Source organism: Carya illinoinensis, chromosome 4 (assembly GCF_018687715.1).
Source record: "Carya illinoinensis cultivar Pawnee chromosome 4, C.illinoinensisPawnee_v1, whole genome shotgun sequence".
NCBI lineage: Eukaryota > Viridiplantae > Streptophyta > Magnoliopsida > Fagales > Juglandaceae > Carya > Carya illinoinensis.
Genome location: NC_056755.1, coordinates 7,046,122 through 7,157,472, shown reverse-complemented (window position 1 = coordinate 7,157,472; position 111,351 = coordinate 7,046,122). Strand labels below are relative to the sequence as shown.

The window sequence follows — 111,351 nt, the reverse complement described above, 5'->3', positions numbered from 1 at the left end:
CATTCAGTTTGTGTAGAATACATGGGGCCACAACAACTGTGGAGTATGTATTTAACTGCATTATGATGTGTAGAATACATAGGGCCACAACAACTGTGGAGTATGTATTTACACGTAGAATACATGGGGCCACAACAACTGTGGAATATGTATTTTTCATGTTAAGTCAAGTTTGCGTAGAATACATGGGACCACAACAACTGTGGAGTATGTATTTACACGTAGAATACATGGGGCCACAACAACTGTGGAGTATGTATTTTTCATGTTAAGTCAAGTTTGTGTAGAATACATGGGGCCACAACAACTGTGGAGTATGTATTTACACGTAGAATACATGGGGGCCACAACAACTGTGGAGTATGTATTTTTCATGTTAAGTCAAGTTTCAGATCAAGTTCATGTCAAGTCAAGATCAGTTCATGTTTCAATTTAAGTTATGTCAATTATGCTATGTTGTACGCCAAGTTATGCTTTAATTACTTATGAATTTGATTATGCATTTATGCTTTTACTGTCATGCATGTATCATTAGCTTGTGTGGAAGTTTTTTGTTAACTTACTGAGATTTGTAATCAAATCTCACTTTGGTAGTCCCAACTACCATTCCTCCCGAATGGTAGATCTTGTTACAGGACCTGAAGGAGAATCAGGAGCTGATCAACTAGACACAGTTGACTAAGCGACGTCAATGTTAATATAGTAGTTAACGTAAATTACTACTTATATAATGGAGTTGCATCTTTAGTATTTTTTGGATCATAACCATTTTGGACTAGTGTTGTGATCTACTCAATGGGTCTTTATGTATGAAGTATGTTTTAAGCATTTGAGATATTTTCAATTTGGTGCATAGTATTGCTAAAGAAAAAAATTATCCGCTACGAATATTGCATAATGTTAGATGCATGTTAGAAACATTGCATCTTATATGTCATGAACGGGGGCAGGTAACCTTGTGTTGCATGTCTCGACGCTTCAAATGTCCGTCCGATCCCAAACGGAATTTGGGGGCGTCACAGGGTAGTATCAGAGCAAATACGTCTCTGGGCAGTAAATCCACATGTCCTTAGGAAATGCACCAAACATTAGGCTTGAAATTTTAGTCGTCAGTAGGCTTGAATTTCTTACGGTATGAAAGGTAGTATGTGGTTTTTATACATATACTTGTGTGTTTCAAGAAGGGACACATGACTCGTGATAGAATACCTCGGAATCCTAAGAGAGATAATAATCAAGAGGATCAGAATTTCCCGATGGATGAAGGATTAGTTGAGGTAAACATAGTTAACGTTGATCTGATTGCAATTGATGGTAGTATTGCATTATTTGGGATTGGTAAATTGTACATTGTTTGATTCAAACGAGTCATTGTTTCTAATAATTGTGGTAGTGCTTGAGAATTCAGCTTGGAAGCTGAATTGTTACCCTAGTGGTAAGAGTAACAATTTGCATTAGAAATATTATTGTTCATACCAATGTAGATATAGAATACCTTTTAGTAATATGAGAAAGGATATGTAGGATTGATGAATGGTATTCCACATATTTGGATGATTGTTTTGATTCTGAGAATACGATAGAAATTGTGTTTGGAAGAGTAATTTGATTAGGAGAAGCTTTAGCCTTAGTAGGATTCATTTATGATAATAGTATTACCACGCCGCCAATAAATGATTTCTGGCAAAGCACTATCTTTATGGATACATAGATCGATCTTCTTTTGAAAACTATTATATAGGGAGTAAAATCTTGGTCTTGAGGATTTATGTGAACATTAGGAACAAATCATTTAGAGTTAAAATAATTGATAACTCATGATGGATAGAAGAGTTATGACAATCATAAGAGAAAAAGTCTCAAGTTTAAGTTATTAACTGGTCAGTTATCGAAGTACCACCTAGAAAGATGACTGATTGTTGCGATTATAAAGAAGTAAGTTAGTCCTAGACCAGTAGAACTCCTTGAGGTTTTTATTAACTTGAAGATTACTGAGAGTTTGGATATGCATGATTAAATGCATATTTATATGAGTCATTGGATCATGTCATATATATGAAAATCCCTGAAAGAAATAAAATGGAGCACATAAAACATCTACCAGAAGATAGAAACACAAATATGAATATTTGTGAAGTATTATTTTATTATCATAAAGCAAAATTACAGAAATTTGAGACTCTTTGCCTCAATCTTTAAACGCTCTTGCTCTTCAAAAATCTGCATGTCTTTCCTATCTAAAGGAGTAGCCACTCGAAAAGAAGAGTTAAGCAAAGATTTTAAATCTCTGTTCTCTCGCTTTACTGCTTCTATCTTCATGTTGGATTCCATAAGAAGCCTCTGAAGGATAGAAATTTTCTCCTGGAGTTTGTCAACCCCATCAGTCCTGGATTGCAGTCGCTGAGAATATGCGACAATGGCTGATGAGTATCGAGTACCAAGACTCACAAGCTCGTAGATAAGTTCATTATCTGACTTATTAGTCAGATCATTATTAGATTGCATTATAGCACCTACGGAAGAAGCATAAACAACTGGTGAACGAGGTGCAGAATACCTCATGTTTTGGTAATGAGAAGAATGCTGAGCCATTGCAAAGTGAGTAAGCAGAAAGAGATTGCAGAGTAAGAATGCAGACTAATTTTAGAAAAGTGAAGAAGATGAGATGAGAAAGAAGATGAACTGAATAATTCTTTTATAGAGAAAATTATGACGAATCATCTCTCGTGAATCATTTCTCTACAAGAGACAAGAGCAATGTAGTATCATAGCAGCGGTGCCTGACAAGTACAGAAGAACAAAGTAGTGTCGTAGCTATGCGGCGCCTGACAACTACAGAAGACCTATAAAAACATGCGCATCAGAATTGTCTGGTCTAAAACAGAGGGCCACCGATTTAAAAAAAAAACAGAGAGAGAGGGAGAGGATAACGGCTTAATTTTGATGAATTCTCTACTAACTTTGGTATTTACAAGAACACTTAAAGTATATCGCCTATGTTTTTCTAAAGAAGAGTTTCAGAAGATTATTTACTTGAAATTTTAGGTTTGGAGAGTGTGTCGATACAACTTGGTCAACCTTGTGGAAAGAAGTATAATATAATTGTTGATTAAAATAAAAGAGTTAAGGAATGACATAATCTCAAAGGTAAATATATACGGGATAGACACCAGGTTGGTAAGCAACACATATTCTTTAACTTGTTATTTTTTACTTACTTTGATTTCGAGAACGAAATCTTTTTTTTAGGAGGGGAGATTGTAACAGCCAGCTAGAAATTCAATTGTGAAATTTCTATTAACTTTAAGAATCTCGTGAAAACCCCATAAGTTTTCACGAATCCATTAATCGTATAGGTTTTTGTCTAATTACATAGTTAGTGTTATTATTTACTATGGTATCAGAAGTGTGTTTTTGATTATTGGAGATAGTTAGAAGTGTCAAAATGTATTATGGTTTGTGCCATTAGACTCAGAGGGTTATTTAAAGTCTTATGGCGCAATAACATTTTTTCATATTTTCGGACAAAACGTCTGTTCAAAACTGTAGATATTATTGGATAAAAAGAAATATCTTGAGGTAATTTTCATGAATGTTATTGGGTAAAAATATTTTGAGTTGATTTTTATAGATATTATTAGATAAAAATATCTTAAGTTGATTTTTTGTAGATACTATTGGATAGAATATTATGAGATAATCTTTTATAGATATTTTAGGTAGGAGAAAACTACACTCAACTCTCAACTCTAGCCTCATCTCTTCCATATCTCATCCATAAGTATCTCCAGCCACCTCTTCCCACGAAATTATCTTCATTTACACTTTCCATTGAAAGAATATCAAACACTCTCTCTCGGACAGCTTTTAGGAGGTCTTTTGTACACCCATTTCAAAACTTTTGTAAGTGTTTTATCATAAAGTCTCATTCATATAAGTTGCTCCTTTTTTAGTCTAGTTTACATGTATATCTTATTTGCCCCATTTGAAGATCATTTGGTCAGTCAAATATTATGTAAACTATAGAAAGGTCATTCTGGAAGATAAACTGGAGAATATGTTATAGTTTGGAGTTTTTGACCACGCTAATGGATAGATATTGGTCTGAAATTTTTATGGAGTATTGTTAACATGTATATGTGATTATTGGTTGAGGATTTTTGCATGATTAAAGGTTTTGATGAAATATTTTCTTAGATTTAGAAACTTAGAAACTGGAAGAAGAAAAACAGTTTCTGTTTTGAGAAAGTTTAACTCTTTGGTGGTCTAAACCTATTCTAATGACTTTAATAATTTTATTGGAGGATCCTAAGTATCTTATATACATGTTATAATATTATTTTGAAGATATTTGATGTTAGTTTCAAAGATATGAAATTTTATGCAAAGAGATATTCAAATAAGCCAAAGTGTGGATATTCTTGGCTAAATTTATATTTTGGTTAATTTCTAACTATTTGATCTTGAATTAGAAGGTTATATATGTTTTAGGACATCTTTTTAAACCATGTGATGGTTTGGTTTGAAGATCATATATTCATAAGTCATATATCAAGAGATTTATCAAAACTAGTTGAGGAAAAAGTTTATGTTTTTGGACTAAGTGTAAAACCAAAAACTCCAAATGTTATTTTGTGATTTTGGTGACTTTAGTTTGATGATTTAAAGCATGGTTGATGTTAGGATGATAATATGAATATGTTAGAAGTAAGATTTGATTTTTTAAAATTCTTGGAGATGTTTTGATTTAAGGTCAAAACTTGTGATTTAAGTGCTTGGATCTTTTTACAAAAAAGTTTGGTGTTAATTATTAGCTTTTTCTAAATGGATGTTTTAATTATGGTTTTGAACTTAGGATTGGAAGATGTTTGTTGCAAAATTTTAGTTTAAGCATGAGTTTTGAAATTGGAATGAATTGCAACAAAAATCAAGGGAAATGGCCTATGGATGTTTCAGCCATAGTGTGTTCTTCATAGTTTTGTTTTGTTTTAAATTTTCTGAGTTGATATTTAAGTTTAGGGCAAAATTTACATGAGGAATGTAAATTTTAGAAACTTTTGGAGTTAGTATGCAAAATCCTTAAGTTATGGGTAAAACGGTCATTTTTCCACATGTAGAGAGTCAAATGAAAATTTTACTCTTTAAGTTAGTATTTTCCATATTTCAAATATTTAGTAATTTAGTTCTAACTTTTAGAATCACTAATTACAGTTCATCGTGGTCGCACTTGAAGTTTTATAAGAAACGCGGAGATCGAGGTAAGTTAGTTTTTAACTTACTAGCAGTCTACTGTGTATGTGTGATAAGTAAAGGAATTACAGTGTATGTATGTGTGTTATCATATATGTCATGCCATGCCAAGTTATCACGTAATTGTCTATTATACAGAATTTATTCTGTCATCAATTTTTATCTGTTACATAATATATTCTGTCATGTATTACTGTACATTACAAGTATGTCATGTAAAATATGTTGTCTATTATATGTTATGCCATGTTACGAAATGTTTCTATCTCAAATTGGTCATGTATTTCAAGTTATGTTCAAATCACGTTATGTTACGTCAAGGCTCCAATCCTTTCGTATTCCAGTCACGTTTCATCTTGAGTACATTCAGTTTGTGTAGAATACATGGGGCCACAACAACTGTGGAGTATGTATTTAACTGCATTGTGATGTGTAGAATACATGGGGTGACAACAACTGTGGAGTATGTATTTACACGTAGAATACATGGGGCCACAACAATTGTGGAATATGTATTTTTCATGTTAAATCAAGTTTGTGTAGAATACATGGGGCCACAACAACTGTGGAGTATGTATTTACACGTAGAATATATGGGGCCACAACAACTGTGGAGTATGTATTTTTCATGTTAAGTCAAGTTTGTGTAGAATACATGGGGCCACAACAACTGTGGAGTATGTATTTACACGTAGAATACATGGGGCCACAACAACTGTGGAGTATGTATTTTTCATGTGAAGTCAAGTTTCAGATCAAGTTCATGTCAAGTCAAGATCAGTTCATGTTTCAATTTAAGTTATGTCAATTATGCTATGTTGTACGCCAAGTTATGCTTTAATTACTTATGAATTTGATTATGCATTTATGCTTTTACTGTCATGCATGCATCATTAGCTTGTGTGGAAGTTTTTTGTTAACTTACTGAGATTTGTAATCAAATCTCACTTTGGTAGTCCCAACTACCATTCCTCCCGAATGGTAGATCTTGTTACAGGACCTGAAGGAGAATTAGGAGCTGATCAACTAGACACAGTTGACTAAGCGACGGTGCGACGTCAATGTTAATATAGTAGTTAACGTAAATTACTACTTGTACGATTGAGTTGCATCTTTAGTATTTTTTGGATCATAACCATTTTGGACTAGTGTTGTGATCTACTCAATGGGTCTTTATCTATGAAGTATGTTTTAAGCATTTGGGATATTTTCAATTTGGTGCATAGTATTGCTAAAGAAAAAAATTATCCGCTACGAATATTGCATAATGTTAGATGCATGTTAGGAACATTGCATCTTATATGTCATGAACGGGGGCAGATAACCTTGTGTTGCATGTCTCGACGCTTCAAATGTCCGTCCGATCCCAAACGGAATTTGGGGGCGTCACATATGTTCAGGAAACACATCATCATAACTTACATGGTTCTTGAACCATTGCCCAAATTCGGTCTGGTGCCTACGATCAACATTGCTGGGGTCCTCTTCTTTAATCTTGTTATAGTGCTGACTACGAACATAGAAAATTTGGATAGAGTCAGTTTACAATGTGTTTTACAATTTAAATATGGTAGATTATCTGGTTGAAAGTTCTCGTGCCATACTTACTCTAGGTAATGTTGTATCTCAGGACAATTGTTAAGTACATACCACTCAGCTTTTGCAAATAGCTGATCATCCAATCTATCAGTGGAGGACGAACCCATTGGTCTCACCTTTTGAAAAAATACACTCATACTACCCGGGGTATGGTCTGGACCGACATCCACATTTCGCTCTTCCCTAGTAAAAGTTGTCTCAATGTCATGGAGATACATCGAACAAAATGTAAGGCACTCAACATGAATATAGGCCTCGGCAATTGAGCCTTCAGGTCTTGCCATATTTTTTACATAACGCTTGAACTTTCCTAGATATCGTTCAAAAGGATACATCCACCTATACTGGATAGGTCCCGCAAGCAATGCCTCTTGTGGCAAGTGAATAGCAAGATGCACCATTATATCGAAGAATGCAGGTGGGAATATCATTTCTAACTTGCAAAGAATAAGAGAGATATCAGTTTGTAGGCGGTGCAGAACATCAATGTTTAATGCTCGTGCACACAATTTCTTGAAGAATGAACTTAACTCAGTCAAAGATTGCCTTACATCACTGGTTAAGTAGCCACTAATCACCATTGGTAGTAATCGTTGCATGAAAATATGAGAATCATGACTTTTCATGCCTAAGATCTTTGATTCACATACATTAACACATCGGGCGATGTTCGCGGCAAAATCATCAGGAAACTTAACACTTGCTAACCACTCACAGAAAGATCTCTTCTCTTTTTTATTTAGCATGTAACAAGCCAGTCTCATTGAACAACTATCGCCATCTTGTTGTAAGTGTAATTCTTTCCGTATGCCTAGGTTGGCCAAATCCCGACGGGCATTGGCTGTGTCCTTGCTTTTTCCCTCGATATCCATCAAAGTTCCTAATACGCTATCGCATATGTTCTTCTCAATATGCATGACATCTAGGTTATGCCTCAATTCCAAGGATTTCCAATAAGGCAACTCAAAGAATACACTTTTTTTGGTCCAATTCAACTCATTGGCCGTGCGTTTTCTCTTTTTTGATAACTTACCAAACTGTACATCTTGCAATTCTCTCAATTGTTCCAAGATAGCCTCTACCGACAAATGTATAGGTGCTTGCCGATGGTCAGTACTACCATTAAATTCAACTTTTTTAGATCTCCACCTGTGCCCTGGCAACAACCACCGTCGATGACCCATGTAGCAGTGCTTTCGCCCATGGACCAACCACAATGAATCCGTACTACCATTAGTACAATGTAGGACATGCCATCTTCCCCTTTGTGCTCCACCCAGAAAGATTAGCATACGCTGGGAAGTCATTAATGGTCCAGAGTAGTGTTGCATGTAATCGAAACGATTGTAATGCAAATGCATCGTATGTATTGACACCCACTTCCCATAGAAACTTCAGTTCTTCAATTAAAGGGCGTAGATACACGTCGATATCGTTGCCTGGTGCTTTTGGGCCAGGAATTAGCAACAAAAGCATGAGGTATGGATCTTTCATGCATAACCAAGGGGGCAAGTTATATGCTACAAGAATCACTGGCCATATACTGTAGGGTTTAGCTATATTGTTAAATGGATTAAACCCATCACTCGTTAACCCAATTCTCACATTACGAGGATCTGAAGCAAACTGAGGGTACTGCACGCCAAAATCTTTCCATACCTTCGAATCTGTAGGGTGCCTCATCACATTATAATCGTTGACGCGTTCAGTAGCATGCCATCTCATTGCCCCGGCAGTCTTATTAGAAACAAATAGTCTTTGCAGTCTTGGGACCAACGGGAAATGTCTGAGCACTTTGTGTGGAATTTTCTTTTGCTTAGTACTACTTAACACCCATCTCGGAGTGTTGCATTTTGGGCACTTCTCTTTATCAGAATGTTCCTTCCAAAATAAAACACAATCATTCAAACAAGCATCTATCTTTGTGTAATTAAACCCGAGGCCACGTTCCAATCGGCATGCATCATTGTATGAGTCAGGGAGAAGAGCGTCAGGAAATGCAGATTTCAGGAGCTTGATGACCATGTTAAAGGATTTAACACTCCAACCACCAACTGTCTTTATATGAAGCAACTTTACGATAAAAGAAAGCTTTGAAAACGTCAAGCATGATGGACAAAGTGGACTCCTCGCATCTTCTAACAATTCTGGAAAGGTTGCTGAAGAACCACCAAGTGTGACACCATCAAAAGCAGGTATTTGAGAACCTCCAGACTGATCCATAGAAGCTCCAGCCTGAATGTCATCCAACAGCTCATCCGTATCATCAATATAGGAATCATTTCCGCTGGCATCATCACCTTCTTCTGATGAATTAACATCCAACACTTCCTCTTCACCGTGAAAAATCCAATCCTTATAAGAAGGATCAATCCCTATAATAAATAAATGCTCCTCGACTGTGGTTATTGTCTGGAAGAGCATGTTACGACATCTACGGCATGGACACCTAATGTCAATGCCCCCTTGTGCATGCTCCTTAGCCATATTCATGAAATGGCTAACTCCTATTGCATACTCGTTAGACATAAATCTATCTTCAATACTCATCCACGCCTTGTCCATTTAAACATGAGGTGAGAAAAGATAGTGTGAAAGCTAAGATCAAATATTGGTAATAGAAATCCAGTAATCAGGAAAATGATAATTAAACCAATAGGATGCATTTATAGAGAAGCTGTGTGACATATACACAGCTATGCAGGGTACACACATTGAGAGAGAGAGAGAGAGAGAGAGAGAGAGAGAGAGAGAGAGAGAGAGAGAGAGAGAGAGAGAGAGAAGTGGTAAGACCTCAAGTGTAACATGCATTTGAGGTCTTACGCTTGAGGTCTTACGAGTCCAAAAGTACATTACTGAAAAGCATAAGGAATTGGGAACATGTTCTCACATTGAAAAAGTTTGAAAAAGCTAGTTGAAAGGGTGACAAATACCATATGTTAACCTATGTACAGTAGACATTACTAGTGTATTCCTCTCATTGAGAAGCTTGTAACATTAGCCTGTTAGGAAATGTTATTCTGTTGGAGTAGAGCTGAAGATATATCTTGAGGATAATTCTCATAACCTACTGAATAGTCTGTGCATAACTAAGAAAAAAATGTTATAGTAATCTATAATAACAGAAAAGGGACTAGGTTCTGAGTGGCCAAACCGATAATATTCTAGGTAGGAAATGTCCAAACCTGCTAAGCATAAGCCCCTACCTCCCGAAAATTAAGGACCATAATATAATATATATCAGGGAGTCTCACGTGGTACTCCGGTGAACCAAGGAAAGTAAAAAAATTTCTGAGTGTGTTGAATATGCTTGAGTAGGTCAATCTTGATGCCCAATAAACTTGTCAAGCTATGATTCATAAACTATAGTTATCAAGGAAAAATCCAATACAATTCCTAATTCTCACGTGATTTGGTTAACGGGTACAAACCAAAGTAGACTTAAAATAGCAATAAAAGTAAGTAGGGGAAAGCCAACATTTAACAATTTCATTCAACTAAACTGCCTACATGCAAGAAAACAATAGATACACAGGGCAAAATTGTTAAAACTCTCAAAATTCCAGGCAAATCCCAACCCAACATAATATCTGGATGTATTAAATCCCCACAGTCCATCAAGGTTCAGCTACTCACATAATATTTCTATTAATGTGTCTATCTTAAACTGTAAGTGCATAATCATATAGTTAATTATGACATAGGTTATTGTAGTATCTGATCCAGAGTGGGCTAATAGAAATATTTTGTCAAATCTATAGGGATTAAGTCCAACCTGCCACACTTAGAAGAATTCAGCAACCCAAAGATGTTTAAAGTTCCCATTTGACCAAAACCTCTAAAACACAATAGTTCGCATAACAAATAAACCAGCAGTATGTAATTGACAAAACACATGCACCTAGCTTTTTGAAGAGTAACTTCATATTCAAACACTTAGAACAAATAAGTATATATATATGAAGTAGGGGTATCTACAGTTGTCCTCAAATTTAGTAGGGTTCCAAAACATAATAGAAAATAATTTCAATTGAGCATGAAACCGAACCATGTCTACCAACAAGTTCAGCAAATCCAAAGCAGAAGCAAGAAATTTTTAATCCAAAAGCAATGCATCAAGAGATTGTCGTGTACTATCTCTAAAGGAATTAAAACAGAATTTGGATATGGCATTAAGGTTTCACCTTCTGATTCTTTAGGAGTCACTACAAGAAAAAACGTTTTTTCCCAAAGAGGTATGTTGTGGGCAAAACTATGCATTTCGTGGGAAAAATGCTGTCCTCACAAAATTCTCCCGTGGGAAGTTCGTGGCATATAAGTTGCCGAAAAAGGTATTATATCCCACGAAAACTTTACTTCGTGGCAAATAGATACTTTTCTTCACGGTGTATTCCGTGACAAGAGCCTTCACGAACTCGTGGCAAAAGGCAATTCAATTTATTAATTGCTCATGGGAATTGGATATTTCCCATGAGAGAAGTTTGTGGTTATTAGTATTACCCACGAACACTATCCGTGGGTAATTTTTGGACCCTCACGTCTGTACTACATATCGTATGTTTTTTACCTACCAAAATTTGCTCGTGGAAAATGTGTAAAGGCCATGAATAAAACTCGTGGAAAATATGAATTAATATTTTCAGGTTTTCATTAATCGCCACTCACGATACTCGTGGAGAAAAATATAATCTCCACGAGCATGTGTACGTCGGGAATTTGGATATTATAAATATTTCCAGAAATGAACAGCACATGAGAAGTAAATAATTTACATGAAGGTTCTTCGTGGGAAATGGCTTTAACTTATAATAAACAAGATTATCTTTTTCCACCATTGTTGTTCCCTGGGTAAAAGTGTAAACATTGTAGTTTCCCAATTAGAGGCCAGGTCCTGTAGATAATGGAATTGAAAGCCTCATAACATTTCGCAACAATTTGTACATGAACTTTAGGTAAAAACCTATTTCTTCTACTTCAATTTGGTGAGATTATGGCACATATACTACAAAATATGGTTAGATATATACAAATAACACAATCCCATAATTCAAGTTATGAATAAACATTCTTACTATTCCACTGTCCATTTACAACATGTTGGAAATACATTACAAAATGTTTACCAAATGGGAAGGACAAGAGGGCCATGATCAGCATGGTTATACTACATTCCATACTAGAGAAACTTGAACCCATATTACAATGTTATTTACTTTCCCCCTCACACAACTTGGCTCAACATAATCTTCCATAATAGCATCATCAACATTCTAATGAACCTGATCTTCCCAGCTGAACAAATGACCTTGTTTCCTCTTGTCCACACATAAAAGATACTTGAGAAGAACCTGAATAAACATGTGAATCAAATAGACTAGACTTAGCTATCAATAATCTTAGATTCACATTTCTTCAACAAATCTCAAAGAATGCAACCTAGCCATAGCTATTGTGGTGTATATATATACATCTTAGTATAATATATACTACCCCGGGATTTACAATATTTGGACCTCATGCATGTATATGGTAGTACATACATCAAGTTAAAGACTGGAAACCTACAATATTGAATGAATTTTCCATAACAACTCAGGGAAAATAAAACTGAGTTTATATTACCAACTCCATCCAATACATTTTTTCCATAGAAACTATCACATTTCTATGATCCTGTTATGTCACTTCCTGTAAACATGTATACATTAAAGTACAAAACCATGTACTTGCCATATATAAGCTAGACATTCAAATCTCTAACCCGACATGTATGTGCATGTTGTGTAAAGGCCAACTCAGAACATACCATACTCAACAATTATTTCTAACACAATGTTACAATTATACAAGTGCTCCTGATCATAAGCTCCACCCCATTGAAAACTTCATTCTTTTGGTATCTATCACAATACCAAAAGAAGCAACCAATCCATTTTCAGATTTCACCAATAATTCTAAACATGTATTCTTGTCCTTTTTCTCCCTCATATCCTATATACTTCTCATTTGAAAATATTTCATTAGATAAACACCCTGGTAACTGACCTATCTAACAAAAATCCTTCAGGCTTGGCGGTGTCTAACACCATTAGATTCAACTCCTGACCAGACATTTTCTTGTATATTAACAACTGAACAATTGTATCCCAACTCTCCAACAAATGGTATTTGATTTATGATTTTCCCTATTCTTTTCCTGTCCCACAATCTTGAAGGTACAGAACTCCAATGATTATCGAGAGTTATTAAATATATAACTTACAATCATCTACCATTGCCTAATCTAGGAGAATGTTGTATTTTCACTCTCAGTTATCAAAACTCCCTAGGTTCTGCACAATCCTCATTTTAACTTTAACAAAACCAGATTACCACCAGTTCATGATCAATTTTAATCTAAATTCATATCAGCACATTGCCATCTTATTATAATCCAGATGTGAAGATGTATGATAGAAGAATTATGGAAAACATTGTTTGGAATTATACTGCCAGCCATGTGTATATTTTAATACACTTGGCGACAGCTATGATCAATAAAATTAGTGTGCCTTTGTTTGCATCCAGCTATTTATTCTCCCATATTGCCCAGTCAAGTATGGATCTATTCACATATTATAAACAAACCTATATTATGCATGAAGAGATAGGTATAACAACATCTTGATATTAAGCTTATTCAATAAACACTAGTTATCGGAAAGAAACTATTTACCGGCACATAACCATTTTGCACATATCCAGTAATATGTTGATAAATTCCGTTTTTGGTCATTTCCATTTCAACTGTGACCCTTCAGTTGCCTTCCATCACATAACTGGAGTGTTTTTTAACCCTAATGGAGGCAGCTACCTTAATGCTCAACCATTGTAACCTTGCAACAAAAAAATACAAAGAAGTTCAATTTCCTGGATATGTTTCTTGAGTCAGATAATTAGCTTTTCAAAACTGCACTACAAACTAGTAGGTAATAAGATCAGATATGAAAGTGACTGACTCACATTCTCAAAAAAATTGGACAGTTGCGTGAGTATCACCAAACCTGTAAAAGCTACTTCCAACTAGATTTAATAGTTATATATAGAGTAAACAAAAAATATCGGAGATAAAATGCTATAAAACCCGACCCTTTCAATGCCAAAACACCCCAACCTTCCCATACAACCCATCAAAAAAGTTGGCATACTTAGTAAAACTGTCATCTCCCTATGGGGAACACAAAACACAAAATATCCCAAAACTTTTGTGATCCAAAAAAGTTAGAACCAACTGAGAGATGCCTAAGCATCTCCTTGAGTCTCTTGTTGAGACTCCCTACTTGTCCCCAACTGTGATGATATCATATTCAGTTGTTTGTCATGCTCAGAAAAAGCATTTCTATGAGCAGCCATATCACCCAAAATTCTCTCTAGTTGTGTCTTGTAATTGTCTGCACTATTCTTGATCCTTTCATTCTCCTCGGCCAAACGTATAAATGCCTTGTTCTTTTTCAGCGAAGGGCTGGGATCTGGAATGACTGAGTGGCCTAGCCCTTGTGCATAGCCTGATTTGAATCCTAACACCTCTTTGAAAACCTCGGCTGCAGCTTCATCGCCATCTTCTTCTGATTCAATGTCATTCAACCGCTCTATCATAAGATTCTAAATTTCCACAAACAAAATTATTCAAACATTTCAGTGTATGAGGAATCAAAGGATTAATTAACTGAAAATAACACAGGATAAGTTAACTCACATAATTATGTTCAGCTGCTGCATTGATCCATTTACCCTTCTCCCTTGACCAATGTGTTTCTTTGTAAAATGCTATCATATTCGGTGCCTCCCCACTCTTCATGAACAAAATATATGTTAATTTTAGCTCAAGTACGGATTTACAAAATTACACAACCTATTTTAATGAGAGTTTGTCTTACTTTCTCTTCCAATATCCTGACAAAGGATTTCCTTCCCCCGGTATGCTTAACCTTCTGTTTTTTCCTATTATTAGTGTTTCTATTCGACTGTTCCTGAAATAATTCACAATAAATAAATTATTTCAGATCTGACACAGCTTACAGTACATTAATCAACTCAAGCTACGAAGTTCCATCTATTAGACAATCAGGTATTATAGGCAGATTTATTCTAAATACTCAAAATCCCCTACTTCCCCCCCATGAATACAACTCAGGTTGTACCTTGAATGAGCTGCTGGCCCACCTTGAACATAGCCACTCCCAAACATGTGGCTCTACCGACGATTTTCGACCAGCTAGTGCCTCCTCGTGTGATCCATATTTCTTGTAGTGCTTGTGTAGTTCGTAATGGTATGCGTTGTACTTGTCAGCAAGTGCGTTTACCACAGCTTCGCGATGGTTTTCCTTGGTCCAATCCAAAATGAAATCTGCCTGCACATGCACCAACATCATATCACATGGTTGTTGCTACTCTAACAAACATACATTAAACAGAAAATTAACTCAAACTTTGTGAAACTGCACATTTTGGGTAACCCTTACTCTAACAAGATTGATAAGATCATGCTTGTGCTTGTCGGGAACCACACTCCAGCTAGCATTCTTCATATCTGCATGTACTTTCACTATCCAACTCACTCGACTACTGAATACATTGGCATGTTCGCATGATGGACCCCTGTGCCCATCCTTTATATTTACAGGGATCTTGCCCAACTTCCATAGCTGTTCAAATGTTGTACCCTTTGCAGGCCCTCTGCCTCGTTTTTTTATGGGTGGACCTGTAATATAAGTGTTATTACAATGTAGTTATCAACAAGCATTAGGAATCTGGCATTATACAAAGCACGCTCAATTAAATCCCAAAGTCTTTCTTTCTACATATATAAGACTTGAAAATGCCAAACCTGTGATGTCTCCCCCCTCATTTCCGTCTTGTTGTACAACATTCCTTGCGTCCTCTACTGAAACTTCTGTTACTGCTTCTGGTGCAGCATCAACTATGGGATCCTCCTCATCCCTTAGGCCCCTTCTCGGAGGCAGCACATCTGAAACAGAGGAATTTTGATGTGCTGCTATCCGAGGTGGCCCTCGGGGTAATCGTCCCCGACGTCCACTTTTTAGGGGTGGAACTGTAATCAAAGTGGCGAATTATTATGTACAGAGCAACAAGCATATTTCACATGCAATATTAAATAGCATAAACTTCGAATGTCAATCTTTCTGCTATATTATAGAAACGGGCCTAACCTCTGATGTCTCCCCCATCATTTCCAAACTGGTCTACAGGTTGCATTACCTCCTCTACACCCACTTGTGTTACCAAATCTGGTGTGGCATCAACTATGGGGGACAACACTGCTGGAACATTTTCAATTTGGCTTGATGAAGTCCTACATGGCCCTTGGGATCGTCCCCTCCGTAAGCTTTTTATGGGTGGACCTGTAATAAAACTCTTATTAATTTATTACAGGTTAACATTCATCATTGATTATTCATTATAAAAAGCAATAACTGGCTCAGGACTTTCTTGATAAATTAAGGCTACAAAATGCCAAACCTGTCACGTCTCCCCCCCCATTTCCAGTCTGTTCTACAGTGTTGTTGACGTCCTCTACAGCCACTGGTTGCACTACTTTTGGTGCAGCATCAACCATGGGATCCTCCTTATCCCTTACTCCCCGTGTTGGACGCAGCACGGGTGGAACTTCTTCGGTTGGGCTGCATGCTATCCGAGGTGGCCCTCGGGGTAGTCGTGCCCGACGTGAATTTTTTACAATCCAAACCATTAGGTTAATTGATTGTAATTACAAAATCATTTCATCAATGCAAGCTGTCTCATAACCCATCGTTAGTGCAGTTTTCGCCACTATCAAACTTGTTATAGTTTAGTTTTTTCGTACTTTTATACACTTCTATTTGCAATGACCAACAATTACATACGATAACAGACCAATGACTGGGCAAAATGTAACAGAAAATACAGCTAAGTATTTATTGCACTTCAATATAGGAATGCTGAAACACTTTACCATAGCATATTAACAAATTTTTTCAACAAAATATCAACATATAGTTCAATATGGACAGTGATCCAAACAGATTATCTTATAAGGTACTGCCTAAATATGGTTGCAATATTTAGGAAAAACCTTAAACTATTATTATTGGTGTCAAGTTTTACAAAGTTCAGCTTCATAAACACTTTTGTATCATCAGTTTCAACAGCTCCTGCTAAGCAAATGCTATACTCTTTGCCTTTATCAGAATGCTTGCAATGCATATTTGTTATTGAAGATGTCCTAACCTTTTGGCAAAGTAGATCTGTCATTCCTAAGTTAAGGGCCAGATTGGAAGGGAAATGCCATGATTTTGTTGAACACGGTTTCTACCACCCTACTCTATACCTTCTATCAACAACATTTTTACAGTAGATAAAAGAAAGCTGCTGTCTTTTTCAAGGTCATTGTTATAAAATGGATACCCCAGCAGGAAAAGTTATTCCTGTGTTAAATGTCAAATCTAGCTGAGTTTCCAGTTTGTGTAAATGTTTTTACATTCAGACTGACTCACAGATCTATGTATGTTTAGAAAAATCCCTTCTTTTAACAGTGGAAAACTTACATAGCTATAAACAGGAAAATCAGGAATCATCCATACAAAATAAGGCTGGGCTGAGTGTAACTCTGTACCTATTCTTGGGTATGTTCTGGTAATCCTCTTGTCACACTGAATGAACACGATGTTAATTCTGCAGGTCTGAAAATCTGATCCCGTGCAAAACCAATGGCACAAAGACTTGGGATTGTGCTTTCAGACACTACCCTCTTCTCGGTGCTTCATTCTTCAGCCAAGACTGAAAGTTATCAATAGGTTTTTATTTGACAACCCTCTGGTACCCACGAAGCTGTGATGTAACTGGGCAGCTGTCACTTCAGCAAAAAAGTGTGGCGCGGGTTTTGTTAATTTTTTTGGAAGCTGAATTCCCGCCTCTAGCAACTCATCAATTGGTTTGAGACTATGTAATAGTTTTATTTATTTCTAATTTATGTTAATGTGCTTCAAGATTTTCTCTTAGGCTATTTGTACATGTTTCTGTTAACAAAGAAACCCATACGTGTAATGGAGAAAGTTTACCTGAGTAATTAATATCTTATTTGTAACCTAGCTAGTATGTAGGGGACACATGGGCCACATACGTGTAGGTAATGCATGCCACATGCATCCCAGCCCTCAACATTTGTCATTCAAATGTTAAATTTTTTTGCATGCCAATTGTGGCCCACGTGTACAGACATTATGGGAATGTACTCTTGCATGGTCCATTTCACATTTGTACCATAGTAGAACCCAATTAACATGAATTGGGCCTATTGTTTTGGACACTATATGCATAATGGTAACAATAGTTTCCATTTTCCCACGTGTAAATACAGGCCTGAACACGAATAACATTCTAAACTCTTACCTGTGTTCTTGTTTACACATGCCCCATTGATTATATAGTCTTGCCCTGTTATTTGCATATGGTTTGATTACGTTCATGATCTCTCTGTATACAATGTTAAAGGATTGATTACGTTGGCCATTCTCTTGTATATAGTGGAAACATATGCATTGGGCATAAATATATTCCCTTCTTAATTCTTTAAAAACTTATCAATATAAGTTTTGTTGGCCATTCCTAAGTTAATAACGCTGTTATATAATCTGCCGGAATATACTGAACAAATCTAGCTAAAAGTTCGCCTATTAAAAACTCCTCTTCCTCATTATCATTTATGTTGAAATGGCAATTATTATTGGATCATTACCTCCAACATTTACTGGGAAAGTTATGTCCTTAAAAACAAGTACTTTTCTTGCCCAACATTCTGTACAAAGTTTACTACCACTGCAATATTGTTTTTAAGGATGTAAGTTGATCATATCTTATTTGCATCACAAGCCAAACCAATGTGATCTCTTCATCGTACCTGTATTGTTTTATGCATACTTAGTAACCTCCCTTTCATGCACTTTTACTAATGTTCAGTTTAGAATATTCATACTAGCCTCTCAACAAAATTATATCTCTCTGCCAAATTAATTGTTGCACAGTTCCAATTCAGCCTTATTCCATAAATCAGTACGTCATTTACAATTATGCTGAACCATTCTTGAATAAGTTTGATGCTCTGCTTTGGCGTTGGTGGTATATAATGTGCCATATATACCTTGCTTCATGCACTTTTAGTTATAATCATCATTTGGATTATATTCCATTCTGCAAAGCAGTGTTTGAATATGTCATACTTACAACAAATATGCCGTTAAGATATTTGCTGGTCCTTTATATATGTTTGATTAAGTGGTTGGTGTATGGTGAACTATATAGGATGATGATTAATAGGAGTCTCTTTCTTGTTAGTTGGGTGTTGATATGCTTTCTATCATATTTGTATATGGCTGCTCCCCCATAAGCCATTCATGACACCGTGGTAATCATATTCCAAGGTGTAAATTAAAGTGTTTGCCTAGTTACATCAGCTAGGGATTAATGTAACTAATCCCTTCTGCGTTGTATCACATTCATTAACTCAATGCTTGGGAGTATGATTCATATCATTTAGCTACCCCAACATATCCTCTGCCAATATTGCTAACTACTGGGACAAAGTTGGGCTATATTAAGGAGAATTGAAATACATGTATGTTAATTTACCTGTAACACCCATACCAGTAGGTAAAATCCCTTCTTTTAATAGGGACATTTTAGGTGATATAACATCTTCCAAAATATACTCATGCACACTGCCACTACACACTACTTGACGACAACCTTATATCAACTAAATATCCTGGGCAGAAAACTAAACAGTTTTCTGTACATGAAATATACTGTTACATAAGTACCATAATTAGACTACAGATTCCTTATAGTTCAATATCAGGTACGTCATAAACAGGCAGATCATTACAAAACCAACCAAATGCATCAGCACATAATATGCAAATTAGTGTAACATGAGCATTTAATATATCACAAAAGTCAGCCTTAAATGCATATTGTAAACTAACTGAATAACAAAATGACCTCACATGCTGAACCACATTATCATTTGTCTACTCCCTTGACACATGCATTGTTGAAGTGTGGAGATGGAAGGGCACAAGTAGGTAACCTCACGCATTGTCTGCAAGGATAATCATTTACACCAAGTCAGGCCACAAATACTTTCACTAAGTTAATATATACATGTTTGGTTTTTATGGAAATACTTAATATTTAACATAATAAGAAAGTTGAATATGTGATAAGGTACTGCTTTAATCAACTGAAATACATGTTTGGTCGAGTTAAACTCTCTGAACTCTTTAACTTAATGAAAGCAATCAGATGTTAAGTGACCAACCACATTCACAAGAATTATATAGAATATAATTCTTTCCACAAGTGCATGTTGTTTATAACTGGAAATCAAGTGTCATATTTAGTACCATCATTATCCCCGTCATCTATGTTCTCCATCCAAAAAATCTCTGTTTTGCACGTCATCATTATCAGTGTCCTCATCATCACCTACTGGGGATAATTGTGATCTAGATATGGTTGATGGATCAACTGGTAATTGCTCTTCCCCGACCCGGGTCAATGGATTGAGAAATCCATCATTTTCATCAACAGGACCATAGTTCCTAACATCAGTGTCACTATCGTCTTCTACGTCAACAGTGGAGGAATCATCATCATCATCATCATGGAATTCTGATGATTTATGCCCAATATTGTAAACATTCCTAGTTGATATCTTGTGTACTGCATGCCAACTTCCCCCCAAAGTTGGGTCCTTAATGTAAAACACTTGCAATGCTTGGGAGGCTAGGGCGAAAGGCTCATCTTTATACCATTGCCTCGAAGTATTGACACTTGTGAAATGATCCCCAACTTGTATCCCTCTTCTCTTGTCGCCAATGTCCCACCAATCACATTTGAACAAGAAGCACTTACGCCAACCCATGTAGCGTAATTCTATGACCTCCGTCAACTGGCCGTAGTAGTCAACAGGGTTACCTTGATGGTTGCCATAAACAACAACCCCACTGTTTTGGGTGAGTCGACGTGTTTCGAGCTTCTTCGAGTGAAACCGAATTCCATTCATGATACAGCCATGGTATGATGCGACCAGTGGATCTGGTCCACATGCTAATGCATATATGTCATCTGTCACCTCAGGAGGAGTCATTGCATGCAACTCCGCAATCTACATTGAAATTAGACAAATGACTTCAGAATCATGTTCAAGCTCCTTTTCCATTAAAGGGTATTGTTTATATTTAAATAAGGGAAATCTTACGCGTGCTCTGAACCATGATGGGAATTGACTTTGGTGCCTATGCTCGAAGTTACTCAAGCCCTCTTCCTTCATCTTGTTATAATGGTCACTACAAAAACCAGAATCGACATTAAGTTATAAACTTACGATAAAAGACAATTCCAAGTTAATAACATCACGAGGGTGCACTTACTCTATATAGTGCTCAATCTCCGGGCAATTATTAAGCACGTACCACTCAGCCTTGGACAACATGGTATCAGGCAATACCATTATTTTTGCCCCACCTAATGGGTGAACCTTTTGGGAGAAAACAGATAAACTTGGCTGTTGGGAGCATAAACCAACATCAATGTTCCTTTCCTCTCGGTTATGTCTAGTCTCAATATCATTAAGATACATAGAGCAAAATGTCAAGCACTCTACGTGAACATATGCTTCAGCAATGGATCCTTCTGGACGAGCTCTATTGCGAACGTACCTCTTGAACTTACCCATATACCTCTCAAAGGGGTACATCCACCTATACTGAACAGGTCTTGCTAGCAACGCTTCGTCTGGTAGATGAATAGCAAGATGCACCATGATATCGAAAAACGCAGGTGGCAATATCATTTCCAGTTTGCAGAGAATGATGGGGATATTTGTTTGAAGCCGTTCCAACACTGTTTTATCTAGTGTTCGAGAACATAATTCTTTGAAAAACAAGCACAACTCTATTAGGGCTCGACGCACATTAGCAAGTAGGAACCCACCAATTACAACCGGCAACAAGTATTGCATGAATATATGACAATCATGGCTCTTCATTCCCAATATTTTCCCGTCACTAATGTTGACACACCGGGCAATATTTGAGGCAAAACCATCAGGGAATTTGACGTCTGCCAACCGAGCACAAAGACTCATTCGCTCAGTTGCATTTAACACGTAACATGCACACTGCATAGAAGTACGTTCACCATCATGTTGTAGATGTAACTCTTTCCTTAGTCCAAGATGTTCCAAATCCCTACGCGCATTGGCAGTGTCCTTACTTTTGCCATCAATATTTATCAAAGTTCCCAACACATTATCACAAATGTTTTTCTCAATGTGCATGACGTCCAAGTTATGTCTTAATCCCAAGTCTAACCAGTATGGAAGCTCAAAGAAGATGCTTCTTTTTGTCCAATTAAGTTCATTGGGCAAACATTTCCTCTTCTTTGAAGTAGATTTACCAAACTGCACATCTGAGACCTCATTTAATTGTTCCAATAAAGCATGTCCTGTGATCAATTTAGGTTGGAGACGGTTTTCCTCCTTACCATTAAAAGCATTTTTTTTCTGTCTCCAACTATGATCTACCTCCAACCAACGACGATGGCCCATATAACAGTGTTTTCGACCATGAACCAACCACAATGAATCTGTTTCAGCATTACAAGTAGGGCAGGCCATCTTACCCTTTGTGCTCCAGCCGGAGAGATTAGCATATGCAGGGAAGTCATTAATAGTCCAGAGCAATGTCGCCCTCATTACAAAGAATTCTCGTTTGTATGCATCATATGTACGAACTCTCTCTTCCCATAATTCTATCAACTCATCTATTAGTGGACGCATGAACACGTCAATATCATTTCCCAGTGCCTTTGGTCCAGGGATTAACAAAGACATCATCAAGTACGGATCCTTCATGCATAACCAAGGAGGCAAGTTGTAAGGCACAAGTAGCACCGGCCAAATACTATACGGCTTGCTCATGTTATTGAATGGGTTGAACCCATCACTCGCTAAACCAAGTCTGACATTACGAGGATCTTCAGCAAATGAGGCATGCTTCCTATCAAAGTCTTTCCAGACTTGTGAATCTGTCGGATGTCTCATGTGGGTGGTATCATCAACACGCTCTGTTTTATGCCACCTCATGACTTGGGCAGTCTTCTTTGACACAAACAATCGTTGCAACCGCGGCTTCAAAGGGAAATATCGGAGGACTTTTTTGGGTAACCTATGTTGGGTAGATGTGCTTGAGGCCCACCTAGATGCATTACATTTAGGGCACTCATCCTTGTCAGCATTCTCTTTCCAAAATAAGGCACAATCATTTGGACATACATGTATCTTTTTGTAACTAAAGCCCAAACCACGTTGTAATTGGCGAGCCTCGTTATATGAGGCAGGGAAATGTGCTTGAGGAAATGCAGCTTGATAACCATGTCAAACGACTTCACAGTCCAACCACCAATGGTCTTTATATGAAGCAACTTGACTATGAATGATAGCTTTGAGAACTTAGAACAATTTGGATAGAGTGGCATTTTGGCATCATCTAGCAACTCATCGAAGTTAGGGGGTATTGGAGTATGAGCGGTGTGTCCTTGGGGAACTCGGTCTGCTTCACCTTCTGGACTAGAGGAATTGTCCATGAAGGATCCAACACGGATGTAATCTAACATCTCGTCGACATCATCAATGTAGTCATTGTAGGAATAGTCATCAATACCCTCTTCATCCGACGATGTGGTGTATTGCAAAGTTTCCTCCTCGCCATGGAATATCCATTCCGTATAAGATGTATCTATCCCAACAATGAACAAATGATCCTCAACCATAGAGATAGGATGGAAAGATCGATTTCGGCATCGCCTACATGGACACCTAATGCAGTCTCTCCCCAGTGCATGGGCCTTCGCCATATCTATGAATTTTTTTACGCCCTCAGCATATTCGTTGGAACGCATCCTATCTTCAATATGCATCCAAGCCCTATCCATCTGGTAACGACACAAGAAATTGTACAAGTTCAGAAGGATATGAAAGAATTTTTGGTAGACTAGAGAAAGTAGGAATGATTATAATGGTTTGGGGGAGGGAAAACTCTTTCATCTCAGAAAGAGTGGCAGAAGTTAGATGCTGACTATTCAGATCACATGAAAGCCTCATATAGTTTAGTTGATGAGGTCCAATTGAATTTACCTAAGAGAATTGGTTCAGGTAAACTCAGGCTAATGAATATAGGTTTGCTTCTATGGTCATTTATTCACGGTCTAAGTTGGACAGTTTTTTAAAATTGTGTGATCACATTAGCTAGGAAGTTCTATGGTGTTAAGGTAGCTAACGTGCTTACTTTTGGGCCGTCCAAATGTTTTTTTCCAATTTACATTTGAAGGTAGCACACAGAATGTCTACCATACAAAAACATTTAATTGCGAGAGTTTGAGGAACCATATGAACTGAAATACACATTAATTTCTGGTATAAAAAGATGGTGAACGGCTTATTGCTTCCACTCAGTTCCAAGAATTGGCCCTCTAAGCTATTGGGTTTGCGAAAAATGTTTTTACTGGCTTTTTTGTATACATAGATGTATTTATTGTTGTTATGACAGACTTGCATGCAGAAAATCAGAATTTCTGTAAGGTATGACTTGTATTGTTAAACTTATGTATGAATAATCCCAATTAGAGTATAGTGGTAATCAATTGTTGTTGTAAGGGAGAGCAGGTATTTGATATAAATAGATTTCATATACAATGATCAGTTTATTGTACCAACATGTCATAATAGTATCAAATACATCATTCGAATTAAAAATGGTTAGTGTAATTGTTCAAATGGAAAAAATTAATAAAAAACTATATTAAGGGAAAATAATAACATTACACAACATTATTGTTTTGTCTAATCCAATGTGGAGTGATGAATAGGGAGGTATTAACATTTTAATTGAAAACATGTATCTATCAACAAAATTCTGAAGATGGCTTTGAATAAACCCCATAATTAGTATGATATCATGTGAGTATATAGAGACTGAAAATTCTGAGAGCCATTCTTGGGAAACTTACACATAACTGGTGTTCTGATTAATAAAAGTATCAGAAATCTGATTATTTAAAAAGATAACCAGATTTTTTTATATAGGCAAAATAGAGAGGTGGTTATTACATTCTACCAATGGAAGGCATCATCCCCCTCATTTCCAAACCACATACCTGAATATGTAATAAACACACGCCGATGGATTAATATATGGGGGATACATTATTAATTTAATCTAATGTCCAGAATCAGTCCATTATATGATTAAGACAAGACTGTTAAAGCAGAGAGAGGTCTGTATCACAAAACTAAATTTCGTTGATAATTTATTAACCTTGACACCAGTCATTTTGACATTGGATTGGGTACCAATTGAAAAAGCAACTTCAGTACTGCTCTTTCCATGCATCAAGGTTAATAAGTACTACAAGGTCAACATCCTGGTTTGTGGCAAATAATTGTGGCATTTAACCTATTTATTTGGAAACATCCAAACATGCTCAGTCATTTGCCATATCCTATCAATAAAATACTTGATAATTTGGGGTTGCTATCATCTAGATTGGTGGTTTTTATATGGGAGTGTGGCTATCATCTATCACCCATGAACGGCTATGAGCACAAAAACTCAAGAAATCTGATGATTTCTAGCACTAACAGGGCAGATCTCCCTGTCCTAAGATATATAATCATGTAATTCCAAGTGTAAAACATTCATAAGCCTGATTCACATACCAAATAGCCTAAAGGGATAAACAATCGATCACATAAAAACTATCTGTCCTGCGTGATGCCACAAAACCACCAATCCAATTCAATTAAAGAAGCTGCAAGTGGGATTTTCACAATACGAAAAGTGCACAAAAATCGTACTAGGCCTCAAGAACCAGAGATACACAAGCATAGAAATCTCTTCCTATAGGCGATAGAATTACCAGGGGAGAGAGAGAGAGGGAAATTTGAGAAGAGAAATTAACAATAGGCAAATGTTCTTAAGAGAGAGATTAACCTTTTTCCGTAGCTATTCAGCAATCAATAGCCAAACCGTGAGTTGCGGCAACCATTCTACAGTGAGGTTCCACGGGGTGGCGAAACGAGAAACCACCACTGGCATATTTGGTGAGATTATGCGGTGTTGAACGGGTCAATTTGGGCTAGGGATCTCTTGGGCGCAGATTTAAGAGAGAGATGGAGATTTATTCCAGAAATTGCAGCAAAAACAAAGCAGGTGTGATTCTCTTGCCCGTTTGTGTCCTCAACTGGCGGTAGTGATTCTCTCCGGGGCCGTGAAAAGAGAAATTTCAGCCAGATTATCCCTCAGATTATCCGGTGTTGAAGGGCACGATTTGGGCGTTAGGGTTCTCTCGGGCGCAGGTTGAAGGCAATGTATTCTGGTGTGTTTAGTTTATATTGTTATCGGCAAAAATTAAAATAGAGTAGAGGTAACAACGGCAAACTTATTAACACGAACACTATCTCCTCGCTTTAATAGGTTAAAGGCCATGACTTTTCATCCGTCGCACGTTTTTTGGTGATAAACGTCAAAACTTATTGCAACGGAAGGGATTTGTCCCATTATCTAGTATTTCCCACAAGCGTTAGTCACGGAAAATAAAATCATCAGAAAAAATGCTTTTTCTTGTAGTGAGTGACCTTGGAGCTTTTTAACCAACAGAGGTGTTGTGGCCTGCTCGTTGGAATGATGACATGAGATAAATGTATTCTATATACACATATCAGTCCAGGTTAAATCTCTAAAAAAACACTCCACTAAATATTTAAAACAGTTATATATGAGAAACTCAATTTCAATTGTTGGAATCATACCACGAATGAGGAATACTTGCAAGCAGATTAATAGATCAGAGGTACTCTTTACAAATGCGTTGAAGGGTACTAATCACATAGCAACCTATAACTATCGGGTACCAGAGGCAAAACAAAGTCAATTAAATACAACCTAGCAAGATGTGGGTGTAGTTGTACACATGAATGAAAGCATATATCAAACCACAAATGAAAACATTGCACTCAAAGGTTACAATGATGATGTGAATGGAGCATGAAAAAAATCAAATTTTCTCATAATTTATATATTGTCAATTACAAAGTGATCGGAAATGGTAGGAAATTTTTTCCAATGATGGTTCAGACTCTGTTTTTCATTTGGGGATAGTAAATGAAAATTTGGCATCAAGAATGGATTCCAGGAAAACTTATTTTACAGAAAAGTAGCAAAACCATTGGCAAATCTAGGCAAATTTAACACAAAATTGGAAGACGAACAGGGGACACGAACTCACATAACAAGAAATTGTTACCTAGATTTGCCCTAGAAGCCGAGTCATGGACAGTCTATTGAATGATTTTCGGGCATATGTTTTGCTTAATGTCTGACCGGTGCAAAACTGCAAGTGCACAGTATCGTAGTTTGATAGTAAAGTAATAAGAAGAGTATCGTCCTCAAGGATTGATACCTTACTCTTGCCAAATACCAAAATTATATTAATCTCAATTTTATCTAGAGGAATCGCTAAGATTTTTGTAGTTGCAAATAAAACTAGATCAACTCAAAGAGAAATAAGCAAAGACAATAAAATTGACGTTCAAAGATCAAATTCAATGGGGAAGAAAACTTCTAGGAAATCGATTTCACCTAATTCTTCACTATGCTTTTCTCATCCAGCTAATTTAACTTAAACCTCTTTTGTCTATTAGCAAATCTCTAATTCATCCAAAAGCCTCTTTCGATAGTCAATTGGAATTGACTCTTGGTTATCAATTCACACAAGAATATGCAAATTCAATAATCAAGAACGCAATAAGATCAACAATTTAATGACTACATAGGTTCATATAAGTCTTTCGATCTCTATACTTACCTATGCTGAAATATCCAATATCTACCCTATGATTCCCTCTTTCGATAGCAAATCACAAGATTACTTATCATCTAATCAATGGCCAGTTAATTAGAAGCAATAAATTCAGAATAAATCAGATAAACAAAGAGAGAATTGCATTAAATTAGCATAGACAATCAAACATAGTTCGGAAATAGATTACATCGTTTTCCTAGAAATGAAGAAAATTAGCTCATGCTAGAAATGGAATTCAACATAAACGAATTCACCATAATTGTTCTGAGAAGATGGGAAGAAAAGAAACACTGAAAAATCCTCCTTGCAGCCTCAACTCGTCGTCAAAAGCTCAAGGGAATGATTCAACGCTTTTCTCTCGTCCGTGCTCGTGTATGATTCCAACGTACGTGCAATAATTAGAATTTCCTCTCCAAAAATAGATGATTTGAATCCCTCTAGCTATGTTTTTCTCTCCCAAGAAGTGTTCTCCAGTCAAAACTCGCGGCCCTAGAGTGAAAAATTGCTTTTATATGGTCTCACGGCGGAAAACCTAAAATCTGTCAAAATACGATGTTCGCTCTAGCGGGGTGTCGAGCGCGCGTCGAGCGTTCGACTCTGCCTGATTTCGCTCGAGCGGCCAATGTCTCCGCTCAAGCGATCTTTGGTTTCCAGCAACTCGCTCGAGCTCCCTGTCGAGCGGCAGTCGAGCGTTTGAATCTGCCTGAATTCGCTCGAGCGGCCAAAAGCCTTCGCTCGGGCGAACTTGTGAATTCTGCAATATGAAATTTTGCAAGTCATCACCTCCACTACAGCCTCACTAGTGAGACTCAGCAACTGGATGAGAGGCCGGGAACATCTAGTTTGGCCTCAGGTGGTTCGATTAAACCATCAAATAAGGGGGCTTGAGTAGGGCAACTGGATGTCGATAGAAATCGATCCGGGAGGAGTTGTCAGATGGAAGGATTTATGGAGAAAATAGATGGTTGCCGTGAGTAGCCAGCGGTGAAGTTGGTGGTGGCCGGACGATAGGCTAGGGCATATTCAAGTTTGCTGGACTTTGGCTTTCGCGGGAGTGAAATGCTTTCCGCGGGAGATAAAGAGGCAGAGGAGAGAGAGTAGACAAAAAGGCATGAAATGATTTTGTGGCAGAATTTTTTCGCCGCAGAAAACAAATTTCTCGCCGTAATAACATATTTCTAATATTATTTATTGAGACAATTTAAAAAATGCCGGAATTAGAAAGTTATTCTGATACATTGTTAACATGCCAGAAATGGGATGTCAGTAGAGGAAAAACACTACTATTTCCAGCATAATTTTTGTCATTGGAAAAAATTTTGGCTGGAAAAGCCACTTTTTGTTGTAGTGATGCTGCTCATGCTTTGTTCTACTGTTCAGGTGTGAGAAATGTTTGGGTGGATTTTTGTTCTAACTTGGAAATGAATGATCTTTTTTGTCTTTTTGGGATTTGGCTAACTTGGCTAGAGATAGAGGTTTTGATGATCTGGTGTCCATATTTATTGTAATTGCATGGGGGCTTTGGTATAGAAGGAATACTTTTATTTATGAGTATGTTTCTTTGCAAACTAATGATGTAGTAAATAATGCTCTTTCTATACAGCTGAAATATAAACAGGTGCAAATTTTTGATAGGCCTAATAAGCAGATTAATAAAGTGGTGAGTTGGAATCCTCCTCCTCTAGGATACTTGAAATTGAATGTTGATGGAGTTACATTTTGTGAATATAATTCTGCTGGGGTAGGGTGATTTTAAGATATCATAATGGTAATGTTGTTGTAGCTTGTAGTAAGGTTGAGAAGGAAGTCTATGCTGCTGAATTTATTAAGGGTACTGCATTGTTAAGAGGTTTATAGCTATGTGCTCAATGGGGTGTTCCAAAAATTTTGTAGAAACTAATTGTTTGATACTTGTAAAGGCATTGAATGATCATGCAGAGTTTCTAACAGATTTTGACTTTCTTCTACAAGATATTCAACGGCTGTTGGGAGGTTTTCAAGAAGCAAGAATTATGCCTGTTAATCGGCTCAGAAATATGGTTGCTTTATCAATTGGCTAGAAATGCATGTGAGGTCGACGATATTGTGATGTGGTGGGATTCTTGTCATTCATTTTTATGTCAAGCTATTTGGCTTGATAAACTCTCTATTTGTAAGGATATATTCTTTTTTCTATGAATGCATGAAGTTATGGTTATCAATATATATATATAAATAAGTGAAAATTAGCATCTATATTCGCACTTTATTAAAACAAAAACTTTTCTTGCTTTTATCAAGATATTTCTTTAAATTAATGAATTAAAAAAATATAATTGAAAAAATGCTGATATATATCATGGGCATGAACATAAAAATAAATGTTTTATAAAGAAATTTCATAAAATTAAAACTCACAAATTAATGTATTAATTAAATATAACACATTACGTCTATTTTACAGAAGAGAACAATTATAATTAAATGTATTTTATCAAGTCACATTAATATTTTAATTTTATGAAAGGAAAATGTCGGGAAAATGAAGTCGTGTACCCTATTTTATAGGAAAACACAAAGAAGTGCACTTCACGGTGCACATGGCATCAACCTTTATGAAATGTATATGTGAACTAAAGTTACTTAGCGTTTCTCAACCAGCAATTTGATTCAACCACTTAATAATTTAATAAATGTATTTACAACCGTAATTGTGTAAGTGCGTTCAATTCTTTTAAAAAATTAAACAAATTAGGAATCTATATTAATGGTGAAACCACTCATAGCAATGACGTGTTTGTATAATTTATTAGTTGAAAAGTACAGTTTCCGGAAGTCGGGGCCTTAAAATTAGTTGAAAGAGGTTGAAATGAATTAGAAAGATGAGCATAATGGCCGACGGAATTTCATCCCATAATAGTGGGAACTGCCGAAGTTTGAAATCCTATAAAAAGTGTAGTCTATTTAGGACTAATTCCGTGCCGTTATTCATGCCCCCCAACAAATTAAATATCATTTATATGCTTTGCCCCCGCAAATAACGGAAAGAAAAATCGGCGAGTACATCGAACTCTATAATTTACTTATTAATTACTACTACATGCCACCAATATACAAATAATTAAATTCAAAATTTAAAAATTATATGTACAGTCATTTTAATATTATTAGTTACGTTAATTTTTTTAATATAAAATAATTATTTTGATTAATCACATCAATGAAATGTACAAAGAATACATAAAAGTAACTATATGTAGCATAACTCAATTAATTTTATCTTTGTTAATTGACTTACCCCATTTGAATTCAGAAAACATTTCATCTATTCTCATATAAAATCATCTGATATCATCTCTAAATCCAAATCAACCCTTAAACTTTTAGGAATAGATCTGATAATTATTCACATGGTATTAAAGTAGATGTTTTGATTTCAAATCTCGATTTTATAATCTTTTAATTTTAGAATAAGTGGTGATTTTAAAGTCCCTTTATTATTATTTTTTTAATTCTTTATTGAAGGAAACAGATATATGCATTAAGTTTTCTAAAATTATCATCAAATTTTCTAAAGTTGGCCAGTCTTACATATGTCATTGAGAGACAAGAAAAGACATGCACTCCTTTCTTGCATTCATTTCTTGCTTGAAACTAATTAAGACTTGTAAAGAGCTACACATAAAGTTAATTTTATATTATTTATAAGAGTGAGTTTATCAAACATGATTAGATGGTACTCAATAAATCTTACATGTACACTTTATGATCAATCTCTCTACTTTAAATCCTATAATTTAAATTACATGTGTTTCGATTAATGTGTTACTTGACCCACTAGCTAGCTTATGAATAACGTAGAAAAAAACTATTTTAACTATGAAAAAATTACATAAAAATAAATTTACAAATTTATATAACTCAATTCGATAAGTCCAAGTCTCTACCATTTGAAATTTCCTTTTGCAATAATTTGTGTCCTACACGGCTCTCTCTGACCCACGGGCGCAAGTAATTCAGCTGTTATAATTAATTAATTAGGAGCTTAAAGGCTCTATTTATTTAAAGAAATTAGGTACACATCCCTACTTGCAGGAATTGAAAGTTTTTAATTAGTCAAATCAATGGATTGAAATAATATTCTATAAATTTTTTATTCAAACATTTTTCAACAATTTGAATTATAACACTACGTAGATACCGTTACGATAAAAATTGAGGTCATGTACTTGCCCACGACCTCATCATATAAATCGTAGAAAATTTGATCTACTCCAATCATTAAAAAAAAATAGGCAATTATGACTAATTTATAACAACGAAAAGAGTATTAATAATCAAATTTTTTTTTTGTTGTTATAAATTAGTCGTAATTGTCTATTTTTCTTATAGTGAATATTCAACCTACGAGAACGGATTAGCTATTGAGAGAGAGAGAGAGAGAGAGACGGAGAACCTACTTTCATGATCTTGCGATGCATGCAGAAGAGAAGAAAATTTAGAAAAGCTTAGCTCTTTTGCTGATCTTGCATGTCTTCAAATGCATGCACATTATGGCACGTGTCGTGGCATGCATGGATGCTACTGCATGCATGCAAAACAAGCACGCAAGGATCCGCCACTGATAGCGGCAGGCATGCATTGACCAGTTAACAGACATCTTCTGCATGTGGGGTCTTAAATTTAATAATTGCAGAGACCTTTGATCGGGATCAGCGGCCATCTTCAGGGTCACACCACCGACAAGAACTTCACTAACATCTAAAGTAAGGTTCAATATTGCTAAAGTAAGGTTCAATATTGCGACCTAATTTATTTATTTTATGCTGAAAACTCCACCTGGCCTGGCCTGTTCCTCGCAGCCCCCCTTTCCCTTTTCCAAATCACGTACCGTCGTGAAATTCATTGAAGCGATTATCTATAAATATGCTCCTAAGTATCCATGAAGTTTAGAACGCAGCATTCCTAGCTCGTACGTTGGAGAATTAGCACAAGTTCTCTACGGTAGGCCAGTACCTTAATTTACACAAACGATCGAGCTATATATTTATTTCAGGCCTCCGTCGGTATCTAGCTACTTTTTCAACAGAACTGTGCCATGGCCTCCAATATTAGCTTGAAGAGTACCATGGCGATCCTGGCTCTTGTGATTGTCTTCTTTGTGCAAGGCACGCTAGGTATAATATATACATATATGGGCACTCGTGATCTTTTTCTTAACGCTATAAATTAAGATTGGATTTATGATTTCTTTCATTCTAATTAGAAGTTAAGTATGCTGATCATGGGTACGTAATTTGCATGCAGGAGGAATAACATGTGAGCATCTTGACCAGGAAACATGTGCGTTCGCTGTGTCATCCTCCGGCAAACGTTGCGTCCTTGAGAAGCACGTGAAAAGGAGCGGAGAGGAAGCATACACATGCCGTGCATCGGAAATTGACGCCGACAAATTGAATGACTTGATCGAGACTGAACAGTGCATCAAAGCCTGTGGGCTTGACCGGAAAACATTTGGAATCTCATCCGATTCTCTCCTAGAGTCTCGCTTCACTGAAAAGCTTTGCTCACCACAGTGCTACGAAAGCTGCCCTAACGTTGTTGATCTATACTTCAATCTCGCTGCCGGTGAAGGTAATTAAGAATCATAATTAATTATATTTTAACTATAGCCAGTTGCTCTCTATAAGCTTAGCCTAGGACAAAGGTTTCTCAAGCTTAACCTGTAACAAATGCTTATATAAGACCTACTCTGAGTGTCTCTCTTTTTCAGGGAATATCTTTTTTCCAGTGAAGCTAAGTAATATTGCTACCAGCTTAATGTGTAGCAATTTAATTATTAACATGAGTTTCTTTCTTATTTGGTACGTAGGTGTGTTTCTTCCCAAATTATGTGAAGCACAAACAAATAATCCAAGGAGAGGGATGTCCGAGATCCGCAGCTCTGGTTATGTTGCACCAGGACCCGTGACATCTGCCAAGTTCACAATTGCACCAATAGTTGCACCAGCTCCACTCTAGAAGAGAAATTTATCCCAATATATATATATATATATATATATATAGTATATGCACGCAATATTACAGATCATGAGTATTTAGGTGCATGACATGAATAATGAAGTCACGCCGAGGGATGATCAGTAGCTAGTTTGCACCATGCATCATTCTACTTTGGCGTGTGCATGATTTAGTTACGAATCTTAAATATTGGGTGTGCTCTTCAAATCAATAAGGCGGTGTGTACGTACGTACGGCCTGCTCATACAGTCATACTTGTCTTTTGTATACGTAGGTTGATTAGGCATTTAATTACAAATATTATACGTAGAAGATATTTGTGTGGTTTGAATATTTCACGGCCTTTGTGTGATTTATTGTATGGTTTGGAAATGAAGAAATTAAAAAAAAAAAAAAAGGTTTGTCAATATATATAATGATTTATCTTGTCCAAATTTCTTCATGATTTCCGGTCCGTGATGATGATGGTGATGGTGATGATCTCATATATAATTACAATATTATTACAGTACTGTTAGGAGAAACACGTACGTCTTCTTCCTCCATTCACGCGCGGCTTCATGATCAATCCACGACATATATGAGGGATAATTGGGAAAATAATTGATTTTTATTGAAACTGGCTAATTATGATCGACTCATGATCATCAATATTACGAAGTAATCTAAACCTAGACTATTCCTAGTTTAATTATTATACAGGCCGGGCCGGCAGCTTCATTAATCAAATTAATGAAAAATATATATATATTTTTAGGAAAAAAATTAAGGCAAGATATTATATATATATTAGAAAAAAAAAGCTGATCAAACAATTAAATCATTATAATAATTATATTATTCCTAGCTAGTAATTAATTATAATGATTTCCAATAATAATTCATGTTTTTTTTAATTAAATTATATACTAATTAAAATGATCCCATGCAAGTTTTTGACTAGTTTTCGAATGTCAATTAATCCCAAACGTTTTCAAATCAGGGTGACCGAATTGCATATATGCAACGTCGGCCTTTCAAGCACCATGCAGTACCCTGGGCGCGAAGGCTTTTGGTTGGATCAATATTACGATTTACGACCCACCCCTAATTCGCAGGATGGCTGCAATGCCTCAGTACGTACCTCATGACAAGAGGTGCTACTGCACCTCGATCGGCCTTGTGGGTGCATGCAACGTCATAAATCAATCCGGCCATGCATATGGGTCAGTATTGGCCTGGAGCTGGCCGGGCGGAATATCAATCCCCTTCACCAAATCCCTTAAGTACCTGAATTTTTACGGATCATGATGTGTCTTTTAACACCTTGTTTGCCGAAGGTTACGTGTATATGTCATGCATACGTGATTCAAATCTTTAACGTCTTCTTTCCAATTAATATAAGGAAGAATATTTATAGGGGCCAGGGGCTCTTGGCCGTACGTCCAAACTAATTTGGGCGTGATTGGCGCTCCTTTTAATAGATTTTTTTCCTAGCTAGTTTCGTGTCTACACGTTTAATTATTGGGTCCTGTTACGCCTACTAGCAGGACGACTATTAAAAAATTATTAACTCTTACTTAGGCGTTGACGACTAGTTTATTCTTTCTTTCTTTTTTAATATTTCTTTAAAAAAATATAAAAATTCGTTAGTAGTAATTTTTTTTTGAGGAAGATACTAGAGCCACCGCTAGGTTAAATTTTTCTTTTCAAATTGTTGAACTTAAAATTTTAAGTTTTGTATAATTATATATCTATACATAGATTTTGATGATAACAAATGAATTCAAAAAATAAAGAAATCTCAAATTTAAGTTGTTTACATAATTGAATCAAGCACATCAAAGAAACAAACATAAGTAAGAATGGAACAAGTTCACATTAACGTTATAGAGTAATGTTATAAATATTTTAAAAATTCAAAATTAGGATTAAGGCTCAAAATTAATATTTTATCATAAAGTATTAAAATACATTTTCTACATGTGCATGAATATTTTGAAAATTAAATTTGAAAATTTTGAAAGATGATTGATTGTCATCTTTTACATGTGCATACCTTGATTAAAGCGTTGAATTTTGAAAATATTAAAGAGGATTGACTGTCATCTTTTACATGTGCATGTTTTATTTGAATATTTTCACAAGTGATTGATGCTTTTTTTGACTTATGCAAAACGTAGATGATTTTGTTTGAAAATTTTGAAAAATAAAGTTTGCTCCTTTTGTCATATACAAAAAGTAAAAAATTAGGTTTGAATTTTTTGAAAAGTAAAGTATGCTCATTTTTTCATATGTCAAAAGTAAAAGATTATGTTTGAAATATTTGAAAAATGAATGATGTTGTCTTTGACAATTGAAAAAGAAGAACATTTTATTTGATTTTTTTGAAAAAGTGAATGATATTGTCTTTGACATGTGAATCTTTTTAAATTTGAATATAAAGTCTTATATGCCTATAAATAGATCATTTAAGAGTTTCACATTTACAACACTAAGAGCATACAACATTCATTCAAAGATTTCAAACACTCTTCTCTAAGAATTGAGCCTTAATTCTTGTTCATTTTGAGAGATATAGTTTGCGTTGTATTATTCTTATTCCATTCATTGAGGAGTGTTTTCTGATAACCTACCCACTATCAGCTTTTGTATCAGTAAAAGGGTGTGTATAACCCTTGTGCGTGTAGAAAGTGTTCTACACATGGAATAGTTGAATCACCATGTGTAAGGTGATTGTAAGTGTAGAGAGTATTCTACATGGATCTTTTGTAGCGGTATTGTTTAAAAGTGTAATAGGTTTCTATCTCCACCTGAAGGAGGTTGAATAGTGAATTTGAGAATTCTCAAGGGGTAGCTTGAGGCGAGGATGTAGGCAGTGGGGCTGAACCTTGTTAACATACTGAGTTTGCTTCTCTTACCCTTACTCTTTATATTTATTACTATTTCGTATTTTGTTTATATTTTATATTATATATTTGATTTATAATTGTTATTTTTTTTAATATAACTCAATTCACCCCCCTCTTGTGTTAGTCATCTGGGCAACACAAATATTTTTAAAAAATATAAAAAATTTATAATAATATTAAACAATTTTTTCTTAATTGTTAAGAAAAAAAGGGGGCCAACAGCGAGAGCCACCAGTAGTAGCCAAAGCATTTTCCTTTTTTTAAATGTTAGTAATTTTTTTTAACATTTTAAAAATATATATACTAATGATGACTTTGAGCGTTGTACTTGAAGGGGCTAGTTAATTAGCATTTTTTTAATTAATTAGGGCCGGGTGTTAATGTGATATTGATCCCATGTTGAGTGATATATGGTAAGCATATGCAGTTAGTATCTTATATTAATTGGAATGAAAAATTTTTACTCTTTATAAATATTATTATAATGAATTTTATTGATTAACTAGTCATTTTAAAATATATGCACGTGCCCAAATGTGGTTTGAGTATCTCTTGGGGCCTTATAAATTGTATCAAAGCGACAGAGCTTATGACAATTATAAATGTCAGATTTGAGTCATGTCACCTATAATGGATGGACTACTATAGCTTATTCATTATACTTGACTCCAATTATATATAATTTGAAAAGTAGAAATTAATATTGCTCTTTACAATGACTTCAATTGTATCATTGACAAATTTTTAAAATAATCTCATTTCATATCAACATTCAAATACCATTTAAATACAAAGATTTTTCAATTTTAAATTTTTAACTTATTCATCTATTCATTATATAACCATTACAACTTTCTTAAACTTTCAAATAAAACATAAAAACACAAACACGTTGCCTGCTCCATTTAACCGCTTTGTAAATTTTTTTATTTAATAATTAAAGAAGTTATTTTAAATGTATTGATATATTTTTTATTTTTTAAAAATATTTAAAAATAAAATTAAATTAAATTAAATTTATAATTAAAAAAAAAAAAACTGAAAAGTAACTTACGGTAAGGTTGACCGCTCGTGTGAAAAAAGTAATAATTGCTCCCAGCATTAATGAACGCATATTTTTGCCAATTTAAATTGCATGCAGGTAGCGTTACGTAACAAATTCCACGTACCGACACGGCCAAGGCCGCAACGCTAGCACAAATATTCTTTATTTCTTTTTCGTTCTAATCATCATCATGTGCATTTTTGTGGTGCAACAGAGAACAAAATTTAGCATTTATACTAAATATTAAATTTGGGAACCTTCATCGATCACTACCGACGTCCTGCAGATCATGAAAACGACCTGTTTTCACATGCAAGTTAAGTGAGGGCATGCATGACGATACAGCTAGCTATAGCCATGCATCCGCCATTATAGCAGCATTCAGTCATTGACTAGTATTTGAAATCTTCTGCATGGGTCGGGGATCGTAGAGGAACCATTCAAGCACGGACCTCCATGCATGCATCCACCAAGCGGATCCGGCATACATCTTCTTCGCTAACCTCCAAAGTAAGATTCAGTACTGCGACCTTGATTTAATTTCTTAAACTTGAGATTCTTCTCTGTGTCTGTTTTTCCATTCTACAGTGATCATTGAAGCAACTATAAATGCTCCTAGCAACCCATTAAGCTTTGCAGAATACTGACTCGTACGCAGAAGAAACACAGATCAGTCTTTACCACTACTTTTACGAAATTCTAATTAATTTAGGCATCCAGTGCCGCCAATATATATCTTCTTTTACGTTGGAACTGCGTCATGGCTTCAAAATATATTAGCTTGAAGACCGGCCTGGCGATCCTGGCTCTTGCCCTTTGCTTCTTTGTGCAGATCACTCTCGGTACGTTTGGTCTAAGTTTTCCAATTTCCAACACTAAAACCAGGATCAAGAAACCTACCACTTGTCCTCCTTTATATCCACGCATGTTCTTATAATTAATTTCTTAATGCTAGGATGTTGGATTTATTATAGCTACCTTACAATTTATTGGTACGTAAAATTACATTTTCATGATATATGAGCTAGATTAGTACTCGTGAAAATTCACCTATTGTATATGTTTCTAATCCACTGTGATCATCGTATAAATCCTACCTTCGAAATCTTCACGCATTACTGCATTAAATTCATGAACCATTTAAGGCTGCTAGCTTCTTGTTAGGAGTTATGATTCGGTTTTCATCCAACCATGGTAATTAATTGCAGGCAAGAGGAGTAACATGTGAGCATCTAGACCGGGACACGTGCATTCACTAAGTTATGTGTGTACGTACTACCTAGCTCATAGTCATGATCTGTAGAGGCTTTATAGAAGGTACTTGTGCGGTATCGTAGTCATATTGTTTGTGTGCTTTTTTATATGGTTTGGAAATGAAAGGAAAGTTTATTTATAGGGCTGTTGTGTCCAACTTGAAATTCATATGATGGAAGAAAGAAAAAATCCCAAACATCTGATTGCACTCTTTTTGTTCTTTTGTTGTCCTACATCTAATGAGCATCAAGTGTGAACTAATTAATGAGTGTAACATACAATATATATATATATATAAATATATATTGTGTGGAACAATTCCTATTCCTACATATTATGCGTTAGTCTAGGGTGTGCTCAAGAGTCAAGAGGAAGAAAACCGTGGTTGAGTTGGACTGCTGTGGTTCTCAATTATGGCCCCTTTGGATAGGTCCCTGATCTTAAGCAATAATACCAAATGCTTTTACTGAAATTACGCCCGAGTCATGTCACATGTCAACAATGAAGTCAGCAATTAGGAGTTTCTGCCTAATGTTTTTCAGTCAATTTTTAGTTAGTGGAATTGATATCAATAGTCAGAACCGTTGTTAGAAAGAAAGCAAAGGAGTTTGGATGAAGTTACTGTCTTTATACTTTTCACCAACTTTATGACGTCCCCTCTTGATTTTCTGGATACTTGCCTTCTTGGTTCAGCTAACGCAAATTGGGGAATTTGAGCTGAAAAGTGAGTTCTGTAATGAGATGAATGATTACAAAACTGTGTCCGGGTAAACTTCATAAACGTGTAAGAAAAACAGAAGAAAACTATGGGGCTAGACCACAAACCGATTCACCCTACCTGCTAAGCTCCTACTTGATCAAAAACAAAACTCATAGTAACACGTCTAAAAAACAGAGCTCCATAGACTATAACACCAAAAACAAACGAGAGACAGCATGCCTAAAAACCAACCATATTGCAAAAATCCAAACCCCAAATAAGGTATTCAGGAACAGAACAGACACATTGACACGACAACATGAGTGTAACAAGCGGAGAAACATATATTATATTAGTACTTAAGCCTCCTCCTGAATTTCCTCCTCATCTTCATAATCATACCCATCCTCATCTGCTGTAGCATCTTGGTACTGCTGGTACTCAGAAACTAGATCATTCATGTTGCTTTCTGCCTCTGTAAACTCCATTTCATCCATCCCTTCTCCAGTGTACCAATGCAGGAAAGCCTTTCTGCGGAACATGGCTGTAAACTGTTCACTGACTCTCCTGAACATTTCCTGGATTGATGTGGAATTGCCAATAAATGTTGAAGCCATTTTCAAACCAGTTGGAGGGATATCACAAACAGTGGACTTAACATTGTTGGGGATCCACTCAACAAAGTAGGATGAGTTCTTGTTCTGCACATTAATCATCTGCTCATCCACTTCCTTAGTGCTCATCTTGCCACGGAACATGGCAGATGCAGTTAGATATCGGCCATGTCGAGGATCAGCAGCACACATCATGTTCTTTGCATCCCACATCTGTTGAGTGAGCTCAGGCACAGTAAGAGCGCGATACTGCTGTGACCCACGGGATGTAAGTGGAGCAAATCCAACCATGAAGAAGTGCAACCGAGGAAATGGGATTAGATTAACCGCAAGCTTGCGGAGATCTGAATTGAGTTGACCAGGGAAGCGAAGGCAGCAAGTAACCCCACTCATGGTGGCAGAAATCAAGTGATTCAGATCTCCAACTGGAATATACAAAAATTATTAGTCAGCCGGGTAGAGGTATCAAATATTGATTTAGTCTAAAATGAAGAATATACACACGATTCAAATAAAATAAAAGATCCCCAACTCTTGCACTATACCCGAACTAATAGAACAAGTCCAGGGACCAAACATACAAACACTTAACTTCGCTAATTGATTTCCTTTCAAATATTCCCAATAATATTATCTATCCAAATCTCTTTTTCTGATAAGTAATTAACTATCCCAGTCTATCCCAGCCACGCATGCGATTCTGGTTTTAGTCACTCAGTACTAATCTTCCAAGAAAGCAAGAGGCTCGAGTCTGCATGTGGAACTAACCCAAACTAGTCCCTTTGTGTTGTTTCAGAAACAAGGCTGAGCCAACCAACATCAGCTATCGTTTTTCATTGAGTAAGCCAGCATCATCGATCTAAGATGAGAATAGAGGATACCTTTTAAGGCCATATTCCAAGGGTTCACTGAATTAGGTAAGACAACTTACTGCTTTTCACCCCTTAACTAAATAAAAAATAATAATGGCCCAAAAAAAAAAAAAAAAAAAACTCACAGCTTGGAGTGGTGAGCTTCAATGTTCGGAAGCAAATGTCATAAAGAGCTTCGTTGTCTAAGACCATACACTCATCTGCATTCTCCACGAGCTGATGAACAGAGAGCGTTGCATTGTAGGGCTCAACAACTGTATCAGACACCTTAGGAGATGGGAAAACAGAGAAAGTGAGCATCATTCGATCTGGGTACTCTTCTCTGATCTTGGAAATGAGAAGAGTTCCCATGCCTGACCCAGTTCCTCCTCCCAAGGAGTGGCAAACCTGAAACCCTGAGAGTAAGGAAAATAAATAAATAAATTCGTTACCATCACGGGATATGATATCCAAGGCCTACGAAATTATAAAACATGCTACCTTCATACCGAAATCCCTACAAAAGTAGAAGTTAAAATCAAACAAAGTCATGAAGAATTTGATCAACAAAGCTACTCGGCACAGGACTCAGATTCTATTAGTCTCCAAAAGCTTTGGAAGTTTTATACAACCAGCTGGAGGCCAAGTCCCTCACTCCTAATCGCAATCAACCAACGAAAAAAGAAAATAGTTATCAATAACACAACCCATTTTTGGATAATGCGAAGAAACAATAACTGATTCTTCGAACTTCATTTCAGTACATCAAATTGTGCAGCTGTTTGTATAATAATAAGTGAGGCCCCCAAAATATCAATCCATTGAAGTAGGTCGGTACCAAAACAAGGATTTTTTTGAGAAAAAAATAGAGGGTTTTTCCGAAGCACAAATACTTAGCAAGCAAGCAATGTCGGATTTAGATGTTGGAAAACAAGAGTAAGTAATCCTCATTGCATGATGAATGTTTAACATGATATCGAAAGCGCGATATAAACCAAAATAAAATCATAAAACGCAAAATGCTCATGAAAGCAATTTCCACAATTAGAATACAGGAATAATACATAAAAGATGTCCCAATTAAATAGAGGCTTCCTAAAACGAAGAGAGTTAGTAATACAACAAAGATGAGAGGGACAGAGACAGAGAGAAAACAAAGTTAAAACCTCGGCCTAACTTACAGAAACAAAGAAGACGGTAGAAAATAGAGAAGAATATTGGCGTGGAGTACCTTGCAAGCAGTCACAGTTCTCGGCCTCCTTCCTGACGACATCGAGAACGGAGTCGATGAGCTCGGCACCCTCGGTGTAATGGCCCTTGGCCCAGTTGTTGCCGGCCCCGGACTGGCCGAAAACGAAGTTATCGGGGCGGAAAATCTGGCCGTAAGGGCCAGACCTGACGCTGTCCATAGTGCCGGGCTCGAGGTCCATGAGGACAGCGCGGGGAACGAATCGGCCGCAACTGGCCTCGTTGTAGTAGACATTAACGCGCTCGAGCTGGAGGTCGTTGTCGCCCTGGTACCTCCCGGTAGGGTCGATCCCATGCTCCGCGCACACCACCTCCCAGAACTTCGCCCCGATTTGGTTCCCGCATTGCCCGCCTTGTACGTGAAGGATCTCCCGCATCTTCAAGCTTTCTCACTGTGAGAGTCCGTCTCTGTGTGTGTGGTGTGTGGGTTTGGGAATGCCGAGAGTTTTGTGTTGTTTTATAGGCCGTCAATGACGGGGTATAAACGGCGGCATTCAGTTGGCCCTTTGGGTTTCAAAAAGAGTGATTTTGCTCTGAATTGCATAATTCATATTTACGTTCTTAGAGCATTCATATTGGTCTATGTATATATATATACAAAGTCATATTTACATAATATGAGCTTAAATTCATCTATATTAGATTATGCATCTTCAAATATTTGCATAACTATGAACAGTACCTTTACATGTTTAAAGATCTACTATTCACTCTCCAAAACATATTTTATTCATTCTTTTTCTCTCCTCCCACTCTCTTTCTACATATTTTACCTTTAAATATTTTACTATATATTTTACTCATTCGCTCCCCAAAAAATATTTTACTTAAATATTTTACATATTTGAATATCAAACCCTATTAAAAAAAAAGCAAAAAAATAAAATAAAATGATAATATTTTATTATTATTTTGTCTTAAATTTGCATAAGTCAATGTGGAAATTTTGCTTATATGATAAATTGGATCTCTAAAAGATGTGATTTTACATATGCATATGCCTAAACTAATGTGAATGCTCTTAGAGTGGGTGCACATTTCTTCTATAAAATTGAACAAATTTGATATCCTTTTAACACAAAAACATTTATTTTCAATGATGAGACTCATTTTTAATGGTAAAGATAGTTACAAATCTATATCTCTCATTACTTCCATGCCAAATGTACAGCCGAAGCTTTGTGTGGCCCCAAAAATATACAAAAACCGATAAACAATTGAGATGAACAAGAACAGAAGCAATGTTTGTTCTGAAAATCAAGTGAAACCAGACGTATAGATCACTCTGAAGTCTGATTCCTTCCTCACAAAGCTAAGATGTGCAGTCTTTCCCATGGGTCCAAGGCCAGCAACTAGCCTAGGGATTATAATATAATTTCCAAACCAATTTACCTTGTTGAAACTACCCATCTCATAACGCTTTGTTGTGCATTTAATGGTTGTATCTTTTGCACTTTGATTCCTTGACACAGAGATATTCAATCATTTTGAGGCATCTATGGTTCTGGTGGTGACCCAAAAAAAGGTGTGCTTAGATCTTGGTACGCTGGCTTGCCAAGCAACCATGGCATCCTATGCAATACAACGAAACATAAGCATTTATTTTGGAAAAGATATTTACAACCGTGAATTGTATAATCGCCGTATAATTATTTTAAAAAAAATGAATAAAACATGAAATTCACATGAAAAAAATTAATTTTTAAATGTGAATCCCACTCTTTTTAAAAATAATTACGTTATATTTAGCCACTTCACAGTTATACGTAAAATTACTATATAAATGTATGGAAATAATTGATATTCATGAAGCAATGACTAATGCCTAAAATCATGGTGTTGATTGATTTTTTTGATTTGGTATACAAGACATATACAAGTTCTTGCCCCCAAATTATTTGTGCATGGAATATAACCCATAAACGAATAAAATTGTTACTTGTGGGGAGGGTAAATTACAATTTACACTTTTGGTTAAAATCGACTCTTAGATCACTCCCAATGGTTTGTGTATATTTTGTTTATAATAAATTATCAAAATTCAATTTTTTTTTAATTTTAAATAATGACTTTTACAATATATCATACATCAACTCATCTGTACTTTTTGTTCTATATTATTTGAATATTACTTCTAAGTATTTTATTTATTTCAAATATTCTTTCTAAGTACAAATAAATTTGCAAGATCCCAATATATTTTTATATTTACAATATCTACTCATATACAATATAATATGATTTCTTCCTATACACACAATAAAAAAAATTATAAGAAAAAAAATTAAAAAATATAAAATCAAAAGATTAAAAAAAAAATGTGATTATAGTATGAGAAGAAATATTAGATACATACAATAACAAATCATTTCATTCCTAGTCATGCATCTAGCAAAATATTAAATCTCATTTCATCTAGCAAAGTACTAAGAGGATTAAAAAGTGGAAAGAGAAATGAATAAAAAAATTTAAATAAACGAACAATGCCAACTAAATTTAACGAAATAAATGGAAAATAAAGATGAAATACTCTCGACTAGAGTGTTAAATCTTTTTTTCATTATACTCTCGTCTTTGATCAAGTTAATCATTCGATTTCATAAGAATAATGATATTCATCATTTTAATTATCATATTTTATGATATGATATTAGATAATTGAAGATTTTTTTTATTTTATTTTACTTATGAACCTATTATCTAATGCTACATCATGAAATAATAAAAATACGATGAATAGATTTTTTTCATTTCATTAATTTGTTAAAAGTTTCAAGTCAACACCGTTAAATACAAGTCACGTGTGTATCATATTTTAAAAACTAAAAAACACATAAATGATATTAAAAAAATATCATTTAGAAATTAAAAATATTCTAAAATAAAATTTTAATTAAAAATAAATATCATTTGTATTTTGTTGTCGATATCTATATATATGTCAAATAATATTTAAATAATCATAAAGTATGGATCGCAAGATTCTTTCATCTAATCATAAGCTTTTAATTTATAAGATAAATGAATGCTTATTAGAACAATTCTCAAGACATAAAAAGACAATTTAATAATTCTTCATATATATGCCCGCATAGTATATAATAAATGTAAAAATAATAATTAAAAAAAATGTAAAAACAATAAATTTATACCGTGCTTGTAGTGATCTCGAGAATAGCCGATCGCCGCTCCTCCTGGCTTAAACCCTCTCGTTTCGTCCCAAAGAAAAGCGGCAAAAGCCTCCCTCCTCGGCTCCTTCCTCAGAATCCCTCTTCTACTCGTGCTAGAGCCTACACGCTGTCCGTCCAAAAATGGTGAGCCAAAGACAGAGGCTAGCTCGTAAGAAGTACAGAGAAGCTCACCCGGATTTGTTCCCTAAGCCGGAGCCAACGCCACCCAAAGACCCAGACAAGAAGAAGAAGAAAAAGAAAAGCATGTTCAAGCGCAAAAAGGCAGACTCTAACAAACCTGTTAGAAAGGGCTTTAAGAAACACCCACTTAGAGTCCCTGGGATGAAGCCTGGTGAGAGCTGTTTCATTTGCAAAGCGAAGGACCATATCGCCAAGTTCTGCCCTGAGAAAGCTGAGTGGGAAAAGAACAAGGTCTGATTTTCTGCATTAATTCTATTTCTTTTTGGGGTTCATATATCTGTACATTTCATTAATTGAAGAAATTTAGTTTGATATCGATTATCTTGTAGATTTTCCTTTCCAAGTACTCTAGAACCTTGAGCGATGTATGTACATAGTTGAAATTATCGTGGGTTTTTTATTCTTTTTATCTCTAATAAGGTAAAAAAGGGGGGAGGTTACTGTGATTGAATTTCATGAGGGTTTTTGGTACCATTGAATCATCGGGATTCCAGTGTGTGATCGAATAAAATGAGGGTTTTCCTAGAGGAAAAAAGAAAAAGAAAAAGGAAATTATAAAATGTGGGTTTGGCTTTGTTGTTTGAAAGGATTTATGGAATTGAAGTTTAATTGGAGAAGGCAAATTGGCTGTTACAGCATTAAATGAACTTACAGTGTTGGTTTTCTGTGTCGTGTGATGATTGCAGATATGTTTGCTTTGTCGGAGACGAGGGCATAGTCTCAAGAATTGCCCTAACAAGAATGGTGCGACGGTGGATAAGAAGCTTTGCTATAATTGTGGGGAAAGTGGACATTCACTTGCGAACTGTACCCAACCTCTTCGAGAAGGTAAACAACCTTATGTTTGCTTTATGGAACGTCAATTTGTCTTATGATTTGGAGTACGTCTTTGCTGACTCAATTTAGATATCATGTTAGCCTGTCAGAGAGATATTCCACGTTGCATTGTCTTTTATTATTAGTGTTATTGTTAGTATGATTATTATTCTGCTTTTGACCATAAATGGGCTTATTGGATATATCTACTCATATTAGATACTGAGCAAACCATAGTACATCATAATTGGTGAAAGTAAAAATAGAACACTCTCTACACTATATACAAGGGAAAATCATTGAAATCTCAAAAACAGCAACTCCACTCCATCAACCAGCAACAAACTCCTCATCTCTCCCAGAATATCCAGCCAATCAAAATGCAACCGATTGACACCACTTGCACGAGATTTGGCTGTAGCATGTGCGACTTGATTAATTTCTTTGCCACTTTTCCTTCTCCTACTACACTAATAATCACTTGATATTTGACTTGACTGTGTTTGGAAATGTAGTGTTATGGAATTTCTACAGATATTAAAACGTACATCTAGTTTCTAATCTGGGCCAGTCATCGTTTTTGTGAGAATATTTTTTTCTGTAATGATATTGATGCTTTATTCCTTGATAACAGATATCATTTTATGTGAAGAAAGAACTACATCTCTATGACATTTGCTCTATGAACCACATAAAATTTCTATAATGCTATTGGATTGCATGCATGATTTGGAGAGGTTACTTGTACCTTAGTGTGCTATGTACAAATAAAATGCACTAACTATTACTTACCCAAACTTGTTGCATGGATGGCTCTTTCCTCCGTTGATGAAAATGTGATACCCCCCATATGATAAGGATAAGGGTAGATGGTGTATGTGATCTCACATTACTTGGGAAGGAGAAGTTCTTGCTCTTTATAAGGTTCCAATGGGGCTCCAATTGTATTATTGATTAGTCTTTTTGGAGTATAGGCCTTGTGGTTTGGGTCTTTGATTGGGGCATTACAGAAAATCACATGTGCATTTGAGTCAATCTGATTGACCTAGTCGTCTGATTCTTATGTTCTGTCCTTGTTTTGTTATGAACCATAATTGCTTTGTTTGGCATTTCAGGAGGAACTAAATTTGCCAATTGCTTCATATGCAATGAACGCGGACATTTAAGCAAGAATTGTCCTCAAAATACTCACGGAATCTATCCAAAGGTTTACGTATAAACCATCTTGATGTTTAGACTTTCAGAACCCAGAATGTCATTTTTTGTTTGGGGGAGGGGGGCTATTTATAAGGCAGATATATCATTTGTGTTCTGAATCATCCTGGCACTTCCCTTGCAAGTTCAATCTGACGCTTCTCCATGTTTTGTCCTCTTTTTCTTCAGGGGGGTTCTTGTAAAATATGCGGAGGGGTAACACACTTGGCAAAAGATTGTCCAAACAAAGGTTCTATAGCTACTCGTGGACCTGGTAACACATGTAAGTTTAAGATTAAAAATTCTAGAATATTTCTTTTAATTCAGAGTTCTCAGTATTGCAAAGGTAGAATGTTATATTATTGTCATTTGACATTCTAAAAATAAGTATGGTGGTAAACCATTCATTACCATGACTCAAGCATGCTCTTAATATGTTGTGGATTATTGTACACCTCACATATTTCAAAATTTAGAATTTTACATACCAAAACATTGGCATCCAGAATGACCATGCAAAGAAAATGAGTCAAATTGAAGTTTGGATGGGAAAGTTACAGTACTAGAAACATTTACTTTGCATTAATCGTAACCTTGTATAAATTAATTAATGATGAATAAGACTCAGTTGTTGAGTCCTTTGATAGAATAATAAGTTTTTGTGATACTTTTGGCGATTTCATGACTGTAGAGTGGTGAATGATAAGTAGAACTTGCTTTTGGCTTAATCTATGGTACTGCATGAGGCCCTTTAGCGATGCTATTCTTGTTTTCTTTCTCATTGCTGAAAATAAACTGAGTGTTCAATTACATACGATGTTCTGGAGAGGACTTCACTGGAGCCTGGGATTTGTTAGATCTGCACAAACTTGGGAGTGGGTGTTGGTAGTATTTTTAGTTGTATTCAGCATTGTTCATCAAGAAACTATGGCAAGATGTGGGATACTCTGGTGGAGGACTTCACTGGAGCCTGAGATTTGTTATATCTGCACAAACTTGGGAGTGGGTGTTGGTAGGTTTTTTTAGTTGTATTCAGCATTGTTCGTCAAGAACCTACGACAAGATGTGTTGAAGGTTTTCAATCCCTCATTTGTTGGAGGTGAGATATTTTTTAGGGCTTAGAGAAGAGGATTGGGGTAATCTCTTCCACAGAATACAATTTGGTATGTTTTCTGTTTTTAAGAGGCTACTTTGCCTCTTTAAAACAGACAACATGCCAACTTTAAGAGGCTACTTTGCCTACTTACAAAAAAATTAAAAAATTAAAAAAAGAGGCTACTTTGCCTACTTACAAAAAAAATAAGGAAAAAAAAAAGAGGCTACTTTGCCCGGACAGCTGCTGTACTAAAACTGTACAATGGACGCAAGAGAGCAGTTTGGTTGTGAGATTACAACTATCAGCTATGTCCCATGCTTAGGGTTTGGTTGTGAGAAGTGCAGTTATACCTTTCATGGGCTTCGGTTTATTTGCTTCTCATGGTTTCTTGACATTTCTTCTTTATTTTTTTTCTTGCATCCTAACTTGGGGTTGGTTCTCTTTTTAATATTTTTGGGGGAGGGCTGAAGGGGGGGTTTGGAGGCGAGATTTCCCATCTTCCTGTCTATTCTTCTATCATCTTCAACAGATTTCATTACTTTTAAGCGTTGTTTGCCTCTGAGCTTGGCTCAAGTGGTAAATATGGTGGGAATATATCATGCAGTTCAGTCAAGCAGGCCCAAATTTGGGAATAAATTTTATATATTGTGGATAATTCTCGGCGGATATGCAAAACATTTCCCCTTTCCCCTTCTATGTTTGTTTCATTTTATGTATCTCCTCATTATATAACAGTAAGTGTATATTTCTGCATTTCTGTTTGGTTGAAAGAGTCGTCCAGGTGTTCTGATGTCTTTATTTTGCTGGTATTTTATTTTCAGCGGTTGTTAAGGATGAAAGGCCAAGAGGACGGGTGACCAAATTTGTTAGTGGAGACGACCTTGATGATGATTTCTTGACTGATGACACGAATAGTGGTAACAAAGACAAGTCCTCTGAGTCAAAAGTTGGTTCTGCCTCTGGTTCAAAAGAAAGTCATGTAAAACCAAAGAAGAAACAGGAGCCCAAAATCGTGAACTTTGTGGGTTGATAAATTTTGTCCCATGATGCAACTTTTGCTAGAAGCTTGCAACATTCAGTATATTGGAGAGTCTAGAGTTCTTTTTCCCCCCTAAATATTTCTTAATGGAATTTTGGCATTTCTCACCTAATTTTAATGCCATCCCTTTTTGGATGCCATATAATATTTGGTAATTAAGCTGCAAATTTTGGGTTCCAATTGCAGATAAAGAACTAAATTGAAAACCAACAAAAATGTGAATCAGAAATTGTTATCTTTAGTTTGTAAGATACAAAGTTGTGCTTCTTTTTCCTTTTCCATCCGCTGAACATAAGCGTCTCATTCCTTAATGCATTGAAGTTCTGTTCAATGTATATTTGTACTAGGCAAGAACTAAGCCAATAGTTGTTTTATAATATGTTGGAATATATATATATATATATATTTATAAATATATAATTAGCATTACAATTTAAAATGCATACAATCATATTTACTTTGCAAGAAATGATCGTTTTGCTATTCTTTCTTTCTGTGTCTTTTTTCCTCTTTGGATAATCATGGTTTCTAAACAAACCTAATATGTTACACACACATATAATGGTTTGGATAAGGACCTTGGAAAAAAGAAACTCCAAAGAGTCTTTGGGGGTTTTTAATTCATCGAAAATATTGAACCAACAATGGTTGGCCATATAATCATAACGTGGCGATTTGCACTGATAGTTGTGGACATAATCAGCCATAGAAGCATAGAAAATTTTCAACCTTTGTTTCCTCCCCCAAATTTCTCTTCCTCCCCCGCTTTCTTCTCAACTCTTATTATCTCCCCAGAAATAAGGATCTCTCCCTTTTCTTTGCTCTCATTTCTCTGTTTTCTTCTTCTTCTTCGTTTTTTGCAAACCGTTCTGTCTGTTATATTGCTGGAAAACATGGTACGTTAACTCTCTCTCTCTCTCTCTCTCTCTCTCTCTCTCTCTCTCTCTCTCTCTCTCATAATGAGTGATATGAAATCAGAAAGACATGTAAACCATTCAGGGATAGCAGGTGTTGTACAACAATTTGATTAATTAGCATTTTAACATTAGTTAGAAATGAATGGTAGAATTTGTTTGCATTGACAGCCAGACTTCTTAAACTTCTGGATCATCATATTTCCTCTTCATTTCTTTAGCAGCAATCTTTTCCCTTTTATGATTTTTTTTTTTTTTTTTACTTCTATATATATATTCCGCATGCCATCAGTGAAGAGAGTCCTAGGAATTAGGCGACGCAGATCCAGAAAATAGCTGTAGGGAACGTCCTTGTCACTCCTCCCATTACGTAATACGGCATATACTACAACTCTGGTAACACAACCAAATGAAGAAGTTTACATCCTTTGTCCACATATTTGTGATTCAATCTGGTAAAGATAATATGCCGGTGTGCATTCCTTGGTATTGTTTTCCTTAGAAACAAACAGATCCCAGTCAACTTTATTGTCATTCATGCATTTCCGTTTATTTTCTTTTCAAAAACAAAATGTTTGGGATAGGCGAATTCGGCATCTGGAATGGCTGTGAGTGATGAATGCAAACTGAAGTTCTTGGAGCTAAAATCGAAGAGGAACTACCGTTTCATCATTTTCAAGATTGAGAATCAGACGGTTGTTGTGGAGAAGCTCGGAAACCCAGATGAAACCTATGAGGATTTCACCGAGTCTCTGCCTGCCGATGAGTGCCGCTATGCCGTCTTTGATTTTGATTTCATCACCGAGGAGAACTGCCAGAAAAGCAAGATTTTTTTCATTGCATGGTAATTTATGTTCTCTTATAATAAATTCGTCTCTGCATGCATGCTTGGAAATAAAGAATATTAGCAGCATATAACCACCATTAAATCCTACTGTGTTAGCAGTTTCAACGAGTTGGCATTAGAGAAAATAGAATAATTCTACTTATGTAGACCCTACTTCATGTGTTGATTTCTCCCATTTAGGACCATCTGCAAGTTCAGTCCAAAACTCGAGGCAAACTTGGGGTATGAGGGGAATCGGGGGATGATCTTTTCAAAGTGTAACACTTACTGCTGCTTTTGAGCATAAATCATGGAGAATTTGATTCCCAAAGTAATGAAATTTTTTTCAAAATGCGAATTACACAATGAGGCTAGAGATTGGATGCCAAATTATGTTTGGTTTCATGTCTGATCAAGGCTAGCTAGCTGCTAGTCATGGGATACAAAAGACAAACGCACACTCGATCTGAGACATTGCAGTGGATCATAACTCATCTCTCTCTCTCTCTCTCTCTCTCTCGTTTCATCATTTTTCAGGTCACCTGATACATCAAGAGTGAGAAGTAAGATGGTGTATGCCAGCTCCAAGGACAGATTCAAGAGGGAACTGGATGGCATTCAAGTCGAATTGCAAGCAACAGATCCCAGCGAAATGAGCCTCGATATTGTAAAAAGCCGAGCTCTTTAATATCTTTAATATTCTCATTTTTCCCTTTCCATGTTCAGGCCCTTTCCAACAATTACATTCTATATATAATCATCATGGACAACATTTAAAACCATAGGATCCTCCAAACACTATGTTTTTCTCTGCAAATTATATAAACCCTCATGCTTTGACGATGATGGCCATAAAGAAGCCGGCCCCTCATCATTCTCATATGATCAATTTGTTCACTTTTAAGGCATTGAGAATTTATATTTGTCCTTTAAAGGATCATGTAGGAGAATGTGTGTAAAGATTCAGTTTTCCGGGAGTTTGTCTGGCTGCGATTATAGCCAATGGAATGGAGCAACTTTGCTTTGGAGAGATTCATGTCTTCAAGTTTGTCTGGCTGCGATTAGACCCTCTGGGGCGTGCGTGTACTAATTGTTTTACTCTTTGCTTCAATCTTCAACAAAGACTGCCAAGCATTATCTACTAATTTGGTTCCTCGCTCGAGCCAACAACTTGGTGAGTTGATTGGATAATGAAGTGATCTAGATATTTCGTGAATAGTGAAGAAAAAGTATTAAAAAATATTAAAAAGTAAAGAATATTAACACAAAATAATAAAAAATAGGTAAAAAATAAAGATTAAATAATAAATAATAATAAAATATTCTCAATCACCAACATTACCGTCACCTTATAGTTATTGCACTAGTCTTCTCAATTTTTTTTTCTTATATTTATTTATATATAAAGAAATTCCACTAATTATTATTATTATTATTATTACTTTCACCAATATATGCTTTATTAAATAATAATTCAGATTATATATAATAAATATAGCGGATCGAGTTAGTTAACAATTTTTTATTTTTTCTACGTGTTTGATCTGAACTTGTTAGCCTTTATTTTTTGGTAAAATTCCATGAAAAATGATAGCATTACTATTACATTATTACTTATTTACTACTCTTTTTTTATTTGATTTTTTTTATAAATTTTTATTTTACTTAATGATTAAGAAAATGGATATTAATAAAGTTATATATTTTTTTTTAATTTTTTCTTAATGATTAAAGATGTTAAAAAAATGCTTAAAAGAAAATGAAAAAAAATAAAAAAAAAATTGATATAAACAAATAGTAGATGAGTAATAATAAGATAATAAGTCTATCACTATCCAAATTACACATTAAATTCACATGTGGCAGATCATATGGATTTCTGTAGATGTCTGACTATGACACGTCCTATTCAAAATCTTGCATTGCTTTATCTAGCTAGGTACTTCTATAGCTACCGCTAGAAGTTTCTACTAGTCTTAAATATTTTTTATTTTTGTTTTTCTTTTTAACATCATATTTTAATATTTTTAAATATTAAAAAAATAAAAAAATTCACAATAATATTAAATAATCTTTTCTTAATCATTAAGAAAAAAAAAAAAAAAAAAAAGCAAAAAAAGAGGAGCTATAGCTCCCACCGGCATCCCGCTTTATTCTAGCTTTATTGAGAGAGAGAAAGCCGTCCCTAGCTGCTTTTTTAAAAGGAAGAGAATCTTGAAAATAGGTCCCCGTTTTTAATGTGTTATTTCTGTTTTATTCCAAGACGTTATGTATGTGAGTCTAATACCCGGTTCGGTTACAGGATACACAACTCTCTTCGTCTCATCTGTATTGTATATAAATTTTTTCTATCAAAATATATTATATTTTATTTTTAAATTTTAAAAATATCTACTTAAATAAATAGTAAAAACTAACAATAAATAGTATAAAACTGACACGAACAATAAATGAACAGTGCAAAACCGACATGAACAATACGTAAACAATATATGAACAATGCACAATTCAACTTTCTATAAAACAGTAGGACCCACATATTTTTTAAATCCTAAAAATTAAAAACTATCACATCTCATCTCACTATCTAAACACATATTTTTTTTTATAAATTATTTCATTTCATATTAACTTAAAAATTTTATTACCATTCAAAATATATCATCTCATCTGAACTGTATATTCAAACAATGCCTAAATTTAGATGTGAATTATTCTATCAAGTTGGGTATATAACATACCGTTCACATCACAATAAAATTTAATTTAAAAGATTTAAATTTTACAATTTATTTTTTAAATCAAATTATGCTATAAAAATATTTTATTAAATATGCTCTTGGCGGTCCAACTCGATAATAGAATTTTTCATCCAATTAACATCTGGATTTATATGAATGGAATAAGACTAAACTGTCAATCCAATGCTAATTTTGTTCTTGGCCATTAGAAGATAAAGTAAAAAAAATCCAACTCATATTAATCGGCCAAACTAACCCCACTTGGTCCACTTACGACCAGAATACATGAGGAAAAAGAAAGATAAGGATGCAGGCAGATCCTCTCCCGGGTGAATTGGTATTAAGTTAACCTTTACAAGGTTTTGCTAATGTCACGAAGATATGATTCCAAAATAAAATGATTGATAAATAGGATTAATGTGAATTTCTTATTTATATTATATTCTTAACACTACACTTCAATGAATAGGTCTAACTATTTAATTAAATAAAACTAAAGTGTATAATCAAGATTCGAATTTAGAACTTTTATTTTAATATTATGTAAAATCGTTACTTATTTTAAAAATTTAAACTTATTAAAAGCGATAAATTTTATTATTTATCTTAAATTCTTAACTCTATGATTTTTATAAGATTTAATAGAAATTGTTTTTTTCTTTTTTTTTTGCCTGAAATAATCTTGAATGCTACGGTAATAAGAAAAGGAAGTGTAATTAACCAATCAGCTGGAATTAAATAGACCACAGTGGCAAACATTTGTCAGATGTGCTACCCAATTATATTAGAAGTCTAGAAGGATGTGGACCTCACAAAAACCTACCTTTAAAACTCACAGCCTCGTACCTCTCCCTTTGAAAAGATCGGCTGGCTAGGCTTCAATCTCCTCTGTGTTTCCTCCCTTCCCAAATGGCCCAGGTACTGTAATGTCTTTCACTTTCTGTTTCTCAAATACTGGTTTGAGCTTCCAGTTTTCGTGCTTGTTATGTGTTCTCTCTTTGGTATTTGTAGCAGAAGGTGGTGTTGAAGGTCATGACCATGACTGATGACAAAACAAAGAAGAAAGCAATAGAAGCTGCAGCCGATATATTTGGTATTTATCTCACATGTTTTGCTTGGAATTCTCAAAGAAATTCATTCCTTTCAAAAGATAAGAAAAACAGCGAGTTTTTGGGTCACTAAGACAAATGGGTTTTTGTATGTCTTCTTCACTAAAAGGGAGGGAGGGAAAGGAAGAAGATGTGTTTTTTTTTTTTTTTTTTCTTTCACAATCTGGAAAAGAATGCTTGAACCCAGAACTAACTTTGTACCTCTTTAAGAATACACGCAGAATTATTTGATTGCTTTTGCATTTTCTTGAATCAAACAATTCATTTCTTCGGTAATTTTCGTACCAACAGGGGTTGATTCGATTGCGGCAGATGTGAAGGATCAGAAGTTAACTGTCATAGGGCAAATGGATACAGTGGCAGTGGTGAAGAAGTTGAAGAAAGTAGGGAAAGTGGACCTAGTATCAGTTGGGCCGGCTAAAGAGGAGAAGAAAGAAGAGAAGAAGGAAGAGAAGAAGGAAGAAAAGAAAGAAGAGAAGAAAGAAGAGAAGAAGGAAGAAACTAAAGAGGAGAAGAAATAAGTGAAAAAAAGGCTAAAATTCAATCAATACTACTAAGTGCTCTTGTTATTGCTATTTTTCCATTAATAAGAGGTTTTCTTTTAATAACTCTGCTTATAAATGTTTTCTTAAGAGATAATATATTTACTAGACTAGTAGAGTTTAAAGCTGCATAAATGATGGAACGAATAGATGACGAAGATGGAAATTTTTGCTCATAGTTCAACACTACTTTTATGGGTTTTATTTTCTCTCTTAGTTTTTCTAATTCTATGTTTTTAGACATCTTCAAACTGCACCTAATGCAGACGGATTTTGGGGCTGTCAAAACATTAGGTTTGTCTTCTTCGAAACAAAGAAAAAAAGATGAAGTGCAGGAGTAGTTTTGGCTTGATTTTCTAGACCCATTTTCTATCCACGAAGCTCAAACAAGTCTAAATGCGCCAAGAGATCCATCGTCAGAAAGGAATTGAATGAATACAAAAATAGCTAAATTATTCTTTGACACAAGTCCAATCCAATTTGAGAGCATATTCAATGGCTACCACCAAATGGGGCAGCGTGGCTTGATGGGGAATTGATGCTGATTGCTGAATAAACTACTGAGACAAGAGCAGGATCCCACTAACTTCGTGAAAGGTTTAGGCAGGCTTGTTTGTCACTAATATGGCATGCAGCCTCTGATTAGTAAAGCAGTCATCACCAAAAGACAGGGAGAGTAAAAGGGCAAGCTTCCATCAAGCAGATGCAAGTGCTCTGAGCAGAGTTTTACTTGCAAGTTAGAATGGAAAACATACATTTCATGCTGCTAATATGATATGATTAAATTTTTCATGAGAAGTTTAAAATTAAATCCTTCAAGTCAGGAGTGTGTAGATGGTTCATATCAGCTTTAATGCGTAAATATTTCTTATCTGCACTCAACAAAGTCCCCTTACTGCAATTAATGAACAGTTAGGCGATGGGCTGGACCATCAACATGCGTCATCGTTATCAAGATGCCCCCAGGCATTATAGCTTTTGTATGCACAGGTTGAAAAAGTCAAAATAAAGTCGGCAACAAAAGGCTATACAACTTTTATGTTGTGCCACTACATGCTAAAACCGGATGACAGGGACTTCATAACTACAAGTTGGTACCACTCAGAGTGCAAATCAGCGTTCAACAAATTATGAGCTAAGCCGTATTTGTTTGTAACTTTGTAATCGTAAGCCATCAAAGGCTCAAAGCTACGCCACAGACAAAGACGACGAAGCCATGAGCAGGAGATTAGAAAAGCAAACGTGTAGATAGCTTAGCTGGGAATGACCGAAAGTAGAGGATGTGTAATAAGTAAAGACACCTCCTTTGAGACGCAACCTTTTGCCACTCAGGTTTCTATCCAGATTCCCAATCCCGATCATAACCTAATTCAAAAAACCCAACAAACTAATGATAAAAATCACAATGATGATAACGACCCCCACCTCCACAAGTCACAACATTAAACAAACAAACAAACAAAAAGAATCACTCTGCTAAAGCTTGGGGTTCATCATAAAATATGGCTGTTCAAGACTCCATATGTGAACCCGAGATATCAAGCTCACAGATGATTGTGGGGAAGGGGAGGGCTACCCAACATTGTGTAGCCATTTGTCATCTTTGGGACTAGAGAAACTACTCAAATAATAGCAGTACAGCATCATGTTCCATTAGAACTCGGCCAGGAAATTGCCTGGAGATAGTATCTGTTCAGCAATCATCTAGAACATAAGTAGTGATTAAGCTAGACTTAGGCATTCTTGAGGATATGCAGACAAAATGTTAGAAAAAATGCTTATGCAAAGCAACAACCAGAATGTAACTACATCCCAGATTTTCAGCAATAAATTTCAAAATTCTCTGCAGACATGTGCTTACTTCAGGATTTCAGGAATCAGCCAATCATGACTTGGTTGTTGCCACAGGAAAATCAGCATTGGCTTGAAATTATTGTGGTGTTTTTGGTGGAATTGGTGACATATCTGCATGCAGGAGATAGAATCTTGTTGTGTCTTCAAAATTATCGCTGGATAAATAAGTTATGTCTGTATGAGGTTACAAAAGAATGATCTCCAATTAAATATTTTATTGCTTTAGCATCTCCTATATTTCTTGAACTTTGAGAGAAGATGGACATACTGCCCCTTCTCCACCATATGTTTTATTACTTCATGAGCTTCAGAAAGCTTTCCAGCATTTCTCAAATTACTCACTAAGGTGCTGTACACGAGGAAGTTTGGATTACAACCTCTAGATTCCATTTGCTTGAGCATCGAGCATGCATCCTCGAATTTCCCTTCCATACAAAGCCCACGAATCATGGAATTGTACGTGAAAACATTTGGAAGATGTCCCTGGATTATCATCTCATCAAACATTTCCTGAGCTTTCTCAAGCTCCCCAGCCACGATATATCCCGTGATCATCACAGTGTAACAAACCACATCAGGCATACACCCATTTTTTATCATTTCACTGAAAAAATAGTTGCAGGCATCCAAATTTCCAGCCCGACTAAGTCCATCTATCAATGTGGTGAAGTGAAGAACACTTGGGTCAAAACCCAATTCTTTCATGTGATTCAAAAGATTAAGAGCTGCAAGCGGTTTATCTCCTTTTCCTAGAACATGAAGAAGGATATTATATGTATGAAAGTCTGGAGAAAATCCACTTCTACCCATTTCATCAAGCAGTCGATGGAACTGATCCAACTTTCCCAACCTATACTTTGCACACATGATAACATTATAAGTTAGAACATCCGGAGAATGACCCTCACGTAACATCTGTTGATACACCCAGTCAATCAACTTGTACTGATTTACAGTGAGAAGAGAAACTAGAATTGCATTGTATGAATGTTTAAATGGCCTATAATTAAATGTCTTTGATCTGATGAACCTCTCCACAACTTTCCTTGCCAATCCTGCCCCACCAAAAGTACATATCAATATGTTAAATGTTCGAGCTGTAGTTGGGAACCCATTTTCAATCATCTCATCAACCATCCTCCACACTGCCTTAAACTCCTCACAATCTGCAAATATCTTCATTATTAAATGGTAAGAATTCGCAGTATGCCTGTAATGCTCCTGTTGACCAGACCACACAAAAAACTTATACCCTAATTTCGCAGACCGCAGCTTATTAGCATAATTTACATTCCTCAAAATTCCCAACAGAACTTCCCTCACGAGAAGCCCTGAAAGCCTTATAGACAACTCGTTTAGAGCCAATTTCGTATCAAATCCGGGACCATCTTGCTCGAGAACTTCAAGAACCCTCCTAGCATCAATCTTTACATTATAAAAAAAACCCTGCCTCGTTGATAAATGAAGGGCACGTGTTTCATACTCATTGGCAGTGGGCTTTTCATCTGAAACGGGATCAAAATCTGAACATCTCCACATTCCTTTCAAGGGCTCCTCAATTAATCTAAACCCATCATGATCCTTATGACCATCGAAGGTGTGGTCGCATAATTCACGAGAAATACAAAAAAAGTACGATACTTTGCGGAAAACTCTTGGACAAAATAGATAGATAGAGTTCATTTCTAATGCCCATTATATCTGAAACTCGACAGTACCAAACAAATCCAAGAACCCACCAACAGATTGAAACTTTTTAGCATATGCAGCAGCAAAAGATTCGTATAATCAAATTTCGGGAACGCCATTAAAACGAAAAGCCGTATGAGATGTGTTCATTGACGCTGGAAATCGCTTGTGTAAGCGCGGGAGTTTGACTGATGAGAAGGACTCCAGTCAGTGAAGGAGACGAATGACGTACCTGTGATTGAACTAATTGGTAGAGCGATATCCAGTCTTTCTGAGCAAGCTCAAAGTCCCGCCCGAGCCTTTGATGGCGTGAGTGTGAGTGAGGGGAAACGGAGCTAGTTTGGGAGAGAGCGCAGTTGCTCTTTCGTGCGAGGGAATTGGAGGCGAAAACCCAGAAAAGAGGCTATTGGAGGCTACTTCCCACGCCAGACCGCAATCTCGGTTTACTCGGGAGACACTGCTCGATCGAATAAGCTAAAAGCCTCGTGGACCGCCCGCCTCCTATATTAGATGGGCTTCACGGCCCATCCCATCAGCTTGGAAAGGTTTGTTATGAGTCATGACCCATCCAGTCGAAGTTTGGTAGGAACATGACTATTACACATACAGGTGATATCAACGTATTCATTCATGAAATTCAAAATCTTTAGCAACTCTTCAAAATTTCACCATTATGCTGATTCTAATAATTTTTTTTAAATTTATTCTTCTTAAACTAATTAAATTCTTCTATTTATTAATTTATTATCTATATACTAAATATTTAACAAAATAAAAAAATATATAATATATAGTATATGGGCTTATATTTAAAATTTTTCGACTCACAATTACACTTGTTACATTTTACGATGCAAATTACAGGAATCTCGAGAATTGTATGATGCTGTGTGAAAAGAGTACAGAAGGAATGATAGTTTTGATACTTAATTTTTATTAAATGATGTTATTTTTATTTTATAAAAATGCATATAATTTAAAATATAATTATATAAAAAATTATAAATAATAATAAAAAAGGTTGCGCTTATCATCTAGTTCCTTTGTTGGGTCTTTTAATTTAGGAGTTTGATATCATTAATTTCCTTGCCATATCACATTGAAATATACATGTTAATTACGAAAAGGATTTTTTCAATTAATTTTGTTGCATGTCATAAGTTAACAAAACTTCACGACAAAACCATTCCTCAACCTTAAACTCTCACTCGTATTGAATTGCTAATGTTTCACAGTTTCATTTCATCCAAAATAATACTATATATAGTCATGAAATGTGTAAACATCGTGCAATTATTTTAAAAAAAAGTAGGGTCTACGATTAAAAAGTTATTTTTTTTCATGTAAGTCTCATATTAATTTTTACTTTTTTTAAAAAGATTATGCGCTACTTACACAATCACGACTGTAAATATCATTTCTCTTTCAAACAATCACTCATTTTGCTATTTATTCTCTCGTTTAGGATTTAACTGTCAATTTTGTGTAATGTAGGATACCATAAAACTTTTTATTTAGAGTTAGGGATTAAGTCAAGAGAAATGATATTCATTATCTCACACTACACATTTTATATATTTTAAAATTATTTTTTTAATTTTTTTATTAAACTAATTAAATTATTCATAGACTTCATAGAAAAAATAAAAATATTAAATGAAATAGGTTTTGAATAGCTTGGAGTATTAGTGATCACATTTAAAAAAAAGATGTAATTTGAGGTAATAAAGTGTGATTTTTTAAAAAAATTTAATTATTTTATTTTAGAAAATTTACACTTTCCCGTCAAACTACAATTGTTTCAGGCTTTCAGCACGTTACAAATGGCAGCGGGTAATGCACGCCAACAACGCGACTCCGAGAGAGAGCTTACGCTCCTTCCCGCTATAAATACCTATCGCTTCTTTTAGACCGCCAAAATTCAATTCAATTCTATTCGGAAGAAGTCCGTTGCATCTTGCTCTCCAGTTTCTCTTACTCTGTCTCTCTTTCAAAGTGAAATGCACCTCAACGTCGACTACTTCTCTCCGAGCGAAAACCTAGAACTCCCGACCTTCCTCCGCCTCCCAGTCCCTCACCTCCCTCCTCCCACTCTCTCCACCCTCCCTGATCTCATCCCCTTCCTCTCGCCCCTCGACTACTCACTTCGAATCCACCATTTTCCCATCGACTCCGCTCTCTCTAAGTTCTCCTCCGCCGTTCTTCCTCAAATTATTGACGATGCCAATCTCGGAGACTTTGACGTCAATGTTCCGTCTTGGAGTGGAAAAGCTTGCTTCGACGAGAATTGGCTTGTGCAGGTAAAAACGGCCAGATTACTATATGTGATTGTCGGTAGATTCTGCTGTGAAATCGTGTGCACTGAAGATTTTTGTAGAATTTTTTATGTGAGGTTGTTAGGATTTGGTTATTGAAAATAAAAGTAAGCTTAAGCTTGGTTTAGCTCAATTTGATTCTAGAAGTGTTTTTTTTTTTTTTTTTTTTTTTTTTTTTTTTTTTTTTTTTTTTTTTTTTTTTTTTATTGTTGAGTTTTTCTCAATCGTTTAATTCTGCTGTGGAATATGACTGGAAACTCTAAATTATGTCTTCTAGGGCCGAATCAGCAAATCTGATCTAATTTAACTTGGTTGCAGTCCGCCATTTCTTGATTTAAATTTTTCAAAAAACCGTTTTTGAATGTGAAGATCTGCTCTGTTGGATAAGAAAATTCATTTGTGTTAAACGATATTGAAGCTAAAACATTGACTTTGATTAGGTCAACCGGTTGCTCGGAGCTATTTCGCTCCGGTATATGTCAAACTGGCGACACCAAAGATGTTGGAGTCACACTTTAAATTTTGTCCGTTGGATTTTTTCCTCCTCTCACTCTCTTTTTCTCTCTCTTAAAAATCAAAAGGAGGAAAGAAAATGATTCTTCTTCAACTCGTTTTTCTTCTTAAAACTGCTATTTCAAGCTTAAGTGCTCTCTCTCTCTCCCCGCGGGTAGTTCTTGCTTTGATGACAACCCGTGGGAGCAAAAGATTTTAAATCTGAACATACATTCGTAGAATTTTGATCAAAATATTTTTGAAATACCTGTTACTTTAAGTTCATCGCGGTTCCTTTTTAGTTTATATAGTTTGTGTTGAGTTGCATCAAGAGAACGGTATTTTCTCCACAGAGAGGGAAGTGGATGGCCAAACAACTTTTGGATATGAAACTCTAGAGAGTGTATTGGCAAAAGTAAGACAATGAATCTGTTGCTGGTTTCATGTCATACTCCTTTTTGGTCTTTCTAGGGGGTTTTCTTTAAGTATGACTCATTACTGCAGAAGGCTAATGGAATTGCTGTTGATGATAAGGATGCAAGCAGATGTGATGTTATCCAATTTGAAACACCAGAGTTGGATGCATTGTTGGTAATAAAGTATCCACAACAATATTGATTATTTGGTTTCTACATATTTTTGAAACTTATTAAGATATGCTCCTGGCATCCTAATTGTGTCTGTACATTGCAGGAAAATGTCTGTTTTTTTGAGGAAGAGGATGTACAAATTCTGTCTGGAGTTCCAGAAATTGAAAATTGTCTGGTATTTATGTTAACAACCCTGTAACTTGTAGTCTTTGTAATAATTTTTACCCTTATAATTTGCTTCGCCTCAGACTGTTTGAAGCTGTTCACCATGTTGGATAATTTGTCAGTAAAATCCAATACCTTGGATGAATAATGCCTCTAATTCTGTACTTGTTTTCTTTTTGAAGCTGTAGTGGCTATAGGAGTAAGGTACTAAAAGTTACCATATCAAATAGGTTGATTTAAGTTGTTCTTTTTCCTTCTTTTTTTCAGTGTGCAAACCAGTACAGGTCTGCTTTCGCAGTAAAAGTGTAGTTTGTGTGCATGCATGTGTAGTTGTTGTTTGGTTTCAAATTGTCTGAAAGAGACATTATTGAGTATCCCTCCTTTTTTGTTTCTCTTTTTCTTTCTATATATCTATTTCCTGACTACTTTTGTATTGGTATTATCTATTTCTCTTTTGTATTGGTATTATCTATATTTCCCAAAAATAAAGCCAAATGAAAGTTATTTACCTTGAAATAAACTTTTAGCTTGGATTCCCACTTGTATAAATAAAATAAAATTTAAAAAAAAAAAAACTATTAGTTTGGCTTCCTATATTTGATGGGTGAATTAACTCTGATCCTTTAGCATGAACATTGCAGGCTCTAGGTTACAGATTAGGAGTCATTATACCTGCCGTTAGCATCATTTGTGATTGATCATTCTTGCTGTCTATTTTATTTCAATCATTGATTTGCAACAAAGGATAAAACTGGTTTTAAGGCTTGAATAGGATTAAGTATCATGCTTAACATTTTTCAGTTTCCTTACAGTTCCTGTGTGCATCTGCCTGTAGGTTTAGGCTTTGTGGCAACAGGAATCCGGTGAAACTTGATCATTGGTTGGTCTAAAGAAAGTGGAATAATGAGCTAATTTATTCATTTAAAATAGGATATATTTTATTGTGCACCCTCAAACTGCCATCATTTTTCAAATTGCACTCCATAATTAGCAAAACCAACAATTTGGTACTCTAAAATACAATTTCTTTCAATTTGCAACTCCATCCAATCAACCCATTAAGGAGTGGTTGGCCAGGGCCACCTTGTGACTTGCCAGATCTTGAGCGGCCCAATCTGGGTCACTTGAGTTGTGGTAGAGACACCTCGGGGGTGGCCAACATTCTCTTTATTATATATTTTTTACTTTAAATGAGGGTATTTAAGTAATTTTAAATTTACGGTGAGATATTTTAGATAATTCACTCTAAATCTAGGGTTCCATCACAATTTATCTGTCAGATGGACAATGAGATGAAAATTGAGGGAAAGCAGTAGTTTTGGGTACCAAGTTATTAGTTTTGGTGGTTTGGAGTGCAATTGATAAAAGGGTAGTAGTTGGTGGGTGCTCAATAAAATTTCCCTTTGAAAGTATTTCCATAGATACTTTGTTCATTATTGCTGCCTCACAAAATTAGCATATTTTATAAGAAGACGTTTTGCATGGAATCTAATAGTATCCAAGCATCATATATGTGTTATTGTTGTTTTGCATTTGTTTAGGATTCACAGAAGCATAAATCACGGCTTGATCTGTTTCTGAGCTTGGTATTTCTTGCAGGAAATGCTTAGGCAAGAGTTAAGAATGCAGGACCCTTGCGAAGTTCAAGGACTGATTTATTCAGTTGAAGATTTTACGTCAAAATACACCATGGAGCAAAAGGCTTATGTCTTGGAAGATGATCGTTCTGTTCAGGATCAAATATGCTGTCGTCAAAGCCTTTTTCCTTCCCTTGAAGTTGATGAGACAAGTTTAGGAACTTTGACATGCTTGTCTATAGAGGAAGAACTTCTTTCACTTCTTGAAAATGCTGAACACCTAAGTTGGCTTCAGAAAGATAACATGGTCAACAATGTTGAGGAACTTTTGGGGTCTAGGGCATGTGATATATCACAGTTTCTTCTAGCTCATTGTCTATCAAAGGATTGCCCTGATCATGAGTTGGCAGCCATGGAAAATTTCCCTGAAATGGACTTCATAAGCATGGTGGAACATTCACAGATTCAAGGAAACCCCTCATGTAAAGGGAAATCGCAACTTGACTGTTTATTGGCAGTGACTCCTGTAATTTTTCAGGAACTTCAGTTTCTTGATGTGGACTCATCTCAACTTTTTGGGGCTGTCTTTAACAGACAGACGGCATATGAACCAGAAAAGTGTGACTGGTTGTTCACGGAAGACATGAACTTCAAAAATTTCAATGAATTGATTGTTAGTTATGAGCTAGCTTTGGTTGATAACACATTCAAATCATTGCCTGTACCTCTTTTCTCTGATGATGAAAAGATAAGGTCACTGTGCTCCATTATTGAGGATATACTAGCTGGCTTAGAACAACTGCCTCGATCTGCATCTGATGAGATATACTTGGATTGGCATCTTTTGGAGGAAGATAAATGCAACTCTAGAATTTATTCTTCCTATCATAGTATGTTGGAGGATGTAGATTCACCAACCTTTGATTTTGATTTGGGGTCTTTTGATGATGGGAAGTTAGTATTTGAAATTGTTTTCTCAGATAATGTTTTGAATAGGCCAAAGATAGAAGAAAAGAAGGAATCGTTAAACTTACTTCATCATGGCATATCTGTGTCAACTGCTCATGATGTGGGAGATATTTCAAAAAAATTGCTGGATGATGAATGTCTGAATCCTGGAAATGGTGAACAATTAGCCGAAAAGGATGCTGAGAGAGCGTTTTTGTTATTCAAGTCTATGTCACAATTCAATGATCTTGATTTTTTCTTGAATCCTCGGAAAGCTAGCGCTGGGGAATATAGTGACTCTGCTATTAAGGCAGTTGTTGCTGATGCTACATTTTCTGAGGTTCCATCCAGTAACTCAAGCACAGCATGTGCATCCACTGGAGTACAATTGCATCATTGTGATGTTGTGTCATATGGAGTTAAGCTGTCTGATATTATTGTGGCCATCGTAGACAACTTTGAAAAGAGCTATCTATCCATCTTGCAGAATGAAAGAGAGATGATAAAGACATATATCCCATTTCTAGCTGAAGAAAATTTTAAATTGCTCAGCCTTCCAAAACAAAAATTGATGGACTGCATTAAGAAAATAAACGCACAAGGAACCACCTCTCACAGAGATGAAAATATTAAGGTATTTTTTACCTTATGTGCACTTAAACAGATGGCTTGGTACGTGTGTTTTTATGGAATCCATCCAACTCACCAATACGTAGACAAGTTATGCCATAGTTTGGAATTCTTGAGATCGAGACTAGGCAACCTATGGCCCTTGATTGAAGATGCAGGCAGGAAGGTTGAGAGAGAAATAACTAGCTCACATCCGTCCCTGACATTTATCCAGGAGATTTTGCATTCAAGCACTACCCAGGGTAATTTGAAAGTGTTGATTGTGGCTGAAGAAATTTTCTGGTGGTCATTGAGGAGTTTGTTGATGTCAGTGGGATTATCATTTAGTGAGTTTGAAAATTATTATGCACATGCAAATCAATCAGATCTACTTAAAAATGATGAAGACTTCATCAATGCTAGAATGGATGCCTTGCTGGTTGCAGATTGCCTATTGGTATCCCATGAGTAAGTTCTAGTCTCATAATGTAGTTATCCATTATCTACAGAATCCCATTTGTGGGAAATGTGGTTGATATTGTGGTAGTCGCAAGATATAATAAGACATGACCACCAATGGTAGATTGTAGAGCTCTGCATTTGCCTTTAGTTATGGCAGTAAATTATTCTTTTCCGTTCTGAACAGTATCATAGTTGTCTTTATACTACTCGAAGTTTCTGATATATCTAGCTTCTTTTGTCCTTCCTGTGAAAAAGGTTTTTAAGCATGTTTAGCTTGTAAAATGCTTCCTGCATGAAAAAAGTCTCTGATCAATGCCTTTCTAATCCTTGCTATGTTGAACTCACGTCTAATTTATCCTTGTTATATTTTATTTCCATAGCAATTTCTCTCATTTTCTTTCTGAATTAAAATATATACTGATATTGGACTTGGAATCAAGCCATTCCTGCATGTTGTTTTCATAATTATCTGTTTTTATGATAGTTCAGAAACTTATGTTTCTAGAGTATCTTTTTTTTTTTTTAAAAAAAAAAAAATCTAGATTAATCATGTTTTGTGGAGAACTCCTCCATATACGTGAAATTCCTGTGGCAAACTGTACTTATCGTTAAGGAGTTCAGAAGCTTTAAATAATAATTGCTTATCTTTCCTCAAGGCATGTTTCTGCATCGTTTCCCTTCAACAAATTCGGCGTCATCTTGGAATATGGTGGTTCGTGTGGCTCATCTAGAATAAACTGTCTTTCCCCAAAGTTGGTAGGGTTTCCTCGACTTCACTTCTTGAAAGTGGAACTGGATAAATCTAGTACTTCCAAAGCACTCTGTGAAGGTGTTGATATGCCCCGGATTACAGAGATGGCAACGTTAACTCTGCCCTACATGACAATGGTAAATCTCCCCACATACATAAAAACATATTTCTTATTTGTCTATTCCTATTTCTATCTGTCAAATTACATGCATGTCTTTGCTAATCACCTGTCACATGTCAGTGGGCATAAATTAGTTCTCATTCATATTTGTTCATATTTATGTTGCACGGTTTTTGAGTAAAGTGAAATATTAGAAGATAAATATAAATTGTTATATGTTAATATTTCTATTTGTCAAATTACATGTATGTCTTTGCTAATCACCTGTCAGTGGGCATAAATTAGTTCTTATTCATATTTGTTCATATTTATGTTGCACAGTTTTTGACTAAAGTGAAATATTAGAAGATAAATATAGATTGTTACATGTTAAGAATATGTCGGCTTTGACTTGCATGTCTATGAAATACAAAAGTGTACCTGATTTCTTTCAACCAAAAGCTTTCTAACTTCAATATCCTGAATTTGAAAGTTATCACTTCGTAGGTGACAGAGGCTCTATCTAATTAACTTTGTAGCATCTACCAATTTTGACAAAATCCCCGATATATATATATTTTTTTTGTTTTAAGTTAAAGTTTGATATGTGCTATTCAATTTGATATTCATCATGAGCAGAATGAAATGGAAACTGAATATGACGCTGGAACTGTCTGGTATGGATGTTACCTTGCAATAACATTGTGGAAGAGATAAAAAATGTTAATAATTAAAATTTTCATCAGGCAGACATGGGGTTAGATCCATTAATTGACGTAGGGCTTTAGTCTGTTCAGGCTTTACCTTGATGCGGTAGCAAGTTATCTGTACCTTGATGTGGTAGCAAGTTATCTGGAAAACAAGTAGCAATTAGAAAAAAGGCCATCACTCAATGTTGGTCCTGCCACAACAGTGTTCTGGGAAGGGAGACAAGCATATTGCTTGTCCAAATATTTCCCCTTTTATGATGTGCACTTGTGTGTATATTAACCATTTGACCAAGTTCCCATTTTTTAGGTTGACTATTCCATTCTGTAAAGTAAAATTTAATCCTATTTAAAACATGGCATGAAGTTGCCGCAGAGAATAAAATACTTGCAACCTATAATCTAACGAGATCAATAAAAGCTAGAAAATGTGCTGGTGGTAAATTGGAACATAATACTGATACTTTCTTATTGCCAACAAGAATTAGTCATTTTCTCCCTTTAACAAGACAAATTGACTTAGAAAAAATCAGTGGCATTTTGATCTGATATTATTTTCAAGCTTAAAAAAACAAACAACAATATGGTTTGTCGCATGAGCATTAGATAACATCAAATTTGAGGCTACTTTCAATAATGGGTTAGAAGTTCATGATACCAATCTGCTAAATTGATGTTCTATCTTTTTATTGCAATTAATCATCTCATTTTAAGGGTAATGCCAGTTCTCGGTTCATGTTGACTTATCAGTTTGTGGGCTTATTTAAATCTCTAGACAACTATGCTAACACTTGTTGTATCCTAGGAAGAGAGCGAGAATATGAACATCCAAAAGCTAGAGAAACTGATAAACTTTTTGCCCATTGAAGGCAAGTTCACTATGGGACCCTTGGGAGCTGCAGATGAAGCAGAAGCTTGCTGTATGCCTCTGCCAGTTCCTACAGTGCCATTTGCTATGGAATCAGAGAATGTTTCACAAATCATGGTACCTTCCCCTGAAAGAATCATTATTGTGAACACACAAAACTTTGATAAGCAAATGATAGTATCTAGAAGAAGTACCTACCAAAGAATTCTTGCAATGGAGAACGAAGGAGCACAAGTTGTGGAACGAGATTCAGATTTGCCTGTGGATGTTATAATCAGTTCTGCTATTTGCCTAGTGTGGTATGATTGCAGAAACATTGGAAAGAAAGCAGCTGCATTAGATGAGGCTTCTTCTTGCTTACCTTTGTGCATTGAGAATGTTGCATCAAATGTTTTAACATTGCTGAGTTTTACTTTCAGTGGCTGCTTTCTGGTAATTTCTGTATCTATATGGCTTACCTTTAGGGCGCTAGATATATCTGATCTTTCATTTTTCAAATGGTTCCATGGAAAAAATAATGCATTCTCCAGTCAGGCTGTAATACAAAACTGAGCAACTCGAGCTTCAGTTGACATGATCTTGGTGAGGGCTATTTGAGGAGCCTTCTGTTTAGACTCTAGAAAATACAAGCAGATCTGGAGCAACCTATTCTTTGGCTTTACTTGATTGTTCACGCAATTCTCCTAAGATGATGAGCAAAGCTTGAGCAGTACCCTACTCATATTAACTCTTTTAAGCCCTTGCCTCGAGAGGCAAAATAATACTCAAAAACATACATGTGTCTTCTTTTAGATTTTTTTTCTTTGAGGATTTTGGAATATTTTGAATAAGAATGGTAAATCTGACCTCATTCATATGCTACCACCGGGAGAAAATTATTGATATATTTTCTTTTGTTGTTTTTTTTTTGTTGGGGGGGGGGGGGGGGGGGAGGTGTTAGCCTACCATCAGCATTCCATTGTGACTCCTACATTTTATGAATTAAACTGGATATATAGTTCATATTTTAATGGTGAGGTAGAATAATCTAGAATAGCTAGTTACAAGATGAAATTTATTATTACTTACTAAAAAAAGTGTTTCTTTTTTTTTTTCCCTCAGGTCTTCGAGGGAGAAATCAGCTTCCTTTCCAACATAATGGAATCATCAGATGGACTCTATGCTGCAGCAGCGAGCCTGGGAATTGATTTACAGATCTTTTGCTCCTATTCATCTGAGATGACTGATGAAATTATATTGAGCTGCATCAGTTATGCCACTAAGTTGACCAAGGGCCTATATCCTAAAATGCCTGAGTCAGAAACTCTTGCAGAGTCGTTTCTCACAAAATTTCCTTCCATTAATCCTTTGATGGCTCACGCTATATTGTCTTCAGGAGGCGTTCTCATTGAATTTCTTGAATGGACACCTGAATGCAGGACCCGTGCAATCCAAAAATATAATGTTTCTGAAGAGAGTCTCACATTGTTTAGTGCTTTGTGCAAATATGGTGAGCGGGAGGATTCTAAATCAATAATGACAGACTGCTCCTCAGTATCTTCTGGCCCTGACTCAGAAAAGTGTCATTTTAATATTGGTTCTGGAAGAAGACGAAAACACAGCAGTAGCCCTCACAAAATTGACTTACATATGGATGCATTAGTGAATTTCGAGACATTATACAAATTCCCCGATGACGCCTTGGATCCTTCTCCATTGTCCAAGCCAAATAATATGTGGATGTCAAAAGATCCTAAGATATTGGATGAGTTCAGAAAACCTAGTACACTTCCGAATGGGATTTTTGGTCAAAAACAGGGATTGGATATGGATATGTTGACAAATCCCTCCAGTTTTCCCAATCCATGGGATTCTCAGTTCTCTAAGAGTCCGCAGATGCCAAATGAAATAAAAAAGCCCTATTTCTCTTTGAGTGATATAATGCCTGGTCATAATCAGGTATCAGATACAGCTATGATGAACAATTTGGATTGGCATGGCATGAGGAAATCTGAGAATCAGAGTGGGGACATTATTGGTGAAGTTATTGACCTTACTGATAGTCCCGTATCAGGTCAGGATTTTTCCTCTATTGGTAGTTCCATGAAATTCTCACTTTCTGTGCCTGAGATGGATAATTACTTGACAAGAAAGTCTAAAACTGCTAGAAAATTGTCATTTGGTAAAAGCAGTCACGCAACTTGCTCAGTGGCTGCTGAGGTTAACTCAAATTCAGATATCTGGAGTTTTAAGAAAGTTCAGAGGCAAAATTTCCCAGAAGTAGCCAATGATTACCAAGTGCTCTTAGAAGAGGGCTCAACAGAGAGAACTGCAGCAGATTCAATGGGGTTAGCATTCCAAGAGAACAAGATATCATCTTATGGGGCAACACCGCTCTCAAATGCTCTCAGTTCAACTCATCCGCAACAGAATTCACCCTGGACGATAGAATTTCTTAACAGAATCAGGGAAAAAAGCAGATTGCGTCAGCAGTCCCTTCCATGTGACACATCTTCTCCTTGTTTAGGGTATTCGGGGAATATATCAAAAGTTTCTAAGAGAAAAAGTCCCTCTATTCTTGAATTTTTCAAGTACCAAGGAAGCAGCATGCCTAGACCTGAACAAAAGAGGCAGAAGAAATCTGTTGAGTCATCAAACTCATCCAAAAATAAAAAAGCTTCATCATCTGTTTTTCCCACACGGACCCCTTCTGACAAGAGAGCACGAAAGGTTTGTCTACACTCCCTTTTCAGTTCATAGACGGTTGCCTTTGTGTTCTATGTAACTTCGCAGCAGTTTTATTTATCTTTAAATATATTAAGACTCAACCAACTTCAGACGCTATCTTTTGCAATGAATGGAAGTGGAAGCCAAAGTAAGCTGGTCTGGAGTGATGGAACTCATGGTCTGAGTAAAAAGTTTCGGAATCAACTATAACGATGCCGAGGAAGTTTTTCAGCAACATCAATTAATTTAAGATCGTGACGAGAAAACTTCTGGTTGGTTCTGAAACCTGGCACAATAACAGCAGCGCCTTTTCTTAGTCTAATAATAGAATGATATTTGAAGTATGATGACTCACGTTTAACTTGGTTTTTTGCATCCAGCTAGAGTGCATCTGTTTTAGACAGACATTGCAACATGTTTCGAAGCATATAAATAAAGGGCGTCTCAATAGTAAGCTTCAATATCACATCTGATACGCTAACCGTGCCATTAGTAGTATGTTACATCACAGTCTGAAGCACATCTAAAGTTGGCCTCTTAATGGTAAGTTCCAACATCAAACTTGATAGCCTAACTATGCTACAATAGAATATATGGCCAATAGTATTGAACTGACTTCACTGATGCATTCTGGTTTAGGCTCAACGATACCGAAATGTCAAACCAGTTTCGGATCTCAAATTACTTCAAACTGGCAGAAATAAGGACAAAAGTTGACAATTTTATGTAGATGATAGTTTCCAAAATTTGTGCCTGTAGTTCCGTTACCACACATTATATTTGGTAAATTCCATGTTCCTACCCTAAACTATAAGGCCAGTTGCTTATTAAAAAACTTTTTTTTTTTGATAAGTAATATGATATTTCATTGATAAAAGGATAGGCTTAGCCCAAGTACACTAGAGGTATACAAAAGCATACACCTTTTTAAGAACTAATAACAGTTACAAGACAATCATGAAAACTAAGCCCATTTAAATCCAACCCAATAGCCCACATAAATAGAGTCTTCCAAAAGAAACTCCTAAACTCTTCCAAGGAACGTTCATGGTCCTCAAAGAGTCTTTCGTTACGTTCACTCCAAATACACCAAAGAATACAAATAGGGGCCATTTTCCAAACAGCTGCAATCTGTGATGTCCCAGTAATACCTCTCCAGCATGCCAGAAGATCAACCACCCGGCCTGGCATCACCCATGCTATTTCCATCTTGCTGAAAAAGTAGTTCCACATGTCTCTAGCAAACTCACAGTGTAAAAGTAGATGATCCACCGTTTCCCCACTCTTCTGACACATACAACACCAGTCCGTGATAACAAGGCCCCTTCTCCTCAGATTATCATTAGTCAGTATCTTGCCTAAGGCTGCTGTCCACACAAAAAAGGCAGCCTTTGTTGGTGCTTTAGTCCTCCAAATGTTCTTCCAAGGGAAAGGATGTCCTTGTTGCACAATAATAGAATTATAAAACGAGCGTACTGTGAATTTTCCTTTCCTAGAAGGTCTCCAAATCATCACATCTTCAGTTGTGGCAGCAACAGGAATGTTATACAGCAAGTTAAAAAAATCCATCAGCATGTTCACTTCCCAGTCGTGTACCTCCCGATTTAGGCTGATATTCCACTCTTGTGAACTTTGTATAGTTACCCTCAAATCAGCTACCATGGCATCTGGATCCCTTGCAATACTGTAAATAGCGGGATAAGCCTCCTGCAACACTGTGTCACCCACCCAACAATCCTTCCAAAAGCGTATCCTTCTTCCATCCCCCAAGCTCAATCGAGTATTACTAGCAAAAGAATCCCATCCTTTCCGTATGAACTTCCACAACCCCACTCCATAGGACCCCCTTCCCTCTTTTGAACACCAACTCCCCATTTCACGACCATATTTCAAATCTATCACCCCTTCCATAAAGCTCCACTCTCATTGTTATATCGCCAAAGCCATTTTCCTAGTAAAGACCTATTAAGAATCCTCACATTCCTAACCCCCAGTCCGCCATCTCTCAAGGAATTGCACACCTTATCCCAACCCACTAAATGAAACTTAAACTCCTCTCCTATTCCACTCCATAAAAAATCACGTTGAAGTTTTTCCATTCTACATGCAATGCTAGCAGGAAGAGGGAATAGAGACAAATAGTACGTGGAAAGATTTGAGAAAGTGCTCTTAATAAGAGTGAGCCGCCCCCCTTTGGATAAATATAACCTTTTCCAACCAGCCAACCTACGCTCAAATTTTTCCAAAACCCCATCCCAAATAGACTTAGCTTTGAAAGAAGCCCCCAATGGGAGCCCAAGATACTTCATTGGCAAGGAAGAGACCACGCATCCCAATATGTTAGCCAATCTGTTCATGTTACTTACAACCCTACTGCGACCATTTCTGTCTTATCAAGATTAATCTTCAATCCAGAAATAGCTTCAAAACAAAGTAGAATGGCCTTCAATGATTGAATATGTCCAACATTTGCCTCACACAACAGCAAGGTATCATCTGCAAATAAAACGTGAGAAATAATAGTTTGGCTATGTGAATCTCCCACAGAGAAACCAGAGAAGAACCCTCCTCCTACAGCCGCCGTCACCATTTTACTCAGAGCCTCCATGACTACTACAAATAAAAGTGGTGATAATGGATCTCCTTGTCGTAGCCCTCGCGAACTGTTAAAGAAGCCCACTGGTTCTCCATTTACCAATACCGAGAAACATGCCGTTGACACACAATGCTTATTAAAAAACTATGAGGCCAGTTGCAATGTTCCCCCTATACTTTAAGTTCAAGTAATCAATGCTGCTCGGTATGGGATTAGTAGCAATATCCTCCTATCTTTAAAGTTTCTCTAATTTGTATTTATACAAATGATGGATAAGTGCAATTCACTTCTCTTTTTTTCCTTTTCCTTTTACTTGGATGGTCTGTTTATTGTCAATAACCACACATCTAAAACATGAAGCTGATGTTAATTTTTGAGAAGCTCTTCAAAATAGTAGTGAACATGGTCGATATTTTTACTTTTGACAAGGCTACAAACCTTTAAGAGATTTTTTTCATGCTGTGTTTTCCTATAATGGGATCTCTGTATAATTCTTCATTTTAGAGTGTCATATGACTCTGAATATGGGAATCACATAGTTCCTTAAGCCCCCGAATGTAGAATTAATTGGACATAGAAAAGTAAAACCATTATATTGAGAAAGCATTTATAGTTTCACAGTATTGGGATTCCATGAGAAATCCAAATCTGCTCAACCAAACTCAGTATCGATATTTATAAGTGGTTATATGACGTGAATCTGAAATGGTATTCCAAGACGCATACCTGTTTTTGAAACTCTTGGTTCGCCCTTTAACCCTTATTTATGGCTGATAGGGATGCCATTTGATCCAAAAACCAACAGTTTTGTACGAGTATGAATTCATTGACGGCAATTAATTCAGTAATTTTGGTCATCTTATAACTTTTTAACAAAAGAAATCATAAACCATGTCAATATTTGTTTCACTGTCATTATGAGCAATAAAAACATTTTACAGTGTCAAATTCCAGAGATTAGATGGTGTCTCCTGCAACTATTTTATCCAGATGAATATCATAAATGAGTAAGTAAAGGCTATATCATGTAAGAAATGTGTCGATGATAATTGAAAAAATACATTCTTCTTGACCAGATCTATAGGAATGCAGATCCTGATCCTTGATCTGCTGCTGAGCATATCAGGACAATGGTTGATTTTCTAGTAATCTTGTATTGTCCCTAAACTTGATGAGCAAGACACGCATAGGAAAGTGTTACTTCACAAACTTTACATTGTTTTCTTGACCACAGTTCAATGAAGATGATGGTCACACCTGGTTTTGGTGCTCAATTGTTTAACCATATCTTGCTGCTGCACTAATGCGAGGCTCCATGGTTCTTATATCCAGAATGTTATAGAATGCTAATTCTTCTTTCCATTCTTGAGGTTTCGTACAGTCATCACTAGTTGTTGCCTTTCACCTTCAACCTCTGCGAACTTGAGACTTATCTCTGAATATCTCTCTTCCATTTCTTTCAACTCTCTTTCCATATATTTGTTCCTTTGCTTCAGCAATGCCACTTCAGATAACAATTTGGTATAATTGTTGTTGTCCCCAGCATAGAAACTGGAGACCTTCACCTCTTTCTCAGAGTGGATATCTCCTCCCCTGTTAAAAAAATAAAATAAAAGAGAGAAATAAAAAATATATACAAGAAAACAATCAGTAACTCAACTTTGTCTCCTATGACAAGCGCACCTATGCGAATAAAATGTGACAGCTTGAAAGCTAAATATATCCATAACAGGGTACTTGTAAAGGTGCAACAGATTGAATTAAAATTATATGAACCTAAGATCCAATGCTTGTACCTTTCATGTGGTACCACATTATCTTCTTTCTGCAATGACTTGTCTTCGATAGCACCCATTTTAGAAAGCAGTGGGTTTTCCAGGGCATTTTCTCTTTCTTCAGACTGTCCATTGCAGTTCATGAGCTTTTTCTCCATACCGGTCATTTCTTCTTCCTTCTGTAGCTGATATTTAATTTGAAATATTTGCCTCCTTAAGTTTTCCTTCTCCAATTCTTCTTTGTCCAAGACATGTTTTAACTCATTATGCCGAGCTCTAAGGTTTTCCACTTCTGACTGCAGATCATTACTCATCGCTTCCTTCTCATCTTTTAAGGACCTCATAGCAATAAACTCTTCATGTATTTTTTCTGTTTCCTTCCTTGCTGAAGCTAATTTTTTCTCCAAATCACCCCTTTCTTTGTTCCATGTTTGCATGAGCATCTCCTTTTCACCAACATATGTCTTAATTTGTTCCCTATCCACCTGCTCAGAGAAGTTATACTTTTCTTTTGTGAGCCTTTCTACCTCTGCTCTAAGCATTTGGATATCCATCAAGAAAGCCTCATGGTCTTCCCTCTCATGCTTTTGTGCATATTCGAGTTGCATGGACTTTTGGTCTAGTTCCAATGACATCTCCTCTATCTTATTTTCATCTAAATGTATTTGGTTCAAAAGCTGTTGCTGTTTTACTTCATTCTGATGTTTGATTAGTCCAAGCTCTTCATTGGCTTTTTCGAGCAGTTCTTCCAAATTTATTTTCTGCAGACGCAATTCTCTAGCTTCTGTCAGTGCTTTTGTGGCTTGCTTCTCATTCTCATCAAGCTTAGATGCCATTTCCACTGAAAGCCTTCTAAACTCCTCCTGGAGACGCTCAGCCGTAGCAGCATTGTTCCACCTGGTCTTCCTCAAGCCCTCCTCTGCTCGGATGGCTCTCTGTTCCTGCTCAGTTTTGGCACATGTCATGTTATTGAGATTTTCTTCAAATTCCTGTGCCTGCTTCTCCAGTTCTGTTTCTAAATTCTGAACCTGGATTTCAAGTTCATTTATGGAGACCAAAGATTCTGAGAATTCCTCTGTCTGCTTCTTGAATTTTCCTTCTAATCTCTCTATCTGAGATTCAAGTCCTTTTATTGTTTCCATAGCCGCCAAATATTCATTTTGTATCATTTGTTCTTTTACCTGCTTCTTCTCCAACTTCAATGAGATATCATGGTTTTCCTGCTTCAAAAGCTCATAGTCCAAGACTAGCTGTTTCATATGCATATCTAGATCTTCCTTGTGTTTCTTGTAGAATTCTATTTCCCCATTCAGGTCTCTGATATTCTGCTTCAACAAATCTACTTCCTCCGAATTATCATGCTCTTTAGCCAATTCTTCGAGTGTTGAATTTTTATCCCCATTCATTTTGGAGCTGGAAAGATCCCTTATTTCCCTATTTTTTCTCTCCAGCATTTCTTCAAGATCTCTCACTGCATGAATTAAATCGGCATTTGAGTCTTGTGTCTTCTGCAGCTGTAACTGAAGATCCTTATTTATATTCTTTTCATAATTAAGCTCTTGCCTCATTGCTTCTAATTGAACTCTTGCACCTGTAATCTCAGACTGCAACGTTTTCAGAGCTTCTGCCTCGTTATTACGTTTATGCAGTGACTTGAGCTGTTCACATTCTATTTTGAGTGCATCTTTCTCCTCTTTGAGGCTAAAAATATTTCTCGATAGGGTGTCTCCTGCTTGTTTCCTCTCTTTCACAATTTGTCTCCGAAGTGACTCTAGTTCCATTTCTGATACTTCTGCTTGCCTCATCAGAGCAGCAATTTCATTTTTGAACTTTTTGATGGCATCATCTGATGCCTCTTGCAACCTTTCTCCTGGAAGGTTGTCCTCGGGGCTGTTTATTGAGTCAACTAAACTTCCGTATGAAGCTGAATCCATTGAGCAATCCGTGTTTGACCTCCGATGCACATGATTTTTTGTGATTATGGAATCAAGAATTCCCTTCTGAGGCATGGAATTCCGTCTGATATGTGTCCGCAAGCTGGTAGGTTCATGATGAATGCTATTACTCCTCAATCCAGGATCTTGTTGAGTACTTTGTATAGAGCTGGTATCCCAGTATGATGCTAATGTGGCACTAGAACCAGTAGATGCTCTGGAGATGCCATTTTGTTCAGATATTTGAGACATGGTTCCATTCCGATGCCAATCCTGTACAGCAATCAACAAAGAATTCTACAATGACTCTTCAAAGGATGCCATATATTTCTACTATTTTGATATTGTGCCATTTTAAGCTTATTGAAATTGTTGTTCTGCTCCTGAACTTGCTATAGGAAAATATTAACAGGTACATGACCCGAGACCTTACTTTAGCAAAATTGTTCAAGTTCTCATCCGTACTGCAATTCCCTGGTTGGTTCTTCAGGTCTTCGTCATGGGAAAGCGATGGAGCTTCACCGTCTCTGTGTTCAAAATCTTAATCATGTAATTTGACTTTTTTAACAGAGAACAAAAGAAGAGAAGAAAAAAGCAAGCTTCCACTTACTTTTGATCAGTAGCTTCCTCCATCTTCTGAATTGTCACCTGTCTCAATAATTATTTCAAATATCAGGAATCACAGAAGAAACTAGAATCCAATGAAGATGCAGTTCTAATAATTTTTTATTGTGTTTGTAAGTTACGTGTAGGACGGCGCCAGAGTTGGCAAACTTGAGGGGCAGAGAAACCGTGGATGGCTTGGCTTCTGCGGCAAAATCTGTAAAATCAAATGAAGCTTCTCCGAGATAACCAGATTTCGATGATCCCTGCAAGAACACATCAACTTGCCATGAAAACCCACTCTGAAAGTAGAATCAAAACTGAGAAGCGGCGACAATGCCATACAGTTGAAACAATGAAATGGTAGATCTTCTCGTTGAGATTCCCTGTTTTGGGATCTTTGATGAATTTCACTTTCTCATATATAGGATTCTCCCAATAACAGGTTCCATCCTGAACTGCAGCTCTCTCTAGTCTCACCGTTGGCTTTCCAACATCCTCCGGCACCAAAGATATCATCAATGTAGATTTTTTCAGCTTTGGCACCTGAAAAAATGGAGATGCAAGAACCAGGTAAATTGCTCCATCACACTATCCATTCTATATGCATTTCCATGTATATTTCACAGATCAAGTCAAACCAATCACACCCAACTAAAACAAAGCCCATCTAGAAAATAGTAACAGGAAGAAACACTCTTTTCTTTCACTTCCCAAAATTCGTACCTGAGTTGCCTGAAACTCCATTTTGAATACAGCTTTGACCGTTTTCTTCTTGCTCCATGACTTGAACATGTTTTTCTGTCTTATATATATGTATGTATGTATGTATATATATTTCAGATCTCAGAGAATCCTCATCCCAAATCTCACTCACTCACCTCACTTAGATTTCAGGAAAGATAGTTTGGTCCTCTACTAAGCTCAATTCAAGAATATTCTGAAAGCAAAGGAGGTGTGGTACAGTTAAAACCTTGTAATTTTCCAGCTTAAAACACTAAAAAGATTCTGGTAAAGGGTCTGCAAGTGAGAAGTTGAAGATTGTGTAGATAAAGAATTGATGCCAACGTTACAGTACATAGTAGAAGAAGCTTCTCGTTAATATTTTAATCAAACCATACATTGTATTTGTACGGGGACATGAGTGAATCACATCATGGTTTACTTTTGGCTCGCATAAAAGCACGAGGCTTTATGGTGTAAATGACATAGATGACCCTGTACTTCAGTACTGTCTGCTGTGGCTCGTCATCCTCACTTATTAGGGAGCCATCTTTTAGGTTGGGGTTTCAATGCGGCCTTTACGGTTTTGGCTTGCTGCTACTTCCATTTAATAATTTTAATGTATTCCGATCACATGAAGATCGTGAATAATTAATGATTCTAAAATTCTACATATAAAGTTGAAAGAACACACATAATATGCATGAAGTTGTTTTTTTTTTTTTTTTGGAATGTCCTAATTAAATTAAACATCCACATTTCAATATGGTAAAAATACTTTATTTTTTTTTCTTTAATCGACTTACACTTATTTCATTTTCTTCTCTTCTTCTTCTTCTTCTTTTTTTTCTGTCTCTTTTTACTTTTGCCTTCTACTTGGCCACATGAAATTCTCATCTCAAATATAAAATCCTCATCTCATCATTATAATTTTTTTAAATTTTCATACAAAATATAATAAATAATTCAACTTTTTTTTAATTTTTTTAAATTTTAATACAATAATAATATTAAATATTTTAATATTTAATTTTAAAACTTACAATTCTTATTCAAAAAATTTCAGTGACAAAGTAGAACTCTGTCTTTTAAGAGAGCCTGCGGTACAAGGTAGAATACTGGAAAAACATTATTGGACCAAAACCGTAGTGCTTGATATGTGCCCTTGAATAATCAATGAGACAGCGGTGGCCCAACAAAACACATATGCCCCATAATTAAGCCATATAAGATTAAATGAGATAAAATGAAATATTTTAAATTATAATAAAATTTTTAAAATAAAATGAGATAAAATAATTTATAAAAAAATTAATGTACGGTATTATATATCGTAGATGTATACCAGGCCTAAAAAGATATATATATATATCATGTCCTCTCCCTACAGAGCACGATATATTAAGGTGACTTTTCTCTTTTCACTGAGCAGCATGCATAAAGCTGCTGCATTCATTATTGGATGCCTCGTTTGGGATCAACCACCACTTAAAATGAGTAGGAACATTTCTCATATAAAAAAAAAAAAAAAAGGTAGGAACACGTGGGGACATGTGCTCTCTCTCTCTCTCTCTCTCTCGGAGGCAATATTCATCTTGTTGGATATACAGCTGTTAAGCTAAATATAAAGAAAAACAATTTATCGTGTCAGACTCAAAATGACTCTGGCCTATATATATCAGCATTTCCTTTCTGAAATTTCGTATGGTGGCCAGTGGGCTTGCCACTTGCCAGCTATATGTTGTACACGCCACCCTTTCAGTCTTTGACCTGAATTCTTGATCTGTGTTTAAACTAACACATCTTTCTTTGAGCTAGGCCGGTGTACTCAACTCCTACCCTTCTTAACTCCCAATTGAATTAGCAAAAGGAGTACTTTATACCACAACCTTCTTGTTAGAATCATGTGCTCAACTTGTCTTCCCTTTTCTCGGGGTGTGCAATATTGGACCCCCACCCGGATTAATAACATGACTTTGGTACAATGTATGGGTCATGAACGTTGGTATTAATAATTAGGTGCTTTTGCATGCTTTGGTACCATATCTTGGTCATCATAAACATTAGTTAGGTGGTTTTCCCTGCTGGGTGTGAGCTTTATTGCAAGGCAAACGACCTATTTCATCATTATTTTTTATTATTTTGTCTGAGACCTACTACCTTTTGATTCATCAGGTAAGGAGTTGTCTTTTTCCCTAGCCAGCAACCTAAATAACCCCTCTCCTGGGGAGAAGAAAAATATGCTCAAATTGAAGGAAAATAAATGCCACTGAGCTAATAAAATAGTGCCAAAAACAAATAATATTAAATTACCAATAATTAAACTACTTACTGTATTCGAGATAAAGAAGTATTAAATAGGATCACGAACTAAGGGCAGTGTAGGGTTTAGCTTGACTTTACGAATTTCAGTGCTCCAGCAAATGACTAACCGAACCGAGCATGTACACGTAACTATAAATAAATAGGAATTTTTAGGCCTCTTTTAATTACACATGTGAGAGAAAAAATTGATAAACACACAATATTTTTTACAATATATTTCACAATCATGTTTTAAAATGAGAGATAATATTGTAAAATACTATAGAAAAGTAACATCATTTTACAAAAATATCTTTATTTTATATCATTTATTGTGAAAAGTATTGTGAAGAGTATCGTGTATATCATTACTCGTCACTATAAAAATAAAATAAAATAAAAGAACTAAAAAAATAAAGACAAATAGCAATAAATGAAAAAAACAATGTTCAGTTGTCCCATAAACTATTAACATTAATATAAGTGATAACCAAAGCAGTACTCAAATGCTTAAGGGGATTGAGTGCGTGGAGTTATTATTCGTGTTCAAGACTTAAAATGTGGCGGAGATATAAACACCATAGAAATCTTGTAACGTTTTATTTATTTTCATGTGAATCTCCTAGACAGTGTTAGGTGGATAATTTAGAGAAATGATATTAGTAATTGTGAAGTGTGCAAGTGCTGCATAATTTTTTTGAAAAAAAAAATGAATAAATATGATATCCATATTAAAATAACAATTTTTTTAATAGTGGACTCTATTATTTTTCAAGACGATTGTATAACATTTATATACTCTATAATTATATCTAGCTTCACTCGTTAAATTAAAGATGTAGACCCATTTTGTATATCGATTTATTTATGTTTACTCCTAAATTTCAAACAAAAATGAGTGAAAATCTAAATCCAATTTTAGGTATCATAATATTGTAAAAGAGAGAAAAAAGCAATTTGTTTCATTGGATTTTAAGAAAATGGCTTCAAAGATATATTTTCAATATAATAAAAATATTTTGTGATGACATAATTAAAATATTAATTTTATCTTTACTTTTATCTTGGCCATTTCTTTTTATAAATTAATCAATTTAAACTAAAAAGTACTACTGCTACAAAGAAATCTTACAAAACTGAATTTACAAACTGATATAATTTTGTATAATACGGTTATATCTACTTTATAATAAAAATAATTTAACAATCTATGTCAGTTTCTGTATTTACTTTTGTAAGAAAACTAAATATTTCTCATTTTAAATTTTTTTGCATACAATACCCACCCGTTTAAAGAATTATTGTGAAAAAAAGAAAGAAAAAGAACTATGCTCGGAAGGCAGTTTGAAAGCGGTTTGTTTCTAACTGGGATTAGGTAAATATTTGAATCCCGCAGAGTACTGACTAGCCGAGCCTTGGAAGTCTCTTAATCGTGGGCTAGCCCAACAAGAAATTAATAAGGTTATGGGCTATAACTTAGCAAAATCTTGTTGAATGCATGCTTTTATTTCTTGTGAAAATATATATATATATATATATTATTTTTTAAATTAAAAATACTGTACTTAATATTATTATTTTTTTAATTTCCATATGCCATTATTAATTCGGTGCCTCTCTTCCTTTAATTATTCCACTTGTGTTATTGGCATTGTGAACTAAAATATGTATGTTTTGTTTTGTGTAATGCTAAATTAAAGGATTTCTTCTACTCATTATTTATACACCACATATTTGCTAAGGAAAAAAATAAAAAAATAGTTTTGATACTCATCATGATTCCCACACACCACACTTTTTTTTTCTTTTTTTTTTTTAAATTTTTCTTTAAAGTTTTTTTGGCTTTATTTTTCTTAAACTAATTGAGTTCTTTTATTCATCATCCATATACCACACATTTAGTAAAAAAAAAATCATGTGTGGCCTATAGTGTATAGATAATGAGTAAAATTTTTCTTTATATAAATATAATAGTCCTCATAGTACGTAAGTGAATCTTTATATATGGATTAATATTATATACAATTATGGAGTGCGCACTTCCCACATGCTCCCTTTAAAAAAATTTGGGTCTCCCATTAAAAAAATAATTTTTTATCATGTGAATTTCATATTTATCTATATTTTTCAAAGGAAATACGTGAAAACTGTAAAACTGTATATTCCAGAATTGCATATATCATTTCTAAGGTGATGAGACTTCTTCACCATCCTATGTGGTATGTGTAACGACAAAACCCTAAGGGAAGGGGAAGAGACGAAACCCTACTAGAGGAAAACCGCAAAATGTATTTTACTTCTTAAATGAATAGTAGTCCGAATGTCTTACAAGTAAAAGTAAAAGTAAAGGTAGAGTATTTATACTATGTACAAATAAAATACTAATTAACATGACACATGTATTAAAGTATAAAATATATATGTGATACCCCCCATTCAAGATGGAGAATAAGATGGAGAATAGATAGAATGTACTCCCATCTTGGTGATTAAATTTCCCATCTTGGTAATTAAATTATGAAATTATTGATGAACAAGAGGTTTGGTCAGAACATCAGCAAGTTGGTGATGAGAAACCAAATAAAAGGTCTTGATGATCCTAGGTTGAATGTTGTCATGAATGAAGTGGCAGTCCAGTGTTCGTCCGTTCACGAGAGACTGGATTGGCAGCAATGTGCAAAGCAGCCTGACTATCACATAATAATTGAGCACTGTTAGGATGTGGTATACCAAAATCAGAAAGAAATGTAAGAAACCAAATAATTTCACAAAGTAAAAATTCTGCAAATAATTAGGGACTCTTCTGATTTGAGTGGGTCTTCGAAGAGTTTGAGAGATTATTGGAGAAGTGGCAGGTTGAATTTCAGTATTAGGAGAGGGAAGAGAGATTGAATAATCTAATGATGAGTGATCATTAGAAGAATTATTAGAAGAAATCACTATTGAAGGCACATGCAATAAATCTAATGTTTAAGATGTACAAGGAAAATGAAGACTTGTAAAAGGGAAGGATGAGAAATTTTTAAAAATGAAAGGAAAAACATGTTCATGAAAAACAACATGCCTAGGGATAAAACATTGATTTGTTTTGGGATCAAGACAAGGAAAATACAAGCACGGGCTTTAGGATCAAATTTGGTGCGAGATCTTTGTAGAGGTTAGGTAAAACATAAGCAACCAAATGTCCTTAAATGATCATATAAGGAGATGACTAAAACATAATCTCAAAGGGAGACTTATGGTTTAAGAGAGGAGTAGGTAACCTATTAATAATGTAAGTGGTTGTTAAAGTAGCATCACTTCAAAATTGAATAGGTAAGTGAGATTGAAACATTAAGGTTCAAGCTACATTAAGTATGTGCTAATGCTTTCTTTCTACAACAGAATTCTATTGTGGAGTTTCAACACAACTCTATCATAGTAAAATACCTTTAGAATTAAAAAATTGAGAAAGTGAAAATTTTGCACCATGATCCATGAGAAATGCCTTTATCTTAAGATTAAATTGAGTTTTGAGCATTTTTAAAAAAATTAATGAGAAGTGACATCTTAGATTTATGTTTAAGAAGATAAACCTATCGAGACAGAATTTGTAACTTGCTATCCTCTTGCCTAGCAGGCAAAGATTTACCTATACTAAAAAGATGATTCATTCAAATTGACATGAGAGTCCAACTACATTGCATTGCCGAAATCCATGTTGTATATTTGAAAGAGGTTGAATGTGGCACGAGATGAATCATCAACAATAATAAATATATATATATATATATATTTGTAACCTTCAATAGTAGAGACAGAATATGGTCCCTAAACATCACAATGCACAAGATCAAATGGAGCATTAGATAGATGAGCAGTATGAGTGAATGGTAATTTTTTATTATTATTTAACTAATGGACAAATCATACAAGGATCGTGTGACATAGTCAGATTTGGAATAAATTTATTCACAAACAGCATCCTTGAATTAGAAGGATGACTCAGTCTATTATGTCAAAGCTCAAACAGTGAGCTTTGGATGATGCAAAACAAACATGTATAGGCATATGATTAAGAAAACAAGCATTATATGAAGCAGGAGGAAAATGAGTTTTAGAAAAAGAAGAGCCTGGTTGCTGTAGTAGATAAAGGCCTCATTGTTGTCTACCCACTCCAATTAACCTCAAACGAGTCAGGTCTTGAATGAAACAACGACTAGAAGAAAACAAAAAATAGCAAATGAGTGATTGAGTAAGTTTACTAATAGAAACTAATTTGAATGTGAAGGAAAGGATACAAAGAACATCATTTAAAATAAGATGTTTAGAAATTCAAATAGAGCCAATATGTGTGATAGACACAAATTGATTATTGGGAAGCTTAGCAGAAGAGTGTATAGTATTGGTAATGGAGGTAAAACAATCAATAGAAGGGACTTTATGATTTGTAGCTCCCGTGTCAAGAATCCAACAATTGGAATCAAATGAATTAGATGTGATGGAAGAAAAAACATAATGATTGTTATTGTGAGAAAATATACTAGAAACTGATGAATTTGAAGTTACTGCATTAACAACATGAGAGGATTCATTAGAAGTGTTTGGAAGATGAAGCAGGGACAATAACTATTGATATTAAGCCTCAACAAAATAGAAAGGAGAAACAGCCGATAAATGGTTGTCATTAAGAACAACCTGATTGGCCACATACTGTTACTTTGGCTTTGATTTTGGTTTGTAACCCGGTGGAAATTTATGCAGCTTATAACATTTTTTAATCATATGACCAATGATTTCACAATGTTTACACACTGATATTTCCTTCTTGAAGAAGGATTTAATAGATCTAGCTCTATCACTCTTTGAAACAAATACATATGAATCAATATTTTGAAGGGGGAATAATAGAAATTTCTCATTGTTGTTCTTCTTGTAAAACAAGTGAAAATGTTTTATTAAAAGAAGCCCAAAGCTCCATAAGCAAGATTTGAGCACAAGCAAAGGCAAATGACTCATTGATCAATCCCATTAGAAACTATAAAACATGCTCTTGTTGAACATAATAGTTCAACGTATGTACTACTCCACAAGAATAAGCAAGGAGAGGCTTGTAGTTTGATAATTCATCCCAAAGAGCTTTTAGATGAGTAAAGTAAATATTCACGGAAAGTTGCCCTTGAGAGAGGGTAGAAATAAATTTCTACAATTGGAAAATACGAGGATCGTTTTTTTTTGTACAAAAATGTTCCTTAAGATGTAACCAAATTTCATGTGCAATAGTGATATACAAAATACTAGTAGAGATATCAAGAAAAACAAAGTTTAAAAACCAAAATATCACTATTTTTGTAGCAAAGCTATAGAGAGAGAAGAGGATCAGCCGAATCTGAGGATTTGAGGATGGAACCATCGACAAAACCAAGTTTGTTCTTCGTCTATAAGGCTATGGCCATAGAGTAGCACCAGGTGTGATAGTTGTCGCTAACGAGTGGTTGAGTAATGAGAAGAATACTGAGATTGTCACTAAAATGGAGAAAAAATGAACTCAGAATTCTTAGAAATTGATTTGTGACTCAGCGCCATGGGAGAAAAATGCTTGATACTATGTAACAATAAAACCCTAAGGGAAGGGAAGAGACGAAACCCTAGCAAAGGAAGGGTCTTGAAGGTATAAGAGGGAAAAACTCCTAAATGTATTTTACTTCTGAGGTGAATAGCAGTACGAATATCTTACAAGTAAAAGTAAAGGTAAAGTATTTATGTTATGTACAAATAAAATATTAATTTACATGACACGTGTATTAAATATAAAATATATGTGTGATAGTATGTGAACCTTTGTGCTTGTACATGTTTATTTGGAGCGATTTTGAACGTTACCGAGTCGAAATATAAGTTATAAAAGCATGCACTTCCGTTGAGATTTGACAATTAATTAAGATAAACAAAAACTTAATAATTAACAAAGATTAATTGCACGTTGCATTTTATATATGTTTTAAATGTGATCAGAGTATTAATTGGAATTTTTTATCGATATTTTGGAGGTCATATACAACAAGTGTATTATTTTGAAAGTATATAGTGTAGTTATTTTTTAAAAAGTGTTACAATCACAAAATAAATTTTATAAAAATAAATTCGTAACAATTTTAACTTTCTTCTCAATTTATTTAATTTTAATTCATTATCCAAACGAAACTTGCATCTTTATATATGAATCAGATCAAACTAGCATGCATGCAGCTGCCCCAAATCGATATCACTATCAATATTTTAATGATATATTTTCGATCAGTTTTTTGTTAGAACTTTATAGAATTAAATGTGAACTTCATGACCACCACATGTCTAAATCATGATTACCATGTGATGTACATGCATGATAATGAGTGGACACAGTTGACATGATGGACTAGAGGGGATACATGCATTATGTAATTTTTACTACATAATTGTAACCCATGTATCATTAATACTCCCACCTTCCTCTCATTACATATATGGTTTTAACTTATATATATATATATATATATGTAAGTAGTTAATTATAAGATTTTACTTCAAATCAAGCTGCATGCATGGAATTATATAATTATTAATTGCCACAACGTGACAGTACTTCGTGTAGTTGCAGCTTTATAATTATCATCAAACTGTTTTTAGGGTAACAAGGATGGGGCATATTACATCAAAGTTGTTATATGCATGGGACCAACCCCAGCCTCCTCCTATATACCTAACTATATAGTAAATACATGACTACTTGATCTAAAAGATTAGGTTATACATAGCAATATTATGTGGCTGTAAATAATTAGTGGCTGGCGGGCCAACACTACAGGCTGTACGCATGCTGCATGCATGCATCCGTCAATCCAATTCAAGGTCAGGATCGTTATATATTATTTATTATTATATAGAAAATGAATAATAAATATTGTAAAATCTATTTTATATATATTTATTTGTAGTAAATAACTTAGTGCAACAAAATTGTCCAACTTTATATATATAGTGCCTCGATCGGTCATATATATATATATAATATTATATAATGTTTATATAAATATGTCATAGATTTGGAAAATAAAAATTAAAATGAATCTGTCAACTCATGAATTTGTAGGTTGTGATCGATCATCATTTATTCACATGAGCAATAGTACTTATGTTTGGCCGTTTATTTCTCGTGACCACTACGTGATGTAGGATTCAATTAGTTGCCCGCCCAGAAAATGATGTTCAGTATCTATAGCTACCATCAAATTGACTTTAATTAATTGAATGAAAATGATTTTATTATTATTATTATTATTATTATAAATGAGTAGAAATTGTACTAATGGGTAGAATTTTTACTAATAATTAGCTAGGATGCAATTGTTTACCTATCACTACAAGAGAAGCGGATTTTTATAATTAAAATTTAGTGATCAAAAAGACTATTTCCTATCAAAATCGTAGAAAACAGTCATTTTAATCATTAAATTTTGATCATAAAAACTCATTTTTCTTGTAGTGTATTATTTTTCATAAGTACTAATTTTAATGCTTCAATGAAAAGTATAAACCACGTGACTTATATTTCAAAATGATTAATCGATAATATAATTGAAACTCTGTTATAATTTTATAAAAAATAATAACTTTTCATTTTTAAATAGTATAAAATTCCATCCACATCTATCTTTAGACCTTTATCACTGATTACATTAATCTGACCAACAAATATTCCGTACGTCTTCCACTTAAGCATTAACATGCATGTAAGCTCAGGGGCCGGACGACCTTGTATTTTTATTATTAATGTATGATCTGTAGCTTTTGGGGGGCCGGTGACAGCTAGTCCAATTCGCCGACGACGTTTCCCTCCGGCGTACGTGCACAGAACATTCAGACGATATTTTTATTTTAATTTAATTTAATTTAATTTTTCCTTGTTATGAAAACAAATAGGGAATCTTCTCTTTCTCACTAGTGTCGTCGTTTTCGATAACCTAGCTAGCAAATTTGTTTCCTTCCTAAAAGTCCGTTTTGTCTCTCTTAATATTTACAAGACCATCCAGCTTGTCATCTAAAAGCACAGGTGCATCTACTTAACATCGAGTGATTTAAAAATAGCCTAAATTTCAGGGACTAGTTTACAATTAAGCCTTTTGAAAAAAAAAAGAAAAGAAAAAAAAGAAAAGAAAGGGAACTTCCCAAGATTTTAAACGGGTTTTGTACTTACAACGGACGTGTTCTTAAGATTTTTCTAACCGGCATAACGGACATGTAAATAAGAAGAAAATCCCAAGTCACTGTCTTTGTCTCTGTCTGTCCCTCACTCAAGAAGAGGCCATGTGTAGGTACCCAACATCCAGCTAAGTCCGGCAACAGTTAGCTCTCTCTCTACTTCCAACCCTTTCCCAACCATAATATCCCGATTCCCAACCAACACTTCCTCTCCTTCTCCTTCCGTCCAGGCTTTCTTATCACTTAAGTTTAGCACAGAAATGGCCGACCAGGAACCCATAAAGGTGGAGCCCGAGGTACCCGAGAAACCTCCCCCGGCTCCTGCTCCGGCACCAGAACACGTCGAAGAACCTTCCAAGGATGTTACTGAGGAGAAATCCGTAGCTCCACATCCTGAAGCTCCTCCTGAAGAGAAGCCCCATGACTCCAAATCTCTGGCCGTGGTTGAAAGTAATATCATCTCTCTCCCTCTCTCTCCTTTTCTCTCTGTTCTTTTTTCGTTTTCCAATAAATGATAAATCTTTTTTTAATTAGCTTAAACTTCGACTTCCGTTTGTTGGTTGGTTTCTTTTTTTTATGTTTACGTTCACGCCTCTTTGAATTTTGATCTTATCTTGAGAGGGATATCTCTGCCATTTTTTGTCAACTGCTTTTTGGCTTCAACTTAACATGTGTTTGGTTGATGAGAAAAGTTAAAGACAGAGAAGGGGAAAGTACAGAAAAGCAAAATTAACTGGCTTATCTTTTTATATCTTTTCTTTTCATTCAAAATAAAGTTGATGCATCCCTTGTAGTCTTGGTTGAGTTGAGGGTATGTGTTTTGTTCTTTTTGCATCCTAAACTGATAACTTCAATCTTTCGGTGTTCTACTTTGATTTTCTTTTTGTTTAAAAGAATTCTCGATTCAATTGCTATGATTTGTAAAACCTGTAGAAGAGTTTTACTTCTTATTAGGGATTTTCGCAATAAATTTTCTTTAGCTTTAAAAGAATAGGTTTTCTAATTATTCAGGATATCTTTCTTAATAAACATGCGAATCTTTTTGTGAAGATTTAGGAAATTTCGAGGTGAGAAATTAAGCCATGTTTGATTTTTTGAATCCCAACTACTAGTTAATCAGCTTCAAAAGCTTAAGCTATTCATATGGTGTCTTTGTACAAACTTTATTTTTCAACTTCATAATCAATGTCCTGTAAAATTCACAGAAGTTCTCCGGATCAAACACCTAGAATATTTAATTGAAATTGGTTTTAAGTGTGGTTTATAGTCAAGTAACTCTACTCTAATACCATGTTAAATCATGATTGGTCTAAAAAAGTTAAAATTTCTAAGGGTGTGGGGCACGGGACCGGGGTTTACTCGGCAGAGGTGGATCCGAAGAGCCTTGCCTTGGAGGGTTCCCCAAACTCTTACTTTAGCAATGTTTTTTTAAGTTGGTTATTTTTCTAAAACAAAGTAATCTTGGCAGAAGCTCAGGAGTATGCTGAAGAGAAAAGTACTGAGGGTTCCATCAACCGAGGTTAATATCAGATCTTAACATTTATTTCCTTGTCCTTTCACCTGCGTTCTACAGCCTATCATTGGAAGAATTAAGTAAATTCAAAATTACTACAGATGCTGTGCTTGCAAGAGTTGCAACGCAGAAAAGGTTATCACTGATCAGGGCATGGGAAGATAGTGAAAAATCAAAAGCAGAGAACAAGTAAGAGCTTTCTTGAGTAATTGTTCTTTCAAGCATTTATGGAGAGTTCCTATCCGTATTTGTTGCCTACTTGTTGCTGAGAAAACTAACCAAAGAAAATGAGAGGCATGCTTTGACCAAAACCTGTACTATTGGTCTTGAGAAATACTTTCCAAAATAGATTTGCAATAGAAATGGATTAGAGTACACCTTGAAAGTTAATTTAATCAAACTTATAAAGTCTGTTTAGGCTGATAAAGAAAAAAAATTGACGTGTATCATTACACTGAAGCGTATCGTGCTTTTTTGTTAACTGACTGAACTGAGATTCTCACTGCTCAGTGTTTTTCTCTGAATGCATTCATCTTACCCTATTCTTGGTTTAGCTCAGAGAAAGTTGGCATAATGTCCCTCTGTCTTGAAAATATCTTTTCAGAAAATTCATCACCCAACTAATATTTGTAACCTATAGACAGATATACCATTTATTAGCTTTGAAAGCTTCATTATCAATATCTGCACGACATTGAAGTTTAACTTAACCAAAAGACCGGATGTGCTTTAGTAAGTGCACGATAGTTGTGGCTGCTTTAGAGCTGTATTGATTTTTTTTCGGTTTTATTTTTATTTTTGCTAATTCATTATCATGGCCTGTTACGTATATGCTAAAAAATAGGCCTATATTATCGTAAACTTTTCCTTTCTGGTAGAATTCAATGTGAATTTGGCATACTGAAACCGAGTTGAAATTATTGATAAGGGCTCATAAGAAGCTATCTGCCATTGGGGCGTGGGAAAACAGCAAGAAAGCGTCTATAGAGGCTGAATTGAGAAGGATTGAGGTAATGGGTCACTATTCATTCCATCAAAGATCCCCTTTTTTTTATGCCAATTGAACTGATCAAACTATAGGACCAAAAAAAATTAAGGATTGGCTTCATGGTCAACTGCTTTATCAACTGCTTTATAACACCCAACTTCTACGCGAGCAGGAAAAGCTGGAGAAGAAGAAGGCTGAATATGTGGAGAAAATGAAAAACAAAGTAGCTCTGATACACAAGGAAGCAGAAGAAAAGAGGGCATTAACCGAAGCTAAACGTGGAGAAGATCTTCTCAAGGCAGAGGAAACGGCTGCAAAATACCGCGCCACTGGAACGGGTCCAAAGAAGCTCCTTGGTTGGTTCTCAGGCTAAAAAAATATCTCAGGTCTGGTCGATATATGTTTGAATTATTTGTGTAGTTATTCTTCGTTTGGGGTTAATTTGTTAATTTTTTTGTGATGTTTTCATATTTGGTTATGTTGTTGGCAATTGGTCCATAGGTTTGTGCGTCGCAGTGACATATGTGTTGCCTTACTAGTTTGTAAAAAAACATGTATATTATAGCATGGAGGCATGAAGTCGTTTGAAATCATGGTGTACTATTAGTTCATCCCTAACTTATGACCTTTAATGGAAGAGAAATAGATACATGAAGCAATAGAAGAGAAATAGATACATGAAGTAGACTATACAATAAATATTGTAAAGTTTGCTTTATGTATTTATTTTTCATTCTACTTAATGTTCTCTAGTTCATATAAGAACTTGAAGGGATCTTGATATTTTATTAAACAGAAGTTTTGGAAAAAAAACTATGGAATTGGTTTCTTTTTACACAGGGCATCTATATTCAGTTGTATTGTGGGCAAATATGGTACAGTTAGTAAAAATAAATAAAATTTATTATTAAAAAATTATTATTTTTTCATATAAATCTCACCGCATCGCTTACATGCTCATAACCGTAATTATCATTTATACTCGTTATTACTACTAAAAACAAAAGGCAGAAATATACTTTTAATATCTATATATAGCATGTTTTCATACATGGCACAGAACTAAATTTGCCAAACAATGAATGGTTAATCGAGTGAGAAAAAAACATCCCCGGCCGTCTCAAACTCCCACTATAGTATTTTTCCTATAGTCCAATAGGATTTTCAAGAAGTTGTAAGCAAAAGAAGACAAACTACTCAAGTGTTTCCCATATAGCCCCATAGGATTTTCAAGTTTTAATTTGTTTTCTGCATCTTTTCAGAAAGTAAAGAGCATTTGGTATGAAAATCAAGGAAACCGATTAAACTAACAAGAAGATATACAAAAGGCGAAACTTAAAAGGTGCCAAACTATCTATTAAGCCAAATTAGCTAATAACTAAACTTCTCTTCCCATGTTAGCCGCATTAAACTGCTCTAACCATGTAATGCAACACCGGAAAGAGGCATTTTGTACTGACATCTAGTTTGGAGCAAAATGTCTATGCTTGAAACATCTCATCACCATCTGGGAAATCTAGCAGCAGGTCTAATGCTGAATCAGAAGAATCCATGAGATCGAAAGAGGTGAGAGAATCCGAGTTGGCCATTGCTTCGTCCGCCATTGGTCGATAGCCATGTTCTTGTTCTGAAGTCATTTTAGTAGTGGTGCCAACGGTCCTGGTGTTTTTCACTTGTATTGTAACATCAGAATCCGAACAACATTTTGTCGATGAAGATGTTTGAGAGACAGGGCTTTGACAGGCTGCACCATCTTTTTCTTTGATAACCCGAAATGATTCTCCGACTTCTGTATTCCAAAGACGGAGGAAGTGATCACAGTCGGTCTGACCCATGGATGAGAGGTTGTGCAGCAATGATTCCATTGATAAGCGAGCCTCAGCCTCCACTCTGGCACTCTCCCACTGTACCATGTGGCGAGTTGACGGAGATTCGGATTTGGCATTGCTTGGCTCAAGTTTGGAGGATAACTTGGGCACCCATGGGCCACGGACCGAGCAAAGCAGACGCTTCTTTAAATGAGTGTTCCAATAGTTCTTAATCTCGTTGTCTGTTCTTCCAGGAAGTTGTGATGCTATGGCAGCCCACCTGCAGTGAAAGAACCACAAGGTCCAGAATCCGGATCGTGGTAATGGAATCTACGGATTTTATTTTATTTTTTATTTTTATTTCCCTCGTAGAACAAAACGCATACTCAATTCTGACCAGGATTTAAGGGCCTGAAATTGGATTTATTCATATTTATTTTCCTCACAGGAGGGAAAAAAAAATTACAAAATTACTTCACACATCACATATTAAGCTCAAGCTGAGTCGTAATGAAGTCCACCTATATAAACGAGTTGAAAGCTAGCAATCTACGAGGTGATTTATGCATCAAGGTGACATGATGAAGATTCAATAGAAAGGAAGATCACTCATGTTTGAGAGTGAAATAGTGCGAAGACTTTCATAGCCTAGCAGATTGAGGAGCACTGAACAATGTTCTATGCACCAAAATCACACACACACAGAGGAGTGACCACTGTATATTAGTACCTGTTGCCGAGCATGCCATGAAGCTGAATTACAGTATCCTCTTCCTCAGAAGTAAACGGACCGCGTTTAATGTCAGGACGAAGATAGTTAATCCACCTAAGCCGACAACTCTTTCCACATCGAAGGAGACCTAGTCAGAGACATAGTTCATTGCTTAAAATTCTGGCAATTAAGATTTACAAAAATTGTCTGTAGGTTCCTTGCAAACACACAGAAGCATAAAGTATAGAAATGTCGTGATTTTCAAACGAAGAATCTCTCTCTCTCTCTCTCTCTCTCTCTCTCTCTCCACGGATAGAAAAGGGCAAAAAAGGCACCTTTTACTCATCAAAATATGTCTTCCAACAAGTATTTTCCCATAAATTACAGCTTCAAAACAGATGTTTTGACAAGTCGCATTAAAGCATCATATCAACCCACTAAATCTTATATGAAAATAATCTTTAATTAGCTCCTCGGAAGTACTTCCCTCGTGAAAGAGCAAGTTTTCACTCACAAATGCAAGAAAAGCTCTTCCAGAACACTAACCAGAGGATAACCATCTTCCCCCTTTTCAATAGTCTATCAAAATAACCTCAAATCCAAGACGTCAATGCCAAAACAGGAGATCAAAATCATTCTTATGAAAAGTAGAATATGTACCAGCATGCTTGGGGAGGGTACGCCAGCTGCCATGGCCATGCTTGCTGATGTACCGTACCAAGATTTGGTCCTCTTCAGGACTCCAAGCCCCTTTCTTCACTCCTTCCTTGTCACAACACGGAGCCCTTCCCATATTCACCTCCTACCTCATTCACAGACGATGACCACTATTAATAGACTTTTTTTTTTTGAAAATGACTATTAATAGACTTGAAGCCCGCAGAGATTTTATGTTCCTCCCATGTTAATATAATTAATACAAAGGGTGTGGGAGACGGAATCGAAGTGGTGGGATTTCTCAGCTGCATCTGACGGTCTTAAATGCTCATGTTTTATATATGTTGATCTTATGGGGGTGCATGGTGGAAGATCGGGCGGCTTCTGGAGCCAGTGTTGCATTTATTTTGTACTTTTCTACGGACAGCTTCATTGCGAAATATATTACTTCAAAGAACATGATATTTATTAGCAGAACCAAGATAAGTATACGCCCCAGAGATTGTTTGTAAAAGAAGAGATCTTTAAATTTAATGAGAGAGAGAGAGAATCGTATTTGAATGCAGAGAGAATTAAAGAAATTCATAGAGAACGAGTGTCCATTTCCCATATTGGGTCTCGTGCAATGCAACATTCCTTCGAGATCTCGGACGAAGATTGCGAAAATGTTCTGCTATTCAATGAAGTATGGGATTTGGGGAGCTAGGAATTCAAAGAAGCTAGTAGATGGGCAACAACATAATTTCATTCGCTTTGATACGTGTATATATCACGTGGTGTACAGCTGGTAAGTTTTTGTACCACGTCATCTTTTCAGGGTCAGATTAACGTAAGAGTTCATAAATTTACGAATAATAATAATAATAATAATATTTATAATTTTAGAGTAATAAGTGTTTATATATATATATATTTTTAAAAAAATAAATATAAAATTTATTAAAAAAAATAATTTTTTTAATAATAAATTTTAATTTAAAAAAAAAAACGTGACATCTACCAGATCCACGGACAATAATTATCTAACCTCGTTCTTTGCACTTTGATATTAATAGGAATTCCGTAATAGGGACAAAAAAAAGATCAAGATTAGCCGGCAGAGTTATTGCTTTTGACAGCCATTTAAAGCAATTCATTCAAGACACTGGTCTTCGATATTAATGTGCAGGTCTCCCTCCTTCCGGGAATTTATATGTAGGGCGGTGCTACTCCCACAGAGGAAGGCCACCGAAACCCTCACAGGTAAACTATTTTTATCTCTTTTTTAATTTTTAATTATTTGTTAAAAAAATAAAACTCATAAATTCATTAAAAATAAATACTTAACTATTAAGTAAAAAATAAAAAATAAAAAAATAAAAACTCATAGTCGGTGGCTACCATTTGTGGGAGAATAAATTCCCTTTATACGTAGAAGAAATTTTGAAAGCAGCTACTATTTAGAAGTAATTATTGCACTCATTATGTATAAACCGGGTTCACTATCAAGTGAACTGGCTCTAACCTAAACCGACACCATCCCTTCAAAACTCCTCAATCTAGTAACCTTTTTTGCAACTCCCCCTCTCTTCATAGCCTTCAAGCCCTTCAATCTCGTGTTGCCCCCTCAGTCCCACAACTCTTTTTCTGCGGCTCCCTCTCCCTTCACCCATGAGCCTTCAACGTCTTTAGTCTCATGATGGCAATGCGGTTGCTCCCTTGGTCTCACAATGGCGGCTCGAGCCTTCAACGTCCTCAGTCTCACGATGGCGACGTGGTTGCCCCCTCAGTCCTGCGACGATGTCCCCTCAGTCCCACAACCCTTCTTCAGCAGCTCCCCCTCGCAGTGATTTCTTGATTTTTTTTTCTTTGAATATCTCTGTAATTTGCCCTAAATTGATAATAATCTAGGGATTTTGTTTGTGATTTGCCCCCACCCCACCCCATCCCCGACTTCTCTGTGATTTCTTTCTACTGATTTCTAGATTTTTGTAATTTGCCCCAAATTGATAATAATTTAGGGTTTTTGGCTATGATTTGAATTTGGTGATCGTATAGCATTAGTGGAGAGGTGGGATGCAGATATGCTGGAGGGTTGAAAATTTATTATTACTGGTTGATGTGCGGAGTAAATGTCATTAGTGACATAAATATCATAAATTTTGCTTCACCATGGAGATCAAGTTCAATCAATGTCATTATTTCCATATGAGAATCTTGAGTTATATGCTCTTTCAACTTCAATGAACTTCATTACCTACTATTAATCTATTGGTTACAAAACTAAATAGACACGAGTTGAGAAAATCTAAGCATCTCTGTTTCAAGAGAGTTGGATTGCATGCCAGTACATGAGTCGCAGGTGGCGCTGGGAAGAGACGCGGGTTCCTAGCAAGGGAAGAGGGTAGGTTTCAAGGTGGGATGGATGCAAAATTTGAACGGGGAAAGAAAGTAAAACTAGCGTTGCAAAACACACGTTTCACTTGAAAAGAAGAAAGAAAGTAGTAAAAGTAGCCTGTGTGTAATGTGTGCACTGCTACAGTGGCTACTCTGTAGCACGACTATTTTGTTTTACTGTCCACTTCAGACCATTGATGACTATGCATGCGCAAAAAAATGGCATCTGTTATAAACTATCTTAAATTGTATGACCACATTTAGCTAGCTGTCAAATGCATAGTGCATAGTGCTAGCATAGTGAGCTAGCCGTCAAATGTATAGTGCTAGTCGTCAAAAGCATAGTCTCTTTTATAACCCTATATATATGGGTATATTGATGTTATATGATATATAGATCAAGAAGAGAATCTCCTCTTTCGTTCTCTCTCAATCTCTTGAAACTCTTTCATTTTCATTAAATTTCATAACACGTTATCAACACGATTACTCTTTATTTTCTTTCTCTCTTTCTGTGCGTTTCTTTAATCCTCATCACTAGAAACCCAGAACCAAAAATCCGATTCAACTTGTCAATTCCCTTGGCCTGGACAATAACACAGTTAGTTTGGGTTGTCGGACCAGCTGAAGCTTCTCATATTCACGGCGGCGCTGCTAAGGTGCACCGGGTCTGCAACCTCTGTGAAAAGCTGTCCGAACTGCTTGAGAACTTCCATGAGAAAATTAGAAATCTCCACTACCCACAACCTCAGCTCTCTCTCGATTTCGAGCCTAACTAACTCCCATAAAGGAGAGTTATTTTCTAGTATAATTGTCAATGTCACACCGGACAGAGACCGGCTCCGAGAAGCAGTTATCGTAGATCTGGGAGCGCAGGTGTTTCTGGGACAGCAGGTTTGTCGAGTGCACGTGCTGATCGCAGAACAAGCAGAGCTTGGCGGAGTCGGCCCTACAGTAAAGAACCGCAAGCTGCTCACTGCAGAATTCGCATGGCACGATCTCTCCATGACTCCCCATTTCAATTCCGATTTGTTCCTCAGCAGAACCCGGATACCCTTTCAAATGTTCGAAGCTCCTTCCATCGCTCTCCAAGTCCCAGATCGTCCTCCTTCTAGCGCCGTGCCCATCGTCCTCCTGCAATATGCAGATCTACTGATCTAGCTCGCCCTCAAGCCTGTGAACAAAATCCCAGATTTGGTCCTCGAAAATAAATGGAAGATGAGCACGCCGGGCTCCACCTGGGCGACCCACTCCTTTGGCTCAATCTCCTCCACGAACACCACAGGCTCCACTCTGCGTGAGCTAGACTGACGAAATTCGACATCACCGTTCCGTAAATAGCTCCTATACCTGAAAAATTGCAAGCACCTGTATGCGCATGGGTTGATCTCGGCCTCTGTGCTGAGGTTGAAGATGGGAAAAAGTCATGTGAGGCCGACAGTGAGTTCGAGGTCACGGGTCATTATTGGCAACAAATTTTCTTCAAACGAGGGGCCTCATCACGGACAAAAAGTGCGCTCCCCTCATGCTTCGTCTCGCATGGCACTCTACTGGGACCTTTGACGTTAAGGAAAAAAAAATGAAAAGGAGGTCCCTTCGGTACCATGAAGCTAAAGGCCAAACTCGAACACGCCGCCTATTATGACTTCCACGAAGGACTCAGAACGGCTACCTACTTCGTTTTATTTTTCTCTCTTATAATATTATTATCTTGAAAAATGCAGGGTGTAAAAGCTTTTTAGCAGGCAACTAGCTGGATAAATTAGACTTCTTGAAAACTTTAGAGCAAAAAGTGGAGTTGGTAACACATCTCGTGATTAGGTGAGAGGTGAGTTGGTTTCTATTCAGGAAAAGGATTTGGGTCCATGAATTCTCTCAAGATCAAAATAATGGCTGTCAAAGGTACAGTAAAAAATGGCACAAGTTGCAAGGGTGGAGCCTTACCATTTCGGCTTTATGCGATACATTCATTAAAGGAAGCATCTTTGGATAAGTATAAAAAATAAGCCAACTTGTTTTTGGTATTATTATATGGAGCCCACTTGCTTTTAGAATTAAGCCTTCCACCGTATATCAAATACGACATTGGACCCAGTTTATCCTCGAAGAGATAAAGGATGAGTTCAATCAACGATAATTTTTTTTTAATTGGCATATCATGTTTGATTAATAGTTTCTATTAGTTTTCTGACAGGAGTCATGTGCCGTGATCTTTTCAATCCCAGTAATTTTCACAATACACGAAGGTCCTGATGACACTGAAGATAGTAATCTTCTATTTCAAGTAAGTTTTTCAATATATTATTCATAATTCTTGAGGTGAGTATTAATGATTACATCTCAAGTTATATCTATGATGAATTAAAATTTTTATAATTCACATTTTAATGTGATTAATTTTATTCATATTGTTTAGATACAAGTTTTATTTATTGATGATATGATTTATCTGAGCATGGAAATGGAGCATCCTTGAAGGATCGCCCTAAATCAATAATAGCTTGTGAGTATCTCATAGTTTAAATGACTGATACTTGTATCAAAAACTCATTATGATTTATGCACCTGAAGTTGCATAATTGAAATTGTGGAAATATCGAGTATGCTCCTGAACGTCTCGAATGTGCTCCTGAAATAGCAATATTGAGTATGCTCCTGAAGTAGCAATATGAAATGCAAACGTTCACAATATATTCTAAATTTATATATGGTCTTTCAATGACTGAGCAAAATAATGAGTTTTTGATGAGACTCATTAGTCACGTCTTAATAGATCTACATCATTCCCTAAAGTGAATGATAATGAATTTATATCATTCTATTCCCTAAAGTGAAAAGAATGATACGTTTCATTCAAAGAAACTAAGAGATTGGACGTGATAATGAATATCTTTTCGGGCCAGAAGCTCGTATTGGAAAAGCTGTAAGCTTTCTCTTTGAGATGATATTATATAAATTATTAAATCAAATATTATGATGCATAAAAAAGGTGATATGATTCAAAATATTTGTATCTTTTCATAGTTATCTTGATCATCCAAAATGAATTACGATAAGTCGAATGATTTTCATATGGACGTTCATAAAAGAACCCGAAGATTCTTTTACTATAAAGTCTTACCACCAGAAGTAGAAAGAAAAATTTGCTTGAAGCAAATAAGATGAAATTATTCGACGTTATCTTGATTATCATATGTGAACCAGAAGTTCAGATGATAATTAAATTTGAGATACAATAAGATAAAAATGTCTCATATTCTAGCTGCTAAAATCCCAGCGAGGATTGAAGTCCCTGCAGGACAATTAAGAAATTCAGCAGTCTAAAAATATGTATAAAGACATGTGAGACTTATCAATACAAAAGATAGAGTATCTCAAAAGAGAAAGGCACAAATAATTTGGTGCTCCTGAAGAGGCCATACCCACAAAACAAGCAATAAAGTCCATCCAAATTCTCTGTATAAAATTCTCCTATATAAACTCTTGAAGAGTGCCTCCTTAAAAGGTTTTTCATGAAAATGTATTCCCTTGAAGAGGGACAGGTACCTGAAAATAACGAGATCTCGATACATTTCATGAATATTGGAGAAATTATGGATAGAAATAAAATTGTTGTCGACAACGTATTTCCATATGAGATGGCAATTGACATTACCAGAAATAATGATGAAAGTGAATCAAGAATCGTTGAAGAATACGACGTAAAATATTGGCCAAATTTGAAAGAAACAATTCCTGCAGAATTGATTCACTAGTAAAATATGATGCATCGGGACTTATAGTCCAAACACCTAAAGAGGTGATGCTTGTTAAATGTCGGTGGGTATTTATAAAAAGGAAATAAAAGTGTGATATATAAATCACGAATCAGTTTCTCAATTTCTGCAGAATTGATATCACAAAGTAAAATGTGATAAATATGGACTTGAAATCCAAACACCTAAAGAGATGATTTTTGTGGATATTTATATACATGATATAAAAAGCCTGAAACTTTTAATATGAAAATGTGATATAGAAATCACAAGTGAGTTTCTCGAAGAAACAATATTGATATGATTTTAAAGTGGTTGAAATCATATTGAAATTTTTATTAGCTTGAAAGTTACCGAGAGTTTGGATATGCATGATTAACTGCATATTTATATGGATCATTGGATCATGATATATATATGAAAATTCCTGAAGGATAGAAAATGTCTGAAACTTCTAATATGAATACATCTGGAAATATGTATTATATCAAGTTTCAAAGATCCTTATATGATCTAAAGCAATCCAAACGCAAATGGAAACAAGCTATTATTGCAGTTTATATATATGATTTAAATGTCATTGAAGTTCCAGAAGAGCTCATAAAAACTGCACATATTTGAAATATAAATCTGAAACCCTTGCGGCTTCAAGGGGAAGATGGATGATGTTATTAGTCATGAAATACCATCTTTAAATACAATTAATATTTCAGATTCATATTATGGGTTTGATATAAAGTGTGCATTATTAAAGAAGAAATAAAAGGGAGCACACAGAACATCTTCCAAAAGATAGAAATACAAATATGAATATTTGTGAAATATTATTATCTTGAAGCAAGAATTACAGAAATTCGAGGCACTTTGCCTCATTCTTTAAATGCTCTTGTTCTTCAAGAATCTGCATGACATCCCTATCTAAAGGGGTGGACAATTATCGAAAAGAAGATTTAAGTAAGGATTTTAAATTCCTATTCTCTTGCTTTATTGATTCTATCTTCATGTTGGACTCTAGAAGAAATCGCTAAAATATAGCAATATTCTCGTGGAGATTGTCAACTCCACAAGTTCTGGATTGCAGTCGCTGAGAAAATGCGACAATGGATGATGAGTATCAGGTACCGAGACTCACAAGCTCATAGATAGCTTCATTATCTGACCTATGAGTCAGATCATTATATTGCATGATAGCACTTGTGGTAGAAGCAAGAACAGCTGATGAACGAGGTGCAGAGTACCTCATATATTGGCCATGAGAAGATCGATGAGCCATTGCAGGATAAGAATGCAGAAAGAGATTGCAGAATAAAAATGCAGTATGATTACAGAAAAGTGAAGAAGATGAGATGCGGATGAAGATGAGCTGAATATCTCTTTTATAGAGAAAATTATGATACAACATCTCTTGTGAAGCAAGAGAAAAGATATGGAATATAACTTCATAGCTCTGTGGCGTCTGACAGCACGCCTGATAGCTGCGGTGCCTGACAGCACGCCTGACACCTACAGAAGAGTTGAAAATCCGAGGTGCTTGTCTGATCTTAAAAGGCTGGCCACCGTTTTTTTTATTGAAAAATGAGGTTAGCGGTTTAATGTTGATAAATTCTCTACTAACTGTGTACGTTATTTATAAGAACTCCAGAAGAGTACAACTACAGAAGAGTAGTGATGAGCAGAAAGATTCATTTGTGATTATTTTATCAACATGGATCAAGTCCACAATTAGTTGTATATACAGATGCAAGTTATCTTTCAGATACACACAAGAAGATCATTGCAATTCATGAGAAGAAAGTTGAAATTGATATCAAGAAGGTACGGTCAAGTAAAAATCTGGCAGATTTATTCACTAAAGCATTACCAATTGCAACATTTAAGAAGATTATCCAGAACATTGAAATGCGGAGGTTTGAAAACCTGTTATCATGCACTTTTCAGGGGAAGTAATGTCTTGAAGACTTGTGCTGATTGTACTCTTTTTCCTTCGCTAAGGTTTTATCCCACTGGGTTTTCCTTTGCAAGGTTTTAATGAGGCAATCCTAAAGCACTTGACGGTACACATGAATATTGTACTCTTTTCCTTCGCCATTGGTTTTTTCCCACAGGGTTTTTCCTTGGCAAGGTTTTAACGAGGCATATTCTTTAAATATGGTCATCCAAAGGGGAAGTGTTATAAACTATCTTGAATTGTATGACCACATTTAGCTAGCCGTCAAATGCATAGTGCATAATACTAGCATAGTGAGCTAGCCGTCAAATGTATAGTGCTAGTCGTCAAAAACATAGTCTCTTTTGTAACTCTATATATATAGATATATTGATGTTATATGATATATAGATCAAAAAGAGAATCTCCTCTCTCGTTCTCTTTCAATCTCTTAAAACTCTTTCATTTTCATTAAATTTCATAACAGCATCAACATATTAGTACCACTAATGTTTGCATGAGATAAGATATATACCGATCGAAGAAACAAAGGGATGAGGAAATGAATATTCTTACATTACTGATCAATTAATTATAAGCTGGCTGTCTGTCTGTCTGTATGGTAATTACGTACTTAATTTTGCCACCCCTTGAAGAAACCGAGCTGTACATGATTCTCCTCCGGCTAGGGTTTCTTTTGCACACCCTAAGAATAACTTCATCTCAAGTAGTACTGCTCCCCTCACATGACAGCTTCCTTTCCCCGCCCCCATGCAGCCCACCCAGATTAATTAAGTACTTTTCTCCCTATTTAAGGAGATCCAATTGTCATGATCATCTCTTGGGAAATGGTCAAGCTCACAATTGTTGGAAGAGTGAGGGATGGGTTGCCTCTTGCACAAGGACCTCGATATCTGGGTATTACTGATCATGGTCAGGAAAATGACTACTTCTCGTGTTACAAACAGCAGGCAGAGTTATTACTCAGCGGAATCTCAAGAGGAGAGTTGGCTCCTTCCAAGATGACTATCCGCCTTGATCACCACTGCTTTAAGTATCCTTTAATTTTTATATATTTATTTATTTATTTTAATCAAGCATTAATTGAACTCGTTTTTTTTCTTTCTTTCTTTCAAGGCGTTTGAAAGAAATTAAGCCATCATATGCAATCTTTGATCGTGGTATGCAAAATTTACTTAATATTTTGAATTTGACGTTAATTAAGCTACTTGGTGGAGAATGGTATCTTCTTCATCACATTGTGCGATTCTTCATATCCAAGAAAACTAGCTTTTCATTATCTACAAGATCTGCATCAGGAGTTTGAGAAGTTCGACAATAGTCTCATCGAGAAAATCACAAGGCCATACAGCTTTGTCAAATTCGGTACGTATTTTAATTTCCTGTTTAACACGATTCTTATTTAGTTAGATACAAAGAATTTGAAGAAGGAAGAACAAGAAAATCATGGGATATATGTAATTTATAGTATACGCATGACGAACGGGCTAACATGACCAATTGATACCTGTAACGTTCGATCATATTTTTTATTAATATATATATATTAATGCTATTTTAGTTCTGATCAGATAGCATCATTGGGAATATTAGAAAGCGATATATTGATACAAGAACACAGGCCAACCTATCAAAGCTTAGTGCTAACCGAAAACAAGAGTTAGATATTGTAACGAAACATGTGTCTGAAATTTTAGAATGCTGCAGGCAAAACTCGGGTAATATTAATCATTTTCTTTTATGTACGTACTTGAGTTAGCTTGACTTTTAGATCAACCACGAAGACGCGTAAATCAAATAATGTTCCTGTCTTGCAGATCAAATTCCCGAAAGAATATTAACGGGGACACCTCCAACTCCCTCGTCAATATGGGGTTCTCCACGCCTTCAGGTATACATACATACATAATGTATGTATGTATGTATGCAATATTTTTTCACAGACCTACGCATATCAGCAACCGATCGAATTAAGAACAAGATCATGATCATGTTAAGTTGTAATATTTCGATTTTTTTTTTTTTTTTACACAGGTAATTGCCCTAAAATGGACGCCTATCACGATTATTGTTGTGGTTGCTGTTGTTCTTTTATGGGCTAGCTTCATACTCACTGAAAACTTCATCATTTCAAGTTTATAAATCGGCTGAACTCAGATAGTTAAATTAAGGACCGGCCCATACCTTCGGAGTTCATCATAGATATAAGGGGTCGAGATCGATCGTTCAACTTGACATGACTTTGGGGAACGTACGTATATACTACTGATATTGCAACCTGAAGCTTGCAATTACTCGGAAAATGATTGCATTCCTTATATGCAGATGATCATCATGTGAAAGATGTAACTAATTATTTGATTTGGTCGGTACTAAAATATGTAAGAAATAAGCAATTAGAGCAAATTTGCTTGATGAGCATGCAACAGAGCAAGCAAGCAATTTTGTGTTGAATGTAATTAATTGATCATATGCCCAATTCTGCGGGGGGCAAAGCTTGCCTCTTTTGTTTACAACTCTATGCTTGGAACATGGAACGATAGTACTTATGCTTGAATCGGGTTTTCTATGAATTTAGATTTATTGGAAAGTCGATCCAAGCAGAACCTGGCCTCCGATGGATCACCATGCACGGCCTGCATGAAGCCCACATAAGCTTATAATATATTATGATGACGGAAAATGCTTAGGTTAAAACATTTGTACCGAAAAATTATACTTAGTTTTAGTGTGTGCAAACTCACTATACAGTTTTTTTTTTTTTTTTTAAAGTACATTCATGGGTAAATATATGAGATCCATACAAAAAAATTATTATTTTTAATCGTGGACCCTACTTTTTTCTAAAGAGAGTGTGTGAGTTTTGTATATACTAAGACTATAAATAGTAATATTACTGGTAAGAAAATTGGAAATCGTGTAGTTTCTAATCACATGCTAAGTCAGTATATAATTTGTATTGTTTGTAGTATTGATATTGTTGGCATAGTAAAACCCAATGCCAAACAAGGCGATCGCAAATGGTGGATGTTGAACTAGATCGAGAAGAGAAACGTGTGATTCCCATATCATCATCAGCCAGCTTTTGTTTCCTCTCCTAGCTTTGGTTAATTTTGGCTCAAACTGATCAATGCTAGCTGACCTGATTAATTGTTGCGTAATCGGCCATTTAATTCATGCCACGCTTTCTAGCTAGAGTACGTATACCCGCATTTCTATTTATATATGAGTTTTGCTACATACAAGTACAGTCGCGCACTAATATGTGTACTGATACTGATTTATTCATACTTAAAATTTAAATTAACATTATTTTCAATAAAATCTATTTTTTAACCAATCACATCACATTGGTACACAGATTAGTACACAATTATGCTTGCAACTATATTTTTCCTTTATATATATATACAAGTTTATATCTAAAAAAACCTTAAAAACAGATTCTTGAATATTTGTGTACGTAATTTGAAGGCATTCTACCTTAGAGTAATAGCCATTAATTAATAAAGGCCATGGAGATCAAAGCTGGAGACCGTCCTGTAATGGTACGTACTGTATTTCTCTTCCAACCTTTGACATGAATACGTTATACCAATGGCCCTATGTACTAGTACTGTTAATCTCTTCCAAGGCTCAAGCTTTCACACAACCATGCATGGAAGAATTTCAAAATTTAAATGACAATATATATTATATTAATTGAGTTTTGATCAGGGTTTCTCCAAAAGAAATTAATCCATGGAAGAATAACCACTAATTAAACTTTTCGATTGACAATACCTTTCAAACAATTTTTAGTGGCATTCTAATTATCAGCAGCCAGCGATATTAATATTCTTATTAATTAAAAGAATAATTTGTGGTTATTCTTCCTCGATATTCTTGCCTTTGAAACTTTTCCGTTATAGTTATGTATAATATTACATGAGTACATCATTACTACTCATGTTGAAATCATGATCAGATACCTCAATATCCCGGCCCAGGGATAAAATATTGATCGTCCCCAAACATAAATTGTGAGTTAAACATCCCAGTAGGCGAAGCATGCAGGCTTAGCACGTTAACAAACTCGCCACCACATCATTTGACGGAAAAGTACCATGGATGGGAGTTTCCTGCAAGTTTGAATTATGAGAAGATGCAGCATCTCTGAAAGGAGTCGGCCTTCACCTGAATTTGCAGTACTGTTTCTGCCATGAAAATTGTTACCTAAATGACTAACATAAGAGGGAGGTGAATTGAGTTGTATTAAAAAAATAACAATTATAAATCAAATATATAATATAAAATATAAACAAAATATGAAATAACAATAAATATAAAGAGTAAGGGTAAGAGAGAAGCAAACTCAGTATGTTAACGAGGTTCGGCCCCACTGCCTACGTCCTCGTTTCAAGCTACTCCTTGAAGATTGTCAAATTTACTATTCAACCTCCTTCAGGTGGAGATAGAAACCTATTACACCTTTGAACAACACCGCTACAAAGGATCCGTGTAGAACACCCTCTACACTTACAATCACCTTACACGTGGTGATTCAACTATTCCCCGTGTAGAATACTTTCTACACACACAAGGGTTATATACACCATTTTTCTGATACAAGAGCTGATAGTGGGTAGGTTATCAGAAAACACTCCTCAATGAGTGAAATAAGAACAATACAGTGCAAACTATATCTCTCAAAATGAACAAGGATTAAGGCTCAATGCTTAGAGAAGAGAGAATGAAAGCTTTGAATGAATGTTGTATGCTCTTGGTGTTGTGAATGTGAAGCTCTCAAATGATCTATTTATAGGTATATGAGACTTCATATTCAAATTTAAAAAGATTCACATGTCAAAGACAACATCATTCATTTTTTCAAAAAATTCAAATAAAAGGTTCTTCTTTTTCAATTGTCAAAGACAACATCATTCACTTTTTCAAAAAAATCAAACCTAGTCTTTTACTTTTGGCATATGACAACATGAGCACACTTTCCTTTTCAAAAAATTCAAACATAATCTTTTACTTTTTGTATATGACAAAATGAGCACACTTTACTTTTCAAAATTTTCAAACAAAATCATCTACCTTTTGTATAAGTCTAAAAAAGCATCAATCACTTTTGAAAATATTCAAATAAAACATGCACATGTGAAAGATGACAATCAATCATCTTTAATATTTTCAAAGTTCAACCCTTTAATCAAGGCATGCACATGTAAAAGATGACAATCAATCATCTTTCAAAATTTTCAAATTTAATTTTCAAAAATATTCATGCACATGTGAAAAATGTATTTTAATGCTTTATGATAAAATATTAATTTTGAGCATTAATCCTAATTTCGAATTTTAAAGAGATTTACAACATTACTCTATAATTTTAATGTGAACTTGTTCCCTTCTTGTTCATGCTTGTTTTCTTGATGTGCTTGACTTCATTGTGTAGACAACTTGAACTTGAGACTTCTTCATTCTTTGAATTTATTTGTTATTATCAAAATTCATGTGTAAATATATAATTATATAAAACTTGAAATCTTGAATTCAACAAAAATGATCTAGGGAAAGCCACTCTGCGAATAAAAGCTTTGGCAAGAAGCTACGGTTTGCTTCCCTAGGGAAGTCAGAAGGCTGTGGAATGAAGCCATGATGATGATCATGAGTGGTATATGTTAATGGTACTGATTTTTCCATGTGTCCATCATAAATTGAAACTCCGATCTGGGCCTTTTGGGTGAGAATGAAGAATCCGTAATATGATCTGAGCTTGAAATATTTGCATACTGGGTTTTAACGTTTTGAGGTTTCATTTGATCTTGAGCTTTGGCCACTGTATTCTTCAGATAAGAATGCCAGTGGTTCTTTATCACATTATCTGTTCTTCCAGGCAACTGCTGCGCTATCTGCGACCATCTGCTCATTGAAAAACGGTATTAGTATTGCCTCATGCATTATGTTGATCATGTAAACATAAATGCTACGTTTCAAACAAATCTTTGTTGTATAAACTATTTAGTCATGACACCGATTGATGGCCATGGGCACGCACAAGCCAATTATCACTTAAAATGAAAGTGAATAAAACACGACCAAGATGACAAATTAATAGAGAATGAAAACGACGTTTTTTTTTTTTTATTTTTTTTATTTTCGTACGAGTAATGTTTTTTTTTAATTTTTTTTATTTTCGTACGAGTAATGTTAGGTATAAATTTAAGATATATAGACAAGTATCATATAACTCATTTGTAAAAAGAGAATCCCATGCACTAATAAGAACTAGTTTTTTTTTTTATACTTTTTTTTAAGCAGAGTCTACTTTTTTACAGACTTATATAGAGCTGGTCTATTTTGGACTTCTTCAAATCATTTCTCTTTTCGTATACTTGTCTTAATTAATCTTGATTATCAAGAAAAGTAGAAAACAACGAGACAAAAATTAATCTACAGTAGTGTTTTCATCTTGGACAATAGCACTAGTCGCATGTATATACCCACATTAATATATATATATATATATGATGTGTGGTTGATTATGGAGTAATTTAAATGCATGTACGTGGTCTTTATTATTATTATTATTATTATTATTATTATTATTATTAATAAATTATATATAGATGAAAAATCAAGACAATAAAATATATAGGAAAGAAATGGAAGAGTCTATATATATATAAGACCTTTTAAATTACTTTTGAATACTTAAATTACAAAATTCATTGATATTCAACAACAAAATTTAAGAAAAATTATAAAAGAATACAATTGATTAAATAAATGCTAATTATGTGGCTTAATACAAACATGTTTAAAAAATTATAAATAGGTAAAAGGCATTTTTTAATTGATTCATAGATTAAACCTAGCTAATTAATCATAAAGCTGTGAAATTAGGATCAATAAAGTATTGCATATATGCACCCTAATTTCTTGCTTACTTGTTACCCAACGCTCGATGAAGGGTCATGATTGTCTCCTCCTCTACCTTGCAAAACATCCCTCGCTTTAATCCTGGCCTCGAGTAATTAATCCACCTTAGTCTGCATCTCTTTCCATTCCTCTGCAAGCCTGCATGCATACACACACACACACACATATAAATATATATCATTATATCAATATTATAATTTTGTGCGGATCATGAGGAATAGTCGAGTACTGATCATGAGGATCAATCGATCGATGGATGGTATCCAGCATTTTGGTCAATACATGCATGCGAAACTTAGTATATATTTTATGTCATGCACAATTTATAATTACAGTAACTGTGGACTTTAATTAATTAGCGATCATCGAAACAAGACGAGGTAAATGGTTAAATATATAGCTCAAATAATCATCTTGAAATTGGGTTCTTCTTCTTCTTTTGATGAATCATATATATCAACGTCGGTTAGGGGTGTGCATCCGGAAATCCGGATCCGGGTGAATCCGGGCGGTTATTATAAATCCGGATCCAGTTATGGATCCGGATTTATAAACCGGTAATCCGTAACCGGGTTATACACCCGGTCAAAAATTTTCCCCCTCCAAAACGACACCATT

At 35.5% G+C, this 111,351-nt stretch overlaps 12 protein-coding genes across 19 annotated transcripts; 6 read left to right on the top strand and 6 right to left on the bottom strand.

Annotated features, from left to right (window-relative positions):
- Positions 1 to 8,082: 8,082 nt before the first annotated feature.
- On the bottom strand, positions 8,083 to 9,414 carry LOC122306195. Its single transcript, XM_043118634.1, has one exon. The coding sequence runs from the start codon at positions 9,412 to 9,414 to the stop codon at positions 8,083 to 8,085; it is 1,332 nt and encodes a 443-aa protein (XP_042974568.1).
- Positions 9,415 to 20,302: 10,888 nt separating this feature from the next.
- LOC122306194 lies at positions 20,303 to 23,880 on the bottom strand. The gene is made up of 4 exons (XM_043118633.1): positions 23,222 to 23,880; positions 21,318 to 23,144; positions 21,146 to 21,233; positions 20,303 to 21,052 (listed from the first exon to the last, which is right to left on the bottom strand). Exons 1-4 carry the CDS (start codon positions 23,878 to 23,880, stop codon positions 20,303 to 20,305), a joined length of 3,324 nt encoding a protein of 1,107 aa, XP_042974567.1.
- An 8,751-nt stretch (positions 23,881 to 32,631) lies between these two features.
- On the top strand, positions 32,632 to 34,241 carry LOC122306799. The gene is made up of 3 exons (XM_043119316.1): positions 32,632 to 32,963; positions 33,094 to 33,420; positions 33,659 to 34,241. The coding sequence occupies exons 1-3, from the start codon at positions 32,885 to 32,887 to the stop codon at positions 33,805 to 33,807; spliced, it is 555 nt and encodes a 184-aa protein (XP_042975250.1). The 5' UTR covers positions 32,632 to 32,884; the 3' UTR covers positions 33,808 to 34,241.
- A 5,467-nt stretch (positions 34,242 to 39,708) lies between these two features.
- On the bottom strand, positions 39,709 to 42,958 carry LOC122308002 (tubulin beta-1 chain-like). The gene is made up of 3 exons (XM_043121151.1): positions 42,394 to 42,958; positions 41,309 to 41,578; positions 39,709 to 40,736 (listed from the first exon to the last, which is right to left on the bottom strand). The coding sequence occupies exons 1-3, from the start codon at positions 42,785 to 42,787 to the stop codon at positions 40,057 to 40,059; spliced, it is 1,344 nt and encodes a 447-aa protein (XP_042977085.1). The 5' UTR covers positions 42,788 to 42,958; the 3' UTR covers positions 39,709 to 40,056.
- Positions 42,959 to 45,571: 2,613 nt separating this feature from the next.
- Positions 45,572 to 52,696, top strand: LOC122308525 (actin-depolymerizing factor 7). Of its 3 annotated transcripts, XM_043121892.1 has the most exons (7): positions 45,572 to 46,012; positions 46,468 to 46,609; positions 47,713 to 47,804; positions 47,981 to 48,074; positions 49,709 to 49,833; positions 51,425 to 51,684; positions 52,204 to 52,696. In XM_043121892.1, the coding sequence occupies exons 1-7, from the start codon at positions 45,722 to 45,724 to the stop codon at positions 52,352 to 52,354; spliced, it is 1,155 nt and encodes a 384-aa protein (XP_042977826.1). In that variant the 5' UTR covers positions 45,572 to 45,721; the 3' UTR covers positions 52,355 to 52,696. The 3 variants fall into 3 exon arrangements, with proteins under 3 accessions (XP_042977826.1, XP_042977824.1, XP_042977825.1); XM_043121891.1 differs by lacking the exons at positions 45,572 to 46,012; positions 46,468 to 46,609; positions 47,713 to 47,804; positions 47,981 to 48,074; positions 49,709 to 49,833 and adding exons at positions 50,692 to 50,822; positions 51,133 to 51,295; XM_043121890.1 differs by lacking the exons at positions 45,572 to 46,012; positions 46,468 to 46,609; positions 47,713 to 47,804; positions 47,981 to 48,074; positions 49,709 to 49,833 and adding an exon at positions 50,412 to 50,822.
- A 2,478-nt stretch (positions 52,697 to 55,174) lies between these two features.
- LOC122307688 (heavy metal-associated isoprenylated plant protein 39) lies at positions 55,175 to 56,247 on the top strand. Of its 2 annotated transcripts, none has more exons than XM_043120723.1 (3): positions 55,175 to 55,325; positions 55,422 to 55,500; positions 55,808 to 56,247. In XM_043120723.1, exons 1-3 carry the CDS (start codon positions 55,317 to 55,319, stop codon positions 56,035 to 56,037), a joined length of 318 nt encoding a protein of 105 aa, XP_042976657.1. In that variant the 5' UTR covers positions 55,175 to 55,316; the 3' UTR covers positions 56,038 to 56,247. The 2 variants fall into 2 exon arrangements, with proteins under 2 accessions (XP_042976657.1, XP_042976656.1); XM_043120722.1 differs by having other exon boundaries at positions 55,250 to 55,325; positions 55,419 to 55,500.
- Positions 56,248 to 57,677: 1,430 nt separating this feature from the next.
- Positions 57,678 to 60,057, bottom strand: LOC122307687 (pentatricopeptide repeat-containing protein At1g55630-like). The gene is made up of 2 exons (XM_043120721.1): positions 57,920 to 60,057; positions 57,678 to 57,747 (listed from the first exon to the last, which is right to left on the bottom strand). Exon 1 carries the CDS (start codon positions 59,593 to 59,595, stop codon positions 58,135 to 58,137), a length of 1,461 nt encoding a protein of 486 aa, XP_042976655.1. The 5' UTR covers positions 59,596 to 60,057; the 3' UTR covers positions 57,678 to 57,747; positions 57,920 to 58,134.
- A 1,340-nt stretch (positions 60,058 to 61,397) lies between these two features.
- On the top strand, positions 61,398 to 80,213 carry LOC122307096 (protein SHORTAGE IN CHIASMATA 1). 4 transcript variants are annotated; one of them, XM_043119719.1, is made up of 12 exons: positions 61,398 to 61,901; positions 62,737 to 62,823; positions 62,913 to 62,999; positions 63,102 to 63,173; positions 64,763 to 66,765; positions 67,416 to 67,647; positions 69,123 to 69,617; positions 70,287 to 71,894; positions 72,003 to 72,163; positions 72,272 to 79,162; positions 79,264 to 79,372; positions 79,690 to 80,213. In XM_043119719.1, the coding sequence occupies exons 1-9, from the start codon at positions 61,602 to 61,604 to the stop codon at positions 72,099 to 72,101; spliced, it is 4,983 nt and encodes a 1,660-aa protein (XP_042975653.1). In that variant the 5' UTR covers positions 61,398 to 61,601; the 3' UTR covers positions 72,102 to 72,163; positions 72,272 to 79,162; positions 79,264 to 79,372; positions 79,690 to 80,213. The 4 variants fall into 4 exon arrangements, with proteins under 4 accessions (XP_042975653.1, XP_042975655.1, XP_042975656.1 ...); XM_043119721.1 differs by having other exon boundaries at positions 79,245 to 79,372; XM_043119723.1 differs by having other exon boundaries at positions 61,781 to 61,901; positions 62,711 to 62,823; positions 62,913 to 63,007.
- LOC122307097 (centromere-associated protein E) lies at positions 75,483 to 79,696 on the bottom strand. Its single transcript, XM_043119724.1, has 7 exons — positions 79,526 to 79,696; positions 79,145 to 79,345; positions 78,943 to 79,065; positions 78,807 to 78,844; positions 78,630 to 78,723; positions 76,284 to 78,469; positions 75,483 to 76,080 (listed from the first exon to the last, which is right to left on the bottom strand). The coding sequence occupies exons 1-7, from the start codon at positions 79,592 to 79,594 to the stop codon at positions 75,834 to 75,836; spliced, it is 2,958 nt and encodes a 985-aa protein (XP_042975658.1). The 5' UTR covers positions 79,595 to 79,696; the 3' UTR covers positions 75,483 to 75,833.
- A 9,894-nt stretch (positions 80,214 to 90,107) lies between the features above and the next one.
- LOC122307980 (remorin-like) lies at positions 90,108 to 93,137 on the top strand. The gene is made up of 5 exons (XM_043121126.1): positions 90,108 to 90,496; positions 91,515 to 91,565; positions 91,661 to 91,748; positions 92,488 to 92,569; positions 92,720 to 93,137. Exons 1-5 carry the CDS (start codon positions 90,307 to 90,309, stop codon positions 92,918 to 92,920), a joined length of 612 nt encoding a protein of 203 aa, XP_042977060.1. The 5' UTR covers positions 90,108 to 90,306; the 3' UTR covers positions 92,921 to 93,137.
- Positions 93,138 to 93,773: 636 nt separating this feature from the next.
- Positions 93,774 to 96,034, bottom strand: LOC122307979 (transcription factor MYB17-like). Its single transcript, XM_043121125.1, has 3 exons — positions 95,728 to 96,034; positions 95,086 to 95,215; positions 93,774 to 94,635 (listed from the first exon to the last, which is right to left on the bottom strand). Exons 1-3 carry the CDS (start codon positions 95,858 to 95,860, stop codon positions 94,029 to 94,031), a joined length of 870 nt encoding a protein of 289 aa, XP_042977059.1. The 5' UTR covers positions 95,861 to 96,034; the 3' UTR covers positions 93,774 to 94,028.
- Positions 96,035 to 104,573: 8,539 nt separating this feature from the next.
- Positions 104,574 to 106,319, top strand: LOC122307769 (25.3 kDa vesicle transport protein). Of its 2 annotated transcripts, XM_043120856.1 has the most exons (5): positions 104,588 to 104,836; positions 105,008 to 105,168; positions 105,375 to 105,521; positions 105,621 to 105,694; positions 105,838 to 106,319. In XM_043120856.1, exons 1-5 carry the CDS (start codon positions 104,613 to 104,615, stop codon positions 105,943 to 105,945), a joined length of 714 nt encoding a protein of 237 aa, XP_042976790.1. In that variant the 5' UTR covers positions 104,588 to 104,612; the 3' UTR covers positions 105,946 to 106,319. The 2 variants fall into 2 exon arrangements, with proteins under 2 accessions (XP_042976791.1, XP_042976790.1); XM_043120857.1 differs by lacking the exon at positions 105,375 to 105,521 and having other exon boundaries at positions 104,574 to 104,836.
- The last annotated feature ends 5,032 nt before the right edge of the window (positions 106,320 to 111,351 follow it).

What these genes read in the sequence shown, in the direction of transcription:
- LOC122307980 (XM_043121126.1), top strand. Translation starts at nt 90,307, where the DNA reads ATGGCCGACCAGGAACCCATAAAGGTGGAGCCCGAGGTACCCGAGAAA. An exon ending in AAATCAAAAGCAGAGAACAA is followed by an intron (nt 91,749 to 92,487) that starts GTAAGAGCTTTC and finishes ATTATTGATAAG; the next exon opens with GGCTCATAAGAAGCTATCTG. An exon ending in CTGAATTGAGAAGGATTGAG is followed by an intron (nt 92,570 to 92,719) that starts GTAATGGGTCAC and finishes CTACGCGAGCAG; the next exon opens with GAAAAGCTGGAGAAGAAGAA.
- LOC122307979 (XM_043121125.1), bottom strand. Translation starts at nt 95,860, where the DNA reads ATGGGAAGGGCTCCGTGTTGTGACAAGGAAGGAGTGAAGAAAGGGGCT. An exon ending in TACCCTCCCCAAGCATGCTG is followed by an intron (nt 95,216 to 95,727) that starts GTACATATTCTA and finishes GTCTCTGACTAG; the next exon opens with GTCTCCTTCGATGTGGAAAG. An exon ending in CATGGCATGCTCGGCAACAG is followed by an intron (nt 94,636 to 95,085) that starts GTACTAATATAC and finishes CTTTCACTGCAG; the next exon opens with GTGGGCTGCCATAGCATCAC.
- LOC122307687 (XM_043120721.1), bottom strand. Translation starts at nt 59,595, where the DNA reads ATGAACTCTATCTATCTATTTTGTCCAAGAGTTTTCCGCAAAGTATCG.
- LOC122307688 (XM_043120722.1), top strand. An exon ending in AGCTGCAGCCGATATATTTG is followed by an intron (nt 55,501 to 55,807) that starts GTATTTATCTCA and finishes TCGTACCAACAG; the next exon opens with GGGTTGATTCGATTGCGGCA.
- LOC122308525 (XM_043121892.1), top strand. Translation starts at nt 45,722, where the DNA reads ATGGTGAGCCAAAGACAGAGGCTAGCTCGTAAGAAGTACAGAGAAGCT. An exon ending in TCGTGGACCTGGTAACACAT is followed by an intron (nt 48,075 to 49,708) that starts GTAAGTTTAAGA and finishes TTTTATTTTCAG; the next exon opens with CGGTTGTTAAGGATGAAAGG. An exon ending in AAGATTTTTTTCATTGCATG is followed by an intron (nt 51,685 to 52,203) that starts GTAATTTATGTT and finishes ATCATTTTTCAG; the next exon opens with GTCACCTGATACATCAAGAG.
- LOC122306194 (XM_043118633.1), bottom strand. Translation starts at nt 23,880, where the DNA reads ATGGATAGGGCTTGGATGCATATTGAAGATAGGATGCGTTCCAACGAA. An exon ending in TTAGTTACAAAAAGATACAT is followed by an intron (nt 23,145 to 23,221) that starts GTATGTCCAAAT and finishes TAATGCATCTAG; the next exon opens with GTGGGCCTCAAGCACATCTA. An exon ending in CATCATGGTTCAGAGCACGC is followed by an intron (nt 21,053 to 21,145) that starts GTAAGATTTCCC and finishes ATTTCAATGTAG; the next exon opens with ATTGCGGAGTTGCATGCAAT.
- LOC122306195 (XM_043118634.1), bottom strand. Translation starts at nt 9,414, where the DNA reads ATGGACAAGGCGTGGATGAGTATTGAAGATAGATTTATGTCTAACGAG.
- LOC122307097 (XM_043119724.1), bottom strand. Translation starts at nt 79,594, where the DNA reads ATGTTCAAGTCATGGAGCAAGAAGAAAACGGTCAAAGCTGTATTCAAA. An exon ending in TGGAGTTTCAGGCAACTCAG is followed by an intron (nt 79,346 to 79,525) that starts GTACGAATTTTG and finishes CCATTTTTTCAG; the next exon opens with GTGCCAAAGCTGAAAAAATC. An exon ending in AATGTGGTACCACATGAAAG is followed by an intron (nt 76,081 to 76,283) that starts GTACAAGCATTG and finishes TTTTTTTAACAG; the next exon opens with GGGAGGAGATATCCACTCTG.
- LOC122307769 (XM_043120856.1), top strand. Translation starts at nt 104,613, where the DNA reads ATGATCATCTCTTGGGAAATGGTCAAGCTCACAATTGTTGGAAGAGTG. An exon ending in CTTGATCACCACTGCTTTAA is followed by an intron (nt 104,837 to 105,007) that starts GTATCCTTTAAT and finishes ACGTTAATTAAG; the next exon opens with CTACTTGGTGGAGAATGGTA. An exon ending in ATACAGCTTTGTCAAATTCG is followed by an intron (nt 105,169 to 105,374) that starts GTACGTATTTTA and finishes AGTTCTGATCAG; the next exon opens with ATAGCATCATTGGGAATATT.
- LOC122308002 (XM_043121151.1), bottom strand. Translation starts at nt 42,787, where the DNA reads ATGCGGGAGATCCTTCACGTACAAGGCGGGCAATGCGGGAACCAAATC. An exon ending in GAACTGTGACTGCTTGCAAG is followed by an intron (nt 41,579 to 42,393) that starts GTACTCCACGCC and finishes CCTTACTCTCAG; the next exon opens with GGTTTCAGGTTTGCCACTCC. An exon ending in GAAGCTCACCACTCCAAGCT is followed by an intron (nt 40,737 to 41,308) that starts GTGAGTTTTTTT and finishes TGTATATTCCAG; the next exon opens with TTGGAGATCTGAATCACTTG.
- LOC122306799 (XM_043119316.1), top strand. Translation starts at nt 32,885, where the DNA reads ATGGCCTCCAATATTAGCTTGAAGAGTACCATGGCGATCCTGGCTCTT. An exon ending in CTTTGTGCAAGGCACGCTAG is followed by an intron (nt 32,964 to 33,093) that starts GTATAATATATA and finishes ATTTGCATGCAG; the next exon opens with GAGGAATAACATGTGAGCAT. An exon ending in CAATCTCGCTGCCGGTGAAG is followed by an intron (nt 33,421 to 33,658) that starts GTAATTAAGAAT and finishes TTTGGTACGTAG; the next exon opens with GTGTGTTTCTTCCCAAATTA.
- LOC122307096 (XM_043119719.1), top strand. Translation starts at nt 61,602, where the DNA reads ATGCACCTCAACGTCGACTACTTCTCTCCGAGCGAAAACCTAGAACTC. An exon ending in TAGAGAGTGTATTGGCAAAA is followed by an intron (nt 62,824 to 62,912) that starts GTAAGACAATGA and finishes TCATTACTGCAG; the next exon opens with AAGGCTAATGGAATTGCTGT. An exon ending in CAGAGTTGGATGCATTGTTG is followed by an intron (nt 63,000 to 63,101) that starts GTAATAAAGTAT and finishes TGTACATTGCAG; the next exon opens with GAAAATGTCTGTTTTTTTGA.